At 33.1% G+C, this 144179-nt stretch overlaps 3 protein-coding genes across 3 annotated transcripts; all 3 read right to left on the reverse strand.

Moving 5' to 3' along the window:
* Window positions 1-39094: 39094 nt before the first annotated feature.
* Window positions 39095-43279, reverse strand: LOC128546746 (interferon-induced very large GTPase 1-like). Its single transcript, XM_053518032.1, has one exon. The coding sequence runs from the start codon at window positions 43277-43279 to the stop codon at window positions 39095-39097; it is 4185 nt and encodes a 1394-aa protein (XP_053374007.1).
* A 21293-nt stretch (window positions 43280-64572) lies between these two features.
* On the reverse strand, window positions 64573-76752 carry LOC123530892 (uncharacterized). The gene is made up of 7 exons (XM_053518033.1): window positions 76496-76752; window positions 69480-69674; window positions 67578-67655; window positions 67156-67245; window positions 66251-66361; window positions 65045-65167; window positions 64573-64715 (listed from the first exon to the last, which is right to left on the reverse strand). Exons 2-7 carry the CDS (start codon window positions 69667-69669, stop codon window positions 64573-64575), a joined length of 735 nt encoding a protein of 244 aa, XP_053374008.1. The 5' UTR covers window positions 69670-69674; window positions 76496-76752.
* A 14476-nt stretch (window positions 76753-91228) lies between these two features.
* LOC128546524 (transient receptor potential cation channel subfamily V member 3-like) lies at window positions 91229-96406 on the reverse strand. The gene is made up of 2 exons (XM_053517166.1): window positions 94916-96406; window positions 91229-94465 (listed from the first exon to the last, which is right to left on the reverse strand). Exons 1-2 carry the CDS (start codon window positions 95870-95872, stop codon window positions 92945-92947), a joined length of 2478 nt encoding a protein of 825 aa, XP_053373141.1. The 5' UTR covers window positions 95873-96406; the 3' UTR covers window positions 91229-92944.
* Between the last annotated feature and the right edge of the window lie 47773 nt (window positions 96407-144179).

The raw sequence follows: 144179 nt of genomic DNA on the forward strand, positions 1-144179 counted from the left end.
AATGTTGAAATATTTTATTAAAACAAATAAATTAATAAATTAAGAAATAAGAGTTACACTATTTTCTCTGATACGTTATGCTAGTACAGGGAATACATGTATATGAAAAAGAAATCAGCGAAAGCTCAGCGTAAGCCTATCTATTTACTCGACTGTGAGTTGCCGTTACTACGTAAATATACATCAACCATTACAAACAACAATCGCTTTTAAAGAAAACAAATTAACAGTTTAGTTTTCTTCATTTAAGATGAACATATATATGTCATTACTAACAAAAATAGAATGTTCAGGAAACGATGGTCGTCCGAATAAGCAACCTGATCTTACTAAGCCGCAAAATATTGTCATAGATATCGGGCAATATGGTAAATATGCAAATACGTCTACTTTGGTTTTGATGCTACGTCAATATGTTTGGTTGCTATGCCAACAGGCAGTTATAAAATTTGAGAAAAATGGCTCATGTGACAACTGAAAAGGAACAAGTGTTTTTTTGTGTAACCTAAAACAAAGACACACAACAATATTGTGTTAATTTCGTTCGTCCGTTTATTGGTCTTTATCCTGTCACTTGCAGTATTTTTGACCCGATATCAGGGTGCCGTATATCTTTCTTGATATACCGTCAGTTGATCATGTGACCAGTGATATACGGTCAGTTGATCATGTGACCTTATGATCGATATTGTTGTCATAAGAAATTTTGCAACGAAACCATCATCATAGTGTTGGAAATGATCGAACTAAGAAAATGAGTGGTCAAATAATGAGTTTTTATTCAAAAACGAAGAAGTTATTGCGATTTTGCATGTAATCACGTCATTATATAAGTGACGTCATTACGAATATGACGTCATTAAAGCGGTTGTCGCACACTTATTTTTGTAAAATAAATTGCCAAATATCGGAAAATGAAGTAATGACAAGATAAATAGAATAATAGGTTAGTGCCTAAGATGGAGAAAGTTTATCTGGCTCGGCTCCGGACGTTATCAGGTTCGCCTTCGGCTCACCCGATAACCTCCTCCACCTCGCCAGATAAACTTTCTCATCTACGGCACTAACCTATTATTCTCTATGTCCATCAGTTGCTGTAGTTGAATCCTGCAATTATATGTACTTTAAATGTAAAAACGTATTTTTAATAAACCAAGTGCAAACTTACATTATGTTATGTCCGTTGTTCCACAGTTCGTCTCGCTGTCTGTCCGTCCATCAGCCATGAGAGCTGGATTCCGCCACAACTTTAAAAATGCAAAATACTTTCTTTCCTGGTACATAGAAAGAAGACAATTTGAAAAATATGCACGTCTGTCTTTTTGTTCGATCAGTCAGTGACAGTAGACGGATCATGCAATACCTTTTAAAGTTCCGGTGACTAATGAATTGAATCCGTCCGTCCGTCCGACCGACCCTCCGTTTGACCGTCAGTGCAATCGTCTACAAAAAGTGGGTCCGACAATAACATAAAAAGTACAATAGATTTTCTTTCATGAATCTTGGTACAAGATAGAACTTCATGGCAATACATAAAGTATGCACGTATTCGTATTCTTTTTTTTAAGTTTTATTGTTATTCTTTGCCAAGAAGATTAATTATAATTTGTGTCAGTTATCAACAGTAGGTAACGCAACAGACTAGGAAAGTAAACAACATATGAAAAGGTTCTGCCAGTACAAATTAATAAAAAACAACATTCATACTAAAGGAATAACTAAATAAAGGGTTTCTTTTAGATGTTTTTTGACAAATATACATTTCATAATTCTTGATACTTTGAACATAGACATCGCAACAGAGTAAACCTTTCCTCGAAGTAATAAATTTGATTATCCGTCAACGGCCAGCGTAAAACAGCACTTCTTTTTCCTCTTAGCTTTATTTAATTGCATTAACTTTTGCAATGAAAGCACGCTGACCTGTTGAAAGTTTTGTGCTTTCAGCTTTTTATACGCACGCCAATATAGCTTTCCCGGTAGAAATTATCATAGACCCTCCTCAGTAATTGTTGTGACGTATTGCGTTATTAAACCTATAGTCTCATGTCGCCTTTGAATAAAATAAACAAGGAGAATAAAACAACCATGAAAAACCTAAATGTTACATTAAATAATGTGTTAAAAGATTAAGCCGCAACATATACTTAATCTAAACTGAATCATGTATTTCATATCTTCACACCTCAAACAAGCAGTTAATGTCCCATAATGAACTCTTGAATGAAGAGCTATTGCCTGACTCACGCTGTGTTGAGACATAAATTTAATGCCTTCGATTAGTACAACTTCTATGATTACATACATCATTTCATTATCAATAACGCATTACTTTTATTTCCCACTAAACTGTATGAGATATTATTGTATATCAGTGGCAGTTTTTTTTCTAATTCTTTAAACTAAAACGCCTACGATTGACGGATATTGTTTGGCTAAGGTCTTTACGACCACTAATAGAAAACACATGAGTTCATGTTGTCATTTCATGGAATAATTTACTGCATAACACCACCTCAGAACCGTGGAAACATGTTGACAAATGAGAAGTTTTTAGCAGAACAGTCAGCAAATGAAAACATGATCTTCTAATTGGCAAGGTATTTGCTAGTTATGACACATGTAAGTTTCACGACCTTGGATATAAGGCGAATATTTCAGCGTTCCACAGGTCGCTTCTGCAAGGTAGATAACTCGTCCGTCTGTGTTGACCACTCCACCAGCAAGCATTTCAGCGTCGCTGTCTAGGCAAATATATTCAGACGCCGATTGGTGTACGTGTAGGCCAGACACTAGATAACCACTGTTAACAAGAAATCGTACACAGTAATATTAAGCAATGAAGGTAAAAACATATGTAACATATTATCACAGAAGAACCATGAGGCCCGGTCTAAGCAACCTTGTCAAGGAACCGAAAAACTGCTAAATCAAAATTGTGAAATGAATGCTATTCATTTTCAGTAAATAACCTGTTTATCGATAAAACAGGTAGAATTTGTCCATACAAATTACAAACAAACGATGCGTGCGTTAGTGTCTCAGTAATGTTTAATACATTTTAGATCTCAACTTGGTAAACTAAAAATTTTTTTTCAAATAAAAACAGTTAACACAAGTACCTATACTCCTTGGTCCATACAGAAAAGCAACCTTGTCGTCCAAGGATCATAGTAACACTGTAACGCGGACATCTGCAAAATAAACACGGAGCGTCTTGATCATTAAGGTTCTGCTTGAAGTACTTGCTTCCTCCATTATAATGATAATCACCAACTTGGTTCTTTGCTCCATAGACATAGACAAATAGATTATTTTAAATTTGCCTTTTTCAATTATAAAATAATAGGTAAATTATTATAATAAGTGAAATACCATTAACTACCATGGTAGTGTACTTGTTTAACAAGCTTCCAATTGTATCTAATTTAAGGTTTATATCAAAAGTAAAAGTTAGATTGTCTTATTACAACCATATATTTGTTACAGATGATAGTCACACTACAGTACTTATAGAATTTACCGTTTCAGAAGTTTTTCATGGACAATGTGTTTTACTCGAGATTAAAGCATCAATGATAAAAAATCTCAATATAGAGCAATTAATCCACAACGTTGTTTTTCACTGATATAAGTATAATTTTCAAAACTATTTCCCTAAGTAACAAGAAATATTTACCGGTAGCACTTAAACGGAATAGACCGGTTATATATTACATGACAAATTGTCCGAACCTCAAACTAATTCCAATATAAAGTTTTATTGCTGATCTATAATAATACAGGAAAAAAAGTCCTAAAAATTCAAGCAAAACTCTGAAAATTATGTGATTTTTAAGAGCAGCTTCCTTTAGATTTTAATTTCACAATGTATTGCAAACGTACCCACAATAACATCAATTAAACAAAATATTAGTTTCATTTCTTTATTCACATGCATGCGTTGCATAATATAGCAATTCAAGAAACATAAGTAATTGTCGTAACTGTTTATGAATTTCGAGCAAATGTTGATATTATTAAGTACCCCGTCCATCTGCAGTAACATTATGAATACATTTTTATGTCACGAATCCCCTATGAATGTTTTTTCTTGTTTCTGACTTTGAGATACACATGCTTGGCGCTTAAACCTTTTTTACTCAAATGCCAACGAGTCGGTTTTAAAACTATGTAATGTATACTTTTGATTAGAAATTCTGTTCTGAAATTTGACACCTATAGTCAGAATTCTTTCATCCTAACGCTTTATGACAAAGATGGTAAAATACTAAATGTAGGCTACCAGTAAGTGCTAGAAGTATTAAAATATCTTTTTACTGATATTCAAAGAACACATTTATGATGTAATTTACCAGTAGAAGAACAATACAGCATATCATGACCCAAAGTAACGGATTAATTGTAGACGTTACTACAGAATTCAAGATGCAATATCTCAAAAATATACTTTGATATTTTTAAGAACTTTTTTATGTTTCATTTCCTTACATACTACTTATTCCACACCAAAGAATTATGTTGGAATAAGTTCAACCCCAAATGTTAAAGTGACCAGCATAGAACTGTTCCGTTGACGTAATAAATGCGACAAAAATAGCTCTAATGGGTTTCAACCAGTATCCAGAGCTAAAAGGCCCAGTCAAATTCTGCTTCTTTAGTAATGTCTTAAATTCAGAAAAGTAGAAATCATGTTCTAGGAAAGAACCACAATATTTCACGTTATTCGAGTGTTGGCTATTATATCGACAAACGCTTTTATAAACATATCAATACAATCCATAAGAAGATGATTTGAGATCATAAAACGCAGCCAGTTAAACTAATAGCACACTCTCCTTTAATAAGAGGTAATGAAATATGATAACCCCTATCCCCATCCCTTACCCCTATAGCACAGCTGCCACTTAAAGGCCGCTGCTGCGAAAGTTATATTAAATATGCAAAACTGCACGAACGTAACCAAGCAAAAACGATAGCAGATTCGCTTTGACCTATTATCTTAAATGTTGAACACTCCTCATTACCCTGTACCACCGGCTTAATCGGAGTTCTATCAACGAATTTCATATCTGCCCTTAATGTTCGTGGGTGGCAGTACTTAAAAAAGTAAGTGCAACAATTGTTATATCCGTTGAACGAAATAGTATGAGTGGTAGGGTTTCATGTATTGTTTCGCTAATCGTATCAATGGTTGATTTTGTTTTGTTTCTATTGGGGTTTAACGCCGTTTTTCAACAGTGTTTTAGTTATGTAACGTCTGAGAGTTAACTTAACCAGTGCTCTTGGATTTTGTAGCAGTATAAACCTGTTCTTCGCAAGTAACTGCCAACTTCCCCACATAAATCAGAGGTGGTGGACGAATGAATTCAAACAAAATGTATCTTAACAAATCGTAACGGAGAACATACGCCTAGTCCGATGAGGATCGAACTCACAACTCCGCGAACTGTTGATCTGCGCTTTCCCTATTGAGCAAAACGGGCGGGCTATCAATGGTTGAAGAATTCCATAGTTATCTAAAGGGGCCGAACTATGTCTCCAGATTTAGGCTAAAATATTTGATTCCGAAATCGAACCCGGTTTGTCTCGGCAGGAAAAACGTTCCAACCACCAGTACACAAAGAAACAATTTGTACTTAACAACCGTTTATGTAAAGCTTTCTAATTAAGGCAGTTTATCTTTGGTACCCAGTGACAAGCGCTTTTCATTCTGGATGGAAAAACTTGTAAAACAAACAACTAATTCTTATGTGTTTCCATAACAAATAATTTGTAAGTAACTGAGTTTCAAAACCTTCTTAAGAAATATAGCAATAATTTTATGATATCTTAATCTCTACTATTTTCCTTTCTTATGCTATCTGGAGGCCACTCAATTTAAGAAAAGCCCAGTGGATGTGAATCATTAAGAAAGTGTCTTAATGTATAACAAGTAAATTCAAGGTTCACACCGACGTTAAAACGTTTGATATTAGTACAAACATAAGTTGTGATAGAGAACTCCTTTCTACCAACAGGTTGAACAGCTTCAGGTACACGTGAGATTCCTTGAAAAGCAGATACAAATCACTGGTAAATTATTTAATGTTTTACATCTCTAACTTGTACTCGAACTTCTTTAAAAGTACTAATCAATGCATATTAAATCATTCCGAATAACACATAACTTAGTACTTAGATCTGGCCCCGATTTTCCAGAAAGTTATTGTTCAATACATGTCTAAATAGAAGAATTGCAGGTAAAAGCTGCTGTATTTGTTCTGGTGTAAAAATTGACTGGTAGTAAAGTAGTCCTCGTACAATCAAACACATAACTTTAATTCCGACAATGACAACAATTACAACAATGTGAAACGACAAGGCGACAAGATGCGCGGTATTACGACGTGATGACGAAATGACAGTAATATCGCAATATCGCGTCGTATTATGTAATGACTCGTCTTACTTTTGTAACGTAGCAGGGCAATACTTGAATCAACAGCATTGCGATACGACTTTACGCAAATACGAAAATGTCAATGCATTTTAAATTAACAGTATAATGTATATTCATTTGTATTCTCAGAATAGATTATTCTTATTAACAGGTATTGGATCTATATAATGTAAGATGGGGACGCACAACCTGCCCAGCTGATAATGAATTAGTGTACAAAGGTTATATAAACATTTTCAACAATGCGTTTTCATTGACTCATCTATCTGATGAGTGACTCATCTATCTGATGAGTATTTGGAATTAGTCAAACTGAAAGTTTCAGAGCGTGATTTATATAGGAAATCAAATGAGTGCAGTCATCTTGAACTGAATTCATTGAATTATTTTAATGCCAATATATTGCACAAGGAAGCATAATATTCATTTATTCTAATTCAGTACTGAAACTACAGAATTTAATATTTTATTATTCACATACGCAATAAAACATCTGAGGGAAAAACATAATACCCAATATTATTAACAAGAAGGTTCCATACAGTAAGAGTAATTTCATTACTTAAGATTTATTAGCCTGAAACAGTTTAATTACCAGCGTAGTGGAATAATAGTGCAATTTGACAAACTTGATAATCTAATGATTTTTGTCTTGTTGAACATGTATGATTACAGCTTTTGTAGCTCATCTCAATAACATAATTTAATTTATCCGCATCCGTTCAACATCACCAATATGATTTTACGGGGATGAATGTGATAAAAGCTAGCATTTTTCTTTACCCAACCTCATTACACAAACAATGAAAACACTTACAATTAAAACAGTAAGAAGCCCAAAACACCTGTGATACTATTGTTCAACTTATGGCGGCGGATCGGATTACGGGGTGTCTAATGGTGAAGCAAACTAGCTGTGTCTCTCGGACCAACCACATTTGGGTTACTATGAGGAGAGTGCGGCTTCAGGAGCGCAGGTAATTCTCTCTACCTGACTCTAACAGCTCATTTATGAAGGAAATATTTCATATTGATATTGTAATATTTAATTAGATAAAATTAAATTATAACAATAGAGAATGATCGTTTCTCTACATCCTTACATATAAACATATTAGTTTTAGATCATTTCTTCACTCCCTCAGAACCTTCATTGTGATTACCGAATTGCTTTAATTTTGTATACCTCACATGTAGCTTTTAGGCTGAACAAATAGATTTTATTGTGCCGGTGTAATGAAGTATTTCGACCCCCATAGAATAACGACCCCCCGGTCATTATTCTATAGAAAATGTGACTCCTTTCCTGTAAAATATTGACTCCCCTTATAAAAAACTGACTCCCTTTGAAAACTCTATAGAATAACGACCCCCCGGTCATTATTCTATAGAAAAACTGACCCCTCCAAGTAAAATACTGACTCCCTAAAGATGACTCCCTTCGAATCTCATAGAATAACGACCCCGGTTATTATTCTATAGAAAAAGTGACTCCTTCCATGTAAAATACTCACTGCCGAAACTCTCATACAATATCGATTCCCGGACATTATTTCATTTAAAAAAGTTACTCTTTCCGTGTAAAACACCGGCTCCTAAAAAGACTCGACGATAATATCTATTAAAAAGTGATCCCGACCAAACCTAACGGACAATTTTACTAGATTTACAACTCTAATACCCTCCATTGCCAATAGTTAACATTTTGATTGTACTACTACTACTGGTGCCGCTACTTCTATTGCTATTACTACATGTACTTCTTCTTCTTCTTTTACTACTACTACTACTACTTCTACTACTACTACTACAACTGCTACTACTGATACTACTATACGTGCTTCCACTAATACGTCTTGTACATCTACCTCTTCTTCTCCTGCTGCTGTTGTTGCTGTCACTTATTCCTCTGCTGCTACTGCTGCTGCTGCTACTGCAACTGCCACTACCACTGCCACTACTACTACTACTACTACTTCTACTACTACTACTACTACTACTTTCTATTGTTGCCGCTACCGTACTTTACTGCCACTGCTAAGTATTGCAACTTCTATCAATACTAAGTTCTATGCTAGCAGTTTCTTGTGCAGTTTTCTTCTGAAGAATTACTTCATACCGAAGTTTGCAAGGATTATTGACACTGGTGTGTTTTGTGAACGTATTGTGAATTATTTTCCTGAAAAAAAAATGTATACACCAAGATACAGCGTCTAGAAATAGAATCCCTTTTCCCGTTGCGGAATGCTCTGATTTCTGTGTCAAGTGATGGTATCTGGGGCTAATGGTCAAACGGAAGGACGGACGGACGGACAAGGGCAAATCTATATGCCCCCTCCCCCGAGTGGGGGCATAAAATGCAGCAATAAGGCCTTAGATACATGAGTTATTACTAAATTTGACCAATTGACCGGGGGTCGTTTTTTTTTTTTTTATGGGAGTCAATATTCTTTGTGAGGTTCAGTTTATTTCACGTGGGGGAGTCATAGTACTATGATCTGGAGGTCATACTACTACTACTACTACTACTACTACTACTTTCTATTGTTGCCGCTACCGTACTTTACTGCCACTGCTAAGTATTGCAACTTCTATTAATACTAAGTTCTATGCTAGCAGCTTCTTGTGCAGTTTTCTTCTGAAGAATTACTTCATACCGAAGTTTGCAAGGATTATTGACACTGGTGTGTTTTGTGAACGTATTGTGAATTGTTATTTACCTGAAAAAAAATGTATACACCAAGATACAGCGTCTAGAAATAGAATCCCTTTTCCCGTTGCGGAATGCTCTGATTTCTGTGTCAAGTGATGGTATCTGGGGCTAATGGTCAAACGGAAGGACGGACGGACGGACGGACAAGGGCAAATCTATATGCCCCCTCCCCCGAGTGGGGGCATAAAATGCAGCAATAAGGCCTTAGATACATGAGTTATCACTAAATTTGACCAAATGACCGGGGGTCGTTTTTTTATGGGAGTCAATATTCTTCGTGAGGTTCAGTTTTCTTCACGTGGGGGAGTCATAGTACTATGATCTGGAGGTCATAATACTATGACCGGGGGGTCACTTTTTCTTTAGAATAATGACCGGGGGGTCATTATTCTATGGGGGTCGAAATACTTCATTACACCGGCCGTACAAAAGGCGGCTCTTGCTTGGACTCCAGTGTTTTGGAGTTTATATATATTCTGGTCCGTTTATGCCTGTATGATAAAAGTCTCAAGGACCTTCTTATAGATTTTATCAAACATCAGATCATAGTTGCCGTGTAGCAGCTTTAAAAGGTCTCCCGTTGTCCTTTGGAATCATATAGTCTAGAACTCCGATTTAGCCGGTGGTAAGGGGGTATAAGGAATATTCAACATTTCAGTACCTCTTTAGCACATACTCGGTCAAAGGGAATGTGCTATTGTTTTGCTTGGTTAGGTTCGTGCAGTTTTAGACATTTTATACAACTTTCCAGCAACGGTCTTTAAGCGCCGTGTGGCAGCTGTGCTATAGGGGCAAGAGGTGGGGATTTGGGTTATCCTACTACTTTACCTCTTAGTCAAACAGAGTATGCTATTAGTTTAAGTGGTTGCGTTTTATGCTGTCAATTAAATTATCTTCCTATGGATTGTATTAGAATTAATGTAATGGTTATAAAAACGTCTGTCGATTTAATGGCTAACGGTCGAACGACGTGAAATATGTTGGTTCTTCCTACCACACGATTTCTACTTTCCTACTTTTCTGAATTTAAGATATTACTAAAGAAGCAGACTTTGGCTGGGCCTTTTAGCTCTGGATACTGGTTAAAGTAAGTAGATGCTATTTTTGTCACACCTATTTCGTCAACGGAACAGTTCCGTTTTATATGATGCTAAAGCTTTTTTAAGTGTTACCAAATAGTTCTTGTTCCTGAGGGAAATAGTTTTGAACATTATTCTTAAATCAGTGAAAAATAATGCTGTATCTTAATTGCTCTATTGAGAGATTTTTTATGTTTCCATCTCGAATAAAACACCTTGTCTATGAGAAAATTCTGAAATGAAAATTTCTTAAAGCACTGTAGTGTGACTATCATCTGTAACAAATATATGGTTGTAATAAGACGATTTAGCTTTTAAACATACAATGACACTTTTGATATAAACCATTGTAAGCTTTTTAAACCAGTAAACTACTCTGGTAGTTAGTGGTATTTCACTTAATTTAACTATTATCTTGTAACTGAAAAAAGACATATTTAAAATAATCTATTTTTCTAGGTCTATGGAGTAGAGTACCATTTCGGTGACTATCATAATAATGGAGCAAGCAAATATTTCAAGCAGAACCTTAGCGATGAGGACGCTTAGTGTTTCGTTTGTAGTCTCCGCGTTCCAGTGTGGCTATGATCCCTGGACGACTAGATTGCTTTTCGGAGTGGACCAAGGAGTACTAGTATAGGTATTTGCGTTAACTCTTTTTATTTGAAAAACAAAACATTTTAGTTTACCAAGTTGAGATCTAAAATTAATTAAACATTACTGAGACACCAACGCACGCATCGTAAACTATTCTACCTGTTTTATCGATAAACTGTTTATTTACTGAAAATAAGTAACATTCATTTCACTATTTTTGATTAAGCAGTTTGTCGGATGCTTGATACGGTTGCTAAGGGCGACGCCTTGTTGTTCTTCTATGATAATATGATACATGTAGTTCCTACCTTCATTGCTTAATCTTACTGAATACGATTTCTTGTAAACAGTGGTTATCTAGTGTCTGGCGTACACGTACACCCATCGGCGTCTGAATATATTTGCCTAGACAGCAACGCTGAAATGCTTTCTGGTGGAGTGGCCAGCACAGACAGACGAGTTATCTACATGGCAGAAGCGACATGTGGAACGCTTACATGTCCACCTTATATCCAAGGTCGTGAACTTGCATGTGTCGTATGTAGCAAATAACTTGCCAATTAAAAGGTCATGTTTTCATTTTCTGATACTTCTCATTTGTCAGCATGTTTCCCCTTGTTTGAAGATATTGAGATGCAGTCAATTTTCCCATGTCATTTTACGGAATGATAACATGAACTCGATGTCTTTCTATTAGTGGTCGTAAAGGCATTAGCCAAACAATATCCGTCAATCGAAGGCGTTTCAGATTTAAGAATTAGAAAAAAAGATTGCAAATGATATAAGATAATGTCTCATACAGTAATGAAATGATGTATGTAATCATAAAAGTTGTCCTGATTAGACATTAGATTTATGCCTAAGCACTGCGTGTGTCAGGCAATATCACTTCATTCAAGAGACCATTATGGGACATGAATTGCTGTTTGATGTATTTTCATACGGATATGAATACATGATTCAGTTTAGATTACGTATATGTTGAGGCTTGGCACCTTGAATGTAAATATCTAAATTACAAATTTCAGAACGTGCACAATATTTATTTGTCATCTCACAGACAGCATCACTACCTCAAAAGCGGCCCAACGTTATTATGGCACTGTCATATCACACACAATTAATGAATACAGCTGATGGTCACCATTTATTTGAAGTTTATCGCCATTAATTTAATTTTTACACCTTTCTGTGAGTAGTTATATATATAGCGTTTTTGGCATTTTAACCCCCCCCCCCCCTGACCCCTTGTCCCTATTCTAAAAAATCCAATGCTGGACACTTTAAAACCCACAAGGTTTTATCAAAGATACAAGCTAAAAATTTTTTAAATCTTTAGTTAAACCGAATGAAAACCTTTGGTTTAACCAAAAAAATATATTTAGTCTTTGGTCCGGACTGACCAATGCCGAACAATTTAAAATCCACAGGTTTCAAACCCAGTAAAAACCAACTAAAAAGTTTTAAATACATATGATATAGATGAGTTTACAGAATAAAATATATTGTTTGAAAGAAAGAAGATTTACTGATAATATAAATCCTCATTATGTTATAACAAAAAACGGAGAGAAAAAAATGATAAGGATACTTGTTCATCTTGTGGAAAAATAAAATCAAAGTTTGTTAAAAGTACAGGGGGTAATTTAGATATTCACAAAGCAATGTTACCTTTATTACCTAAGAAAGGTTTAAACACTTCCAGGATATAATTATTGTGGGCCAGGAAATCCCCTAGATAATGGACCCCCTGTCAATGAACTGGATGCAGTATGTATGGACCATGATTTTTGCTATGACAGTGGTTTAAAAAAGGGTACATGTGATAATGTGACATGCTTTCCAATTTAAATAAAACTAAATCAAAAAAATTGGAGAAAAAGATTGCAAAACATTTAGTTGTGAAACCTATAATTAAAACGAAATACACACTTGGTCTGGGACAAAAAATCAAAAACGGGAAAAGGGGGTAGAGTATACCCCGGAATCACATGGAGCGATGAATTAGCAGAAGAATTACACAAACCAATTAAAAGAAAATTTATGAAACGAAGAGTGATTGTTAATGATATTGATGATACTTGGTCAGTGATTTAGTTGACATGCAAGCTTTTTCAAATATAATAAAGGAGTAAAGTACTTGTTAACCGTTATTGAATTTAGTAAATATGCTTGGGTTATTCCATTAAAGAATAAACTGGAGAATCTGTTCTACTGAAGCATTTGAAAAAATAATTTTAGAAGGACGATTACCAGTAAATTTATGGGTAGATGAAGGAAAAGAATTTTACATAAAAAGTTTGAATCATTTTTGAATAAAAATAAGATTAATTGTATCATACATTTAATGAAGGAAAGGCTGTAGTTATTGAAAGATTTAATAGAAGTTTAAAAAGAATAATGTGGAAATATTTTACAGCAATAATACTATACTTATTTAGATAATTTGCAGGATATGGTTGATAAATATAACAAAACAAACATTCTAGTAAAAAAATGACACCAACCGAAAGCTAGTAAAAACTTAAATAAAGGTACTGTTTACTTTAATTTATATGGTGATTTAAAAATACCAAAGAGTAAAACAAAATTTAAAATTGGTGATCGAGTTCGTTTAAGCAAACTTAAAAGACATTTTGAAAAAGGATATACACCAAACTGGACAGAGGAAATATTTATAATTTATAAAATAATAATACAAATCCCAGAACATACACTATTAAAGATTTAAATAATGAAATAATTCAAGGTTCATTTTATGAACAAGAACTTTTACCTACTACACAAGAAGTTTTTAGAATAGAAAAAGTTATTAGACGAGACTATAAGAAAAAACAAGCTTTTAGTAAAATGGAAAGGTTATAGTGAAGAATTTAATAGTTGGGTTCCGTTTAGCGATCTTGAACAAATTTAATTTAGAAAATAAAAGTTTAATTATATAAATGAGTAATAAAAATCTATTTCTAATAATAATGGAATAGAAACAATAGATCAATTAATTATTCACTTAACTAAACTAGCTGCTGCTTACAGAAAAAGTTATAAATTTTTGGGAGAGTAAGTACCGGATTATATATTACAGCAGGTGTTTTTGGTTGTTCAGCTGCATTAGCACTTGTTCCAGCTATTCCTATATTTGTAGCAGTTGCTGGCGCTGTTCCATCAGTAATTAACCATATTTACTAACAGACTAAAACTAACGACAAGAAATTTATTTTAAAAGCACATCATCATAAAATAAAACAACTAATAACAAAAAGCACGGATTGGAAAAGTAAATAAAGAAGAAGAGAAACAAGTTATTCAGGATATTTTTACAATACTATTAGAAATGCAGAAAGAAAAAAATATTCAATGCCTTTTGAAACGTATATGAAGAATTTAAACTTAACGGATATAAAAGTAAAAAAGAGAAGAGCTGTATTAAATTTTACGTGTGTTTTTAAAGATTTTTTTCTATAAGTATATTATATATAGTGGTTAATAGAAAGGTAGATAGAATGATTATGTCAAAATTATCTAGCACTTTAGGAGAAATAATGAATCCAGACAAAAATTCATATAAGAAAGTTCTTAAAAGAAGAAATGTTATTAAATCAAAACTTGATCAAATAGTTAGCGATGAATATAAAAATCATGTCATTGATAAATTACAAAATGTTATAGATCCTTATCTTCATAAAAGAACTTTATTTGAATGGAACTGTGGTTGTCTATTAACTGAAGAAGAAAATGACGAAAGATTATGTGATTGTCCCAGACCAAATAATTATCGAAACAATCCTAAAAAAGTTATTGTAACGACTGTGATAACTAATGAAGAAAAACATATAAAAGCACTTACAAAGCATCTAAAGAATTTGGTATTAATGCTGGGTTAATAAAAATGTGTTGTGAAGGGACAAACCGAGTAAAATGTGGAATATCAAAAGTTAATGGAAAAAAGATATAAATTTAAATATTTTATTTCTTCTTAAAGATAATTTAAAACTTTATTTATTTTATTATTTTTTTAATTATTTTTTAATCCTTTTTTGCTTGAAGATTTTTTTCTAAATATAATATATAGATGGAAATTGAGAGAATCCACAAAACAATATTATAAGAAATTTGAAATTAAAATTACATATAGACAAGATCCAAAGAATCATTATATTTAACTATAAAACGACTCTTATGAAATACTTAAATCTGAACTTAAAACTTTAAAAAGGTATAAAAATAAACGTTGTTTTAAAAATAACTTTTGCAAAAATGGATAAAACTGATACAATATATAAATCAGCTTATTTTCAATCAAAGGCTTTAGAAATTATTAACACAAACGAAATAAAAAAAACTTTACATCAAGCTTTTGATGAAATAATAAATAGAATGGTAATTGGATTTCTGAAGGAAGTGGCTGGAGAATGAGTCAGTTGATGCTCATTTATAAACAGATATAAGTATAGCCCATTGGCTGCTTCAAGTTATTTAGAATTACCAAAACCATTACAACATCCAATGAAAGGATTAATAAATATAAAGAATGATGATAACGAATGTTTTAGATGGTGTCATTTAGCTTACAAATTCCTGTTGAAAAAAATCCTCAAAATATTTCAAATATAAAAAACATATAAACGATCTTGATTATACTGGAATTAAATTTCCTGTTACATTAAATCAAATACCTAAAATAGAAGTTTTAAATGAAATATCATTTAATATATTTGGTTATGAAGAAAATAGTATTTATCCATTGTACATATCAAAATATCAATACGAAGAACACTGTGACATGTTGCTAATTACTAATGATAAAATAACTGATGAGACTGTAAGCCCTCAAGAACTGTAGTCCAACATTATGTTTGGATAAAAGACTTTAATAGATTAATGTTTCAAAAAACAAAATATCAACATAAAAAACACTTCTGTAAAAGCTGTCTGCAACATTTTTCTCAAGAAAGAATATTAAATGAACATATTCCAAATTGTTTAGCTATTAATGGATCCAAGGTGTAAAAATGCCAAAAGAGGGAAGTAAAGTACAATTTAAAAATTATCATAAAGGTTTGAGCAGTACCTTTTGTAATTTATGCTGATTTTGAATCAATAACTAAAAAGTTTTAACTGCTTTACCATCAACTGAATCTTCATTTACTGAACCATATCAAAATCATATAGATTGTGGTTACGGCTATAAAGTGTTTGTTGTTATGACGATAAATATACTAAACCAACACAGTTATAGAGGTCCTAATGCAGTTTATAAGTTTATTGAAAAAATGCTTGAGGAAGAGGAATATTGTAAAGAAATATTTAAAGAGCACTTTAACAAAGAACTATGAATGTCTAAAAATGATTCAACCGAATTTAAAAAACAAAAGTTTTGTCATATTTGTGAAAAAGAATATATAGAAGATTCAATCAAAGTACGTGATCACTGTCATATAACAGGAAAATTCAGAGGAAGTGCTCACTCAGAATGTAATATTAATTTAAACTAACACATAAAATTCCTGTTATTTTTCATAATTTAAGAGGTTATGACGGTCATTTATTATGCAACAAATAGGAAAATTTAAAAAAGAAATTAATGTTATTCTAAAAATATGGAAGATATATGGCATTTATGATTTCTGACTTGGTCTTTATTGATTCATTCCAATTTATGTCTCAATCATTGGATAACTTAGTAAAAAATATTCCAGAATTTAAATACTTATCTCAAGAATTTGATTACATTGAATTATTAAAAACAAAAGGTGTTTATCCATATGATTACATGGATTCATTTAAAAAATTTAAAGAAACAGAATTACCTTCTAAAGAAGAGTTTTATTCAATTTTAAATGAAACACATATATCTGACAACGAATATGAACATGCTAAAAATATTTGGAAAAAATTTAAAATTAAAACAATGGGAGAATATCATGATCTATATTTAAAAAATGACGTATTACTTTTAGCTGATGTATTTGAAAATTTTAGAAAAATATGTTTAGAGTACTACAAATTAGATCCTTGTCATTATTTTAGTAGTCCTGGTTTAGCTTGGGATGCAATGTTAAAAATGACTGGAATTAAGTTAGATTTAATAACTGATATTGATATGTATCTTTTTATTGAAAAGGGACTGAGAGGAGGAATAAGTTATATTTCAAACAGATACAGTAAAGCAAACAATAAATATATGAAAGATTATAATTCAAAAGAAGAAAGCAAATACATTATGTACCTCGACGCCAATAACCTTTACGGTTGGGCTATGTGTCAACCTTTACCCTCTGGAAACTTTAAATTTATATCCGAAAAACAATTCAAGAAATTAATTGCAAAAGGTAAAACTAACTTTATAGTTGAATGTGATCTTGAATATCCAAAAGAATTACATAAAACCCACAATGATTATCCTTTAGCTCCTGAAAAAATTAAAATACCAGATCAATGGCTTTCCAATTATAGTAAAAATATTAAAACAGAATTTGAAATAGGAAAAAGTAATGTTAAGAAGTTGGTTCCAACTTTAATGAAAAAACAAAATTATGTAGTTCATTATAAAAATCTTGAACTATAACACAATTAGGGTTAAAAGTAACAAAAATACATAAAATATTAACTTTTGATGAAAGTCCTTGGTTAAAAAGTATATTGATTTTTAATACTCAAAAAAGATCTAAAGCAAAAAATTCATTTGAAAAGGACTTTTTTAAGTTAATGAACAATTCTGTATTCGGTAAGCGATGGAGAATTTACGCAAGAGGGTTAATATTAAATTAACACATGATGAAAATATTTTATTAAAATACATAGCCAAACCTTCATTTGTTAGTTCAACGATGTTTAACAAGAATTTGTTTGGTATTCATAGAATAAAAGAAAGTTTGTTATTAAACAGACCTTGTTATGTTGGAATGTGCATTCTAGATTTATCAAAATATTTAATGTATGATTTTCATTATAATTATATTATGGAAAAGTACGAGGGTAATTGTAAATTATTGTTTACTGACACTGATTCATTATGTTATGAAATAAAAACCAAAGATGCGTATAAAGACTTTTATAAGGACAAAGATTTATTTGATAATAGTGATTATAACCCAAAATCAGAATTTTATTTTGATAATAATAAAAAAGTAATTGGAAAATTTAAAGATGAAGCTGCCGGTGTAGTAATTGTTGAATTTGTCGGATTAAGAAGTAAAATGTATTCATATTTATTAGAAAATGAAGTTAACATTAAAAAATGTAAAGGAATTAAAAAACTTGTTGTTAAGAAAACAATAGTTCATAAAAATTACAAAGATACTTTGTTTAATTCAACCCAAAGTAATCACACTTTTAAAGTTATTCGTTCTATTAAACACAATCTTTCCAGTTATGTTATAAATAAAACATCTTTATCATGTTATGACGATAAAAGATATATTCTTGATAATGGTATTGATACATTAGCTTATTCTTAAAATTAATTAAAACTTAAATTAAAACTTAAATTAACTCTTAAATTAAAACTTAAATTAATTCTTAAATTATAGAACCATAAATTGTTAACTGAATATTCATAACATTTAAAGAATTAATATAAATAACATCATTTATTTTAAATTCATTTGCATAATTAATATTGATACATTAGCTTATTCTTAAAATTAATTAAAACTTAAATTAAAACTTAAATTAACTCTTAAATTAAAACTTAAATTAATTCTTAAATTATAGAACCATAAATTGTTAACTGAATATTCATAACATTTAAAGAATTAATATAAATAATATCATTTATTTTAAATTCATTTGCATAATTAATAGAAATAGATTCATTTTTTCTGTTATTTTTTGCATTGTAACTTTGAAGAATTACATTTTCTTTATTTTTTAGTTGTAATTTAGCTTCTCCTTTATCTAATTTAATTGCATCAACAAGAATAATTAAGATGCAATTAAAATTAATTCTTACATTATTACCATTTTGAACTAAACCAGGACTAGCATTTACAGTTTTCCATTGAAATAATCCACTATCAGTATCTTGAGTATAACATGTTAAAAACAATGGAGGTTTTCTTATTAATTGTCTTTCTATTTTATTTACTTTTTCATTTATATTATTAAATATTCCCATTATATTAATTATTCCAGTTAAATAAAACACAGTTTTAATAAGTTAAATAAATGTCCTTATTAGTTAAAATAATTTATAATAGTTTGTTCATTTACTCTTTGATTATGAATTTTTAGTATTTTATACAATAAATCATACAACGGTACTTTATCCTGTAACATTTTAATGAAAAATAAACAATAATATCCACAAAGCATACTTGTTTTGTCTTGATATTGAACATTGTTGTATTTTACATTTGGTATATACTGAATTACTTCTTTTGGTGGAGGAAGTCCAAATGGGTCAAAGTACAAAGTATTCAAGTAACAAACCCAATGTGTTCCAGGACCAATAGAATCGTCCAAATTTATAATTCCACACTCGTCCTTTTCTTTTAATTTTGGTAAATTATTTTTACTAAAGACATCCCTAAAGTTTTTAATTTTTAATTGTTTTACCCATTGTTCAATTTCAAAGTTAGATATTGGTTTGTTTATAAATTTTTTTCTTTTTACTAAATTTTATTTTCTTTTTACTAAATTTTATTTTTTTTTACTAAATTTATTTTTTTTTTTTCTATAGGATTCGTCTGTAAGGTCTCCGTTGTGAATCAATCTGTATACCCTGACCATGTCCTTTTCCACTTAACAAAGATGTAATCAAAGGTATTCCTAGACTAGCAGCCAACATACCTAAAAACCCACCGTCTTGTTTTTGTTTTTGTGTTAATTTAATCACTCCAGATCCTACTAGTTGCTTTCTTTGATTAGGTGTAAGATATGGTGATATCATATTTCTCTTATCATTAGCTACTGAAATCATACCATTTCCAAGTATTTACTAACACCAGTACTGGCCAGTCCAGAAAGGGCTCCAATGCCTAAAGGGGCTAATATTTTGGAGCTATTTTGCTGCCATTGGAAGAATGTTTTTCCTAACAAACCAGCTAAAGCTCCTAAAAATCCACCATTTTGACCTTGACTGGACATTTGGCTTTTTGAAATTGTAATTTCTAATCCCTTATTATTTGCAACAGCTTTTTTAATTTGATTAATTTGTGTTTTTGTTAAAAGTAAAGGGAAGTTTCCATGTAATTGTTCATGTTTTAATCTAAAAGTATGTGGAATTTTGTTGTTGTAGGTTCGGGCTAAATTTTTCTTTTGTCCATCTGTTAGGTTAACTTTATATTCAATATAATTTGATGACATTATATACTTTATATTTATTTTAATTTATATTTATTTTATTTAAACAATAACAAGTTCATTTAAACAATAACCAAGTTCATTTAACAATAACAAGTTCATTTAAACAATAACAAGTTCATTTCCAATAGTATTTATTTCAACTGTTTCTTCATACAATACAATTGCGTAAAACACGAATATTAGCTGCTGGTGGAATATTTAATTAGCTGTTAATGTAATATGCTTAGGATCTTCTGTAGTTACTTCCTTTTTATATTCCAAGTTAAAATGAATAAATCCAAAATACTTATAAAAATTTGATCTATTTAAAAGACTTCCGGTAGTCTTATATTTTGTTTATAATAATAATTAATTACCATCATATATATTCTTGATATACTTGTGTATTCTGTTTCTGGATAAAAACACCATTACCAACTTCAAGACGACAGGAGCTCAAAGTGCAATTTTCATTTGCTGCATTAACTTTAAATGTATCTAATAAATGTGGGTTATGTTCTTGTGAATTACTTTTATCAGGTCGTTGTAAATAAACAAATACATGTTGTGGTTTTGTTACACCAGCTGTTATTCTAAAGGTTATATTAGTTTGTTGTGTATCAGTTGATTGTGTCACCATTTCCCTAAGGTATGACCATCTTGCTTTTGTAAATCTTTCAGTAGTAATTAGATCAAACCCAAATTCATTGAAAATTAAACGTGGAACCCATAGAATTAATTTTGTTACAATTACCCTACCAGGATCAGCAGCATTAGCTCTAAAAATTAATTCATCATCATCTGTCAGCTGCAGTGTTATTTGAATTTGACTTGGAGGTAAAATATTAGTTTCTAAACCCTGAAAAAATGAATAATTATTTAATGGAATTTTAGTATTTGCCTCAGCACCACCTTGGATTAATAACTTCCTAGTAGCAAAACCTTCATTATATCCAGCTTGATCCTTCCTGCTCTCAGCAGTATCAGTAATATCTAAATAAATATATTCGTTTGTTCCAGTTGATTTTGCATAATCTTCAGATAGTTCAACTAAATTTGTTACATTTACTACCTTATATAAATTATTACAATCATAAACAATTTTTCCATTTTGTTTAACCACTAACTGATCAATTAATGAAGCTGCATTATTAATTAGAGCAATTTGATCATTACCATCATAATTATTACCATTAGCAAGCTTATTTACTTTAAAACTTACTTCAAAATAACCATTAAACCAATCAAAATATGAACTTCTATCATTAATTGTAAAGTGATATCCGTTTTTTTGTTGCTTAACATTATTTCCCAGGACAGATATTAAAGCTGTATCTAATTGAATAGGAGTTAATTCATATCTTTCACAATATTGTTTTGTTCTAAACATGTATATATTATATATTATTTTATTTTTTATTTTATTTTTTATTAAAGTTAAAACTTTATTTTTTATTAAAGTTAAAACTTTAGTTTTTATAAATTAATCTGTTAATACGTTTTTGTCGAGCTGAAGTTCCAGATCCTGACAATATTCTATTTATTCTCATATGAATATCCTCCTCTTTATCATTATTATTTTTATTATTTTTACTGTTATTCTTTTCTTGTAATTCCTTAGCAATTAAATTACCAACTGCCGGAGCAGGTTTCTTTTTAAATTTTTCAACAATTTATATCAGCAGCTAAATTTCCAACTTCTGTGCCAACCTTTTTTGTTCCACTTTCAAGTGCTGCTTTTCCTGCTGTTTCCAAAGCTTTTTTTCCAGCTGTGCCGATTGAAGATGCAACTCCGCTTGAAAACAATTTCGTTAAAGTGTCAAAGATACCTGTACCGTGTATGATTTCTTTTCCTGTGTGAGCATCAACATAAATAAATATTCCTTTATTTTTGTCATAAACTTTTTTGTACATTATATAAAACTAAAATTTATAATTTCATAATTAAAGTTTTAAAACTTTAGTTTTAATTAATTTCTTTTAAAATTAGTGTAAAACTTGTTTCAACTTCATTAAAATTAATTATTCTACCAAATACATCTGTAATATATATTCTAATTGAATTTATAATATATTTATTAATTTCAGAATATCCAACTCTTTGTGGTTCTTTTGTAAATGGATAAGCTCTTGTTAAATCTGCAGTACTTAAAGCATAGATAATATCACTGAAATTACCATCAACAAGTGAATTATCAATAAGATCACAATGAATGTAAATTGTATCAACAGAGTTAGTTATATTTGGTGTTGTAGTTCCCCATTCGGTATTTCTCAATGCTTTTTTCTCAACTCCAAGCAATGTATGAAATTTGACATTCTTAAATCCAACAATAAAATTATCTGTAATTGAAATCAAAATCTTAAAACTACTTAAATCAAATTCCAAACTTATTGGAGCAATTTCTGATTTATTAAATTCAAAATCATCATTACTTATTAATGTTTCCCTAATATAATTATTAATATCTGTGTAACTGTAAGAACCATTTGTAAATATAATATCTTTCCATTCTTTACCATTATTGTAACGAATTTTTTTATTGTCGTATTCATCACTAATATTATGCCAAGAGTAGGTCATAGTGTTAATACTATCCAAACCAACAACATAAGTTTTATTTTTATCTAAAATTAAAGAACGACTAAATCTGATTGTAAAATCACTCGGTTTATTTTTATTATCTTTAACTGTTTCAGAACTTAATACTATTTTTTGTTCCATTTATATAATTATCAAACATATCTTTTTAATTAAAAACTTTAACTAAAAGTGTAAATTCAAGAAAAATAATTTTTATATAACATTTCATGTTGTTCTGGTAAAAGAGAATTCATTTTTAATAGTTCATCAATTATTCTAATACCTTCATTTTTTAGTTCTTCATTATTATTTCCAGCATCAATTGAACCACAAATTAACTCCAAGTCATTAACCAATTCTTTTGGATTACATGGACAAACGTCATAACCTTGTCCTCTAATTACTTTTTTAAATTTCATAGATCTTTTATTGATAGGTAATCCTGATTTTTCTGTTAATTCTTTGAATATTTTTATTGAATGAATTGAATGCTTTTTCTTATTGTTATATCTTTTATTAATCAAATCAATCAAATCATTATCTACTTTAGTGTTAATTACTTCCTTTCCAGTTATTCTATCCTTAGCAATTAATTTGTTTTGACCATAAAGTTTATTTAAGTTAATAATTAAATTGCCATATTGTCCATTTGGTAAAACTTTATATGGATTGTGATATCTTATTCCTTGTCCATCTTGTTCAAATACCTTTGGGTCTTTAATAATTTTTGATAAGCGTTCACCATATCTTCTAAAATTTTCTCTATGTAATTTTAACTCCGAAACATACTCATCTACAGTCATAGGTTCTGCATCTGTAAATTCAATTATTTCATCTGGATTTTTTTTACTGTGTTCATTTATTCTACGAGTAAAGGTCTTTAATTTTTCGGTAACCTCTTTTCTTGTTTTTATCCAATCATCTCTATTTTTTTTTATTACTAACTCTGTTAATGTAGGCAATTCATATTCTGATATTATATCTTTATCGATATTTATATCTAAATTTGCTATAAATTCTTTTTCTGATTCTTTAGTTGTATCATCAGTGTCTTCAAACACATCATCTTCATCATCCAAACCCATATGATCTTTCGGCGGTATTAATCGTGTCGATTCTCGGAATAGCTCTTCCAAACCCATAGTATCTTCCAGCGGTAATGGTTGTAATGGTGGTGGTAGTCCCGGAGGTGGTGGTTTTTCCATTATCTCTGTCGCCATTTTTAGATTTTCTATTTCATGTATCTTATCAGCAAAACTTTTTGGAAGTAACGCTAATTGCTCCTTAATTCCAGGTAATGCTTTTAACTGACTTGATAATTGTTCTTTTTGACTTTCTATTTTTTCAGTAATTGGTTTATAAATTTCAGTATACATATCCCGATTTGTAGCTTTTCTTATTTTTTCTCTCATTATTTCTTCTCTAAGATTTCTCATCTTTTGCCCGACTAACTTTTTTCTTATTCTTATTTCATTAAGTTTTGATTGCATTTATATAATAATGTAAGATAATGTAAGATATTGTAAAATAATGTAAGATATTGTAAAATAATGTAATATAAAGTTTTAAAACTTTAGTTTTTAATTATATAAATGGAAATTCCAAATTATGATACAAAAAGTGATAAGTCCAATAACTTTAAACAATTTTATCCTTTTATGCCAGATTCATGTTTTAGAATGTTAATATGTGGATCTTCTGGATCTGGAAAAACAAATACATTAATGCATATACTTCGAAAACTCTTATATATTATGATAAAATATACTTGTATGCTAAAAACTTAGAACAATCTAAATATCAAGATTTAATTAACCATTTAAGCCAAATTGCAAAAAAAATTAAAGTAGATCCTAATGAAATACTTGAATGTTCAGCTGATCCCAACCAAATTAAACCTTGTGAGAATCTTGAATCAGAAAAACAAAAAGTAGTAATATTTGATGATTTTGTATGTGAAGATAAAAAAGTTCAAAATGAAATAACAAAATACTTTATTCAAGGACGTCACAAAAACTGTTGTGTTATTTATTTAAGTCAGTCTTACTATAAAACACCAAAAAGATATTCGAATTAACTGTTCACATTATATTTTATTTGAAAGTCCAGGTAAACGAGAAAATGATATGATTTGTAATGAACAAAATGTAGATCGTGATACTTTGCTAATGCAACAAATCAAAAATATGATTTCTTATATATTGACAAACCAAGGAAGTTTTTAAGAAAAAACTTTACTGGTAATATATAATGGGAGTTTTTAATGATACAAAACAAATAAGTGAAACTGAAAGTGTAAGTAAAGTTAAATTTGATATTGATTTAAGTGATTATGCTACTAAAAACAATACAAAAAGCTTAGAAAGGACATGGAATCATATCTTCACAGAAATAAGAAACTTGATAACACAATGAACAGAGCATTAGATATGGGAGGTAAGAAAATAATTAACCTAGGAAATCCAGATAAATCCACCGATGTAGTTTCAAGACGGTTTGTATATAAAAAAATTCAAAGTGTAATAGATGACTATAAACTTGAAGACATCAAAAGTATAAAACAAACACTAGAAGAAGAAGTAAAGAATATTGAAGAATTAACAAAAGATTTTAAAAAGAATTCATTATTAATTAATCAATTACAAGGTAAAATTGAAGAAGAAATGAAAGCTATGACTGATTCTATTAAAGAACTTGAAGAGAAATCTGATTTGACAGATGACAATATAAAAGAAGTATTTCGAGTTAATTTAAACATTTTATTCACTCAAGTTCAAGAATTAAAAGATAGTATGATTAAACATGAAGAACTAAAAGACAAGATTATTGAAGCTGAGAAAAAGTTACAAAATATGTATCAGTTAGAAATCAGAACAGAAATAAATAAACTAAATACTGAAATGGCAAAAGGGAATCAGATTTACTCGATACATTTTCAAATAAATTTGCAGAATATAAATCTGAATTGGAAAAGGCAGCTTCACAAAGAGGTGGATGATCATGATACAGCATTTAGAGGATTTTAAAGAAGAAATTAATTCTAAAATAGATGACTTTAAAAAACAAATTCGAAATTGGATTAGTATTGTTGACAACCGTCACATTTAAAATATGCAGAATTAAGTAATATTACAAAAAATTACAAGAAGATATTAATGAATTTAATGATCAAATTAAAAAAATAACAAATGATTTGGACTCTGTAGTTGAAATATCAGCTAAACAAGAAGAAGCAATTAAGATAATTAATGATCAAATTAAAAAATAATAAATGATTTGGACTCTGTAGTTAAAATATCAGATAAACAAGGAGAATCAATCACTGCTAATACCCAAGTAATTACTGCTAATACTAAAGCAATAACCGCTAATTGTCGAAGAAATTACACTAATACCCAAGAAATTACAAAAGTAAAAAATGTTTTCTTAAAACAAGAAACACATTAGCTAGAACAAAGGCTACTGTTGACAATTTATCTGCTTCTGAAGTTGCTACAACAAAACGAGTTGATGATTTAGCTGAAATAATTCTTAAACTTAAAAAGAAAGACAGGAAAATAGAAAAAAGGGTAGAGGAAGTGAGACATGAAGCGTTTCTCTTTGAATACTATTAATAATCATACTTTTGATTACATACAAATGAAAAAGTATTTCGACCCGTCGTGGTGCTGGATACATTCAACATATAAAAATATGGCCGATCTGAACTATTTAAATATATTTGAAATAAGACCTGGAATTATCTTAGATTATAAAGATTTATAAGCATAAACCAAGAATATAAAATAGATATACTAGATATGCTTTTGAGTGGTGTGTTTATAGTAAAAAAAACCGGAACTTATAATAATAGATATTAAGATTTTATTAAAGGTGCAAGCTCCCCGGGTGAACCGTATAAACCGACTAAAAGCCCAATATCACATTTTATATTTAGGTGGCGAAATAATAGGCCTCAGGATGATGTTTTACTTTTTGGTATATTTGATAATGTAAATATAACAGCTGAGGCAGCTGAGGACTTTGATACTGATAAGTTAATATCTATGTATAAGAAAAAAATTAAATTTATCTAAAACAAGGAACAATGTTTGATATTCACCCGTTTGACGATTCAGCATTTACAGAATTAACATTTATGCTTTTTTTATGGCGCAGTTACATCAAATTCTACATATCAGATGAACCTGTATCCTAATGATAGAAACAGCCTTTTGGATTAAAGGTTTAATTACTATGTGTACCCTAATAAATATACTTACTAATTGAAAATAAGATCAAATATGTTGTATAAACAACTCCTCGATATATGTTTATCTTAAAAGGAATGCAATAAATCGTCTGTTTAACTTATAATATTGATTGTAAACACACCGTGTGTCACCAAATTACAAAGCTATAATCTATACGTTTAATGTTTTTAAAAATTTTTATGAATTACAAGCGTAATTCTCAATAAACTGTTCAACAAAAACTGACACATATGTCGTCTGCAAAACGTTCTATACTAAGGTCATTAAGTGCAGACGGATTACAGCGTAATTCTCAATAAACTGTTTGAACAAAAACTATTTATCAACACCGGTGTCATTTTCAAGTTTATCAATATCAACAACTTTAAACAAATATTGGTTTAATGCACCGGTGCCGCTTTATTGATTATTACAAATAACAGCTGATAAAAGGAATGCGACAATAAATCGTCTGTTTAACTGCGGTATAATAGTTAGTATATAAATAAGAAATTCGGAAGTAATATTACAGGAGGTACATTTTATAGTTAATTATTTTTAATACTTTTAGATTTTGTTTCTCATTTTTGTTAATTGGTAAGGTTTTGTCAAGTTAAAGCAACCTGAAAACCTGTTTTTTTCTTATTTTTTAAATTGGTTGGCATTGGTCAGTTTTTAAAAGTGGTCAAAAGGTCAGGGGGTCAGTCCGGACCAAAGACTAAATCTTTTTTTGGTTAAACCAAAGGTTTTCATTCGGTTTAACTAAAGATTTAAAAGATTTTTAGCTTGTATCTTTGATAAAACCTTGTGGGTTTTAAAGTGTCCAGCATTGGATTTTTTAGAATAGGGACAAGGGGTCAGGGGGGGGGGGGTTAAAATGCCAAAAACGCTATATATATAACTACTTCTGTGAATAACAAAATACTGTTCATGTGATATTCCTGTCGTATTGAAGACACTGGACACTGAACTGTGATGCAGTATCGAGGATGTTTTTAATTTATAAAACGTGACTGAGTCTGTACCACGAGTTGTCAGCAATATTCTTCTGACCACTTTTCAAATTCCCGTTCCACTTATAAAACTTTTCTTCAAGGCAATGTCCCATAACACTTTTGCAGAAGAGCATTTGTCTCTTGCCTTGGTTTTCGATTCAAAACACAAAATGATATCTAACGTCTCCATTCAACACTGATTTTCAAGCGATGACCAACGACATATGCCTGCCAACACTTAAATGAATTCATTTTTATTATGTGGCTTTATTGATGTAACGCTTACAATTCACATCAATATTCATCCAATTTAAGAAAAGGTAGTTTGATAGATAAGTGACGCGTGTTTTAGCGAATGCATAATAAAAAAGACAAAACTGGGCCGGATGACGTCACATGACTATTGGGACTAGTAATTACTTATTATTTATCCAAAGATATAATAATGTTGACATATCAACTCAGTATTCTCTTGTCTACATTATATAGTAGTTTCATTTATTTCTGATGAAACGTGAAGAATAAGGGGCACTTATTTTCGTATTTATTGAACACCCCTCGTAACATTTAGCTTTCCTGTTTGTTTTTATTTCCTTTGTTTATTTTATCGGAAGGCGACATAAAATTACAGTTTTAATAACGCAATACGTCTCAATAATTACTGTGAAGGGTCTGTGATAATGTCTTCGAGAAAGGGTATATTAACGTGCGTAAAAAACAAAAAGCTGCAAACACCAAACCTTTATCAAGTCAACGTGCTTTCATTGCAAAAGGTAATGCAATTAGATAAAGCTTTATGGAAAAAGAAGCGATGTATTCTGCTGTTTTATGTTGGCTGTTGACAGATAATCAAATTTATTACTTCGAGGAAAGGTTTATTCTGTTGCGATGTCTATGTTTAATAAAGAATCAAGAATTATGAAAATTATATTTGTCAAGAAACATCTAAAAGGAACTCTTTATAATTATTCCTTTAGTATGGATGTTGTTTTTTTCTCGGTTGTACTGGCAGAACCTTTCTATATGTTGTTTACATTGCTAGTCTGTTGCGCTACCTACAGTTGAAAACTACCACAAATTATAATTAATCTTACTGGCAAAGTATAAAAATGAAGCTTAAAGATATACAATGTACGTTGAACGCGTTCTTAAATGTTTAATTATACACATAAGCTGCCTAACTCATTTGCTACCCATTCGATATTTGTGACCTTTTCAACAAACATAAACATATATTGCTGAACACGACTTATGTAAATTTATCAAATGTTTGACATCGCGGAAGTAAAATAAAGCCATTATATAAATTTGATAATACACAAGTGTAATAAAGCTTTGACGTCGGCGTCGTTTAAAGTAAAGTGGACGTTGGTCAAATTGGCTTGTTTATAATAGGTAAAGTATCATTTTTTATGTTTCGGCAGGAAAAGCTAACATTACTTGTGATAAAGAGTCTCGCATTTTATTATTTTATTCCACTCGTCTAATAAATTTAATATGAAAAGGCACTAAGTCTTACGTAATATCCTCTGTAAACATATTGGTATATCAACGTTCCTTTTCCGTTTTCATAAAACACAATGATGTTTGCGTTAAAATTGGTTAAATTAGATATAATTTGAACAGATCTGATGTTTGATTCGACTCTTAGACTAGCTTGGAAAATAATAACTATTTCAGTTTCTTGTGAAATTTAATTATTTCGTCTTACATTTTTAAATATTCAAAATTTAAGCATTTACATTATATGAGATATCAATTTCAGGTCATTATTTAAGTGGTTTAAACAATTGTTTAACTCGTCTTTTAAATTAGACAATTATTCTCGGTGAGAAAACCTAACATTATATAAAAGGGTTATAAAACAGTAACTTGATTCGGGATGCTGTACTCGCCAGTAGTGCATTTTGCCAGGCCGGGTCCGATTACAGCATCCCTGACCAAATAACTTAATTTAAAGACCCTCGGTTCTAAACCAGTGAACATGGAATCTTAAAATAGATCGGAAGGTATTTTGTGTGCGCTATTTATGGCACTTGGTCTGGTCACTAATATAACTCAAAGAAAGTAGTCCGGCATCGGCCTGTTTCTATGTACTTGTGAAAGCAAACCGTACTGTTTACAGAAGTTATGCAGGTACATAACAAAGAAATGCATCAAGTGGAAAATATACATGAGAAAGATTCGTGCGATACCACCCGCTAAATACTTTCTCCAGAGTTTTGTCATGTTTGTAGACAGTGTGTAAAGATCATGCATGACTAAAACGGTCACTTTTAGGAGTTTTGCATTAAGGAGTCTAATTGTCTTGTAAAAGTGGTATTCTACAAGATATAGGTCTTTCTACAGTATAAAGGCCTTTAATAAGATATGGTGCTTTAAGTATAGGTGCATAAGAGAAAGGAATGGTTTAACGTTTTTGATTTCGTTACATTGTACTTAAGCTACATTACATGTAACTGTGAATTCGCTACGACAATTCCCCAAATATCATATGGAAGAGAGAACACATTTAACCATGTAAAATTTAGAAGTGTATCCTTTTTGAAATCAGGGCAAAGATCTATTAGGAATAGCCACGCCAGAAAAACAGTGTATGTAAGTATTTGGCAATGATATTGTCATTTACACAAACAAGAGCGGTCGCTTTAGGCCAGAGGTGTATCTATGTTACTGAATAGGCCTATTGCCACCTACCTATATATTCAAAAAGAAATTTAAAGAAAAGTGGCTGCTTCTGAAAATGATTTTTTTTAAATCTAAAACAGCCTTATGTCATTTTAGCGGCGCTGAAATGCTTGCTGGAGGAGTAGCCAATACAAACGGGGGAGTTATCTACCATGCTGAAGCGATCTTTGGGAACGCTGACATGTCCGCTGTATATTCAGAGTCGTACACTCTCATGTGTATGTAGCAAGTAACTTGCCAAGTAAAAATTACGCCTAATTAAGTAATAAATAAATCATAATTCTGACAGGAAATCTCGTGGCACTGTTTCTTTACCATTTGTTCTCATAAACGCAAGTCAGTTTTTTCCGTTTTTGAGATAAGGTTCTGTAGTTAATTAATCACCGTCTTTTACCAATGAGTACCTGCAATGAGCTGAATGTCTAAGTGGTCGCAAACGACTTAGCCAAACAATAATCGTAATGTTGTTCCATAGATTTTTTAAATATAATTATCAGAAAAGTACTATTTAGATTTTGTATACGCTAATGTCTCATACAGCTTGTCAAGTAGGAAACAAATGCGTTTTAATCATGAGATTATGTAATTATCGAAGTTGTACTAAGCGTAAATTTATCTTGACTAGACAGATGGACAGACTGACAAATACATTGACTGACGGATGAACGGATGCACGTTACTCTAATATAGACACTATATACGTTTTATCTCCAGTAAGTGCAACCTTTACGTTTCTTGCATGACGTTCATGGATCTGTCAGAAATAATTATGTCCATCTCCTAAACCAGATTGACGTAAAGAAAAGGAAGATGTGCGAAAACTGTTATATTCTGAAAATAAGAGCCTTGGAGAAATTGTAGACAACTATTATCCTCATCCTGTTTTGGCAGACAGTATCCAAAACCTCGTCTTCTGGGTAAGAGTCAACATTCTGCCGACCAAAATGAAACTTTAACGTTGTAACTGACATGATATGGCAAAATGCAATCTTTTTCATTTGTGAATGTTTACTATTCTTTACAGACAATATATTTGAAAGTGCAATATTAATAATGTAATGGGAATAAAGTAAATTAACTGGTCCCAGGATTGCATTCAGTAACACGATGTTTTCTAACTATTATGGCTTCATAAATATTTCCCGAAATGCACATAATCATTTGCTCTTAAAATTTATTGTATCCTCGTGATCCAGTTAACTTTCAAAGAGAGAATATAAAGCTTATCTGGTCTCAATCGCTTGAAAATATTAAAATGTTACTCTGCGTATTAATGAGGCATTATAACAGAAATTTTGAATACATATGAAATACTAAACCAGTTCTAATCTGTAGTACTACTGGGGTGTGTATATAAAGCAGAGTTGAAACCGATGGATTTGTTGTGAAAAATGCACGCTCGTCTATACTGCAAGTATCTATCTATCTATCTATCTATCGTGCATCCGTTCAGCCGTTGGTTTGTACATGTATTGATCAGTCTGTCCAACCGTAATTCTTTTCCGGGACATATATAGACAAACACGTGCACATTATATTAGTATCCACATCATTAATTTGGACTTCGTTGATTTCCCTATTAGTATATACACTATGATTGTGCATGCATATTGGAGGGCACGCATATATTTTTACAATAATCGGATAAACACTTTGAAAATCAGCTTGGAACACCACATGCATAATTCGGAATTAGCTGATAAATATACTAAATGAAACTTCTAACGACCCTTTGATATTATTGGCAATATCCTCCATGACTCTATTTATACAATCATGAATTTCTCTCACATTTTGACAAATAAGTTGTTAAGAACATGATAAGATATCAACAATATCAGTAATGTAAACTATAAGATTATTTACTGGTTGAAGATGCAACTCTACAGAAACTGTTTCGGCAGTAAGGAGGTTCTGCCGGGTTACCGCAAAAACAGTTACACAAGGGATGGATATTCCAATCTGCAACTACAACAAGCGAAAAAAACTTCTTTGAATGCCATATTCAACAAATGATAGTAAAATTAAAATCAAACAAATTATTTATAAGCAAATAAAATCAAACAAATGACTTTCAAGCGTAATTAAACAAAGCGCATGATTTTTACGCCTGTCAACGGGAAAGACGTCATGGCGTTTCCAAGACAAACAACAACGTAAGAATTCAGTTTTTTAGCAAAAACGTTATTGTTTTGGTTTTTGTAAAATAACGTTTTTTACCGAGACATATTCTACGAGTAACAAAGAGGAACTACAACTACTATTTTACTTGCATCCGGTCTTATGCAAAGCAAATACTGCTTTTACATAAATGTAGTACGTATACGTAATTTACAGCACCAAAGACATCTCACAGTATGAGTTCTTCAGAGCCGGTGAAACATCGGTAATGCAAGAAATATCATTTCCGTTAGAAGTATCATTAAGTATACAAAGTCGGAAGTCGTAGATACAACAAAAAAAAAGATAATTCCTATAATTTTATTAACGCACACATGAACAACGATTTGAAAACTTATACCAGGTCAAATATATTTACATACTACATTTATCCACATTTATATATAACACAACAAATGTAATAGTATTTAAACGCTACTAACAGTGATATCTCCTATTCAAATTCGACGCAAAATGATATACCAAAAGCTGAAATAAGAAGTAAAATGTAGTATTAATTAAATTGTGAAACAGTTCATACTAGGAACTTAATTGCTTCTGGAGTGAATGAACTACTGTACAAGGAAACCTGATTTAAAGGATCTTGCCAGTAAAACATGGAAATGATTTTTCATCGCTTTATTCCTTTATATATCAGAAACGTAATGATCTAATGTACTGATTTTTTTTAAGATAGTATTTGTACTGAAACTGGAAGTCTAGAGTAGAAACGTTGAACAGTTAGTAAATAAAACTGCATGTACATGTAATTCCTTGTTTGTTCCTACTCTAGTGAGTGAGCGAGTGAGTGAGTTAGGTTTTACGGCGAATCGATACAAAAAGGTCATATATCGCCGGGAAAAAAATATTGTAATATATATAAATATGTATTATAACTTTTATTGAAAACTAATTCTAGAACAATTTATGTAAAAACACACACACACACATAGATATAGTTTTAAAATATCTGTTGTAAATATAACAATATCGCAAAAGATGTGTATAAAATGTTCAGATTTTATGACAAATGTCTGTCTGTTTTAAAAGTATAAAATATTGTTGATAGAAATTGTTTCAAATAACTCTTTCAAAGTTTGAATGTCAATGTATGTACTACGATGTGAAGGGAAATTCACAAAATCAATAAAAAAAAATATCTTTAATAGTCAATGGTGCTTGACATGGAATACATTCAGGTTGATGTTCCTTTTTTCTGAAGATAATAATTAGTCAAACGGGAACGAACAGAACTATTCCCTTGGTACCCTTAACTAAAGAAGATTTTATTTAACGAATCATTGCCCCATGACAATTGCCATTTAGATAAAAGATATATGTGTATCCTACTCTTACAAATATGGACACATAAACATACAAGTAAAAGAGCAAACATGTTTGGATTTTGGAAAAAAATAACACAATAACCATTCACCAAATAATAGCAACACATCAAAATCAAAACGAGAAGAAATGAAAACAATAGGGCCACGACGGCCCCTGTATCGCTCCCCTGAGTTTAATTGCTTTCTTTGCTAAAGCTTCGAAAACAAAAAAATAGGTGCGAAGGTCATGGTAAAGATTATTCAAGATAACTACTGAATTCTGTTAAAACATTAAACATGTGGTTCATAAATATTTGCTGTAGCTTCAAAATTCAAGAAAGAAGGTCAGTAGGTCAGGGTTAAGAATATTAAAGATAAAAATTGAAATCTGTATCAAAAGTTATACAAGTGGTCCAAATTTTTATGCTGATTTTTATTCTTTATACCTTCAAAAACAAGAAAGTAGGTCAGTAGGTCAAAATTAAGACTATTCAAAATAAGTTTTGGAATCTGTATAAAAAATTATACAGGTTGTTCAAATAAGAACAAGACAGTATGTCAGTAGGTTATTATTAAGACTATTCATTTTATAATTTAAAAATCTGTATCAAAAATTATACATGTGGTGCAAATTTCTACACTGTAACTTCAAAAACAAGAAAGTAGATAAGTATGTCACGATTTAGAGTATTCAAGATGAGATTTGAAATTTTATCAAAAGTTACAAACGTGGTTCAAATTTCAATGCTGTACATTCAAAAACAAGAAAGTATGTCAGTAGGTCAGAACAAAGAATATTTAAGATAACAATTGAAATCTTTGTCAAAAGTTATAAACGTGGTCCAAATTTCTATACCGTACCTTCAAAAACAAGAAAGAAGGTCAGTAGGTCATGATTAAGACTATTCTAAATAATTATTGAAATTTGTATCAAAAATTATACAGTCATGTGATCCATATTGCTATGCTTTAACTTCAAAAACTAAATATAAGCCAGTGTAAAATCGTTTATCTTGTGGCGCAGTCAATTTTGACCCGAGGGTCATTATTTGAACAAACCTGATATTTGACCTAAATACCAAATATGTAAAGTTTGGTCTTATGGTTCTGTACAAGATTTTTTCTAAAAAAGTCAATGTAAAACAAGGGCATATTTTGACCCCTAGGGTCATGATTTGAAATATCATGGCAGGAAACCACTAGAGCATGCCATATACTAAATATCTAAGCTCTGGGCCTTATGGTTTAAGACAAGAACTTTTTAAAAGTTTCCGTATACAAGACTTTTTAAACCATGTGCCCCTGGGATGGGACCAGGTTTAACCCCCGGGTGATGATTTGAAAAGTCTTGGTAAAGGACTACTACACGATGCTACATACCAAATATCAAAGCCCTAGGCCATAATGTTTTATACAACAAGATTTTCAATGTTTTCCCTATATAAGTCTTTATACATCTTGTGACCCCCAGGGCGGGGAGATAATTTGAACAATCTTTGTAGAGGAACAAGATCTAATGATGATACAAGTTGTGTGCAAGTTTGGTTAACATCCAATAATAAATGAAACCGCCTTTGTGCAGACAAGACCAAAACAGCCAATTTCTGGCCCTTTCAGGGGTTGTAACTCTAGAACACATATTGGAATACGGCTGGTTAAAGACAGGTATCGAGATCGTACGTTGATACAAGTTGTAAGCAAGTTTGGTAAAAATCGATTCATAAATGAAACCAGACAAGACCAAAATAGCCAGATTTGCAATTTCAGGGGCTGTAATTCTGGAACCCATTGGAACCGATTTGACTGAAACTATATTAGCAATTAACAATATGTGTAAGTGACATTAAGAAATGAAACTGAATATAGAAATAGAGGCGCTGGGCATTGCTGATAAGATGTAGTCATAGTAGTCTGATTTTGTGAAAATGTAGTCATAGCAATCTGATTTGGCCCATATTAAATCAACTTGAATAATATCTTATGGGTATATACATTTTGTATATAAACACTCATATAATGATTGATGAAACAAATGAAGTAAGCATCATACCTCTATAGCTATCAATCTGTTTGACAGATAATCAAATCAGTTCTAAATATGATAATGTTTAGTGAAACATTGAAAACTTTAGAGTGTAAACATATTGAAAATGGGCCGAATCTTTTGGCATTACATTTTGATATGACCCATAGTCTAATCTGATCGAGATTGGCTTATCCAAGTTCCATTAAGATTGTATCATAACTGTGTATGCTAGAGAGTAAAAAATCAATTGTTGACGTTGTACGATTGATTGACGAACGGATGACGGACATCCAACAAACTTCGTGCTCGAGTCCAAAAGTATAATTTGAGGTACTCAATAAAAGTTATAAATATAAAAAAACCTAAACACTTGAAAACTATATATCATAATTATAAGTATTTTACGAAACATCAATGAAGAACAATGCATGGATCTTACTGTAATAATGTTTTGATGTTCGAAAGATCGTATGAAGCGCGCATTGATTATTGTATACGCATTTATCACGTAATGTTTTACTATTATTTCTGCAGTTCCATTGTTCTGATAATAAATGCCATTTTATCAGTTTAAGACAGAATTATTTTAAATATGTGTTGCTACAGTCATGTTGTAACATTAGATTGGTTAGTTCCAACGCATCTTGATAAATTCGTCAGATGCCTTAACAGGAATCAAAAAGGCTAATGCTATTCTAGCTTGAAACGTGCTACATTTCATGTGCATTTCATTTTCCTCTAAAACGTTTAATTACGCTTCATACGACCGTTGAACGAATATTTCTCGCAATGGAATACTACACAATAAAATATGTTTTAACGGCATGTCATCTCCTATTTAACACATGCTTACCTTCCTGTTATAAAATCCAATGAAAACCACAATAACACTAGTTTTACGCACAAGCAATTAACTTAAACATATATCACATAATTACTTATCACTTAAATAGATTGTATCGTTGTTATATGATACAGAAACTGTAAATCTCATAGAAAATAATACATGTACTGAATACATATTAAAACGTGCAAAGCGTTATTTGTATTTCACCTAGGATAGCTCATAAATCTTGAATCTTATTTCTAATTGTGTCCCGTCATCAAAAAATGTAAACAATACATAAATATGAATCAATTGAACTGAAAATTAAATAAAAATGATAAATATTTTGTAATTTGAAAGTTCCATTTTCAGTCCCTTGATCACTATGACCTAGATTTACCAACCCCAAAAACAATGCGGGTCATCTACATCATAAGCCCAATAATGCTTCTAAGTTTGAAGATTTTGCTGGTCAAGCTCGTCTAAAGTTAATCAGCGGAAACAATTTTCAAGGTTCAGGCCCCTTTGACCTTGAGCTTTGACTAACTTACCCCCAAAACAACAAGGCTAAACTAGATAAGTTCAATCATGCTATCAAATTTGTTCTGGGTTAAGTGGTTCTAAAGTAACCGTACAGAAATATTTTTCAATATCCACGTCCTTTTTACCTTGACTTTTGATTTACTGATCCAAAAACTATAGGGTGACCTACTTCATAGCGAAATTGTGCTATCAAATTTGAAGGTTCAGATCAAGTGGTTCTCAAGTTTTTGAGCGGAAATCGTTATTAAGGTTCTGACCCCTTTGTCCTTGACCTTTGACCGATTCATTTTCCTTATAAACTTTTAATTTGAAGGTTCTTGGTCAAGTAATTCTCAAGCTATTGAGCAGGAACCGTTTTCAGGCCCTCGAGACCTTACAGACATTACTTTTTTGACTTATTGATCCCGAAAATGAAAGAAGCTATTTAATTTATAACCCCAATCTTGCTAAAAAATTTGAATGTTTGGGTTAATTAGTTATTCAGTTATTGACCAGAATCCGTTCACTCTACCGACCGACCAACAGGTGCAAGCTTTATACCCACGCTTCTTCAAAGGGGGTATAAATAGAAACACAACTAAATATAACTATTTCAACAATGACAATACTCTGATAGGTATGAAAACACACAACATTTATAAAACCTTTTCAATAAATGACATTTAACATACATTTTGTATTTAATTCATTGTTTTTCTAAAGATTTTATATACCATTGGGTAAAGAAATTCCTGTCTTTAAAAGCAATACTAAAAAGTAGTATTTTCTTTAACATACCAAATACAAACTAGTATTAAGCTTGGGTACCAAGCCGAACATGATATGCTGTGAGAGCAAAGCATGCATATAATCATTAACGTGTATCCAGACACCATGTCAACACAGAATTTGAGACTGAATTCACATTTGACTTAATATGATCTACAATGCTTTCTCCAGACAATCAACTGTAAATATTAAGATCAGGATATGTAACAAAAACTATTGAGTTTAATGGCAGGACCGTTTCTACCAATTCTAAAATTAGAAAATTTGGTACATCTTTTTAAACTTAAACAATAGGTATTTGTTTTCAAAGCTTGGGGCAGGGATGAGGGTGAAAGTCATTATCTTTAACCAGACAGTGCAAGATTCCCAAACATTTTCTAATATTGTATAATAATCAGCTGACTTACTAAAACTCGGTGGCTAGGTTATCGGCCATACCTGAAACAACACCCTGAGTGTTACCTACGGTCTTTATGTACAATAAAAGCCGGAAAGTAACCATGTGACCTACATCGCGTTAGTGTGACGCACAATCCGACAAAAAGCATCTTCACGGATAAACAGAATTGCTTTATAATTTGCGTATAAACTAAGTCTTTAGTCTGGATCCATGCTGATCACAATTATTATTGACATAACACAAAAACAAAAAAAGTGTGCTTTGTAACTACTAAGTATTTGATTTCTGCCCTTGATATACTCCGTAAAGAAGATAGTTATAAATACCAATACGTTCATACGTTTAAGCTTGCAGCATATAGCATCATGGCAAACGCCTTTATCAAAGCAGTATAAAGACAACAGTTCAACATAGTTGCGGTAAAAACTGATTTATTTCCCTATGTATGACATCCGTAAGCTTTTTAATGCCTCAGACTCTGATATATTTCTCCAACTGACAGGTATTTTGGATGTATTCATTTTGTAATAGTCCTTTATTTGCTGTTCATATCTGACCATAAACCACATCCAGAACTTGGGCTTGTCATCAATATTGGCATTCGGCTGTATATCCCAGTCCGCAAAAAACCTTTTATAGTCACTATACTTGTGACGTTTATTTTTGCATGGCTCCTGTTTTTCAGGATTGCATATGTAATTCAAGTAATCACATCTGTAGGTACTGGTAGACCGTACGTCATAATTACATGAAGATAAACGTGCAGCCTTAGATTCAACCTTTCTCACACCGGTGCAGCATCTGAGCTTGTGCTGAAAGCATCTATGAGGCGCCACCCCATCATGATTTGAATTTTTCGCACATGGCTCAAGGCAGAAGGGACACTGAGCATCGCAACCCCATATTTGTTTTATTAATTTGTCACATGGATTAAACGTACGTCCAAACCACTCCACAGTTTCGTTCCCTTGTGAACTGAATTCATTTTTTAAATCAGTTTCCAAACTAGAAAGTTTATTCAAAAGAATTTCTTTTAAATTTTTCAAATCTAGTCTTTCATCAGTAAGTTCTCGTTTTGCACGTAAACACTCTATTTCTGGTATTTGACACTTCTTCAGGTTGGCTATGAAGCCCCGAATCCAGTCCTCAAAGGAAAGTATTGTTGTTTTGTCTGATGTATCCTTCACATTTGATTCGATTCCGTTTTTGATATCGGCAAATAATTCTGCAATTACCGTAGACGCTATCCTAGAATATTGGAATCGTTTTTTACAAAACAAAAATAGCTCCGCTTCCGCTTTTATCCATTCTTCGGCGTATGATTTTGGTGTGTGGTTAAAACGTGCGAACAGTTTGAAATTGTTCTTTTTCACTAAATCCTCAAGTATCTTAACAATCAATTGGCCTTTTAGTTTCGGAAAATGACTGGATAACGCAGACCAAATTCTTAACGGTAATATCTCGGACACTGCGTCGCGAAGAACGTTCTCTATTGTTTGACTTAACGACAATGCAGCAGTTTCTTCAGCTTTTCGATCTTGCAATCTTGCATAAAATATTTTTAGCATATGTCCTTGATACCTTTGGAGACGAACTTCGGTACTTCTGTTTTCTCGGTTATCGGCATTATGATTCTCAAAGCGGTCATGGCAATACCAGCTAATATAAACTAGAAATTTGATTTGAAATGACTGTTGTAAACTATATTGCTTCTTTTCAGGCATCTTTCGAAGGACCTCATCTACCTGTTTTATCAAAGACTTAACATTGTGTGAACTTATTTCACCTTTGTTTTCAGACAAGTATTTCTCTATTATCTCATTGACATGTTTCAACAAATTTTCTACATCTTCTTTGACAATTGCCATATCAAAGTCTTTATCTAATTTTTCGTTTTCGACATTTTGGCCTATATCCTCTTTCCCTTGCGAACCGTCAAGAAAATTTTGTTCTGGCAATTTGATATCCTCTGTTGTTATTCCAATATTGTCAAACGATCCGAAAGAGCCTGGAACAGGCATTGTGAGCATATTGGTCTTTTTGAGCTGCTTTGTTAGCATTGGTGTAAAACGAAGAAAATTTTTATACAAACAATTAATAAATGCCTTTCTCATTGATTCATTGTTACGAACCCTTCGTTGATACAATTGTGCATCAGATACCAATGTATCCCAAAGGATGTAAAAGTCTTTATCTAGCTTTTCTCTTTCGAGGTTTTGGCCTTTTAATTCCTTTGCTAATTGTAAAGTCCTGTCATATATTGTGTCCTCATGCGCTCTTTTGCTTTCATTTATTAGTATATCAATGCTTCGTTCTTCTTTGAAATTGTCAACGTCCACTTTTAACTGATTTAACAAATCCAGACAACTTGCTTCAACGCGCCTTGTTGAATATTCATCATATTGCATAATTATGTCTTTATTATCGTGTTTGTCAAAATAATTACTCATCTCTTTTTCTAGCGAACTATACTGCTCCGACCATATTTCCTCTATGTCGTTAAGTATATTTTGCTTTGCATTCGTCAAACCCTTTTCGTTCTCACATTTGCAAAATATCTCTCGTGACATTTCAAGAAATTTTTCATATAAACTGCTTTCAAATTCAGATAAATGAGTTTGCATTTTTTGTTCCAGTTGTACAAAAACTTTAATTTCTAAGCTATTTTTAAAGGAAAAGACGAAATCTTCAGCTAAAACTCCTTGCCATAAGTCGTTTGCATGAGTTGCAAGGTCTATAAGAGTTTTATATGTTTTTGATTTTATTAAAGTGGCTATTTCAATCAACTGGTATTTTACGCTACTTACTCTATTAGTGTATTCTAAATTCACAACAGCTAGTGGTGGGTTACCTTGCCACATATTTGGTAAGTAACATACTTGTTTGGGTATATCAAACTCGATTAATTGGTCGAACGTTTTAATATCTTGAATACCATGCATTTCCGCAGACTCCTTTGTTTTTTTATCTAGTTCTTCTTTTGCCTTTCTTAAAGCTGGTTTCAGCTTGTCATGAGCAGAAAGTTCTGTTATGTTTTGTTGGACAAGCACGCATGATTTACGTACATCTAATGATCTGTTTGCAAGTTTAAGACGGAGAAAAGCTGTAACAACAACCTGCAGAACTTCGCTCATTTCACTAAAATTCTCTCCCATTATATTAATAATAGTAATATCTCCTAATCCAGTTATAACAGTAGCTAGTTCATTGTCGTGTTCGTGTTTATCATGCATCAATTCGGGGGCTCGCAGACCTTCAGTATCAACTACTAGAACATAATCAAAAGGTACTTGCATTTTATCAGGTTGGTTAATGTGAACCAGATGTATATTTATTCCTCTAGTGCATCGGCCAGAACTTGTTTCAAACTGTAATCCAAACATCGTATTTAACAGTGTAGACTTTCCTGAGCTCTGAAGCCCGAGTGCAGAAATTGCAAAGACCTTTTTGGACTCTATCTTTTTTGTTGCAACCTCCATTACAGACTTTATCCATTCGTATGGCATATAAAAACTTTCCCCGTCAATTATTTCTAATGTATGACCGTCTAAAAATAATTCTGCATAAACACTTACCACCTCTTGAATTGATGGCAACTTCTTACTGTCAGGGCTAATAGACAACGTCATAGCAGCATCGTATATATGCCCAATTTCTCTGAATAAATTTTCTATTCCAAAGGAGGCTGCTCTTATAGCATTTTCGGTCTCAACAATTAATTTTTCATTTTCATTTATTTGATCAATTGCTTTTGAGTCTCTAGAAACTATCTCTTTTCGCTTCTCCCAAGCGGTTAAATTCTGTTTTGTCAATGTGGGCATGATTGTCCGCTTCTTCCTGTCTATGAATACAGTCAGCCAACACAAAACAAAACCTAATAATGGTTTCTGGTTCTGATATTTTATGATGTTACGAAGAAAATATCTCACTGTATCAGTTATATTTTCGAGTTGCTCGTGTCTGGTTCGCTCGATTTCTGCTATGAGAGTTTCTCGTTCATCTTCGTCTTTTTCTCTTTGCATTCTTTTCATTAAACTGCCTAGTTCTGGTGAATATTTATAATGAACTGGTGTAACAGTACTTTTCCAAATTTCAGGAGACTGTCCAGCAAATTCGATCTTTTGGAAAATATTCCTAGCTATTGCTTTACCCTTTGTACATATTTCAGACTGTTCGTCAGTTACAATATCTACATCAATCAGACGTTTTTCCAAAGTATTGTATTCTGAACTACTGTGTTCATTTATAATGGCAGTAACTGTGGATGCTATTTCAAGCATGTTCCTTTGATACGTAAATTCAACTTCTACAATTTGTTTCTCTTTTTCTAATGGTGGCAGGAAAGTTTCTAGTACACCTTCAATTTCATCTACCTCATGTTCAGAGTCAGTAATGATAAAAATAATTCTTTTGAAGTGTTTAATGGCTGTTTCAATTGCTAAGCGATCGTTTTTTAAATTCTTAATGTTAATAACGATAACAAACAAGTCGGATATGTTGGATATAAAAAGGCAAGTGTCAGAGGTATACTGTCTTATGTCACCCCTTAAATTCAACAATACGACGGGGTCTTTAAATCTGTCCTTTTCTGTGCACACCTTCGGCAACCAAAACATTTCGATAAACTCATTGTTTAAATGCCGAGGAGAAGTACCCGATAAACTTTCTGTATTAAAGAAAGTATTGCAACTTTCATTAGACAACAAACTGTTTAAAAGTTTTGATTTTGAAAATGCTGGCCGATCAAAACGAGCAAAAGCGAATACTTTCGATGGCAAGTCAAGTACGTCGATGGTGTCGAAACTATTATTTGAACGGTAGTTCTCAACAGTTAAAGATCTAAGTGGCCATAAAGAAAGAATGCGGTTCGATTGTGTAAAGTCATAATACATAAAAGGAATAGCTAGTTTGCTAAGATACATTTTTTGCACTAACAACCTTTTCATCATTGGATCGCAGCACTGAAAGATAACAATGAATACATCTAAAGCACTCAACTGAGATACACATTTACTTGTCTTTTGTTTCATTTTTGATAATTTTGCTTGCCAGCTTGCTAACTTGCTATCTGTATCCTCGGTTGATTTAACTAATGTGACAGTACGATCTCTTGCATTATATTTTGCCGTAATCAGTTGTTTTAATAAAGTCCATGGCAGATCTCCTTCTGACAACTCTGTTTCTTTATGTTCATTTTCAAAAGAATTAATAGAAATAACATCTTTGATAGATATCTTTTTTTCTCGTCTATTTTCCAAATTCAGCCTCGCTGTCAAGTCTTTGAAATAGTTCTTTCGTTCTTAAAAATGAAGAAAACATAAATAACAATTTATAAATGTATTTCTGTGTTTTTTTCGAAATGAGAAGTATCATCTCTTTATTTCTTATCGCAGATTTCTGTCTTTTATGTAACAAGGCAGTCTGGAAAACAGCTATATCCCCCCGCCACTGGTATGTATATTGGCTCAAACCTTTGACCTTGAGTTATGACCTTGACCTTAAGCCATAGGTTCTGCGCATCGTCTTGATGAGGTGATCATTTGACCCAAGTTTAACAGAGCGGACACGAAATGGAAGACTCAAACCTTTGACCTTGAGTTGTGACCTTGACTTCAAGCCGACATAGCTGGCTCATGGGTTCTGCACATTGTCTTGATGAGGTGATCATTCGATTTAAGTTTCATGATTGTCCTTTAAAGGGTTTAGGATATACAGAGCGGACACGAAATGGAAGGCTCAAACCTTTGACCTTGAGTTGTGACCTTGCCCGTAAGCCGACATGGCTGACTTATGGGTTCTACACATCATCTTGATAAGGTGATTATTTGATTTAAGTTTCATAAAAATCCTTCAAGGTGTTTAGGAGATACAGAGCGGACACACAATGTTACGGAAAGACGGACGACGGTAGGACGGAAGGACGGACAGACGGAGACCATTCCTATCGTGGCGGGGGATTAAAAAGTAGTTAAAGAACATAATCCCAGGCAGCTACTCGGGAATTTTCAGAAACGCTTTTCAGTGTTTCCCACCCAACTAGAGGTGTACTGGCTAGGAACCCAGGCAATCCTTGCGTGTATCAGTGCTATACACTGGGCATGTTAAAGAACCAGGCTGTCTATTCGCAACGAGCTAGGCTAAGTTAGCCGGACAAGCCTGTATCTGATTTCTGATCTCTCTGTCGTGGGGGCTTTGTTTCACTCTGTCCCTCTGGTCAAATCGCTTTGTGCCTGTACTAGTAGAGGATGAATTATGCGCCCTGTGTGGCTGCATTTGAACTATGTAAAGCGCCTTTGAACGTGAAATTGATCATAAAGGGCGCTATATAAATCTGGTATAATAATAATATAATAACCACTTCAGTTTTATTACAGTGCTACATAACATGTTTCTCATCAGTTATCTCGCAACACATATCGAGGGTTCAACGCAATAAGGGCGTATCTACATATAATAATCATATGTAGATACGCCCTTATTGCGTTGAACCCTCAATATGTCACTTGCAATTATTTGCATGATATCTGCAATTCAGTATTTGCATTTTTATAAACACACATTTACCTTAAAGATGAGGGTCCAACATCCACTCATCTTAGGGTTAAGCAGGATGTATGATTTATACATATTCTTATACATGTACAAACAAATATGGTATTGATGGAAAATTGTGTTACTAAGAACAATGGAAATAAAATAAACTAAGATTCATAATATGTTTTGACTTTCAAATATAATCAACTTATTTCAATTACTTGGATAATATTTAAGTGGCTATAACTTGATTTTCCTTATGTTTTGCCAGTTTCAATGTTTTTTTTTTCCAATTGGAAATATTGCCAAATATTGCATATTCCCATTTAGATAAATCAAACCTATACAAAGGCCATTCGAAATTATAGAATGCAACGAAGTAAGGCAATAGCAGACTCGCTTTAAAAATTCAACTACAGTATTTAAATCAAAGCCTCACCTCTCTCTTTATCTAATGTGTCTTCTTTTAAATCATCTGACGCCAAGCCTATGTCACTGTCTGTTATACCTAATGTACAATTTATATAATGTTAGTGGCTCTAGAAAGTTAATAAATATCAATAAATGATATAGTGGCTACGAGAGTATAAGTACTTGTATATGTGACGTTAGCGTTCTTTGTTTAGATGTCAAGTACCATATAGCCAGCCTCTGTCGTTGTATGGATTGATTCGAATCCTTGCTCCGGTTAAAATATATTTGCACATTGGATAGTATGATGCTAGTACAAATTCACCCGTGCCTGTGGTCAATGTAATGTATGATATAAACGCGTGTTCAGTTTTGCACAATGGTTATGTTTTTTCACAGGTCAATGTGTGTTTGAGTCCCGGCTTCAGCCAATATAATTTTCATGAGTCGAAAACCGTGTTTTCTTTAATATAGCTTAGTCAAAAGAAAACGTTAAAGTTAATCAACAAGACAGCTGTTCATTGCGCAGAAATATAACTATCCCACAAGATCTCAAGATTTTGATACACAAAATAGTATGCATTACCCTTTATAGCTTTCTTACTGGATCTCCGGCCTGCAAGTGCCCTAATGAAATTGAGACCAGTGACCTGCATTGACTTATTGTGTCAAATATTTGTGCTAATTTTTATATGAAAATTTTTCATAAACAAACTAAACGAGAATGAAATTCTATAAAGCTTTTCGTCCAGTTAAGTAAATCACCATTGAAATGATATGAATTTAAGTGATTGGTTATCGGAATGTTTAGGCCAAATGATTCAAAATCACTTATGGAGTTAAAACATTGATGTCCATCTTTTACCTTTGGTCTTCTCTCCCCTTGACCTGGTACCGACAAACTTAATAGCTTAAAGTTGTGCTCTGATCGTAGTCTAATCATAGAAACATTTGGTAAACGCGATTATAAAATCCCTTCAGGGTAGACAGATGAACAACCGAACTAAACAAATATAGCTCTTGAGGACATACTATTACACTATTGCTGATATTTTCAAAATGAATATAGAAACAACGATGTTACATATTAATTTTTAAGGGTTTTGAAGCTTTAAGTTGTAAATAATATATTGACCATACTACAACAGTCGTATCAAGATTTAAGATATCCTTTCCGCTGTTACTTAATACATGTGAGTTGTCACAGGAGAGAGTATGTCCGACCATTTTACCGAATTTTGTGAAAATTGCATGAATACTTTTGAAGTGTTCATAAGGCTAACTGTATTATGACATTATGTGCATAATGCGGGGAGCACCGCACCTTTCTTCTAAATCCATTTTGAGATTTTCTGAAGAAGTTCTATTGTGAAAAATGGTTGACTGTATTTGGAAACATTAGTTGCTAGTTATAGCTACCAGTAATAGGGGAGACTGGGGCACCTTGGGACAAAAATGATCATTTTTCTGAAACATCTTGAATTAATTTTCTGTAATTCTCATACTATTTTAAAGTACAATCTTTCATGTACATAAGGGGTAGTCAATGGGCATGTTTTATGCTATCGTTTCTGAGATATGCATCGTAGACGACTAGCACTAAAATGTCCTAATGGACCCCGAAACCGGGGTACCATGGGACACATCATGGCAACCATGGGGCAGTGACAGATGTAAACAAATCTATAAACTCTATTTCATCTGAAATGTAATGATAACATTTGCTTACACATCAACATCAAGAGAAGACTAATCAAATGCCATTTAATTACAATGACAGATCTACATTTAACTTGAAACAACCTTATCTGTTTATTAACTGCTCAAAAAGTGTAAAATGACACACTCAATTTAAATATAAACACATCTATGATAATCACTTCATCTTGAACTGCAATGACAATTCTAAAAGATCAACATCAAGACACAGACAGATCAAATGTCATTTACTTACAATGACATACCTACCTTTAACCTGAAACACTATTTATGCCTTAGGTATAAAACAATACAACATTATATATAATTATGTTTATTAACTTCTAAACTTGAAGTATAAACGGACTTCCCATAACTGATTTATCCAGTAATGGCATGTTAACAACATTCACGCGTTTACTGAGAAACAGTGAGTTAGGTAGAGGTCAGTGTTGTTATATTTTCTGTTCCTTTGGGATCATAGAGTTCCGCTTAAGCCAGTGCTAGGCGGCGTGAGAGGTGTTGCACGTTTTATTACCTCTCATAAACAGAATCAAACCGAGTCTGCTTTTATTCTTTTTTGGTTACATTCTATGCTTCCAGAGGATCTTTTTACAGACTTCATTCTACATTTGTATACATTAATTTACCAATGTACTTGTGGTTTACTTCGAGCTGTCCCATGGTGCCCAATTGCATGTGTCCTATCGAGCCCAAACCCCATCACCCTTACATTTTCAAAAAAATATGCAAGTCATCTGCTTCACTGGGATTAAACATTTTGTGAAATTATCAATCAATGTGTTCTTTATAAACAATGATATAGAAATGATTTCAAAGAGTTCACTGCAGAACTTTACGAGACAATATTTGGAATAAGGGTTTTTTTACTCACAATAGTAAAAAAATGAAAAAGCTCACCTTAAGTTTTATTTTAAATCCTCCCACCTTCAAACTACGTATAAAAACAAATTGAGAAAGGCAAGATTTTTAGCAATTCAGACAGATAAGTTTATTTTCCAGAAAAAAAAAACGTTACATCTGATTTCCCATGGTGCCCGGTCTTCCCTACCACTGATGACATTACGCAAGTAACGAAGCAGATTTTCATCGAAATACATGATGCTGAGAGTAAATCTGTAGCATTTTTTCAAAGCGGACTAGGTCGATAGACCTCTGATTTAATAAGGAAAACACATGTTTTAATACATATATACGAAAAATGTATAAGATGACCGTCATGCAGTTAGGCCGATGTCATTTCATTGACTGTTACATACTTCCGTTTTAAACTTGGTCTTTTTTTTCCCTGGAAATGTCGATGCAAGAAAATGAAAATCTGATTATCAAACGATTTATTTTTCTATACTCCTTTGAACGTTAACGATGTCTTACTTCGGAAACAAGTAAATAATTACCTGTGCGTCTATAAATTGTTTCTTTTGGTGCATCCGCCGAGGAAAACGGAGTGTTGCCTTCATCTGATTCGTCTAAAACTATCGAAAAGAAAAGAAAAATGGTGGCATTAACACCATTGGTGTTTTATGATACACTTATGCCAAATAATAGATCTTTGACCAAATGAACCTGAACCTAAACGGGCAAATTATTTACTACTGATTTAAATGTGCAAATCCACCTCTTTATGCCATAGTTCGAATATGAGTTATCTGGGTCAAAAGTAGGTCACTAGGTCAAATCAAAATAAAACATTGTGTATGCGATAGAGGCTATTTAGTAAATTTTTTCAATTGATCTTCATGAAATTTTGTCAGAATGGTTTATTTGATAAAATCTAGGTCTAGTTCGAATATGGGTAGTCTGGGGTCAAAAATCTATCGCATACACAAGGCTTTTCTTTGATTTGACCTAGTGACCTACTTTTTGGCCCTAGATGACCCATATTCAAATTTTGACCTCGATTTCATCAAGGCAATCATTCTGATTTAATTTCAGGAAAATCAATTGGAACATATAGCCTCTATTGCATACACAATGTTTTTCTTTGATTTGACCTAGTGACCTACTTTTTGATCCCAGATGACCCATTTTCAAACTCTGCCTAGATTCCATAAAGGTTATTATTTTGACTCAATTGCAGGAAGATCAATTGAAAAATACAGCCTCTATCGCATATACAAACTTTTCCTTTGATTTGATCTAGTGACCTTCTTTTTGATCCCAGATAATCCATATTCGAACTTGTCCTAGGTTTTATCAAGGCAATTATTCTGACCAAAATTCATGAAGATTAATTGAAAAATACAGCCTCTATCGCATACATAAGGTTTTTCTTTAATTTGATCTAGTGACCTTCTTTTTTATCCTAAATGACCCATATTCAAATCTGACCTAGATTTTATCAAGGCAATCATTTTGACTTAATTTCAGGAAGATCAATTGGAAAATACAGCCTCTATTGCATACACAATGTCTTTCTTTGATTTGACCTAGTGACCTAATTTTTGAACCATTTTCAGCCCCGGCCTAGATTTCATTAAGGTTATCATTTTGACTTAATTTCAGGATGATCAATTGAAAAATACAGCCTCTATCGCATATACAAGCTTTTCCTTTGATTTGCCCTAATGACCTACTTTTTGACCCCAGACAAACCATTTTTGAAACTGACCTAGATTTCATCAAGGCAATCATTCTGACTAAAATTCATGAAGATTAATTGAAAAATACAGCCTCTATCGCAAACACAAGGTTTTTTCTTTGATTTGACCTAGTGACCTAGTTTTTAATTCCAGATGACCCATTTTCAAATTCGACCTAGATTTCATCAAGGTTATTATTCTGACCAAAATTCATGAAGATAAATTGAAAAATACAGCCTCTAACGCATACACAAGGTTTTTCTTGGATTTGACCTAATGACCTAGTTTTTGACCTCAGATGACCCATTTTCAAATTCTGCCTAGATTTTATCAAGGTAATCATTCTAACCAAAGTTCATAAAGATTAATTGAAAAATACAGCCTCTATCGCACACACAAGGTTTTTCTTTGATTTGACCTAGTGACCTAGTTTTTGATCCTAGATGGCCCATTTTCGAAATTATCCTAGATTTTATCGAGATAATCATTCTGACCAAAATTCATGAAGATCAATTGAAAAAAAAAACAGCCTCTATCGCAAACACAGTGATTTTCTTTGATTTAACCTAGTGACCTAGTTTTTGATCCCAGATGACCCATTTTCGAATGAGCCCTAGATTTTATCAAGTTTATCATTCTGACCAAATTTCATGAAGATCAGTTGAAAAATACAAGCTCTATTGCATACACAATCTAAATGTTGACAGACGACAGACAGACAGATGTCAGACAGACGACAGACAGACGACGGACGCCGGACATCGAGTGATCAGAAGAAAAACGCAAACTTCTTATTTACACTTAAAATTGGTTAATCAGATTGATTTGGGTCAGCAAATGGATTTCTTCCAAACTGTAACAACTGATCAATTACATTTATTTGCGCTCACCTCGTTCTTAATACAAGTTAGCTTTATATTGGAAATATTTCTGAAAATTGGTTTTTAAATCCTGTTTGCCAAACTAAGCTTTATTTTAGTACCTTATAATCTTATAAACATATCATGCCTAAAAAATGAAATGAGCATACGAACTATAGTGTTTAAATTGTCAAGTTGCCTTGACAAGTACATATGTTGCCGAAATTCATTAAAAAATGGAAGTTGTAAAATTATTATTGCCTTGTCAGAATAATTTGTATCTTTGATATATTGATAACGTAATACATTAAGTACAGATTATGCTTGACTCCCTGTCCATGCTTTCATTGCTATAATTATTGTTGAATTGCTGTTAATAATAGGATTTGGGTCATTTATGGATGATTTGGGTTAATTATGTTAATAGCTGGATTACAGCATCACCCATTATGTCATATACAATAGTTAAAGGGAACCAGATACAAATTTGATAGAGCAAGTACTCGTTGTAAAATACTACGTATAAGTTTTGACCAATCAGAAAATGTATAAATAACACAAATCAAAGCTCACGTCTGCTAAGGTATAAATAGGTAGATGGAGAACAGAGTGTTCATTCGGTATCCAGCGATAGAAGAAGATACATCGACAATTCAACTAGTAATTTATCCCAGTACTTTGATAAGGAGGTTATTGCAACTACACTGTCAGGGCGGATAAATTATTAAAAAGAAGACGTTTAAAGTTCATAGACTAAAGAAGAGTTGCGAAATTTCAACAAGGTTTCAAGCTATAGGGCCAGTGCATAGGAGTTTTACCTTAAGGGTAGTTGAATGCTATAGACGATAGCAAATATAGGCTGGGCATCGGAAAGCTGAGACAGAGACCCAGAGTTTGGTAATCTACTGAGATAATGGAATAGTTCCAGCTTATGGACGGTTCAGCGGTATTGGCGAAGTACAGCCAAGGCATAGGGGATATACCTATATGGTAGTTGAATAGCATATAGGCGCTGAGCATCCAGGAGTCAGGCATTCATATAGAGTTGCAACTTCAATTAAGAGGACAGAGGCTGAGCATCTATGCGATAGGACTCGTATGTTGTTGATTCAAAGACATTGTCTGACGGGAACTTCAACAGAAAGACCAGTCAAGTATAGAGTATCCAGCCTAGAGGGGTTTGAGCTAATTATTATTAACTGAAGATTGTTAGTTTGGAACATTTATTGATTTGCCTTATCCCTGAAATTATCTAGCTCATAACTGAAATCATTTACGAATCATTGGTACACGAATCATTTAGCCAGGAGGTAAATTCTGTATATGAGATATTTGGTCTCACCAGTTCTACGTTTTAACAAAGAACATTCTATTTCGCTTGTCAGCTAGTCTAAGACACCTTAGCGATTGGTCCCAATTCATTGTTCAAGATACTAAAGGCGTAGGCACTTCCCTGGGTTATATAACTCGTATTCTGACCTCCCTTTGCATATCTCATTTGCGCAACCAAAAAAGATAGAAAATATATGAATATACTCCGAAGCTATCCGCTGTTTTAAAACTTGTCTTTTGTTTCATACAGTTGAAATATCCTAATATTTATCAATGCAAAGGTAAAACTACAAATTTTATTAAAATAAGAAAAAATTTACTTTTTAAATATATTTATATGAAAGGGATTTAACTGCATAATTTCATAAAAAGTAATATAACATGCATTTCTATTACATATCTATCTCTAGGTAATGGGTATTTTTGTTCCTTCAATAAATCTCTGACAAAATATACGGAAACTAAATACTGTCAAAAAGGTTGCTTAAATGTGATTGCCCACCTTTTAATATTTATATACCCTGGAAAGGTCTTATCGCGACACTGCAATATAATAATAGCTGAGCTGCTATATTTAAGATTTGGTTAGAAGAAACATACGAAGATTTGGTAGACTTTTGAATATTTGCACCTTCTAAGATAAAAATTGTGACGCAGTTTATACCGGGTATTATTACCGTACCTAACCCGTTCCGTACATTCATGTTCAATACTTGGTCATTGATGAAGAAATGTGGATAGTACGGAAGCCGCTGTCTTTTGGGACGCTCATTTGGAACCTGACTAAAGTCTTCTTCTGATTTCCATATAATTTCTTTTCAGGCAATGGTAATATAAGGAGCGATATGCAAAACACAAAATGTTCGAGCATAGGACTACAAAAAGAAAGCCTAAAGAACTATATAAGCATGTACTCTATGCCAAGACAAAACTAACCAGAAGACAAGACTGATCAGATCAGTACCAGTGAGCTATAAGAACTGCCATGCAGTCAACCGCCTCTCTGAATAATTATTATCAATCGTTGGAGCAAACTAATGAATTATCCATACTGTGAATATCGTCGAGAAAGCGTTGTTAAAAGCGGCTATCAACATTAAATCCAGTTTACCACTGAACGAAAACAACCCGAAATATGCATGTTCACCCAGCTTATTTTAGTTAGAAGGATCTGAGTGGATCATTTTAAGTTTGTTCAGATTACTCCGAACTAAAAACTAAAACAAATAACAATTTATACGATTTCTCCTGAACCGTTTGGCACAGGTTGGCAAAACGTAACCAGAAGCAAGACATGCTTGTTAATTTTGTTCATTTCCTTTTCAGTTCATTTAACTTCAAATAAATGGTGTACTTCTCCTGTAAAAAAGACATTTGTTTACATGAAATGATTCCTCATGCATTTTGGCAACCTTAAGTAATGTATCTTCTACTCGTATATTATAAAATTTATTTCATTTACTAATAATTTCCAAAAGCAATGAATTACATTTTGTTTTTGTTCAAAACTGTATCATATACATGTATATCATCAGTGTATCATTCGCCTCTTTAAGATTATATCAATGCATGACGCCAAAACAGGACCGTGTCACATCTTTATATAAACACGAAGTAATAACATTTTGCAGACATTCAGTTTTACTGAAATTAACGCTTAGATTAAAGAACTCTTAAGGTATTAGATCAATAATAGTTATGTTTGATTGGTATATTCTGAAAGGTAACCGTGTTTTGCACTATTTTGCAGTTTTAAACAACTTTTACCGTGTCGTTTTTTTATAAATTTTGTATAACTTATGGTATCTCCTCTAGCTCAAGTACAGACAAATTTCAAAGTGATAGCCACTATCCCAAACGTTTGCAGAGAACTCATTTTATCATTAATTTTAATAAAAGAAACATCAAACTATTGGTAAACAATTATAAAACACAAAATAAAAAAGTCAATATCATTTTTTCCTATGGTGCTTCAAATAAACGGATTTAATGAAACAGAATTCATACATCAACACTGAAAAAATAAGGTCGAATGCTGTGTTTCTGTTTTGAATTTTGCTTACTCCATTTAAAAATAACCTTAGGGCAGACGTAAAATCTACCTAAATTTCTTCCACAATATATAATCTAAGAGTAAAAGCAAAATAGAGAACTTTCACCACGTGTAACTCAATATTTTTAAAGATGTGTAACTCTACCCCTTCTGTTTAAGTAGTAAATTCATTTTGAACACCAATAAATCGCTTATAAGATTTATCTTTTTTCCATTTTTGTACAAGAAATCAATAATAAGTCTTACAAGAAGTAAAAACTTACTAGAAAAAAAGGGAAATAAGGAAAAACAAAATTTGGTCCCAGTAGGGCTTGAACCTACGCCCCCTAAGAATTGCAGGGTCTATTGTAGGAATTGAATACTCTTCAGAAAGGAGGTACTCTATTAGTGATCTAATACCTTAATTCAATATTTCAGACTGTCAGTGCAGAAATTTTATGCGTTTACGGTGGAGTATAATATGAAATTCAGGACACAAAGAAAAGTATGAGCGGACACCGTTCCCATTTCCTCACAAGCAAAGCGCAAAAAATGAAAATTTGAAAATGATATAAGTTGAGAACAAAAAAAAAAAAAATCCACACGAGAATAGCCTATCTAAATAAAATCCTGAAAACGCAATTTTATGACTTGTTTCTTTTGGTAAAATTGACGAAATGAACATGAATATGAGTTTGCAGCAGGTTGAGAGCTGCAGGTATCTAATATTGGCACGAGAACATGTTTGGATGTAAATAGTTTCTACGCTTTTAAGGTGGAATAAATAGCATTTTTCATAATCTGGTAATGTAGTTGCTGCACATTATGAAAGCTTGTTTTCCGTTTAACACAGCGGATGTCGAGTTCTAAGGGCAAAATAGACTGCTTGACTGTTGAGTTGATGAAATAAAATTGTAGGAAAAAGCTGTTTAGCTGCTTAATCTATGATATGGAACAATGAGGTGCATACATGTATAAAATTTACAATACCCGACAGAATTGTATGCATTTGCATTACTTTACTGAATTAAATCATTTTATGTACCTTTCGAAATGCTGCCTGAGGTATCCACAGATACTGACTGCACGCTCAATTTAATTAGATTGCCATGATCATGCTCAATGCCAATGCTGTCACCTGTAATTTTTGAAAACAGTAATATCGTAAAATCAAAATCAACTGTAGAGCTTACATGCATCCTCTGTTAAAAACATTTCCTAAAACTGTTTAATACTGACAGATTTTCTTTTAATTTCATATATTTCTACTTCAATATTTACACTATCAATTTCATAGCTCATTAGGGTATGTCACCATACTTGTTTCTTATGTATAGACTGGAGGAATGAATGAAACTGGTACATTTGAATCAAATCAAAAGAACTGAAGTAAACTATGAATTAAATTTCAAGACAAATCGAAGTTACTGACTAATTTTCCTAAAGTTTTATTTCTGTATATATAAAATTGCATAATTAATAAAAAAAATAATTGAATTCCAGTATTAACATGAACTTTTTTTGTTTCCAATGTCTGGAATAATATACTAAAAATGTAACAAAAGTTGCGCATTTTTATCCTTACTTTGTTTTCACTGTACAATTTCTTTTTACTGTATAAATGGCTTAAGTTAAAAACACACAACAGATAGAAAACATACAAAATAGGAGTGCCCATGTTTTTTTCTTAGTTATTTAGAAAAAATACTCTTTGCAAAAAACTAATTTCTAGTCTGCTCATTTATGAAAGCATTCATTGTTAATATGATTCTTCACACATATTAACAATATAGATATAAATATTCACTGTAACATCCATACGTCTTGATAACAATAAACAGTAGCAACCATATACTGCATTTTCATTACTTTTCTTCTTACTTGTAAACAGACATCTCTTTTGTCATTACATTTGCCTTTCCGTCAGATATAAACCGGCTTTTTAAGTTTTTAACTGCTAAAACGTTTTCATTCGACAAACTCGACTTGTCCGATACCGTCCTTAACCATTCAATTTCAACTTTAACCCAAAAAAGAATCAGTGGAAACAGATCGGCAACTGTGCATAATATCATATCATTCATGTTCACTCTTGGCTATGCCACTCGTTGTTTAATTTCATGAGATTTTTATGCGGTAAAGAACAGTTTGATCTACGCATTTGTTTATACGAAGATGTTTTGTTTGGTTGCTTTCTTTGCCTTCAAAAGCTTGTTTTTTGTCGTTTCCTTTAACATTTATTTAACACATTTTCAGAGCAGTTCAATTTTCTAAACAAATTCTGAATGTGTCGCGAACGAATGAGTATCATCTATGAGCAGAAAAAGCTAGAACTTTATACAAACATGAACATTTAAAGGCGGTCGATCACATTTAAGCAACATTTAATGAAAAAAGAAAACATCTCTTTTCGTATATTCTCTTAGAGATTTATACAATGAACAGAAAGGCCTATGTATTGTGTTAGATCCCTATTATTGTATGATTATTGATTTTTATAAAATTTTGTAATCACCCCCTTTAATATGAAATTCGTTAAAAACAACAAGTATTTTTTTTTTATTTCAGTATAATTTATATTTTTACATTTTCATTTAATAGTTCTATGTCATGATATTTCAACAATCTAAACCAAAAGGCCTAGCTTCTGGATTTATTTATTTCCGATCTATATTTAAGTTAGCTGCACGCACAAACAAGAACTAAAAGGGAGTAATAAATTTCTTAACTAAGTCTTGTATTCCACATGATGTCAGCTAAATATAATTAGTGGTTAATGCATTATTATAAACAAATCTAATACACTAGGTCTTCATTTTACATCATTCCCTAGTCAAAGTATGTTGAATTAACCTAGTTATTTTATACAGCCTTCAACATTTGTCCTCTCACAGTTGTATTGAATCAAATGACACTCTCGGACAAATAGAAGGGTCAATATGTAATCATTTGTCTATCAACATTACACCAAAATAGAAAACGTTGAAACCCAAAGGTCGCACAACAAGAACTTATAAAAATGTGACAGACTTGGTTTTAGCCTGTCCACGGTCATTTGAATATTGAACACCGGATTTATGTTTATCAAAATGGACAATCACATAAACGAAGGGATAAAATGAACAAGACAGGACTCTGGAAGCGAAATCGTGCAATTGCAACAAGTTAAATAAAATGTCATTTTAAACGAACGAGAGGAGATGAGGTGTGAGTTTAATGAAAAACACATGATTCATAGAAAAAAGAAAAAAGTACCAGCTGCTTCTCTCCGCTGAAGGGATTTTGGAATAGCGCCACCATTTGGATCGGCACCCGAAGTTGGCTGTTGGATCCCATCGTCTTTGTTTTGGTGCTTTCTGTTTTCTAAAGATAAAATAATTGTATCAGTTATACTGAAGTCGTACCGATGTTTGTGAAAGGGGGAAAAGACGGTCCTGTTAGCAAGCTTAACAGATTTTTCACATGAAAGAATTCTTTACCTATTGCGATGTTCTGAACAAGTGTTGGGTGCTAGTAATTCTAGATTAAAGGTCTTAACCACAAGTTCACAAACATACATTTTTGGGATCATGAAGTTCATTCAGTATTTCTGAATAATAGAGTTCTGTTAGAGCGGTTGCTAGGAGGTGTTACACTGTCCATCGCTTCCCGTGGACAGACTCGATCCACAGGTGACAGTAGCGTACCTAGGATACAGTATGGGTCCATGAGCCATATACACTTAAATATATCACAATTATTATGTTTTCTAAGAAACAAAATGCCAAAACATCGGTTAGAATAGGCTAAATGCAAACTAACAAGCGCAAAAATAAGGTTATATCCTACTCATTTACCAGTTGTTATTTAATTTGAATTTGGTAAATAATCTTCGTGTACCACAGCTACTTGTTCATATTCGGGTACTGTTCGGATTTTATCACTACGTTTGAAATACGTAAACTGTCTCCGCCAATGAAAACGTTCTTTACAACCACCGTCTTGTCATTGATAATCATGGTAGGCGAAGGTAAGTTGCAAAAGCGAAAAAGTTAAATAGCGAATCTGTGAGTAACAAAGTAGGGTTAAACTTCATTTTCGGTCTTATTAGTTTGCATTTAGCCTGTTCTGAAAGGTTATAACGTTATTTTGAACTGGCACGGTGTGCTTGGTGTGTTTTAGGGGGAAGACTTTGCTGCTAAAAATGTGTGGGATTTATTTGGATAGAGAAAACACTACCGGTTTTTCGCCGTTGCTCGCTCGCTGTGCGTAAAAGGTTTGCAACTGGTCTTTGAAGTAAATTTTTTTCTGAAAGAGTATTCATATGCCCAAAAGACTGCCAACCATTTGTAAAGAAATATTTTTATATTACATGTCAAAATGCTCATGATCACCTTTCTAATGGCTCATTGTCACTGGGGCAAAAATAAATTGAAAATGACTTTTTGACATTTTTTTTCTTAAAAAACATAACAGTTGTAATATATTTAAGTATATTATGGCTCATGGACCTATACTGTATTCTAGGTACGCTACTGCCCCCTTTGACTCGATCAAATTGAGCCTGCTATTACTCTATTTTGTTTTGGTTGCATTCAATAGCGCTCAAAAGATGAAGAAGGAAGTAGATCAATGCTTTGAATGATGATTAAGTTTCCTCTCTGCTTTGTTTTCGATAGCAGGTTTATTTTAATGAAATTTGTGTCTATAAAGCTTACATTATTTAATAAGATTGATACAGACCTTGAGAATAGCACCGGTTCTGAAGGACCCTCATTGGTTGCCAGTAAAATACAGGGTGCAGTACAGGGTTCTGACCCACACCTTTAGGGCTTTACACAATCAGTCCCCTGCCTATATTAGGGATATGATAGAAGTGTATAAACCGGTCAGAAACCTAAGATCACAAGACACGCTGTTACTGGTTATGCCAAAAACTAAAACCATGATGTATGGCAATCGCAGCTTTTCGTTCACAGCTCCAAAGCTTTGGAACTCCCGTCCCGTCAAGATCAGGGAAGCTCACACGCTACCTGCTTTCAAAATCCTGCTAAAAACACTTCTTTGTACAATATTTCGTTAACTGACCGATTCATTGATGTTTTTTTTCCTTCTTCATAAAACAGCGTAGAACAGTATTTTATCCTAGGGTCACTTAAATACTTTTACATGTAAATATATATGTATGTTTGTCTTGTTTTATCTATATGTTTTACATTCATAATTTTTGTTAATGTGGAATGCATTATTTTTGTATGCGTGTTTGTTTGTATTGTTTGCAGTTTATTCTGTAATGCACTTTTGAACGTGTACATGTGCATGAAAAGAGTGTTATATAAATGTGGTATAATAAATAAATAAATAATACATAAATATAATTACTTATTAATAAACAGTTTTAAAATGTTTCTTTTGTAAGCTGTATATTCAGCGACTTTTCGTTTGTTCTGAGGAATTAAGGTCACTACGAGACAGAAACGTTCTATTTATTGACGGAAGAAAGACTACCGCATATCATGAGGAATTGAGAGGAGAAAATGTTGCTTTTAAATTCTTTTATTAGAGGAAGCGACGTAAAACAAGCACGAAACAAGTACCGACGAGCCGGCATGTCAGCTGTTGCGAGGGTGTACCAAGGTAAACATTAGCATCCTTACCAACGTTCTCCGGGCCGCAAAAAAAGTTCAAGTTGCATCTAATACATGACCTCTATAGCTTGAAGTGTTGTGTCGTACTGGAGAAAATTCTCTGCATTTTTTCTGACGTCCTCAGTATTCCATAATATGCGTGCAATTACGATGTTATGGCCCTCTCTCTTTTGTCTTACATTTCTGTTTATGTATATTCATTTTGTTGGGGAAGGAAGAACATTACGTTGTGTTTAAATTGTATTTTTACGGAGGGGAATTAAAGACGCTCGCTACAGTTTCGTATCTTTTTTCTCAATAATAGATTTTGATGAAATGTTTTGTATTAAAAGATCATGTTAAGATGTATTGAAAAATGAAATAAAAATACTAGATCACCAGCTTTGTTTCAATTTAATTTGCCCCTAGATATGGTGCTATTTTAAACATTTTTCAAAATTTCTGTAATCCTAAAATATCTTTCAGTAAAGTACAATAATAAACATAAATTTGATTATCTAAGCATTTTTATAACGGAAAACAATATATCTATTTGAAACATGCTCAGAGAAATCAAAAGAACATGATTTTGTAAAGGAAGGAATACTTGTTCAGCAGACCCAAGGGCTATTTTTGCATATTTTTGTCAGTTTTAAGTTGGTACTTCTGCTATTTTATCGAGTTTCACATAATAGAATTTAATCAAACTCTGCACATACCTATTGTTATGTCTACCTAATCTAAAACAAAAAGAAAATTTATAGGTCACCATATTAGATTTCGCTTAAATCAAATTACAACGAGGTGGGGTGTGGCGGGCATTTATACAACGCAGGTTGGTACGAAATACTCTTTCAGTGTTTGAGCAAATGACTTAGAAATATATATATAAAATTATCAAACGGCAGATTTCTTAATAAGCGGATTTTAAGGTGTTTCTGACGGATTTTGATGGCATAGAACGATGAGAGTTTCCGCCCTTTTTTTAACAAAACCTGTAGTTTACGAATGTACGGTACGGGTACGGTACGGGATTAGAAATAGCTGTGACTCAATGCAGAGTTTGAACGCTGGTAATAAATAACAGACTCCAGTATATGTCGGATTGAAGCAATTTGAACTAAAAGTACTTTAAATGTATATATTTTGTAACCATGGTGATACTTACCCAAACCTTTAGTCAGTATATTAAACATTTTGTACATTAAATGCATGCGAACATACAATAATTTGCCGTACGCGACATTAGATAATCACTTCCGGGCATGCGCAGAAGACCGCACCAAGTCTGCAGTGAGCTACATCGAACATAAAACGTAACAAAATGATATATAAAGTACATCGACGCATCAGCATGTCTTCGGCTCCGGAACAGTAGTAAAATAGACATTAACTCCTTTTACAACTCCGGATGCACCTCGTGCTTAATGTAAGAACAGACGAATATTTGAGTAGAACCACTGACCTTCTGCAGACCATCTGTATGGTTTCTGCAATGACAGAAGTGGACCCTAAAGAAGTTAAAATCAATATCATTTGAAGTCAAGATCATTTCATATAGTAAATCGTGAGTCCCATACAATGAGCTGTAAACTTGACATTGTATGAAAAACCACTTGTATTTCTAGCATATTCCATAAAAATAATATAAATTTTAGAAAAATGTCATTTATAATACAAACATTGGAAATGAAAATTATATTTCACATGCCACAGAGTAAACGTAACAAAATTGATAGAAACATAAACACCAGTTCCTTTTAGGCGGACATTTTCCGTTAAAGTGGGTTTAATATGTTTGGCCCAAGTTAGTTAATTTGTATTGTTATGTACGTCATTCCCCGTTACGCTTTAAATTTTTCGTCTATTTTACATTTTTAAGTATTTGAATTGTTATTTTTATGAATAAAATGTTGTTATTGTTAATAGTTGCTTGTTTGTCTTTCTGTTACTGTTACTAATTATAACAAGCAATTGCTACCCTTCGACGTAAAAGTATAAATTGTTTTAAAATCAATAACCAAATTATAAAGTTGAATAATGAAGCATGGCATATATATATGCTATTCATTATCAGTGGACTAAAGGAACAATGCGCAATGCTGACGGGTGGGAACGGCTGCGAAAACACATATTGTAGCATGTTTTCATTGGGCACTTTCGGAAAAAGTATGTGCTTTTTAACAAGTAATTATAATTCGATTTAAAACATGGATTAGCAAAATTATCAAAATTACATCAAGGTAAAATGTGACAGGTTCAATCAAAATCTATTACAAACGACTGGAGGTGCAATATCGAAGATTACATAATTTATTTAATGTGACTGAGACATAAAATTTAGATAGAAGAGGTACCAGCTATATCTCCAGGCGTTCGGGATTTTGGAATAGCTCCAGTACTTTGATCAGGAATAAATGTTGACATTTGTATTCCGTCGTCTTCTTTGCTTTGATCTTCTCTGTTTTCTAAAGATATACGGCGTCAAATTGTATCAGTAAACGGAAGGACAAGTTAAGGTTGATTTGCTCAAGATAAAATCATGATTAGAAAAATGTAGAGCAAGATGACATGTTCTTTATTTAAAACCGTTGGTACAATCTTATATTTATATGATATATAGAGGATATTTGTTTGTTTGCAGTGTGATATCGAAATATATCTTCACTGATAAGGGAGACTATTGAATATTTTCACGAAGGCGGAGCCTGAGTGAAAATATCAGAATTGTCTCCCTTATCAGTGAAGATATATTTCGATATCACACTGCAAACAAACACATTTTCTTTTTGTTTTATGCTAATTGGTGAAGATCAACGAATTTTCTGTTTATTACATGCTAACATGTTCAAATAAAACCAGTACTTCATGATGATATAAGGATTAATTAGACTACCGTGTTACATATGATGCATCCGCTAAATTACCATGGACACTCGGGCACATTGATATCGAATATTGGTGAGTAGGTCCGTGAAATCAACACGACGCCATTTTGTTTTTGAAAACAAAAACTGCATTTAAAATATTTTGTTAATAAATGCACAATCCGCGGCCAGCAGACAGTAGTTAAGTAAGCATATTTAAAACTTTTCGGTCAATGCCGTCAGTTCGTTAAATAACCGGACGCTTGCTTTGTTTACAAACGCTGAAGGTCAGATTAAAAAAAACAACCCGAAAAACGTAAACAACTGGGGAATGTCCGAAAGTCCTTGGAAAATCAAGCTGCAGAATAAAATATCATCATGGATTAAATGGAAATATTGGTCTAGGAGCTGTATAGCATAACGAATAGGGATGGAATTTGGAACACAACTGACTGGGTGGGGAAGAATTTCGACGAAAATGCTGTCATATTACGTAAGGTTGAGTTGATGTCTTGTGATAATAAACTAAGACAACAACCAACTAAATGTGCTGTCGCCAGTATAATCTACCTAACGATAGTGAAGAACCGATGAAAAGTGGAGGAAAGACGTATCTATAGCTACATTAACGGCAAGGCCAAGCAACCACTTTTGAATGTAACATTTCTAGAGCATTAGATCTATAATATTATTTCTTCTGCAAATTTTTATATAGCTAGCTTGTCCTATATAGGATTGTCTAGCTGTACATGTCTCCTGTATGACTTGAAGGTTAGGATAATAATAGGATACCAGCAATGATAAAGGCAACAAAGGGAGTTAATTAAAGAATATATTTCAAGGGAGATCATTTTATCTGAAAAAAAAAATGAAGTTCGGCACTGTGAGTGATATAGAGAAATATCTCGCTGATATTTTTCAGTATTTCACCAGTTAGTATAAAATAAATATAACTATTGGACTATCAATGCTACCAATGGCTTTCCTATATAACTTAAATTAGACAGCTGATGGTTCAGCTTGATGAAATGTACTTACACACAGATGCAATCAAATATTTTTTACGAACTGCATCTTTATACGATACAAATTTTATTTTTAAAAAAATAAGTGTCGCTTCCAGAATGAGAGTAGTGTACGTGTTAAAACATTTATTCATTCCAATCTTGCACGAAGATCCGCTCAAACAGTCAGAAGTTCATTTCCATTCTTACTGAATACTCAAGTTATGTTCACTCTATATTGACACTAATTCTGTCTATTAGTTGGTAGCTCGTTTCATGCCTTGTCTTTGAAGTGTTGAGTGGGCTATCTGAGATTCTAAACCGTTAGCTTTCCAGTACAAATACTCAGGTACTATTTTATTCTAGACTTTTAAGTTTTCTTATATAAAGGCTATGTTAAACAAGTGAACTCCAAGGCGGGACCAGTTTTGACCAGGGGCATTATTTCATTATTTGAAAAAATAACTTGACAGAAGACTACTAGACAGTGATACCTACAAAATATCTAAGCTCCTGGCCTTGTGGTTTTGGTGAAGAGGATTTTTAAAGATTTTATTTTTTCGTTTGGTTACATAGATTCTGCATGGAATACAAGTCTTTGAAACACTTTAGTAGAGAACTATCCTAGAAATGTCCATGCCAAAATTCATCAATTTCAACCATTTGGTTTCAGAGGAGAAGATGTTGATATAATATTTTATTTGAGCATTTGATTAAATTAGTAGGGATTTTTTTTATTCTATTATATTGATTTCATCCCTTTATGGCACTAATAGTATAAATGTGCAATATTGAAACTCCTGCTTTTCTAACCATGTCATTGTGCATAGTCTCTTTTAGACAGCTGATTGTATCTGTTGTTAACATGAAATTAAAATTCTTATGGGACTTTAAATGTTTATATAGATATATGGTAAAAGAAACAAAATACTTAGCGTGATTGCCAAAACATGAATAATATTTTAAATGTGACTTAGAAATATCGAGAAGAAAGTACCACTTGGTTCTCCGAGCGGTCGGGATCTTGGAAGGGCACGACTACTTTTATCAGAATCCAATGTTGGCAGTTGTAAACTGTCATCTATGCATTTATCCTCTCTGTTTTCTGAAGAAAAAACGTATCAGGAAAATGGTAGTTTCAAGTGTCATACGACTTTTCAAAAAACAAGTTTGATAAAAGTTAAAATTATAACACGTCAATGCTATTCGTTTTAAACAAAATCCAACAACTGAAGTTTATGTAAATATATTACCCTGAATACACTAAGCGTAATAAACTAATAACTGCTGTGAACAAAACGTCTAAGAAAACCATCAATTCTTTTACGATAAATATTAAGCAATAATGCAATGTGTCTAAAAGCTTTAATTTTGATAATTTTGCTAATCCGTGTTTCATGCCTTACGAAGTGAAATAGAATAGATTATTAATACCTTCAGCTTTTTTAAGCATAGAACTTGCTTGTGGTACTGACGTATCCGATTCCTGTACGTTCAGAGAACTAACCGTTTGTTGTAGTATTTCTGGACCGTGGTCTTCGTGAAGCTGTACTGTAACTGTAACGATTTGAAACAAAATGTATAACATATCTTATTCCTAATAGGCTAAACAATATGGGTATACTTTGGAATCAGTTCTCCAAAATGATCATAAATGATTCCATAAAAAGGCTGATATCTGAAAGCGTTTAAGAAGGTTTTGTTTGTATTACAGACTGGATAGGTAATTCGTTGTATTCCAAAGTTGAACACATATGAATATCTAATATGTTGACAAATACAAATGACAATCTCCGTTACGGATTTAAAGAGTCCAATTAAGACTTCCCATCGTAAATGAACATGAATTTGTTTTAAAAAATACAGCAATAACTCTAAAAGTCTTAACAATGATTAAATGTGCGTTTGTATTAGCGACATTGGATGTTTCTGTTTTTAACTATTCACTTTTTAATTATCATGGTACTGAAAAACAAACAGGATGCATGTCTTTCAAATGTCACGTAATGAGAGTTGTTGTCACTATATTGGATATCATAAAAGTTGTATCAAGATTCATTAATGTTTTACCAATAACTGAAACGCTTTTGTCTGGACAAACTGTGAAAATACAAAGGGAGAAAACTTATGAGTATTGCGACCTTCATTTGCTCTTCTCCTGTTTATATATCATGTTAGATTCATTCTGGTATTTATTTATTGTCTTTTCGAAATATGCATCATATCAAGATGTATCAAATACAATGTGAAAATGAAAGTAATGTTTTTAAATACTCACATGTTCAGGATTTTATCATTTTTAAGAGTAATGGTTCTCATTGTTTAGTTTTCCTTTTACCTCTTAGCAAATATCTCAAAAAGAAGTACACGTACTTGGCCAATTTATCTTTATAACATCATAAATAAAATGTAAATAAAAATTTGCACTTTTAAGAAAACTACTACGAAGAAATATCAACCACAGCGCCCTATCTTTTACTGGCTGACTTTTTAAAGCACATAGTGATGCTTTGAAAAATGAAAGTTAACTCAGATTCTAAATTGCAGATAAACTGTTGACCAAATGCAAGGCAGGTTGAAGTTTGATAATCATTATTACATTATGTACACGCATAACCATTAAGCTTTATCAAAATATACCATCTGGTTCCTGGGATCCGACACGCAACGGAATGGCAGCATCTCGCTGCAAGATGGAATCTGTAGTACGAGAAGTTTGTTTCGGTGTTTCATCACCTTCCCTGTTTTCTTCTGCAATGCAACACATCCATAACTTATTAACATGCCAAGTTACGGCAGAATAAGATTTTATTCGTGCAATATGTCAACAACTATAATTTCCAGCTCATATATATAACAATCTGTCAAATCGCATGAGCACAAAGCGAAACAAGGAGACAAAATACTTTGTTAAAGAAAAACTACAATATTAGTACTAGTAGACTGAGTACTAAAGTTATGAGATAAACAGTTTCGGCATTATGCTTATAATTTTACAGATATATGGATTAACGACATATGTCAGTACAGAATAACCCGACAAAGCCGACGACACTGGATGTAGCACAAAGCAATGAAGATGTTACTTGTGCACTACCGACAGGATGCAACACTATTATGTAAATAAAATGCTTAAAATGTGCCAAACCAAGCACAACCTCCATGCATGTACTTTTAACGTAAAGTTCTTATTTGAATTACTAAGACAGTTATAAAAATGTACGATTAAAAAAATCTACCTTTTTGACAATATTACTAACAAAAGAATTGCCCAGAGAGATCATTATCAAGAATAAATCCAAGGTAGTTAACTGAACTTAAGAGTATGATCGTTACTACTGGTTTTATTTTCATCTTCCTTCTAAATTTTGCGTTTTAAATTTTACGCATGATTAATATAAACAGAAATTAGAACGAAACCCAATACGTTTTTATGCGATCGTACATAAAAGTAGCTGATATCAAGAGAACAAAATACGTTTAAAAATGATATCACAAAATAATTTAAAATGATATGACAAAATAACGACATAACATAATCTTACCCGCTTTTATTTTGTTACTTCTAGATGGGTGTTCTGCGTATGCGTAGAAAAATAGACCAATAGCAGCCAGGATACAAAGTGCGAAAAATGCTGAAATTATTGCATAACCAATAAGTACAAGAGGCAGCATCCATGGTTTGTGTGTGCCCTCCCTAAATACATATGCAACATACATGTAAATTATAAAGACGCGAGTTTCGTTCTATATCACTAAAAGAACAAGCTGTACGATGTTTAACAACAAAGACAAATAAGTTAACATGAAACCCTTTAATTAACATGTAAATAATATCTATTATTTGCACATCATATTTCGATGACTTTAAGTTTTAGGAAGTACTAATAATACACGATATATTGTCAAATGTGATCTTGATACCTGCTATGGTATTAAAATAATTTCATCGTAACTAAGTACTTACTAAGTTCTTTCGATTCTGCTCCTTGTAACAATAAACCAAGCCCAACTACCACGATTGCAACAAAAAACAAGTATGAGACTGAAATTAGATTTATATAGAATCATTAGAAACGAAGCTGGGCTTTAATATCATTCGTTTGCTGTATGGAAGTTATTTTTTCACATGTCACTTACATATTTTCGTTGATGGGCTCGTGATCGCTTGAACAATCAAAATGTTGTTGAAATATCTCGTGTCGATTATCGAAACTGTTATCAGTACAATGATGCCAAAAACCGGTTACGTATGTATAAACGTAATTCAATATAATGTATCATACAATGGGGAGTAATGCTATACAATTAAGCAACGTGTAGCATACTGTAGTGAAGTTTAAAGAAAGTTATGCGAAAGATATATGTATAATATTACCAAAGTATTCTTTTTCTGACATTTTAGCAAATTAGGTTTTTCACGAATATGTTTCTTCTATTGTTTTCCAACTAACATAGTTTTTATGGCTTCATGCCTCTTTTTGATACAAAAAATTAAGATTTCTGAAAGTTTTTATATGTGTCGTTATCTGTGTGTAAATTAAATACGTACTAATTTGTTTTTAACATTCAAGTTCCGACCTATTATCTTATAAATGAAGAATACCCATGTTTGTTCAGTTTTACATATCTTTACAAGAGCAAACGTTTAAAATGGCAATAATGGCAAGATTAAATTTCATGGATCCATACAATAGTGCCATATCTTGACAAAAAAAAGACACACAACTTTTTTCAAAGTATTAGAATCGATGATTAAGCAGAGTAAATAATAATAATAATAATAATAATGATGATAATAATAAAGACTTTATTTAACGAGGCAACATAGTCAGGTAACCCGATCTTCCCTGTGAGTCTTCCCTGTAAAGCCTACATAAAACCTGCGAAATCATATGAATAACCATGAATAAGGATATATTTCTTTAAATAATAAAGTATCCAAAAATAAATTTTAAAGTTCACATATCTGATAACAAAAACTAATGTTTTCTCTTCTCACTAATCAAAACAGTTATAAGGTTGGCTAACTTTCCGATAAACAATGAAATCATACTGATAAGGTCATTTATCCCCAGCCAGAAATCCCATAGACCAGTGCCAAGATCTATACAAAGTACTTAGTGCGTAGACACAAACTAGTATCACTCTACCGGACGACAGTAAAAAAACAATCAACCTATAGTGTAATACTGTGGTTTTGTATTGCATTTAGCTTTATCAAAAACGGCAATCTTCTAATTACACGGGTGAAGGAATGCCAGTAAGAAAGTATACTAAACCGTGCATATTTCAGGCAATATCTGTGCTTGATGTAGCTGAAAATTGGGTCTTGGTTCCAAAATACATATCACGTTCAAATCATTCATAGAAAATTTGACTAGTGGCTGAATGCCCATAGAATGGGATTTTTACTTTTTGAGTAGAAAATAGGACTTCTTTTTGTGAAAGTAGCGGGTGCCTTGTATGTTTAAATTATGTTTTCTTCTCATCATAGTAGGTTGTAGGAAATAGTTTTGAGTCAAAAGTTTGATGGAAAAGAGAATAACTGCTTAAAGGAAATGCTAATATCACTTATTCTGAATATCGATTGTATACTCAAAATGAATATACGACACAGCAGACTAAATGCCTTTTATGTATAATTAGAGTTTAGGAGCAAACCTTTGTCGAGGAGGGGACTTTCTTTATATGTTTTGTTTGATGCAAAAAAAAAATATTGTTATGTCAGTTTTAAACTGATGATAGTAATCACCATGTTGCAATTATTTGTTTAAAAATAGATGACTACACATAAAATGATTCTTGATTAACAGTTTTGTGGTAGATTACAAATTGTAGTGAAATGTTAATTTAAAAATAATCTTACGTAGTTTTCCTGGTCCAGGGTTTGCTTCAATGCCTGCTATTAGGAGTAAAATGCCTATAAACAAAACAGCTCCAACATATTTCAAACCTCGGCTGAAGTTTATGACACATACTATTGTCACAACATCTTGCCCGCATGAGTGTTTGAAGGTTCCTATTCTTCCACGATATGTGTCTATATCTACTCCCATTTTGACTGAAAATATATGTCCTATTTAGATACATACATTGAATGTTGAATAACTCTAGAGTCATAAGCTGTGAGTGATAAGTTGCTGTGATATTATTCATTTCTACATGTCTATAAAAACACATATTGTTATTAAAGTAAATTCACATGTAACAACATATGCACACGGAAAAACACAGTTCAATATTAATAACAGAAGCTCTCTGTGTAAAATTATACGAACATCAAAGTTAGTCCTATAGTACATGCACACAGAAGGAACAATGTAGCTACAAAGATAAAAATGTTTCTTTTTTAGCCTTATGTATATCAAACATTCAATAAAATTGAGTTACGAATTGATACTACTATATTCATGTTACGACTTCAAATACTTCTTAAAAAGTCACAGAATTTCCTAAGGGTGCTTTGTTATCATTCATAAGGATACGAAGGTGTAGAAGATATTTATTTACCGCTGCCATCTGGTCAAATGTCAAAACCAAATCTAAAATATGGCATGTTTTAGGCATATATTTCCTTACTAAGAACGAAATACGCAAGTTTGTAAACTCGTGGTTTTTTTGTAACTTTTCAAACTTTTTCTGAGGTGGTAAATATGAAAAACATAATAGAACATTGCTTAATTTTAAACCGAACAAAAACACAGTGGATACAATGTACTAGACTAAGTTTGTAAATATAAAAGATGTATCACAGAGAGAATAAACATGCGTACGCAACAGTCATATTGGAAACTTGTATCATAATAGATATGTTAAGTTGATATAAACCGTTGACTTCGTGATTATCTCCGGTATTTCGCAGGTCTCGCCACTCGAGACATATATCTGGCAGTAGATGCATGTAATTTTGTCGTGAGACAAAAAACCTACTTCTCAAAAGGGTGGCGAACAATTTCATCGGGAGATTGTCAAAGAACTCATGCTTTTTCAATAGTACCTTCATCGATTTAAAAACAAGCTTCTAATCTGATAAATAGCGAAATCTTGGCAAGGGAAAAGGTCCTTTTCGTTAAGATGAGGTTTATCAATTTCAAAAACCAATACAAGTTATAGTGATATTTGCGATCTGTTTAATAGCATTAAATTGAGAAAAATGCTACACGTACATTGATGTACGAGTCTGAGAAATAAGATGTTGCTTGCGATTCGGAAAACTACAAAAGTACCGGTAAGGCTGAAGACAATGCCACCGCTCGTATTAAAAATGATTTTTCAGTTTCAGTTAGCTTTGATACTAGCACTGACTTTCAGTCTAAGTATCGCAGTTTCCATAGAGGGGCAGATTCAAGATTTGCCATGGCCAGAGTAGCGTCAAATCACCAGCAGTTTCCCGATTCTGTGACTGCTTCCTGTGCGGGTAGTTTAGACAAATTTCCTCAAGATGTGAGAAGGTCAAGAACGGTTTCCGCCCACGAAGCACAACCGCTACAAGAGCGCCTGCGCGGGAAACCCGGAAGGCCACCAAGGATTCCAACATAATATGATAAGTATTAGATCTTTAAGTTCATTTATTATTCAAATGTACAGGTTATGGAGTACACACAGTAATATCTTAGGGGCTTAGATGATTACCCTTGTTGGTCGGAGGTGATTGCCCTAGTTGTGCGATTATGACTACCCTAGTTAGGTGGAAATGTTTGCCTTAGTTTGGTTTGTTTATATAGTTCTAGTTGGGCAAGTATGATTTCTCTAGATGGGCGTTTTACACAGACTTTATGTTACGACTTCTATAGAAGTTTATATTTTGAATTTTTGAAATTGTTTAATTTGCTCAGCGCTTGCTTTTGTTTATTGATAACTTCTGCCTAAAATTGTACTTAGATTTCAGGACTAACATGAGTGATTTGATGTGGAGTTTGTTCTGTGCAAACGAGATAAGATACTGGACAACGGCATTTTGTATTTTAAGATTGCCGATACACTTGGAAAAGGTGTAGGTATATGAATTATGCTAACATGTTCTTATAACTTTTGTCAATATTAATTAACATGCATGAAGACTTTTAATTAATCTGTAGGTAATTTCATTAATTAACTTTGATTAAAGTATTTAAAAAGTTCCTTTTGATATACATGCAATGTTTATTTCCTTTTTTCACTTTCTTTGCAAGTTCGCTATGTATAGCCATGTAATGTCTTATTTCTGTTGTTTTATATACTAGTAGTAGTTACAGAAAACTGACAGTGAGGGTAAATTATTTATCATATCGGATAAAGCAAAATTAAATGGGCATAAACTACATTAAGTGTTTCTTAATTTTGCGGGTAAACGTAAGAATTACGTGATTATCTCAGGTGCTTATATATTATCAAACGGTCGTTGATTAGCACCAGAAACAGACATTAATTAAGTACAATCCGTAAATATAATACAAATGTATATAATCTTGTGACATATTGCTATAAATTTGCCAGGTCTTAGGTGTCTCGATACAAATAAATCATTGTTAAATGAAAAACAAAACAAATACAGTTTCCTGAAGTGGAATGAGACTTGAACCACATTGATGTAAATACAGCATTCTGAAAACAACACTCTATAGGATACATTTATTTCAGAGGGAGGCAGGGAGGGATGTGTATGACGAAAAACATGTATGTACTGCCACATAGTAGTTTTGAGTACCGACACTCGCGAACTGTTCATGATAATGAAAACTATTTATGGAACCGATTTGCTGAAATAGAACTGCTAAACTAAAATACGTAACAATAGGAATTCTTACGTGACTGGGATAGAAAGAAAGCAACAGTAAGGTTACAGTCAGTTCTTTTATTATTTTAATTTATGCATTGTAAACTGCGATATAGAAGAGCCATTTTAAGAAACTCGAACTGGAGCGTAGAAATAACAGCAAACTTTTAGTTATGTCATCAGTCATATACTACCTGTTCAGTTGGATTTCGTCATTAGTTTTCACGATCTGTCAAAATTATTTTTATATTTCCATTCTTCATATGCGTTGCTTCTGTATGTATCTTTGTAAGACATTGTAGAGAGTGATATTACAATAAATTCCATATCAATAGTTTTACATGAAATTGTTTTATTCAGCCCATTGAGATCACGTAAGACTTTTTACTTTTTTAGCTTATCGTTGGTAATATATGTACCAAAGCAAATTCGTAAGGCGTAAGAATGGTTCATTTCTGATAGTTAAAGAATTATAAAAGTTATCATTTCAACTGTGTATTGTTTTGTCGTTCACCGAAAACTCGAAACGTGGTACAACCTTAACCAAATATTGAAGACTGCTAGGTCTTCCAGACGTGGTCGCTATATAAGGGTATTACTGTATTTTGTAATGAATGTACTTGACACTATTAACAATTAGAAATTGGAGCTTTTTTACTTCTTTTGAAGACGTATTTCGTTTCATTTAAGTTAAACATTAGAACAACACTTTGGAAAGCCGATCACTTTGATCATATTGTGAATGCAGTCTTGAAAAAACTGCTAAATAAGCATAATTAACCGTGACTGATTTAGAATGCATTCATGCACAATAGTCTAGGTCAAGATAGTTTTACGTTTACAATCAATCGCTTTTGTGGTGTACAATAATAACTGAAGTAAGTTTGGCGTTTTGTTCAATAGTATAATATCGTATATGTAGTGTTATATATCAATGATTCTCTTAGTTTTTAATCACACAATTATATATGTGGCAACTTTCCAGCTTTTGATGGTAGAGGAAGGTCAAATGTGCCTCTCTAGACATACTTTCGGACATGGCTGGGCACCTGGTTATTAGTTTTCGATTGTCTTGATCTGGTAGGGGAGACTTTTTAATTAGAAAACCTGAATTCTTCCTTTCATAGCAATTTGACTGTCCGTGATAAATATCATAGAGAAGTTCTTTCACAAGATATTTCCCCGCGAAATCATCTATTATTTAACATTTTATAAAACTGAGATACATTTTCAGGGAGAATGTTTTGAATTATATGAATAAGAAATATGTTTTATTATTTCAACGCCATGAGTACCTTGAGACTACTCTATATACACAATAATTGAAAACATCCTAACCAAATGTGACTTGTCTTGTATTTTAGTCCCCTACCGGCGGAACAACGGAGGGGACTGTAGGAATGCCCCTGGACCGCCCGGATCCTGCAATTACTTAAAAAGTATTCAAACTAGATTCATAAAACTTGGTATGTAAATAGAGGGTAATATGTAAATTATGCACGTACAAGAATCGTGCTTTTAGTTCATAGATTAAGATCACTATTGAAGGTCAAGTAAAATTGTTTCCGCTCCGTAACTTTATATCCATTGATGGATTTGCTTAATGCTACACACAAACGTTCCCCATGATGTCAACACATGATCTTTGCTTGTTGGTTAAAGGGCAATTTCACTGTTTAAGGTCAAGTAAAAATTATTTTCACTCCATAATTTTTATATGCACCAAAGGATTTTCTTACCACTACAAGCAAATGCCCTTCGTGATCAGACAATATGACATGACTCACGCTTGGTGGTCAAAGGTCAAGGTCACTATTGAAATTACAGTAAAAGTAGTTTTTGTTCCTTTGCTTCTAAATGCACTGAAGCTTTTTATATACACCAAAACCATGTTCCCAATAACCAGATGATATGTTGTTTGTGTTGTTTGCATGACCCATGCCTGTCAATCAGAGTTACCATTGAAGCTCTAGTATAAAGCTTTCTGCTCTATAACTTTTAATTGCATTGAAGGACTTTTTCATTACCGCAAACCATGCCCCCCCCCCCCCCCCCACCCCCCATGATGAGACACTGTGTCCCGTACATGATCTATGCTTGTAGGTCAAAATCACTATTGAAATTTAAGTAAAAAAAATGTTTTCTTTCTTACAGTCTAAAGGCTTTGAAGCATTTTCAGTATTAACACTGTTGCCAACAACCGCAAGGGACGAATAATAACAAAGTTTTCCACCGGTATTGCAACTGCAAAGTGTGCAAAGTGTGCTCGCAAAATTAACATTCGGCTGAGAATGTGGCAAGAATCTCGAGATACTGTACTGAATATATTTCACCTGTTCGTTTGATATCACTAGTTTTGTCTTACATCATATATTATTTGGATTTATGATTTAGTTATTTCGGTCCGTCTCAAAGGAGAATTTTTGTTTTAAAAAACGAAAAAAAACCAAAGCCATCGAATTCCATTGAGGAAATCTTTACACTACTTTCTGTGCGAGCAATTATGATTTAACTGCAATTGCTTTGCCAAGCTGAGAACCACTATCGTTTTTAGCTGTCGAAAGGAATTCATCTTTGCGACTTCGAATTCTTTGTCGTCGACGTGTTTATAATTATATCTTACGGTCTGTTCACTTGACTATTTTATTTCCTGATGAAGACATCGTCAATTTTGTACAATGTTTTAATAATTATACTTAATCTTAAAGAAACTGAAAACGTCCAATTTTTTTCCGAAATCCTCTCCGGTTTCTAAATGATTTCAGTGAACTTTAAATAAAGAATGTACTTTGAACGAAAACAAGTATGTAAAATTAAACTAGTTCAGTTTCATCTTTATTTCATATAAACAATTAAACCTGTAGACCTCATTTTTATGTACTTTGGGGCATTTCAATGATATAAAAAAAACATAAATCCAGTTCGCATAGCATGTTTTCTTACCAAAAAAAGTAAAAACAAATATATTAAGATGTTATTTACATAATTATAAGAAATATAATCAGTTCTGAAAAACAATACCCTCCGAAAATGCTCCCATGAAATTTACTGTATAGCAATTAAGCGTATGTAGACATATTCTTAATGAATAAAATTAAAACCAGCAAATTCACAATGAAAGTGGTCTACTTCTTTTCTAAATGCAATAAACAATAAATAAAGCTAAGCCAAAAATAGAACTACCACATCCTTATATGCCTCATAATACCATATCTCGTCAACAACTTGGAACTACATTTGGATTTCTACATATGTAACTTAGAAGTCACTTCCTATTTAACGTAAACAATCATTTAGACGCCTTAATTTTTTGACGTGATCTATCCAAAGAAAGGGAAACTGACTAGATAAACACAGGAATTACAGAAATGAACCTATCAAAGGGGCTTCGTGGCCGAGTGATTAAGATCGCTGACCTCAAATCACTTGCCCCTCATCGATGTGGGTTCGAACCTCGCTCGGGGCGTGGAATTCGTCATGTGAGGACGCCATCCAGCTGGTTTACGGAAGGTCGGTGGTTTTTCCCAGGTGCCCACTCGTGATGAAATAATGCATGGAGGGGCACCTTGGGTCTTCCTCCATTACCAAAGCTGGAAAGTCGCCATCTGACCTATGACTGTGTCGGTGCGACGTTAAACGCAACAAAATAAATAAATAAATGAACCTATCAAAAATAAGACCCAAAACATTAGGATCAACAGATTTTAACTAAATGAAACCGTTTGTTGATCAGAGGAGGCGAACAAAACGAGCTCTACTTGATTTCAAAGACAGGAAAAATATTTCTCAATGATAACCCGATTTGAATAAAACAATAAAATCACTTAGATTGCAATTGCACTGGTAACCCGAGAACCAGTTATTGAAATATAAATATCAAATGAGACACTTTCTAGATGAAATATGTTTCTATCTTATGTAACTGCTCGGCATTATTATGGGCTTCACTTTCCTTTAGTCTCATTTGTGTTGAGCATATTAAACAGGCCGCTGACAGCTTTTACAAAAAGCTAACCTTGTTATAAGCTCCTGATAAGAAGATTGTTAAGGGTAGATTCGTTTACGATATATGCATTCAAATTACGCTATTTATTATTATATATAAGATTTTCGAAGAAATAACTTACCTCTTTTAATGCCCTACTCTCACATTCGTTGACATAAACGTTCCCATTGTATGCCATTTGCCTGAACACTGACATAAGTCAAAATGAAACAATATAATTCTTCTTTATTCTTGTTTATGATCACTGTTAGTTGCTTAAAGATGAGGTTAAGCGCAATGACATTACTGAACAAATTTGAGGTCATGCTTTTATGAATTTTGATTTCAACAATTACTCCTTTGTTTTAGCGTGTGCGTATTGAATATAGCGTTAGACAGGACAATAATTGAAATATCGCAAGTAAAGCTTTTATTTCCAACTATAATAGCATAAGTAATAACTGAAATATGAAACAGTTACATTATAAATTAAATAGCTATATTTTTGGCCGTGCCGCAAGCACTGTATTATACAAATTTCATGTTTGTAAAGCATTGGAAACACTGTATCCTAGAATAACTTTGATATTTTGTACTCTTTATCGCTTCATTACACGTGTGCTTGTATTGCATGAACACATTTAACTAAAACAATACAACTTTATAGCTGCAACAACTTTCTTTGGATATTTGATTAATTGAATTAGATCGTTGGTAGTTTGATACCTTAATGACAAAAAACGCCCTTCACAAATAGACAGTTGTTTGTTTATTTTCTTGTTTAATTGGGTTTAACGTCGCACCGACACAATTATAGGTCATATGGCGACTTTCCAGCTTCGATGGTGGAGGAAGATCCCAGGCGCCCCTCCGTGCATTATTCCATCACGGGTGCCTAGGAAGAACCACCGACCTTCCGTAAGCCAGCTGGCTGGCTTCCTCACGTGAAGAATTCAACACCCCAAGTGAGGCTCGAACCCATATCGATGAGGGCAAGTGGTTCGAAGTCATCGCCCTAAACTACCCGGCCACGGAGGCCCCTAGTTGCTTGTTAAGAGTACATATACTTAGTACTATGGGTGGACGGATAGGTGAGTGGTTTGCACACTGGCCTTCCAATCCTGAGGTCGGGGGTTCGATCCCCGGCAGCTGCTCGTGAATTTTCAGAAACGCTTTTCAGTGTTTCCCACCCAACTAGAGGTGTACTGATCAGGAACCCAGGCAATCCTTGCGTGTATCAGTGCTATACACTGGGCACGTTAAAGAACCAGGCTGTCTATTCGCAACGAGCTAGGCTAAGTTAGACGGACAAGCCTGTATCTGATTTCTGATCTGTCTGTCGTGGGGGCTTTGTCTCACTCTGTCCCTCTGGTCAGATCGCTCTGTGTCTGTACTAGTAGAGGATGAATTATGCGCCCTGCATATATGGCTGCATTTGAACTATGTAAAGCGCCTTTGAACGTGAAATTGATCATGAAAAGGGCGCTATATAAATCTGGTATAATAATAATAATAATAATTATGAAATCAATTTCCATGGATTAATTTTCGTGGAATTAGTGGTTACGCCAATCAACAAAATTAAATCTGAATGAAAAACCAAATAATGTCGTTCCTACGAAATTACATGATTTAGCAGCATTCATATTCTGTCTAATGCGTATTATTAAAGTTGATAGGTTTCCTACGAAAATTTGATAACAAATACGATAAACAACGTTATACAGTACTATTAAGATAGTTTTGAAAAGTCAGTTCAAATAATTCCAGTATCATATGCGTAGGGCTAGGGCCATCAAAATTACGGTTCGTACTCAAGGTATTTGACCAAGGAAATGCTGATGTCTTACTTAGTTTACTGAAGGAGAGTTTGTTGTCCATAAAAACAACTAAAAAAATCGTGATGCAAGCTAAACCACGCGCAAAGCAAAGATATTGATATTCGCAAACCTTCGCAACATGGTCATTTATAGAAAAGTTTAATCATTTTATGACAAAATCCAAGACATTGGAATCCCGGCTTTTGATAGAAGGTCATAAATGTGAGTCTTCTCTCTTTTCCAGGTTATATGTGTCCCATCAGGTTCTTATCTTATTTTCTGTCTTGAGGTATATTCACAAATCAAACTTTAGGTGCCAGATAAGATGATGTTGTAAATGTTGTGAATATGTTGATTACACAGGCTATTGATCCTTCCAGGTATACTCGGACATCATTTTGAAGCCGTTCATTGTCGTTTGTTTTCCAGTTTCAAACGCCCTCATACCGTGCGTGATGTGTATGACCTCAACAGCCTTAAATTCGCTAGGAAACTGCGTCTGATGCAGAGTATGCCAGGGTCTAAAAGTTCATGTAACCGGGATTCGTTTTTACGAGCTGACGACAATATTTAGGTGCATTATATCTAGAATAAAGGGGCTGTTGGCACAGAACTGAGTGAGTTAATTGAAGTTGTTGCATTGACTGGTGTTTCTGGATCATAGGGTATATTCTAAGAAACTGTACTAGAGTTTCACTTAAGGTAGTTCTGCAAGTTTAATAAACCGGAAATGATGGCATAAAGTCATTTATCCGGAAAACGTAGAATAAAGCCTGGATTCGGCGTACGGTTATGAAAATCATTTTATCCTTTGAGTAAATTTATGACAATGGCACTGTTAATATCTGAAATGTGCGGTTCGCTTTAAATATGATCAAATATCTCAAAAATAAGCACGCGGACCTATACATATTATTTCTTCACATTTTAGGCCATATGTTTATTTATGACTGCGAGAAGTTTCATTAAAATCTACATTGTAAAAGAAATTCTATTCGCAAAAATATATGAAAGATGTGATTTTCCCATAGACTCCCATTATGAAAAAGTGTGTGCGGTCTCAATTTTTCAAATTAGTCTATCAAAAAATCAAGTACACGACCCTACCTTTTTTATTTGCTGAATTTTCTTGATACATGCTGAAGTTTCAAAAAATCAGAGTAAAATGAACATCTACATTGTAGAAAATTTTTCGATCCAAACGTGCAGAACTACCTTAAACCAGTGCTAGGGGCGAGGGGAAGCTCTCATCAACAGAGTGAATCACACGAGTCTGCAATTAGTTTGCTTTGTTGCATTCTATGCTGATAGAACCTATTATTGTTTCTACTCTTTTTCTATTGTTTCTACTACTTTTTTCTGCTGAGTCCTTTGACAAAAGTCGGCCAGCTCCATCTGAAGATAAAGAAACCAATGTGAAACTAATTCTATACCTGAATGATAGCGCTATTCGTGTTACAAGAGGATTGTAACAAGAACTTTCGATACAGACGTCCTTGTTCTCCCCGTTGCAGTATATCCTCGGATTCCTGTAGATTGGTTAGAGAGAGAATTTGGTGCTAACAAACTCTGAGATCTGTTTCAGTCTACTCTATTACAAACCACCCTTGAAGAACCGAAAAGCCCTTACAGCCACATATGCCTATGCCAGATATCGGCTTTCTGAGTGCGACGCAAAACTTGAGACTACCGTGGTTCTTTAAGACAGATTACGTCCTGTAACTGGTGGTAAAGAGGCTTGCAAGCGTCTGTTCACGTTAAAAGATAGATATGAAGCGTGTATTCCTCCATTGCCTTCTATACTTCTTGAACATGCAAAACGGCGGGCACGTATTGAGCCTGACAATCTATCTATCCCTGAGATAACCAGTCTAGAGTTATTCATAATAAATGGAAACATTTCTTGTGCACCCTGGACAAAAGCTGTTGAGGAAGATGAAATTGTCAAAAGCCGGTTAAAATTCTCTTCACTGCCTTATGCAAATAAAGTGGAAGCTGTGCAAGCGGTTGAAATTATGTCTGACACATGTATTTGACTTGTTGCGTATTTCCGATGTTAGCTCACTTTGTTACATGATATATGTCACAGAATAGTTTCGATATGTTTTCAAAAGTTGAAATTGAAAAAAAAAAACATAGGCTTACTCTCCTTTTTAAAACAGTATTTTACATGTTCAATGATTATCAGGTTAATGTATTAATAATTTATGCAGGAAGCCATCCAGCTGGCTTACGGAAGGTTGGTGGTTCTACCCAGGTGCCCGCTCGTGATGAAATAATGTCCTTCGTAATTACTTATACTTACTTATTACCGTTAATTGTTCAATATTAGGTTCATTAATATGTATATCGTCTTAAATGTTATTATGTTTCAGCTCAATTCGTTATAAGAAGCGATCAGTATTGTAATATCTATTTCACGTCATAACGCCCATTTAATGTTAATCTAATTGACAGAGACTATGTCTTAGATTTAATTTAATATTGTCTAGCTTTATGGGAGATATGATATCAATCTTTAGACAGTTTACTTTATATGTACTTTTAACCCGTTCATAACCCTATTGCATAAAATTACTCATACAATGACATAAATATAATATAATGTAACATGATCAATCTCAGCGATAACTTTGTTCTTTCTTCATGTAAATAGAGACCATGTTTAATGTTCTTTGCCCACATTAATTTGATAATGTGTGCACCGGTAACAAAATGTAACAAAAGGTGATCAATGAATTGTATCATTTAAATTTTATACCACAGTACGTATGAAATGTGATCAAAGAAGTGTCATGATTGCAATTTTTCCGGATGGGAAAGTAAATAATTTTTTTTCAATAGTTTTACGATTCAAATCGCCCGCTCGTGATGTATAATGCACGGAGGGGCACGTGGGGCCTTCCTCCACCATCAAAGCTGGGAAGTCACCATATGACTTATAATTGTGTCGGTGCGACATTAAACCCAACAAAAACAAACAAAACGATTCAAATTCCATCGAATAAAGCAAAATCATTCTTGAAATTTAAAAAAAAGCTCGCAGTCTTCGTTGTTTGACAGCTGTTTATGTGCTAGTAATATTTCACTGGCAGTACCAGTTGTTGTAGTAAGTTAATACATTCTGAGCAATTTTGGCAAATTTGACCTATGAAAAAGTGTAGGAAAAACTAGATGATATTCTTGTTTAAGACCAGACGTGACAGTAACAAAGCTCTATATTTGACTCAACGAAATATAAGTAGAAAATATCATATATATCATGTCCCTTAAATATTTTTGTTCTAGATTTTCAAGCAGAGATTTTGCAGTTTCTATGATCACAGATTCTACTTTTATGGAATAAGGTCAGTAATTCGGTCGAAAATGTGCTTCCGTGGTGTAGTTGAAAGAAGTCCATAATAAATAGATCCTAATTTTCCCATTTTCTGCGCAAATTCGTGTAGAACGAGTGCTTTAATCACACTTTTTCGCTACTAGAATACATTCTGCATGAAATGAGACGGTTTTCATGTTCATACAACCCACATGGCAAGTTTTGCAGATCGAAACCGGAAGTAGGTGTTTATTGCGCGGAGGAGAGCAAATATGCGCCATTTTTAGGGTAGCAGACCACAACTGACTGGCATTTCACAAGGAACTATTCAACCCCCTATTTTCTTTTCATTTTTTCGTTAATTTGTGATAGAACTTTCATGAAAAATTGGTGTAGGAAAAAGTGATGTTCTCTAAAGATACGTAAAGACGACATGAAGTTGTCGTTTTTTATATGAAACAAAGAAGGATTTGAATTACTGACCTTTAACCTATAAGAGCTGAAATACGACTATTCTCGAAACACATCGTAATTAGTCTTTATAGCCATAAATCGGTTGTATATGATATAAAAGTGTGTTTCCAATGCAAAATAATAATGAAATTTGAAAATTTTTGAATTTTGACGTTATTTGATGTAGATGCGCCTATTTCAGCAGCGCTTTCTGGGACTTAAAAAGCCAATACGTTGTCTCCAGAGTGTCAGAAAATGCACAAAGTGCATCCTTCTGGGTCCTATTTATGACGGAATGAATGCTATTTCAGAATGCCAGTGAAAAATGATGCAGAAAGGTGGAACTTTTACCAACATATACAACCGAAAGGTCCATAAGGCCAAAATTTTGCCTTGTAAATGGGTAGGGGATGGCTCCTATTAAATGTCTATATTTCTCCAAAATCTCGAAATTTCACAATGAAACTTGGCAATATGTTTGATATTACATCTTTCTTGGAAATAGAGATGAAAATGGTGTGAAATTTGATAAGAAACATTTCTTATAGGAATAAGGTCAGTAATTTGGTCGAAAATGTGCTTCCGTGGTGTAGTCGAAAGAAGTCCATAATAAATAGATCCTAATTTTCCCATTTTCTGCGCAAATTCGTGTAGAACGAGTGCTTTAATCACACTTTTTCGCTACTAGAATACATTCTGCATGAAATGAGACGGTTTTCATGTTCATACAACCCACATGGCAAGTTTTGCAGATCGAAACCGGAAGTAGGTGTTTATTGCGCGGAGGAGAGCAAATATGTGCCATTTTTAGGGTAGCAGACCACAACTGACTGGCATTTCACAAGGAACTATTCAACCCCCTATTTTCTTTTCATTCTTTCGTTAATTTGTGATAGAACTTTCATGAAAAATTGGTGTAGGAAAAAGTGATGTTCTCTAAAGATACGTAAAGACGACATGAAGTTGTCGTTTTTTATATGAAACAAAGAAGGATTTGAATTACTGACCTTTAACCTATAATTACAAAAGTATCAAATGTTAATAACTATGCGGATTTGTTAAAACTGCTGAATAGTATTGGGTTTTTATTTGTCAAGAAATATATGCACATTTGAATATTTGCAACTTCAAACCTTTCTTACTTGATATTTATAGTTGTCTGAAAATAGGTACTGTCTTTTCAGCTTTTCATGATGAAGGAAGACTCCAGGTGCCCCGCTCCCCCGTACCTTTCGCCCCAGGGCATATTTCAGGCACTATTTAAAGTACTCAATATGACCCTAACATTTAACAGAAATAGTATTGTCCGAAAATGATTCGTACAGACTTATATATATGATGTGAAGTTTGGTATTAACAATTTATCATCGTTTCTTAAAATAATTACGTGGTAACAGACTTAACAGGTTATAATATTTCAAACTACAATTAAAAGAAATACAAATATATAACTCCAGTGAAAAGAAGTTTTTGAAGCAAACAGTGCAACGAAGCAAATACAAACTAGCCTGATTCGATTGAAAGGGGTCTGCTCATCAGATGCAATGAAATTTTTTATAGCGGTTTACAGACACATTGAATGGACTCCATGATTTTAAGGACCACATATTATCAACGTTAAGTAGAAGTGTGGGGAGACATTTTACTGTCGCCGAAGGACAATTCAGGACCGCTAATGATTTAGTAAACGGAACAAAACTCGATTTTCACCAATATGATTTTGGTCATGCTAGTAAAATAAATTAATATAGGCATATGCTATTGATTGTAATTCATTGCTTTTTGATAATGGTTGTTGAAAATAGACTATTTCTACAAAAACGATATAATATGAAAGCGTTTGAAATAAGTTTATATTGATATACTGAAATCAAATTTATATCAATGGGCGGAACTCTTTTATATGGCATTGAGGCTAAAAAAATGTTTGGTTTTGCTGATCTTAGATAAAACGAACATTCAAATTTAGGCCCTTCGTAGGACAAGCAAAGTTATAATGTATGACAAAAAATGTACGCCTATACCCTGTTTAAACTATTGTAACACATATGTGTTCAATCGATTGTTTGTCGATTGTCAAACATGAATCGTAGATTTCATGATTTCATTTAAAATCTCAGTATTTCATACAATCGGAGCAGTGTTTCTTTATATGAACTGATTTTTTTTGTGATTATGTGTAGCTTCTCTGATAAGGGCTACATTATTATAATTATTATTATTATTATTATTATTATTATACCAGATTAATATGGCGCCCTTTTCATGATAAATACGTTCAATGGCGCTTTACATATAGCAAACGTAGCCACACAGGACGCGAAATTCATCCTCTAGTAGTACAGGCACAAGCGATCTGACCAGAGAGACAGAGTGAGATAATGCCCCCAGCGACAGATAGAGAGAAATCCTTTTTAAATACAGACTTAGCCTAGCTCATTGCGAGTAGACAGTCTGGTTCTTTAACGTGCCTGGTGTATAGCACCGTACACGCGTACTTTCCTAGAAAGAACCAGTACTGGTCTCTAAGTTAGGTAGGAGACAGTCAAGAGCATCTCAACAATTTCCAGTGCCTGGACCTCTGGATTGACAGTCAAGCGTGTTACCACTAGACCACCGGCCCATCTACATTGAGAGATGCAGGGACGTCCTATAAGTCATAAGTTTGTAACGCTTACTGGTAAATTCTAAAACTGTTGGTACATACAGCAGAGTGATGAGTAGTTTTCAGCAAAGGATGACGCTGTGATGGTCAGTCGTGGAGAGCCAAACGGACGCTGAAATGGATGTTGGTGGAGAAGGACACTAAAACGCTTGCTAATGGAGAACCAGCACAGCCGGGCGCTGAAATGCTTACTGATGGAGAACCTGCCCATACGGACGCTGAAATGGCCGCTGGTGGAAAACCAGCACAGACGTATGCTGAAATGGCTGCTGAAGGAGAACCAGCACAGGAGGACGCAGATTTGGTTGCTGGTGGAAAACCAGCCCAGACGGATGCTGAAATGGTTGCTGGTGGACAACCAGCTTGGACGACAACCAGCTCAGACGGACGCTGGGATGGTTGCTGATGGAAAACAAGCAAAGGCGGACGCTGAGATGGTTGCTTGTGGAGAACCAGCACAGACGGACGCTGAAATGGTTGCTGGTAGAGAGCTGTCACAGACGTAGGCTGAGATTGTTTCTGGTGGAAAATCAGCACAAACAGACGCTGAGATGTTTGCTGGTGGAGAACTAGCACAGACGGACGCTGAGTTGGTCGGTGGTGGAAAACCAGGTTAGACGGACGCTAAAATGGTGTCTGTTGGAGAACCAGCACACTGTCAGACGGAAACTGAACTGGTGGCTGATGGAAAACCAGCACGGACAGATACTGAAATGATGGCTGAATGAAAACCAGCACAGACGGACACTGAAGTGATAGCTGATGGAGAACCCAGCACAGACGGACATGAAATGGTTGCTGATGGGGAACCAGCATAGACGGACGCTGACATGCTTGTATGATGAGGTAATTTACAAAGTCAGACGACGCTTAAGTGGTTGCTCATATGATGGAAAACACAGACAAACATTGACTTTGATATTGGAGATTTGGCACTGGAATGGTAGCCAGTGAACCCAGACACAGACGGACGGCTGTTTGAGAGGTTAACACATTTGAACAATAAAGTAATTACTGGTTGCTCAGAACTGTCTAGGGGTAGAGTGACCAGCACAGATGAGTCTTGAAATGGTTGCTGATGAGGTTGCCAACAACCTTCAGTGGGACACTGAAATGTCTTCCTTACTTTCATACATATGTTTTACGTAGTAATTAATGAACCAAGTTTTTAAACAATTTTGTCAATCATTGGATGTGCTGATTCGCAGTCAATATAACCATGTATTTTGTATTTTTATAAAATGGCCTCATTATCATAAAGGACCATTTGTAAATTAAGTAGTCTCACTAATATTTCACACAGGTATCAAATGCGTTATATTTTTGAGTTCTACCACGTTTAAATTGTCGAGACTATGTTTATCCTGACGGAAACCTTTAGATGTGAGTCTTAGCATAATACATATCTGCAAACTACACTTTCAAGGAGATATGATCCCCAAGGTACTGCCTGATTTGATAATTGTCCCTTGTCCTGTTTCGTCGTACATCTCTTTGTGTTCTGGCGTCTGCAAGCATTTGGGTATATACGTTTACAGTCCTTGGATTCTGGCTTATATATCGATACGTTGACTTGTGTTTTACTATGTGCTTTTGTGGTAACTGTTTAATGTGTAATGGAATTGCCTGACGAGGGGTAATTTTATTACACTGTCTTCTTGATGATTGAGGCGTAACACATCAAAGAATATAGCATTTTTATGACAAAGAATTCCATTGCCTGTGTTGGGATTCGTACACGGTTCGCTCGGATGCTAGTCCAATGCTCTTACCACTGAACCAAAGAGTCAACGCCCTGACACAGTTGTCAGAGATTAGCTTTAAATGAACAGGCTATGCGTAAGCGACCGTAACACTTCCACTCTTCAAAGAAGTCATCATTTATGATGACGTGTAAGCTACGTGGGTGGGATCAAAAGTAATGCAACCAATGGTGTTAAATGACAACTAAAGGTTGGATTAAGAAAATCTTTATTTCAAACCATCAAAGTAACCTCCTTTGACAGATACACAACGTTTCAATCTTTTAATCCAATCCTTAAAAGCTTTCTGATAGTCTTTTTCAGGTAAATCACTAAGGAGGTTAAATATGGCGGCCCCCAACTTTTGGCGGGATGTATATTTTCTGCCTGCAAGCTTTTTCTTGAGACGAGAGAAAAGGAAAAAGTCACAGGGGGCTATATCCGGAGAATAGGGTGGGTGTTCTAGAACATATACTCCCTGTTCATTCAAAAACGACGTCACAATCCCAGCCTTGTGACTTGAGGCGTTGTCATGTAAGAAATGGATGCCTCGGATACCCGTCTTTGGTCGACGTTTCTGGAAATACTTGAGAAGCTTTTTAAGAACTTTTTTCTTATGAAACTTGGCATTCATTGACTTGCCTTTAGGTACAGGAACCTGGATGGCGAGATTTAAGTAGTAAAAAAGGGCATACATAACCTTTTTCACACTTGCAATCCTTTGGCATTGCAAGGCCTTCTGGCATTTTTGGTGAGCCATACTCGGTTACTTATTTTTCAATGCGGTTCGAAGAAATGTATCCAAGACTCATCACCTGTTACCACATTCATAAATGTTTTTGATCGTATCTTGGAAACCTTTTCAAAAGCTTGCGCGCCATCTTAACGCGCGTGCGTTGTTGCTCATCAGTGAGCAAATGCGTGACCCACCTTTTTCTTCTTCAATTTCAAAATATTTCGCAGAATGCGCAACACAGATGCTTTTGAAATGCCAACCATGTCCGCAATCTGCTGAGAAGTATATCTTGCGTCAGAAAGTACTATTTGTTTGATGTTTTCAACAATCCTTGGACTACTTGCAGACTTAGGTCGACCAGTTTTAGGCGCATTTTTGACAGACTCCACGCCTGAACAAAATTTCCTAACCCATCTGCAAACTGTGGAAAAGGACATTTCATTACTACCATAAACAGCACATATGTCAGCATAAATGTCCTTTGAACCTCTTCCGAGTGAAGCGCAAGTCTTAATGTAAGACCTAATTTCGTTCGCACTTTTTACAATTTTACCAACCATTTGGCCTAACCGCCTACGCGTAGGGTTTGTGCAAATGTGAATTATGAGCGAGATATTGTGTTTTCATATATAGTTTATACGTCGATTGAAAGCTATTACAACGGGGAACACGTGCAAGGCGTGAATTTTGTACTCGCGCTAAAAATAGCGTTTATCAATAGCCAGTGGCATTAATTTTGATTCCATCCTCGTATTTTGGCATAGAAAGTGCCATTATCTGCACGATATGAATTCCGTATCCCGGACGAGTTACGACTTTTTGCCGTAACAGCAAAGAGCATAGCATTCTAATGATGAAAATTCCAAACTGCCTGTTACGTGATTCGAACACTGAGCCAAAGAGTCGACTCCCTGACGCAGTTGTCAGAGATTGACTTCATCTCAGTGTTCTTATATTTTCTGGTCATTCGGGATCATTTTTGTTGCATTTTCCATTACTGCCAGTTTAGTGTATGCGAGCGGCTTGAGTAAACCTATTTTCATATATACGATGTTTGTTATTAATCATATGATGCAAAGATTAACTCTTTAAACAAACGGCTACATGATCGGAAGTTGAATCGTTGTTAAGTAGGACTTAAATACATGTTCAATGTACGAAAAAAAGAGATTCCAGTAAATGCAAGCATGTCTTCAGAATCGCATGTTTGCTGGATTACCAAACACACAGAAATGTTTAGAGCAATTACCTTTATAACTTGAGTAATGTATGTACACAGGGCATTTATGTTTAAACTAAATATATAATTTTTAATGTGAAAAGTGATGCCCATCAGGCTATGGTTTACTATTGGGAACTTAGATCCCTGACCAAGCAATAAAAATACAAATTATTTTTATCGACTTGTCACAAGGAAATCGATGTACATCGGTGACAGGAAAAACTATACTTATGATGTATACATGAACTGATCGGGATTCGGGAGAATGCGACGTTAATCAAGTTCAGTTTTACAGACATAACTTTTACGCAGATACTTAACTGCGTAGTCAAAATCTGGCAAGCATACACAATTAAACTGGCTAATTTATTTGGTTGCAACAAGAAGTCTATATCATTCAACGATTGCTTCATACGCAATCGGTGCTTACTTCTTATTTTGTTTAAAGTACAGTAAACTGAAGTAAAACCAAACCGGTTTATATAATTGGTTGATTTATCGTGCATTGAAATCCCGCAATAATTGTCTTTGTAGTTTTATAACAATTTAGGTACAGTCATTATCCTACTATTTGATTGCTTATTTTGTAATAATCCTGACCCTGTGAAATATTACATTCACACGCCGTCTACGCTAACGGCTTAAAGAGTCAAATTTCTATAATAAAATTATAATATGTCAAACATTGATAAACTGTTGGTTGAGAAATCGGCAAAGAGACATTTTCAATGCTAAAAGCTTTTGAATAGGACAATTTGTATATCATTGCAGACGTAATTTGTCACGCATAATGTTTTCAGATATCATAGATATATCTTATAATTGTACTATGAAATTATCAATTATTCCATGGTCCCAATGTTGTAGAAAATAAAATATAAAAGAAATCAAATAATTACACCTAGTTAAATCCTACGCATATTGCCAAGGTTTGATACCGGTACAAGTCCTACGATTTTACAGTATCTGATAACCAATTCACAGTGAGATAAATATGTTCTTTCTTTGTAACTGGTGATTACATTTTTTTCAATGGCCTTATAGGTAACTAAATTATATGCATTATATTTCAGAAGACCTTAAACAACATTCTAAAAAAATGCCCAATCAAGATTTTTGTGTAATACTTGGTTTTAGATGCCGTTGAGATTTATCAACAATCACGCTATGTTTTTAACATTTTTCTATGATTCAATATTGTTGGTAAAATGTCTACCCAATGTTAATGTTAAAGCCTGAAAATTTCGTTTTTTCGCACTTCGCCATTGTGATCTCGCGCTTCTCCGTTATGAGCAGGCGATACGCGAAGCGCGGAATCATGATGGCAAAGTGCGAAATCGTGAGGCGCGAAGCGCGAGATCACGATTGCGAAACCGCGAAATGATTTAAAAGGTGTAAGAAACATTTTGCAGAATACTGTTTTAGTTAAGAAAATAGATAAGGGAAATACCTATAACGAAGTTGACGTAATGAAGACGTCGCTATTCCGGAATGCTTTTCCTATGCAAGGTATCAGTTTCAGATTTGGTACATTTGTATCAATATCATGAAACTCAGCATGTCTTTGTTGACTAGTCTAGTATTCAGTCTGGAGTTACGACAAATTCTTTGTAACAACTATCGTATATAGACTTAGAGACATATTTTATTGCATGATATATCAAATCATATCGATATTTTAAAAGTGTGTCACCACGAACCATTTGTTTTGAATTAATACTTGCACATACAAAACATTGATCACTAAACCACAGCTTGCACGTCCAATAATACGTACATACCTAGTGAAAATAAGGTTTTCGTGCAATGTTTTTGCTTCAAACACGCTGAAATGCACCATTTGCCGTTCTCACAATGATAAATAATCAAGCGGAGGATACGCCGACCCCCCGTCCACCCCCATTACGTCTGCGTATTATGAAAAATGCCCTAGCTACGCGCCTGCATAATGTAATCAGTCCAAGTGCACGTAAAAGAAAATATTTGTTTTGAAACTGAGTCTGAGATAGGCTAAAAACTGTAATATCGCCCATTTTAAAAACCATAAATATATCTATGACAGACTTTTCAGTATAACTCGACTCGCTTCTTGGGAGGAGTTTATGTAAATGACGGTTACAAAATTAGCCACTCACGATAAGAAAATCAATATTAGTCAGTGACTAAATGTGTATGATGCAAACACTGAATCGGTGCGCTATTCTGAAATTGGCAGTAATAATATAAGTATAACGTCAGTACAATAGTTAAAGCAAAGTGTTTGTTTATAGTTGAGTCCCCGCATTTTTGACAGTGTCAGTCATTTTGATCTTGGGAGCCTCCGTGGCCGAGTGGTTAAGGTCGCTGACTTCAAATCACTTGTCCCTCATCGATGTGGGTTCGAGCCTCACTCGGGGTATTGAATACTTCATGTAAGGAAGCCATCCAGCTGAGCTCGCTAACGGAATGTTGGTGGTTCTACTCAGGTGCCAGCTCGTGATGAAATAATGCACGAGGGGCACCTGGGGTCTTCCTCCACCATCAAAGCTGGAAAGTCGCCATATGACCTGTAATTGTATCGGTGCGACGTTAAACCCAAAACATAAATAGATAATTCTAATATGCTTATCTCTGTTAAAGCACTCTTACGCTAGAATGACGTCACGTTAACGTGCGGTGACGTCAGAGTTTGTGTTACGACCAAGAAAAAACGCTTCTATATTTTATCTACTGTTTTAGATTAAGGACATACTAGAATCTAAATAATTTATAGCAAAATAGTGTTTTAACACTATTTATACACTCAGGCGGTAATACGTCGTACAAATAATTTCACTCAGGCTGCACCCTCGTGCAATTATTACGCCCGACGTATAACCGCCCATCGTGCATAAATAGTGTTAAAGCACTCTTTTGCTATAAATTATTTCTTAAATAAAGAGCAACCTTGTCAACATCAAATCCCCAACTTTGATTCCAGTAACCAGTCAGGAAGCCAACTGGTATTCATTCTTATACAATTTTGCGGCTCGACCTGTAGACTTCCCTTACCTCAGCTTTAATTTCTTGGTGAATGAATTACATGTAAGTACTATACATAATGCAATTATTCGCTTTACAAAAGTGCTGTAATATTGATTAAATGTATTCAGGTAACTTAATAAAGCTTAGCAATTAAAATAAAGAAATATTGATTTAAAATAGATTTGTTTTTGTGATCAAAGGTTAACAACTTACAAAGACATTCAATAACACTAAGACAAAGATAACCGCAATACTGGTGAGTATCACACGAAACAAAACATGCTGAAAAACACACTTTCGGAAAAAATGCTGACTCGGGATGTTGTGATACACAATTCTTTGAATACAAAATGAAACTTACTTTGCGAGGCCATCGATCACTCTTGCAATAGAAAAAGAAAGTAGTTGAATCGATTTTGTAAATAGCATTCTTTGTGAACATTTTAACCATGAAATATTTGAAAGACGACAATTATATTGTATTCCTATTATATAATGTATTTGCTATCTTTTAAATCAAAGTTAAGTTTTAGTGCAGAAGTATAATGCTTACAATAACACGGAAAAAATCACATGTCAGTTTATATGTACAGTTGTATTTATTTAAGTAATAAAGTGAAAATTGAAATAAATTGTCATGAAAATTAATTTAAAGTTTGCTTCAGTTCTTACATTTGTAGTTCTCATATTTGAATACCAATTTCAAATTAGTCACCCTCTTATCCTGTCCATACCTTAACATACACAAATGATTGTTGAAATTTATGGTTTTATGAAACTAGAGTATACATTGAAGTAAATGTATGTAAAGTTTTGAAAAAGTCTGTCCATAAAAATTTTCTGGGAAATGTCCTTAAGCTGTGTAGGTAAATTAAATCTGTAGGGAGATCGTTTTAGAAGTGCGTACATGATAAAAGACTCTGATCTATTCAGTCAGATCATAAGAGGTAATAAATGAGGAACGAGGATCTACATTACATATACTTAAATCACACTGAATCGTGCTTACGTTTAATGTAGACACGTCTCAACAAATATAAAAAAAAAAGACCAATGTTTACCACACGAAGGTATTAAGCAAAGCAATAACTATACGAAATATTTACATAAGAACATTATCTGACTGCTTATCTTGATTACAGGATGTAAACAATATTTCAACAGAGCATAACAAAAAGGCAATTGTTTTCAAAAGCATTTTTGAGTTGAGTTTTATACTTATATATCAAAGAACGTTTATATTCTATTGAATAGGTCATACCCATTTGACTCAGTCTTATCTTCTGAAGGAAGATCAGCATGAATGTACACCATGTCAAACGCCACTTAATATTAAACATATTTCAACCAATTGCGAGGACTTCTCTCCACTGCGCAGTGCAGATTTTGAAATGAAATCCTTGGAGTTGTTTCTTACAGTTTCGACTGACACTGTTTTATCTTTTTTGAAACAGACATGCATTTATGTCACAATTTGAACATGAAAATGTTTTATTCGCATTGATTGTCATTTTGTCAGGTTTTGACGGTATGTAGGTTTTTATAATAAATGTTTATCAACTTCATTTCGTTCCGGCGATATTTGCTCTTTTTTGAGTCGAGCCGCAGTAAAATCCAGCTCATTCATTTATCCATTATAAAAATTCCGTTATTTCTTGTGTTTGGGAAAGAATTCTGGAATGATTTTGACAGGACTCACATCTTGCTCGTTCCATGTCTGTGATATCAAGCCGCCTGTTCAATGACTGCTGACCCTGTAGGGTGGAAACAATTGTATTTTGAGTTTCAGGAAACACTTTGCGTTTTTTATGTGAAGTTTCCTTTCTTCGCAGAATCTTTCCCAGTAAACTAGAAATATCATTTTTGTAATGTGTAAGCTGTACTGGCTCTTCCGATGCGTCAGACCCCGCTCCTTCATGGCCGTGTACGGAATTCCTCATCCACATGCGTCTTTGTTTGCTCTGGTCTTTATTATTTTCATTGTCATATCTTGGCATCTGTTTTAGGGTACCGACCTCCTTACAAAGTCTACGGGGAAGGAAACTTTCGAGAAATAAAATAACCGATAACTTCTGAAGACGATAATGCATTTTTGTGGCTACTACATCGGCATTGTTACTCATCAAGTCCGTGCATGAATTGGACATCATTGCTATAAGTGCATTGAGTAAAAGGATTGTTGTTAAAAGAACAAAAAGAACAAAGACCGTAACCGCTAAAATTGGTTGTCGAGCCTGAAACAGTATGTCTAATTCTCCGATACCAAGCATAATAGTCAACATTTTGACCATCGTTTTTCCTAAATTGTCAAAATCCTCATCTTCCGTGTTAGCGCCTTGCATAATCATGAACATTGCAATAGAAAAAGCTATCAGAAATATGCCCATGACAAATGCGAACTTTATCATATCAGAAATAACCCTCTGAATCAAAACAGTATAGAAACTGAATGCTTTGAAAATTTGAAGAAAGAATAAAACAAGGTACCACCCAATTATAATTGCGAAAATCAGACAATAGTTTTCGTATCCAGACATAATTCCTGACCCACCAATAGCGGCAAAAATGAAATCAAACAGGAGAAGAAATGAGAATAAGACAAAGTATATTCGAAACATGACGTTTGAATACGGCATGCTAAAGTGACGAATAATACGTTTTGTAAACTTTGAAGAGGTTTGAGACTGAAATCGTGAAATTATTTTTCTGGCACACTCCATTGAAACAAACCATGCAGAGAAAAGCAAACCAATCGCTGAAATAGATGTAACAAAAACGTTTTTGGTCACAGGATATTTAAATTGAATTGTAGTATTGTCCGAGATCGATGTCGTCATCTGTGACCTTAGTACAGCAGCACATGAGAGCAGAATCATGAAGACAAGATAAATGGCAAACCATATAAGGAACCAAGGTCTGTAATATTTCCACTTTTCTCTTATCACCTCCTTTACTGGCGTAACGTTTGTAAATAAGAACGCGTTGTTTGTCTGATGATGGACCACATATTCTAGTACCGATTCATGATGCTCGGTTTTGATGTCCTCTTCATGTGATGCATTGACGTCACTTTCAGTTGCAAGCGTTTCGATCTCAGTGACGTCGTATGTTTCTTCATTAAAGAGACCGTCGTTAGATTCCCGTGAAAGGTATACCTGGAAGCAATAATGCACGAACAATTAAATGTATTTCATATCTCTATGATTTTTCAAGAATTCATGAATGTATGTTAATGTCTGTGTGCACATGTATAGTCACATTAAACTCCCAGTTTGAAATAATGAAAAATGATGCCAGACGCCCATCTTGGTAGTATTGATTAATGAATACCTCAATAACATTGTCTTTGCATAATTGCATGTTCATTTAAAAGGGATTTCAGAAGACTGTGTTAGTTAAAAAAAGACAAGTTAGACAAAAAAAGTCATCGTCATCTTTATATTTATAATCTGTTCAGAACTATTTTCATCGTGGTATATAGAAAAAATATCTCCGACCAAAATAAGTTAGACATACATTATCAAAAATATAAGAAAATGCATACTTGAAAAAAAAGTTATAAGTCTGAAGCAAACGCTAACATTTGAAAAATAATGTGAAGATACCTCATGATTAATGATTACTTCAAAGATTTTGAACTGCTGCCTTTTAGCTGCCAACTGCAGTGGGGTGAGTTTCTCTTTGTTCGTCATCATCAGTAGTTTACGCACATCTTTCCTCAAAGTCCATTGATCATCCCAAAAGAAAGCGCTAGAACCTATCTTTTTCTTCTCATACTTCGATCCTGTTTTGATAAATTGACAATCCAAAATGAAACTGACCATTCTGAGCACGGATTCGAGCTTTACTGGTTTGATGTGTGCATACTTTATCAAAGAATGTATAATATTATCGCCTTTTTTGTTTGTAGCATCCAATTTCGATACACAGTTCTTAAGGAGGATACAAAATATTTCTTTGTTGAATTTTAAAGAAGCGACCCCAAGTAGAGTCCCAGCCATCATAACTGTATCTTGAAATATGGCGCCTTCTGCATGGATTCTCATTAATTTTGCTTTCTGCTGACTTGTGTCAACCTCTTCATTAAGTGTGTCTGTCATAATCTCAAGAAGCTTTTTGTCTTCTTGCACAATTGCTAGATGCACTGGGGTCACACCTTCACAGTTGTCATGTATCTTCTCAAAACTGATCAATTCCGGACAGTATTTTATTATACACTTGATAATTTTGTCGAGAATTCTTTTTCGGGGGCTATTCTTCTTCACGTTTATTGACATTGCACGTAATAGCAACGAATCCCCATTCAAAAAAGTATCTCCTATCTCTTCTGCATTGGTTTCTAGTCTAATTTTTCTGTCAATTTTGCCTTTGATAAGAAATTCTTTATTCTGAAGAATTCCTAATTTAATGTTTTTCTGTGGGTCTTCGGTTCTCGAGTGAAAAAAGTTTTCAAAATGATTTTCTAGTCCTTTTATACGGCTTATATCATTGTCTTCCGTTCTAGCAATTATTTCCAAATATGCATACAGTTTTAAAATCTCGTTTTCACACAGTTCCGCCATTATGTTATTAACGTTTCACTTTGAACAAGGTAATACTCTGCAATATATATTTGGTTAACAGATAACGTTTTGTACTTTGTTGTAGATTCTTTATCTTGTTTTTAAAGCCGTTCACGAGATAAATCGTTTGGATGTCTACTTAAGTCAAACATATGACCATATTTTGTTTATAACACTCCCCATGTTGCTTTAAAGATTTCATCACAAATGAATATTATTAGTTTTTATTGGAACTAATTTTTGTTCGTGTTGATGAAAAATATTGCTTTGAAACGAAAAAACATTCATTTATAACGAAAATACAATTAGTAATTCAAAAAACATTACGCGCATGCGTATATTCCTGTTGACTGATATGTAGTCCATCCTCCTTTTCGACGAGACGTTTAGAAATAACGGCATTTTAATGCAGAAAAGAATGTATGAACAGAAGTAATTCAAACATGAAATGCACTAAGTGTTACCTAAATAATTTAAATAGGTTCGTCAATACAAAACCCTCCACGCATTAATCTTGCAGAAGCTATCATCTTGTTTACTTTCTGTTTCGCCTCTTAGAAAAAGGCTTTACAAAATAATTCGAACATGAATAAAAAGGCTCTACATGCTTGAAGTAACAATAACTGCCACGTTTAAAGCTAATCGATTGAGTTTTTTCTGCAATATTGGAATTTACATTGCGTAGTTACAATAACTGCATACGCAGACATTTGTATGTATACACTAGCACGGTCATTAATATTATAATTAAGTATTTTACCTGTCAGTTAACGATATTGATATGATGGTAATTTCGAACCTTTGCCAATTTGAAAATACTTTATTATATTGTTTAGAATACTTGTTTGTAAGAAGTTGTATCTGCTTCCGGAATAAAAGAGGATCTTCCGGTCTGTCCCTCTTTTTTGCCGCTATATGGAGTTTTTACCGGTGAAAATCACCGCAAAAATTGAAGAAATCGCAGACTACAGCAGCAGAAAATCAGAATTTGTTCGTACGTACGAACAAAATTCCAAATAAAATTTACAAATTCTTGTTCATTTCTCACATTTTTAAATGCAATTTGGAATTTTATTCGTACGTACGAACAAATCATGGCTGTTCGTACGTACGAACAATAATCCATATTCTGTATTATGTTTCAGTTCTGACATTCTGTTCAAACAGCTCAGATTTGTTCGTACGTCAGAACAAAATTCCAAATATGCTTTAAAAATTCTTTTTCATTTCTCACTATCATTTGTTCGTACGTACGAACAAATCCTGGCTGTTCATACGTACGAACAAATGAGAGAACTGAAAAAGAATTAATTTAAAAAAAAATGTAATTTGGAATTTTGTTCGTACGTACGAACAAATCCTGGTTGTTCCTACGTACAAACAATAATCCATATTCCGTATCATTTTTCAGCTCTGACATTCTGTTCGAACAGCCCAGATTTGTTCGTACGTACGAACAAAATTCCAAACTGCTTTAAAAATTCTTTTTCATTTCTCACAATCGTTTGTTCGTACGTATGAACAGCCTGCATTTGTTCGTACGTACGAACAAATGAGAGAACTGAAAAAGAATTGATTTAAAAAAAAATGCAATTTGGAATTTGTTCGTACGTACGAACAAATCCAGGGTCTGTATGCAAAAGATTAATTTTCAGTTCTGACATTTTGTTTGAACAGCCTAGATTTGTTCATACGTACGAACAAATTTCCAAAATACAAGTAATAAAAGAAATAGAACAAAGAAAACACAAAACATCATAAAGTTGTTACAGTGATCATATCTCATTTTCACTTTAAACCTCGAAACTTAAAATGTTCACCTCTTTCAGAAGTTACCACGAAACATTAAAACATTCGTTTCATTATTTCATTTAACTAAATAGATAATCACTGCGACAGTTTATAGTAACATGAATAGGTGAGTGCAAGAGGCAGCCTTCTGAACACGCCCAGACCTTTGCGAATATCACGTTGACATGCCTGAGACTCCGTAAATGTATCAGTCTGGATCTGAAAAACAACCTTGACAGCAGAAATACGTCAAATTGATACTATACATATATCATTCTTAAAGGGAAGGGTGGGAGGGAATTTTTCTATCGATGTTGTTCGGACGATTTTTGAAATAAAATTCGTCCAATCAAAACACAGAACGCTGCATTACATTAGGGTAAATAAAAGAAAAAACTCACCTTCGCTAATTTAAGACGTAAACAAGATACTTTTTTACCATTTATAATGTCGTTCAATCTGTTTTCTGTTTACCATAACCGTTACCTTTATATTTGTAGCTGAAACTAGACGACATGTTCTCTTGTACTGAAATTTAAAACAAAGGCCTTGACAAATTAAGAAAATTTATAAATTGTTACATCTTAATGATTTATAATTAGTAACAAATTATATATGAATCTTAAAAGTATGCCAGCGGTTAAACATGTGACCTAATATGAATCAAAACATATGCCAATACCTGGCTTGCTAATACTGTTACTGACATAAATAGTATGAACTAGACATCATAATCTTCTCAAGCTCATATCCGAATGCCTGCAATTTCATAGCTACATACTGGTCACAGTTGATATATTTTAACGGACGCTAGAAGCGGCTTATGATAAATACAAAAGCGTTTGCTGCAGTAGAACAATCAAATTGATTTTCCTTTTTATAAGGCAGTTTGATTGCTTCTTAAATGCTGCATGTAACCCTGAACGTGGTTCGAACACCAACCAGAGGATCCGTACCTTATGACTAATATTCTGTCGACTGCAATGGCATATTTAAAATGTATTATATCTAATAATTTCATAAATATATTAATATCATTCCTTTTAAATTAAGTTTCTGAAATATTTACCAATAAGAACAGTTTCAAACAGCTTCAAAACTAAGTCAAACGTAATTTTACCTTTTACCTGACGTTTACCTTTTACCTTTGATTCATTTTACCTGATGTTTCTCCCTAATGTTGGAGTATTGCTAGCAAACTGAAATACTTAATGTTTACAATACTTTAAAACGAATTAGTAATATGGAACATTTTCATAATTATTGTGATAAGTAATTGTCAACATCATCAACGTCATCATCATCGCTTTTGTTGTCTTATCATCGTCAGAATATTATCACCATTGTCATCTTTACCATCAACGACATCAACATCGTCCTTAAAGTACTATAATGTACCAACATGATTTCATATCATTATCATTTCGTAATATCACAATCATTATTGTCATCATTATTATGCCATCACAAAGATCATAACAGATTCGTTATACCATATCATCATCGTAATCAAAACATATTATCGTGTAATATCATATCATGTTATTCTTATAACGTACCATCATGGTTATCATTCTCCTCTCAGCATTATTGTATCGTCATATCATCATCATGTTATATCATTATCATCATCATTAATCATAGTTATTGTCATACTTATGATCGTAATTTAATCGCTATCAACGCCATATTGTCACCAAATCATCATCTTACCATCATCATCATATCGTTATGATCATATAGACACAAACTGAATATGACCATATTATCATAATAGCATAAACATCATCATTATGAACAACATTATTGTCATATCGTCATAATATCATAATCTCCACCATACCATCATCATCATCAACATCATAATAACATTATCATACTAGATACATATCATTGCATATCGTCATAATCATCTACAATACCTGTCACCATCCCACATCACACTGACAAAACTGAACATTTTGATACCGATTTTATCAATATTATTATCATTGTCAGTACTTTTAGTTATCTCAAATTACCTTAGATTAAGCTTTTGTGACATGATAATTGTCCAACTATTAACAAATATACATGTGCACAGAGCTAGAGATTTTGAATGAATGTTTATTATAAGCTGAATATTGTTCTAAATCAAGCTTTGTTATGCACGACAATAACAAAAATGTATAAAACTAATCTTCCTTTCGTGTCCCAGTAACCATTCTTTCTCTAGAATTCTATCCAACTAACGTAACAGCTTAAATTCATACTACAAGGTAACTTTTATACAGCAATTTTTCTATCGATGTTGTTCGGACGATTTCAGCTAGCAAACTGGTTCAAGGGCGTGGCAAATACATGCACGGACTTCTCGTATTTTTTGCCGCCAAGTGTGTAGATAATAGATAAATGAAACAAACCGTATAACGGAATGCAAATAATGATGAATAATAGCCGACAAGTAATCTCTTTCAACATGACAACAAGTGCATATATATCACCAAAAAATAACACCATTTATTTCTACATGTACAAGAGAACATAAATGCATAAATTACAGCACATTCGTATTTTCAAGATCTTCTCTTTTATGCGTGATCTTGTTTTGATTACACGTTTGATATCAGTAATTTTCTAACATAAAAGAAACATGTGGGTTTCTATGCTTCTTGAGCAAATAAAATGGTAACTGCATATTTACGAGAGACTATGACACGTCCGAAGTTTTACGTAATGTAATGCACGGTAATCTACTGCTCTAATTTTGTTCTATACTGTATTTATCATCTGCTTTTAAGGCTTATACTTAAAGGTATAACAGATAACGACTAATGAATTTGTCATTAATAAAAGAATACCACCATATTCAACAAAATTATCATAAACTGTTTTAAACTTATTATGTTTGGTGGTCCAAATAGAAGTCTATGTCTTGAATTGTTAAGCTATTGTTTTCGTCCCGTCTTCATTAACCTTTTGCAAGTATACTGAAACGGTTTCCGATCAGTAAGTTGAGAAAGACATACATTAACTGTCAAACGTCGTAAGATGATTGTCTATGGTCAGCTGATATTTCTGTAAATTCTAGAATCAGTAGGTATAATGATTTGATTATCACAGTTGCAGTGAGTCTAAAAAAGACGTTTTTGAATAGGCAGTGGCTAGAGAACCGGAATCGGTTCCCTAGACAACGAACTTATTCGTCCGGAACCGGTTCTCTAACCAAAAAAAACGTACATAGGCTAGGGAACCGGAATTTTATTTCTATGCATAATGCTGCCGAAATCCACTTTGTTTCTTGGTAGGTGTCATGCATATTATTATCTTTATAAATCTTACCATCCCCTTGCATTTATCTGCGTTTACTGTCTCCAAAAGTGTACTCGCCGCATACCGTGTCCGCCATATTGGAATGATATAAACTAGTACGAATGAATGCGTGAAAACTACTTTGCCGTTTTTCATGTTATATTTCATATACTATGTTCAAATTTTTTAAATATAAAATAATTTTGATTCGTATTTGCATCATTACATGTTTATAGATGTGCAAACTAATTAAACTGCCATTAAAACTTCATGCGGATTCTTTGATCACTTTAAATACTAGTTTGTAACACCTCGGCATTTCACATTCAAAGATATGTGATAAATACTAATTAACAGACAATACTTAATTTGTTTTAATTGTTTCTTTTATTGCATTGTAATTTTAAGTTTATGTCGGCTTGCTCCAATGCCAACGATTTCCGCATTCATTCGTACTAGTTTATTTTATCATTTCAATATGGCGGACAGTATGCGGCGAGTACACTTTTGGAGACACACTAAACACAGATAAATGAAAGGGCATGGCTTGCTGAAATGGTAAGATTAATTGAGAAAATAACATGCATGATACTTACCAAAAGAAACAAAGTGAATTTCGACAGCTTTTTGCATGGAAATAAAATTACGGTTCCCTAGCCTATGCACGGTATTTTGGCTAGCGAACCGGTTCCGGACGAATAAGTTCGCTGTCTAGGGAACCGATTCCGGTTCTCTAGCCACTGCCTTTTGAATAAAAGTATGATTTGATGATCGCATCATTAAAATGTTTTGGTGGCCATAAAATGTTCGAGAAGGTCACGGTCATCGTGAGTATTCAAACAGTTTCCTATCAATTACAGGAACGCTAAATGTCATTACTATTTGTGAACATATGTTATTTTTAATTCAGTATAAGTAACTTTGATAAACGTTTCGGCATTTAGTCGTTCATCTAAATATGATGATTTACTTAGAAAAATAAATGACTTAAAGTAATTGCGAGATCATAAGGTGAAAGATCAGTTGCAAACAGACATTGAAGCTACATCAGTCATTTGAAAAACATTTGTTCCGTTTGCCTTTAAAATAACTTACACCTAATATCTACGAAGGTCAAACTGATCGTAAAAGCATTTAAACGACAGCATGATTACATATACAAGTATTATTTCTTTTTGCTATATGCGTGTTTGTTATGTATTATCCAACAGAAATTTGAACGCCGGTGTATTTAAGTATTTCGACCCCCATAGAATAATGACCCCCCGGTAATTATTCTATAGAAAAAGTGACCCCCCGGTCATAGTATTATGACCTCCAGATCATAGTACTATGACTCCCCCACGTGAAGTAAACTGAACCTCACGAAGAATATTGACTCCCATAAAAAAAACGACCCCCGGTCATTTGGTCAAATTTAGTGATAACTCATGTATCTAAGGCCTAATTGCTGCATTTTATGCCCCCACTCGGAGGAGGGGGGCATATAGATTTGCCCTTGTCCGTCCGTCCGTCCTTCCGTTTGTCCATTAGCCCCAGATACCATCACTTGACACAAAAATCAGAGCATTCCGCAACGGGATAAGGGATTCTATTTCTAGACGCTGTATCTTGGTGTCTTCAGAAGAAAACTGCACAAGAAACTGCTAGCATAGAACTTAGTATTAATAGAAGTTGCAATACTTAGCAGTGGCAGTAAAGTATGGTAGCGGCAACAATAGAAAGTAGTAGTAGTAGAAGTAGTAGTAGTAGTAGTAGTGGCAGTGGTAGTGGCAGTGGCAGTGGCAGTAGCAGCAGCAGCAGCAGCAGCAGCAGAGGAATAAGTGACAGCAACAACAGCAGCAGGAGAAGAAGAGGTATATGTACAAGACGTATTAGTGGAAGCAGGTATAATAGTATCAGTAGTAGCAGTTGTAGTAGCAGTAGTAGTAGTAGAAGTAGTAGTAGTAGTAGAAGAAGAAGAAGAACAAGTACATGTATTTATAGCAATAGAAGTAGCGACACCAGTAGTAGTAGTACAATCAAAATGTTAACTATTGGCAATGGAAGGTATTAGAGTTGTAGCTCTAGTAAAATTGTCCGTTAGGTTTGGTGGAGATCACTTTTTAATAGATATTATCGTCGAAAGTCTTTTTAGGAGCCGGTGTTTTACACAGAAAGAGTAACTTTTTTTAAATAGAATAATGTCCGGGCATTGATATTGTATGAGAGTTCGAATGTAGTAATTTCGGCAGTGAGTATTTTACATGGAAGGAGTCACTTTTTCTATAGAATAATAACCGGGGTCGTTATTCTATGACATTCGAAGGGAGTCATCTTTAGGGAGTCAGTATTTTACTTGGAGGGGTCAGTTTTTCTACAGAATAATGACCGGGGGTCGTTATTCTATAGAGTTTTCAAAGGGAGTCAGTTTTTTATTAGGGGAGTCAATATTTTACAGGAAAGGAGTCACATTTTCTATAGAATAATGACCGGGGGGTCGTTATTCTTTGGGGGTCGAAATACTTCGTTACACCGGCGTACTATAACTTTCTTTATTCAATACTGAAGAATCTCGTCCGAAGGTGGGTCAAAGTTTTCTAATATTTTTTATGTAAATAGAAGCCGTCAGTTGCAAGAAAATTGGTTTCAATTTTATTTGCTATAACGAATATTGGTATGTCATTTACAACTTATCTTTTAGATTACTGTTATTATATAAATTACAGACGATTTTAACTGTTCTATTGCTGTATGATACATACTTGCATAATTGGGAGTTATTAGGAGTTTATTGATAGATATCCACATTTTGCTATTAATGATATAATGTATTTCAACGAATGTAATTACGTTTTCTAATGATTTAAAATTTTATTTCAATACATTTACGAAATTACCAGTAGAAATAGGTTATTTTATTTATTAATGGAAGCAATTTAAATTTGTTAATTTGAGGTTAAAGCAATTGACTTACTTATATTCATATTATAACAGCAAGTCATGTTAAAAACGTAGTTACAAAATGTACATAGATACACGTAATTGGAGAAAATTGCGTATAATCAATTATAAGTGATTTAATTGCCATGGCAAGCAATGATATAGCAATATTTTTACTAACAGATGTTTTAGGTATATCTTATCTGAAATCTGTTAATAATGTCGATTTTGGCTTTGGAACAAATAAGAATGTCAGAAAGGTTTTTGTATTCGTGTTATTGGGAAAAAATCATAATTATAATAAAAATTATAATTATTTACGAGGTCAGGTATTAGTTAACTAGTTTAATTTCCAGACTTTCAAAACCTGAAATAGTTTATTTAATTTTTGAACGTATGTTTCAACGAACATCGTTATGCTTCTTACCACTAATAAAAATGATTTTCTTAATTCTTTTTATAGATAATTTATTATTGTTTAGCACCGTAGTTTGGTTAGGTCACGTTGTTAAGAATTACGTTACTATCTGAGATAATGTTTTTACTATTTACAACGGTTTTAACTCGCGAGTCGCTCTGATCACGAAAATAAGCTGAAATAGATATTTTCTTCAAACACAACAGTCTTTATAGTTAGAATCTGTTATTTTCAAAGAAAAATTTATTAAAGAAAAAGACTTTCTGCTACGAAAGAATGGTTACTGTTATTCTTATGTAGATCAAAAGCTAAACATAGCTTATGTTTGTACTTCTATTATGTTTACCGACAATAAATAAATATTGAATTGTACCGAACTGTGGAAAATTTCCTGATATTTGTCAAAGTTAACATTTATTTGACCATTATTTAGCTGGTAAATGCTACATATTTTTCATATGATTCTGATTCAAAATGATTTATCTTTGTTATGCATCTAATAAGGGTCAGGGGAAGGGTGGGGGGGTGGGTGGGGGTCCGAAAGTTATTACTGGGCTTATAACTTTGTAATAACTGATCAGAATCACGTGCAATGTACTAGAATAGAAAGATTTGCCTTAAACCTTTAAATAATATCATATAAAGGTATATATCTCATGCTGTATAAATTCACAGAGATACAAAAGTGGGAAAGTCAAATACACTGCAAATGTCAAAAAGGGCTCAGTTTCATTTTTCACGAGACTTCTAAAATGTATAATAATACACACATTATGAAACAGATGATTATCAGCACATGTACAATTGTACAGATTGACGTGCCAGATAAAATATCAAATTTCTGAGGGGTCTTTGGTATATGCTTGAAGTTTTCTACTCAAAATTATAAACTTAAAGTTTTGGATCACTTTAGAGTAAAGTTTAGACTACATTTTCGTTGACATGAATCATCAGAATCAATAATTACTGTTGTAGGGTTTGTGACAAATTTGGTTTAGTGTTCACCGACATGGATATTTTAATACTGACGTCATATTAATTGAATGTTTAACGATGGGAACATAAGATTTTAAATTCAAAACGAAACTTAACATTCTGATTAGTAATTTGGATGTTGCATAGACTAATTGCAGTGCATGTATATATCCGAAAGAAATAATCAAAGTATGAATCTATGTTCATAATAAAAATGTGAAAAACGTGAGGTCGTGAAGTATCAAATCATTAACTTTAAGATTTCACACTTTGCGATTTTCGATTTTATACTTCATAACTTTTTAAATATCATAAAACATAAAACTGTGAAGTATAAATAATGCACTTCATTATTTCACACTTATGTATGAAATCCACAAGACTTAGTGTGAAATAATGAAGTTCACGACTTCAAACTTTACGATATTTTTTAAATATCAAAAAACGTGAAATCGTGATGTATAAATCATGATTTTTATTACTTGAGACTTCACGATTTTTTTACAAAAAAGTCCAACGTGAAATCGTGAAGTATGAAATTCATTGTATGTACGAAAGACCGGTGGTGACACATTATACTGCACACTTCATACTTTATATTTCATACTTCAGGCTTCATATCTCAGACTTCATACTTCACATTTCACGTTTCACATTTCACACTTCAGACTTCGTATTAAATTTTCATACTTCAAACTTCGTATTTCAGACTTCAGACTTCACGCTCCATACACTTCGCACTTCATAGATTAAACACCACGTGACTTGACGTATGGGAATGATCCATTGGCGACGCACATGAAAATTACTAAAACAATTTTATTCAATGCAAAACTCTAGTTGCCGTGGTAAACGAAAGGAAACTATTTTTTAACATCTTCATGTGCAAAACGGAAAGGCCTAGAACTTAGATATATGGCGTGTGGCATTACCTAACGGTCCTCTAGTATTAGAGGTATTCAAATCATGCCACTGGATTCAACATTGACTCCATCTGAAGGACAGTACTTTTAAACGGACTCATAAAGGACACTCCTTTTAATATGTTCTTCTCTTAACCTATATTGTACTCTACTACATTTATTCAAACTATGCCTCTGGAGTCAAAAGTAACTCAGCCATAATCATTTTACTTAATTATGTCCAGTCTCGGTATTGCAGATTGTTTTTAAAATAGAAAAAATGCCAATAAGTCGCATTACGTTAGTCGAAAGACATGCGAGTCTGAAGTTTGAAGTATGAAGTGTGAAGTATGAAATGTGAAAACTAAGTATGAAGTGTGAAGTATGAAGTATGAACTCTGAAGTGTGAAGTGTGAACTCTGAAGTTTGCAGTGTGAAGTTCGAAGTATGAAGACAGATCCTATATAATTATAAAGCATTTTCCAAAGAAGTTTGAAGTCTGAAGAGCAAAGTATGAAATAAAAAGTCCGAATTAAGAATTGTCACCATCGGTCTTTCGTATATATGTAATAATGAAGCTCACGATTTTAAACTTCACGATCTTATAAATGTCAGAAGACGTGAAATCGTGAAGTATGAAGTCATAAGCTTCACAATACCGCAGTTTGCAACTTCACAATTTTTTGTTTTTAAATCATTAAACTCGTAAAATGAAGTTCATGATTTCATACTTCACGATTGTTTTTAATTTCATAAAATGTGAAATCGCGAAGTATGAAATTATTAACTTCACGACTAATATTCACACTTCACGACTTATCGATTTTTTTTATATTTCATAAATTCAAATCGTGCTGTTTTAAATCATGGAGTATGAAATCATGAACTTCGTGATTTCAAGCATTACGACTTTACGAGTTTTTAAGATTTCATACAACGTGAAATTGTAAAGTTTAAAATCATCAAGCATGATATGATTAGCTTTAAGATTTTGCACTTAAGACTTCACGACTTTTTAAAGCGATTTTTTTTAATTTCATAAAACGTGAAATCGTAAAGTGAAGGTCATGATTTCATACTTCACGATAATTACGTTTTATGAAAGTTGGAAAAATGGCGCAGTTTGAAATCTTGAAGTTCTTGATTTCATACTTCATGATTTCACGTTTTTGGAATTATCATGAAGTATGTCGAAACGTGAAATTAATGATTTCGTTCTAACGTCTTCACAATTACAAGACACCCCCGGTGTCACGTATAATTTCGTGGAATATGCGCCCATGTGTATCAAGAAGGTTATTACATAGGCTGATTATTACAACCCATTTGATATCAGATAGCTCTGGTGTTGAGTCCGTGTTGGAAGAAAAGGAAACAAAAAATATTACATGCAATTGTCACGTTTTGAAACAAAAACCTTTAAGTGTTTTAACATTAAAGGAAATAAAACAATGCTGTTGTAATGGTTTAATAAAAATTAAGTTCCATTCATATAATATTAAGTTTTCATGAGTTACATTTTAGTTCGTTTTTTTAACGCTAGTTCTCTTATTTGTAGACAGTTATCATTTCTCCATAATTATTTCAATATCAAGTACAAGGTCATCCATTATTTATAGAAAATCTTAATTCGTTTCTACGTAAATCATTTTTATTTCTTCTTATTTCTTATTGAATGAATTAGAAAAAATAGAACGATCATTTACGCTTTACATATATATATATATATATTTATAGTCTCACTATAAACGATATTTATTCTCTTCAAGGACTGCCGGAAGCATAATCAGATTCGATTAATGTCAGTAAATTATGGGCTATTAACGGCAACCTTCTGATTTAGTTAAGTGTAAAGATATTGACACTCGATATGGCACCTGAAAAATCCCTACTTATATAGAGACAAATACGTAAATTTTCAATATGAAAACATGAAGTAAAGCCTAAAAACGATTTATAAGTCGATTAGCAAATAAATATTATTTTACAAACGTATCTTTCATGGAAGTTTTGTTTGTATCCATAGCTAAAGCCTTGAAATAATTTCTGTACATGTTAATGACAACTATTACATCAAGTATACATCAAGTACGTACATGCATAGCTATCCAATAAATTAATTCACTTCCAGTTACAATATTAAAATTGAAAACGGACTCAGGCATGATATTCAAAACAAAGACAATTCGAATAGCTTCGTGTGTGTAAGACTATCATTTGATGCAAATACAAAAGTGTAGATGTTTTGTCAGCTTATTCAATAACAAAATAACTTTTATAACTCGATAATAATGTGTAGTGTCATTTAATATTTTATCTTGAAGATACTACATTTTGCATCACCAGCAATGTCATGTATTGGTCAGGTGTTAGTTTTTTTCAGGTGTTAATGTACAAATCATGTAAAATTAGAATTATACCTAACGATAGACAAAGCGCATTGTTTGGCCAATGCCTAATTGCAGTGGCGGCACACCAGAAAGTTTTGGAAAATGAGCTGAAGAAAGTTTTCAGTTCGTCAATTTATTTTTTCAGGAGAAATAAAAAGACGTTCATTACTTTGATATAAAATCGAAAACATTTTTGGTACAGCTGTCTTTGCAAATGCTGATTTTATCTATCTGCAACTTGTTAAGATACAGATGATGTACATTTGGAAGTAATTTAACACCACTTTCTCATACAGTGTATACACACACACACACACACACACACACACACACACACACACACACACATATATATATATATATATATATATATATATATATATATATATGAACCTTTAAGAAGTATATCTGAGATAAATAGTAACATGTTGATGTATCTACATGTATATCATTTCATTTGAACACAGGAAGGAAAGGTCAATACCGTTTTTGTCTGGAAATGAATTTTGTCATATTGTCCCATTTTGAGTAGACGAATATGATTTTCACGAGTTTCGGATCATTTTTGGATGAGTCTATAGATGACGAACCAATACTTCGTTTAATGGCTCATTCGATAATAATAAGGATGTGACAAGAAAAGCAATTGCAAAGACGCCAAGACGCTCATGACAAATACACATTAAAACTATTGCCCAACAAACAATGATTTGAAACTGGATTTGATGTTTTGTTCTTTATTTATTCTTTTTATTTTTAATGCTTAAACATTTAATGTAGCGAGAACATTTTATTAACAGAAACCATCATTTGATTTGTCCGTTCATTGTGATTTTACTGAATGACCTCATTTTTTGCTTTCGTCATATGAAGAAGCAACCCTACCGGCAAGCGGTCGTCCAGTGGTTATACCCCAGTGTCTGCTCATATATAGAAATATTTCATCATGTTTAAAGAAAGCAATTCGTTTACAAATGACACGTGCAGCTATTTATACACTAAGTGATAACCTATGCCTGGGTTCGTATTTCTGAAATCTACAATTGTTTATAACTGTTTATACTTATCTATGTCAATCATTTAACTTTGACTTAAATCTCTACTGTTCAACAGTAACAGTTCAATTGCTAACCTGTGACTTTGATCTTTGAGCTGAGAGTGTTGGTCTAGCACATTGTCAGAATAATTTGTATATTTAATATATTGATAACGTAACACATAAGCACAGATAGTGCTTGACTCCCTTTTTATGCTATCATTGCTATAATTATTGTCGAATTTCTGTTAATAATAGAATTTGGGTCATTTATGGTTAATTTGGGTTCATTATGTGGATAGCTGTGTCCCAGCTTCGCACATTATGTCATATACAAAAGTTAAAGGGAACCAGATATTTGACAGAGCAAGTACTCGTTGTAAAACGTTATGTTTAAATTTGGACCAATCAGAAACAAGTTCTAAAAATAGCACGTCTGCTGGGGTATAAATAGGTAGATGGATGATAGAGAGCTCATTCGGTATCCAGCGGTTGAAGAAGACACATCGAGGATTCAACTAATAATTTATCCCAGTACCTTGATAAGGAGACTATTGCAGTTACCCTGTCAGGGCGGATAAATTATTAAAAAGAAGACGTTTGAAGTTCATGGACTAAAGAACAGTTGCAGAATTTCAACAAGGTTTCGAGCTATAGGGCCAGCGCATAGGAATTTTATCTTAAGGGTAGTTGAATGCTATAGACGATAGCAGATAAAGGCTGAGCATCGGGAAGCTGAGACAGAGACCCAGAGTTTGGTAATCTACTGAGATAGTAGGAGAGTTCCAGCTTATAGACGGTTCAGCATTATTGGCGAAGTACAGCCAAGGCATATGTGATATACGGTCCAACCTACAGGGTCAGAAGTCATTGAACAGGAGGCTTGATATCACAGACATCGAACGAACAAGATGTGAGACCTGTCAAAATCATTCCAGGATTCTTTTCCAAACACAAGAAATAACGGAATTTTATAAATAATGAATGAATGAGCTGGATTGTACGGCGACTCGAAACGAAAAAAAGAGCAAATATCGCCGAAACGAAATAAAGTTGATAAATATTTATTACAAAAACCTACATACCGTCAAAACCTGCCAAAGTGACAATCAATGCAAATAAAACGTTTTCAAGTTCAAAGTGTATAACTAATACATGTCTGTTTCAAAAAAGATAAAATAGTGTCAACAGAAACTAATTGCACTTCAAAACCTGCATTGCGCAGTGGTGAGAGAGGTCCTCGAAATTAATTAAAATATGATTAGTAGGTGGCGCTTTACATGGTGTTCATTCATGTATAGAAGATAATTAGTCAAATGGGTATGAAATGTTCAGTAGAATTCGCGGCCATGGACAGGAAGTTCATAAAACGTTCTATGATTTGATAAGTATAAAATTCAACTGAAACATGCTTTAAAAAGCAATTTCCTTTTAAATTAATGTTTTCATTCTTAGTAATCGAAAGTTTAATACCTAATTTTGTCTTGAAAAAAACAAAAATATAACTTGATATATTAGACATATTTTATTCTTTATAACTTGCTTTATTAAATACATGTACCTTTAACTATTTAAATCATTGGCCATACAAAACTTCATTATTCTTATACTATTGATAATGTTTCGCATCAAATTTAGTCTAATTATATATATGGATAATCAAATAACTTAATAAGCAGAAATCCTGAAACTAAGCTTTTTATTTCGCATAGTAATAAAGAGAAGTCTTAGGGTTACGTAATACTACATGGAAAACTTTAGTAGCAACGTGTGATATAAATAAAATACACGTATATCGGTGTCGTTTTACCCAAAATATATATGAGAGACGTTGAAGGGGAAGGCGAAGTTTGAAATCTCAAACTCTCTAGGTTACACTCTACCAATTCAAGTCCTTATTTATTTCATATTAATAACAAAACATTCAGACCTCATTTTCAGCACTTTAGAGCATTTCAATGATATGAAAACCATATATGGTCATTTAGTATAACATGTCTTCTTATCAAAAATAGAAAAATATTGACATGTTATGTTGAATATAAGAAAAATAATCTGTTCTGAGAAACATCACCCTCTAAAAATGCCCCCATGAAAACAGCTGTTTAGCAGTTACGCGTAGGTAGACATTTTTCGCAAAGAATAGAACTTATTCCAAGAAATTTACAATGAAAATGGTCTAGATCTATTCTCAATACTATAAGCAATAAACATAAGCCAAAAATTTAACTGTCACCTCCTCATGTCACTCATTATACCAGATTTCATCCATAGCATGGAACTACATTTTGGACTACTTCACATGTAACACTGAGTAGTCACTTCCGGTTTGGTGTAATCCGTCCTTAAAGAAACATTTTTCATACTCAAAATGTGTTATTTTCACTTAAATTGTACCAGTAACCTAAATGCATGAAAAAAATACCAGTTTCAGTTTGATACAATCAATTTTCAAGGTTTTATGGCTTTTTCAGTAACGTATGCTAGCGCGCCAAATTTCCTGGAAAAAAGCTGTCGCGACATCATTTTTGACCACTTTTCCTTGCTTGAGCTTATTTTTGCCATATTTTATCAAGTTTTACCATAAACTGCACTCAAATCACACACTGTTACTGTAAAAATATACCCAAACTCACCCCTGACACCTAAAACATACCAATATTTAGTCAATAAATATGCATTTTTTGAAAAAAATACACCCAAAACAGTGATTTTGAAATATTTTTAGTTTTTCTTCTTTTTCTCTGCTAAATTGCACTGAAATTGTCATCTTCTATCATAATCTGGCCAAACTAGCCTGTTTACAGCAACATCTAAACAAGTTTAAATTTTTACCCCTGCACAACTTATAGGTTACACTCTACCAATTCAAGTCCTTATTTATTTCATATTAATAACAAAACATTCAGACCTCATTTTCAGCACTTTAGAGCATTTCAATGATATGAAAACCATATATGGTCATTTAGTATAACATGTCTTCTTATCAAAAATAGAAAAATATTGACATGTTATGTTGAATATAAGAAAAATAATCTGTTCTGAGAAACATCACCCTCTAAAAATGCCCCCATGAAAACAGCTGTTTAGCAGTTACGCGTAGGTAGACATTTTTCGCAAAGAATAGAACTTATTCCAAGAAATTTACAATGAAAATGGTCTAGATCTATTCTCAATACTATAAGCAATAAACATAAGCCAAAAATTTAACTGTCACCTCCTCATGTCACTCATTATACCAGATTTCATCCATAGCATGGAACTACATTTTGGACTACTTCACATGTAACACTGAGTAGTCACTTCCGGTTTGGTGTAATCCGTCCTCTAGTGTTTCATTTTCCATTACTTGTCATGAACAGACTCAATCAAACAGTCTTTAATTTAGAGACATTGAGAGCAATTTAATTAATTAATTAATTTAATTAAAGAGCAATTTATAGCGCCAGTTAACACGTTTTAACTTTCGAATTTTTCAACTAACACGTTCCATTTCCATGTCGATTTGTGTTTGATTGTTATTTTTGTTTTTATTATAACATTCATTTGCGTTTATTTATACTTACACTAAGCTGGTTTACACTTCTATACATTTTACATCTATTTTCATGTGAGTGCTTTATGGGTGTCTACATTCTTTTAACATGGCCTTTCCTCATGTTATTTTAGCTATATGTATATAGAATGTATAGCTGAGGTTAATGTTGAAATTTAGTCTGTACACACTTTTAATAGTTTAACTACAACTTTTTTGCTTTTTTGTTGATCTTGTTTTTTGTCGATGTTGTTATTCTAAGGCAATTTGACTTCACGGTAATATTGTTAGGTAAGGTATTTGTATCAAGAAAGGCCTTATTTAACCAGCATAATAAAGTTAAAAGCCTTTTTTAATATAGCGTGTTTTCATTATTACTATTCATACAAAAAGATACAGCTATACGGAAAAAGTGAAATGCTATGTAAAATTCTTTTGCTGCCTCTTGCCAGATGATATTTTTCTTTTAGGTACTGTAACAACGGGAAAGGTTTGCTATGTGCCTACGAGTTCAAAACTTTAGCTGTCAAGAATTATGAAAGGCATTTTTGCCAAGGAATATCATCTTGGGTGTTTTTTATTTAGTTTTGGTTGTACTGATTGCACCTTTCAGTATATTGTTAATATTTCTAGTCAGTTTCTTTACTCACAATTTGTTGTAAACTGGGGAAACCATATGTACTGTTTTTTATAAATGATGTTTATCCAAGATATTCGATTTTCTCCTTCCGAGATACATGACCTTTTTGCGTCAATTCACTGTAAAGTCCAACTGGAACTGGACAGCGTACGTTGTGACGCGACCGTAGAACGTTGGCAATTCAATTAAATCAGTCGACGAATTATTCGCTTTGGGACGATTCATCAGTATGGGTATTCATCACTGGTTAAATTAAAACAAAATATCTTACGTCTTAATGACAAATAATATAAAAATGCTATTTTGTTATTAATAGCTTTCATTTGAAATGCATTGGTTTTGTTGCAGCATCCGCGTTTAGTACACTATAAAATGTTAAAATTTCTACTGTCTCAATTTCAAAGCATGACATAAATCTTGAGGCTTTTAGTCTGGAAAAAAAATTGAGGACTCTAATTTAAAAAAAAAAAGCCGGAACGAACGCAGTTTTGAGTTACAGATCAATGGAATGCAATGAAATTCATTGACATTTAAATTCTATCAAGTTGATACAGACTGTGTCATATTGCGATAGTGGTGGGAAAGATAGCTTGATCTGTATGGTCAATATTGGATAAAACGAACTTTTCGTTCCGGAATAAAATGCCCAGATATATGTTCATTATTTTCTCAAATATTTACTTTTCGCTATTTTTTGCTAACATGATATCACTAAAGAGAAGTATTTTCAAATGCGTATTTGTGCAGACTGTATTCCATCAAAACTACAACAAGTGGGAAATCAGTTAAGGCTGTAGTGGTAACGTTATGAAGTATTCTTTTGCCACCACTATGTCATACATGTAATTAAAATGTTCACATGTTTAAGGTCGCGAGAGTAAAATAAAGCCATTACATAAAGTTGATAATACGCTAGTGTAATAAAGTTTTGACGTCGAGGTCGTTTAAAGTATCGGATACGTTAACGTTGGTCAAATTGACTTGTTTATAAAAGTTAAAGAAAGTATAAAAAAATTTATGTTTCGGCTGGAAAAGCTTACATGTGATAAAAAGAATATTACATTGTGATTTTCCGCATTGAATTTATTATACTCGTTGAATAAAATTGATAAAATGCTCGAAAGAGCTTTGCCTTTTATTATTTTATTCAACTCGTTTAATTCAACTTCTGAAAAGACACTCATGTAATATCCTCCTCTGTATATATCATTTTGCTTCTTTTGTTTTCATTATTATCCCTAGAACATTGCATCTGTGGTATAATATAAAGCGTTTTATATCCTACAAGTGATACGAAACGTTTATAAATGTTTAATTTTCATTTCATTTATTTGTATTATTATTATTATAATAATTATTGTTATTTGTTCTTAATGGCAATATTTGATTTTTTCTACTAAAAGTCAAATACATGTAATGTCGAAACCATTATGACGATATATGCATCTCCTCCTCCACCCCTCCCCCACTCCGGGATGACCCCCACCACAATGAATTATGAAAGACATATTTGTCAAGAAGTATCTAAAAGAAATGGTTGATATATTTATTTGTTTAGTGTGGATGTTCCATTTATTTCGGCTGTATTCTTTAGTTTTTTTTACATTCCTAGTCTATTGCGTTACCAACGGTTGATATCTGACGCAAATTATAATAAAGGTTCTCTGCAAAGAAAAAAGATATGAACCTTAAAGATATACAACAATATACCTTTTCTGTACTGTAACACATGTAACAATTGCTTGTTTTCGTTTTAAGTGAGAATACAACCTATTCACCTAACCGATCCATCTAACTCATTATACCCAGTTGCTAATGTGGCCTTTTCAACAAAAATAACATTAATGCGGAACATGCCTTCTGTAAACGAACATTTCATTTTAAGCCATCTTATATGATACATCAGTTTCAAGTCAATATTTAAGGAGGCTCCAGACTGTAGACAAAACATCCAAGTTTTGTAATTTTTGTCTATGGTCCGGATCCTCCTTAAGTGGTTTTTCACTATGTGTTAACACGTCTTTGGAAATCTTTCAGGTCGAGAAAACCTATCTATATATATAAAGGTTATCAAGTGGCAATTCATTCACCGAAAAGATTCGTGCGATACTGCTCGCTAAATTATTTTGTCAGAGTTTGGCAGAAATCGAGTAAAGACCACGATGTGTTTGGTCGCGTCTGTCAGTCACTTTTAGCAGTTTTGCATTTAGGCGTCTTATTCTCTCGTATGAATGGCATTGTACAACATATAAGCATTTACTAAAGATATGGTGTTATTAGTACAGCTGCAAAAGAGAAAAGGGTATTTTAATGTTGTTTGTGTCATCACATTTGCGCTAAAATATGTATTAAAGGAGAAGTCGCTACGACAATTCTCCGCATACAGTCCCTGGCTCGCGGATTTTTCAAAGTCCGCGCTTCCCCGCGATTAGACCCTAGCGCGGACAATTTCCTGAGCCGCGGGGATGCGCGTTTTTTCATGCATCTCCGCAATACATTTAACAGCGTCCGCCGCGACCAAATGCAATAAAATCGATTGCGGTGTCCCGCGATGATGGTCGCGGCGCATCGCGATGAAGTGCCGGTGGTTCGCGGTGAATTGCGATGATTCGCCGCGATTTACAGGTAAATGCAGTGGCTTGTTGTTATGTATACAATTAATTTAAAATTTCAACACTATGATGGGATAAGAAATGGAGAAATTAAACAATGTTTTATATTTTTGAATCATTTATTTTTCTTTTTTACTTTCAGGTGTTATTTCCATTAACTCATATAATTTAATAAATGCAAAGATTATATTTTTAAAACATCAGGGTTATGAAATTTAATGTCATTATGTCTTTGAACTTGTATAATACATGTATATATACATGTACTACTGTATAATTTGTTAATTTATTTAGACAAGATGAAAATAAATAGTATTTTGTATTTTGCAAGCATTTATATCTTCTAACTATTCTATTTCAAGTATAATTTCCATTAAATTCTATAATTTCATAAATGCACAAAAGACTTTCATTGCTTTTAAAATTCCGGCGTTATGTAATTTCATTGGACTCGTGTATTATAATTAGTTAATTCATTTTAACCAGATGATTTTGGTTTTGAATAATATTGCAACAATATTTAATAAAACACTATTTATGTCGAAGTAATTGAATATGTTGATGGCTGAGATGCGAAAATACATCACACATCCAAAATTCGATTTCATTCATCAACGTATTGTGGCCGATAATTGCCCCAAGTGCATTGATGTCCATTTGTTTTAATTCCGGGATATGAATTTAATTATAGCTGATTACTTATTTGAGTGTTTCATGTTATGTTCTAAATTTTCCACTGATCAGTTCGTTAACCAATAAAAATGTTACTAGTCAAGCATTAAGTACATGTGAAAATTAAAGGCTTGAAAACAGTCATTGTTCATCATAGTTGTGATATTGTGTTTAACTTAAAAGTTATAGAATTACGCTGGAATTAAAAAGTAATCTATAATGACGCTTCGTCAACGGACGAATCAAATCTCGCATTTTCTTGTAAAATACTTGTGTGACGACAAGAAACAGATCAGGAATTAAAGGACTTATTGAACTAACGATTAGGTAATTGAAGATTTCACTTCGTTATCTTATATCTTATTATTTTCCAGGAGTTTTGCATAATATGAGCCGCGCCTTGAGAAAACCAACAAAGTAGCTTTGCGACCTGCATGGACCCTGACCAGCCTGCCTGCGCATCCGCGCGGTCTGATCAGGATCTGTGTTGTTTGCTAACTGTTTCTCTTACTGCAGTAGATTATGAAAGCGAACAGCTTGGATCCTGTCTAGACTGCGCGGTCACAAAGCCACTATGTTGATTTTCTCATGGCGCGGCTCAATTATATAGTGAATTAATTTGTTTTCAGATATTATCAGATTACGAGTTTAAAAATCATATATTTACAGCTTTCTGTAATATTTTAGTGATCAAGTCTGCTACATGTAAATAAGGCGTTGAAGGTGTTACATAGTGAAATTAATAATATCGAAAATGATTTTATAATGTATATAACATATCTGCATTTAAAACGGAATTGATTTTCACTCGATAATGTTCATGAAACTTTTGCAATAAAAATGATTGATTTAATAAAAACTAAAAATATATATCATGATAACAGATAAATTTTCCATGGATGCAAAATAAAAATCATAAAAATATTTTTAAGTCAGTGCTTTAAACTCCAACAGAAATACGTATGTTTTCATTATATAAATTAACTTTTACACATTTATAACAACAATGTATTTACGTCCGATACCTTCAATTCACAGGTTTATTTTCAGATTACACGCCACGTCTATATATATGTCATATCGATAAATATGTTACTCCATGTACTTTACTATTCGCATTATGGTTAACAATTTCGCTTTACTGTATGTTTTTAAATTGACGGCATTTTTTTATTATTAAAGATTTTTTAATTCTGTTTTTTGCCTTTCCTAGCCGAAAGTCCAAATTTAATATCCGCATTGATTTCAATTTATTTACTCTTTAGACATAATAGCTATTTACGACCGCGCTGTATGAAATTTTACCGATAATTTTACTGAAAATAGGCCGTTTTTAAGTAATTCTGTTTAGTTTAATGTTTATATCTTAATGAAAATGCCCTGACAATCTAGCTGTATTTATCTTTTATCGATGTGGAAAGTTGGAAGCAAATCTATTAGATAATAAAAGATCTACACGCATTTCCTGAGTAGGGGACACCTCAATTTCGCGGTATAATTCTTAGCTAAAAAATACCTGTTTACCTGTTGCCTGCTTTCGGTTGCCTGTCGTCGTCTGCTTGTTTACTGTACTTCCTCACTACTCACTATGGTGACTTCTTTCTTATACCTATTACCCTGCTCTGTATGTTGTTTATGCCACCATAGGTCCCTAACATCTATCTACAAATGCTGGCCTAACTTTACTTTAAATAATTTTTACTGCCTGTGATTCCTACTGAATTTCTTAAAGTTATTTCTTATTAAAGTTTTATTACCTTTGTTTATATTCTATGTAAAATATGTAAAAATTGTGTAAAATTTGGTTAAAACTGTTAAAACTAGCTAAAATTGGATAAAATAAGAGTCGGCCTTTGCCGAAAACGAAAACACAAAGACTCTTATTTCTGATTTTTATTGTGTCTAAAGATTTCATAAAATTTTATTATAAAATTATATTTAAAACTAATTTGGTAAAAACAGGTGACCATCCTTGCCGAAATGTAAAGTGGTTTACTTAGAAAGTACTTAAACAACGATTTCTTTTAAATTATATATTTTATATAATATTCTATAAAAAAATATGCCTGATATAATGTCTGTTGATAATACATATCACATTGTGCAGCTGCTTCTTTACAAAAATAGAAAAGTTTCAAGTGTCAAGTACGTGTATCATACAGTATTTGACTATACAATGTACTTAAAACATCGATGACAATAAACAGTATGAAAAGTGACACTTCCTGCAAGTGTGAAACGGTTCAATTTTTGTTTCTCCTACCTCGGTACTCCACAATGACATGAGACAGTTTTTGTGAAATGCTATATATTACTTATATTTCTGTTTCATTTCGCGAATGAATATAAACATTTATCCTCTACAGGAAATCATTAAATTTCAACTTAAAACTACAAAATTGCGACGCCAAGCCCTACGTGTAAATTTTGAAATTTATCCAAAAGGTAAGATAGGAATAAATTTTAATTTGTTAAATACTATAGATAAATTATTAAACTAATGGAATGATTACATATCAACATTAATTTTATTTATTTGTTCTTAAACCTTATTTTTTGTCCATTTTAACAGAAAAAAAAACTAATGCAATTATACATGTAACAACAGTAGAGAGTTTATATGTATTTAACCTACAAAATTTACCTGGATTTCGCGGTGATTGCCGGTGGTTCACCGCGATCCATCGCAATTCACCGCGACCCGCTGAGATTATTCCCCGTGACTCGCCGCGGGCATTTAGTGATACTTTTATTGCGGTGTGTTATATAATCATCGCGATTTTTCGCTCTTGTCAACAGCCGTTCAATGTGAAAAAATCATCGCAATTTTCCACTCAAGGCAAATATTTATGCCGGTGGTAACGCGGAAAAAGCAAAATCCGCCAGCCAGGGACTGTATCATATTGAAGAGTAAACACATTTAAACCATGTAAAACTAAGAACTGTATCCTTATTCAAATTTGGGCAAAGACCCAATATGAATAGCCAAACGCCGGGCACGCCGCCTCCCGGAAACTCACGGAAACTCCCGAAAACTCAGTTTATGTATCTATCTTATAGATATTTACACAAAAAAGAGCTGTTACTTTAAGTCAGAGGTGCTTCTGTGATGCTGAATAGGCATTTTGCTTTCTACCTATAAATTCCAACATAAATTTTAAACAAACAAAACTGCTTCTGAAAATATCTTCTTCTAAAAGAACAAAACAGCTGTTAAGCATTTTTACTTTAATGCCCCTGACAGGCAAATACGAACTGTTAAAAACTGCTCGTCAATTTTAGTAACAGTGAATTTATACAGTAATATGTTTGTATTGTAAGATATTTTCGTACCAAGTATTGTCGCAATATATTATTTCTATTTAGAGTTATTAAGCGGAAATCAATTTCTTAATTTTATTAAAGCGACACTACCATTTTCTCTAGAGGCCTAATAAAACCCACACTTTCTTTGTATAAGTTTGCTATACAAGAAGATATGTGACAATATGCTAAGTCAAACTGAAAATATTTGCCAGAAATAATATTTCCCAGAAGTCAGACGAATTGCAATTAAATGCCAAATTTACACTACCAACACTATTATTAACTTAATTATTCGTCAATTACAAAATATCATTTAAGCATAACTAGAGAGTAGATTGATGCGTTCATTCAAACTGATCCAGTGACTGTCCTAAGCGTGTACTCTCTAGTTTCAATAAGCAGTAAACAACAAACAATTAAGTCGAAAACAAAGTTCAAACCTCCACCTGCAATATGAAACATGCCTAATTACAAACAACAGTTAAAACGTAGCTAGCGCAATCTATCAACAACAAAGGTAACTTGCTCACTAAAATGAAAACTAAAGTGTTCTGAACGCCGGCTGTGTATGAGAGGTATCTAATGATTTCATTAACCTTTGTAGAAGGTTTGAAAATTTACCAGTTGTCCACCATACAAAGTAAATCCGGAGTGCACGAATCTTTTGACCTATAGATCAATGAAATGCAATGAATATCAAATTCATTGACATTTTCATTCTATCAATTTGATACAGATCATGTCATATTGCGAGTGTGGTGGAAACAGTTGCGTGATCTGCATGGTCAATACTGAATTAAGATACCGTTACGTTCTGGCTTAAAATGTCCAGACAGTAGTTTATTATTAATTTTGCAAAATGGTTACTCTAAGCTATTTGTTCTCTGCAATAAGGAAAAGTTATTATCACCTGCATTCATGTGTCTCATGTACACACTCAATCAAACCGTGTCTGATGTAGTTTTACTTGGTTGCGATCTATGCAGCCAAAGAATCTTCTTACAAATTTTCATTCTAATACGTATTTATGCAGACTTGTTTTCTCTACTATATGTCATATATGTATTTGTTCAGAGCGTATTTCAATCTTTCACGATATGATACAGTTGCAAAACACTTTCCAAGTATCACCCTAAGTAGTCCACTGCGCGTTCAGTGATATTTAAGACACATATCTAGATCGAGAATCACTACGTACCCTCATAACAACCTGCTATGCGGCCTTAAACCGACAATTGTTCAAGCGGTTAATGAGGCCAAATTCATAAAACGGTCATACAAGTACTTGACTTGAAGCTCTCCATTCATTATCTTATCAACAAATAATTGCTTTCTAATGTGCTTAGTGTAATGCATGTATAAACTTAATGAAACATAATTGCAAGCTTAATTTCTAGCCCATACATTTTATACCAGACTGACTGTCACATGTGTTACAACAAATTTCCTGTATCAGCTGTAATTCTAAACAAGCACTGACTTCAAGGAGAAAGAGAGTGTAGCATCTTTTTCAATAATTTTCAGTTAAATGAACAATGTTGTGTACTTCTAGCAGTGACCACAATGGCCTGCTTTTAAGTGCTGCCTCAATGGAATACCAAGCCGTGATGTGTGGTTTTAAGGAGAACGAAGTCAGATATCAAAATTACAGTAACTCCTTTTCATTATTTGAGAATCAATCTAGTTTACATGTTTGAATTATTTTGATAGTATTATGATCTTACTTCTTTGAGAAACACTAACACTTGGATGCTACTCTTTCCTCTTTGATAGCGTCTGACCCAACAGGAAGGATTCAGGGGCCACCAGAGCTGTAAATAGAATCTTGTCTAAACGACATGTGCTCCTACACAGATGGTCCGATTTTGAATTAATTTAACACAGTTAGTCTTTGATTAAGCCCCTGCCAGCGGCCATAGAATCAATTTGGACTGGTTAGCTCTGATAAATATCTCCCGGGCGGTTTCGTCCGTTCGTTATCAGTGTTTTGCATTGAGTACATTCATATATTGTGTTTTTGCCACTGACTGTTCTAAGACGGTGCCTCCTTCACTTGCTTGCTTTATCAATGTTGTCCTATTAATTTACTGTGTCAATTATTTACACATTCTTACTAACATTTCTGTTGGGTTTTGTTTTCAAGAGGTTCCGTTCTTGGAGCTTGATTGTTCTTTCTGGTCGTTCAACTTTGTTTTCGTTAAAACTTAGATTCTAATATTAAGATATTCTCAAAAAAGGATTTATGCATTATAGCTACTAAATCGTATAAGTTTATTTTGTTATTTACAATATATCTAGTGGCGTTTCATAATTACGTTTAGTTTGAAAATAAATGTTGGACAGAATCTCAGAACACGTTTGTTATATGATTAAAGACTGCTATTTAGCCATTTTTAATTCAGTACAGTTATTCTTTTTCCGTCACCATCAAGTTCTTGATGAATGAAAAGAGTATAATGTTCACCATTTTCCCAGCATGTCAATATTTCATACGCGAATATAAATATAAAAACGAAGGAAAGAGTTGGAGCTCATGGCGAATCAACACAAAAAGGTCATACATTGCCGAGTTTTTCTATGTTTTTTTTTATCCCAACACGACAAGGAATCACAATTACTTATAACAATAACCTTAATACGTCACAATGATTACCAAGAAATATCTTTAATTCAACTAGAGAGGCTTTATCAACTGACGAAGTACAACTAAAAGCTAAAAACACCAAACTTTTATTCAGAATGCGTGTTTTCATTAAAACCTTTAATACAATAAAACGGAAAAGAAAAAATGTTATTTTACTCTTGTCTTATGGAGTACATTGGCAGATAATCAAATTTAGTTCTTGATATAGCGGAGAGGTTTCGCTTTGTTCCGACTGATGTGTCCAAAATGTCTACCAATTAAGAATCATGAAAGATATATCTGTCCATTTCCTCGATTTTTTTGTTTATTTGTGACGTCTTATTGTTTTATTCTTTATGGCAGTACTCACTATTTCAGTTCTTTTTTTTCATTAACTGCAAAAAGAAAAAGCTGGCTGACGTAAACTTAATAAAGTTATATAACTTTGTACAAAGACTACTCATTGCTAAAAAAATTAATTTTGGACTTAGAAAATCAGATTTATTGGTTAAGTTTTGTGTTTAGGTCAGCTTTTCTCCTAAACTATCACAGCTATTGCTTTAAAACTTGCAACACTTGTTCACCATCAAAAGCTGACTCTGTGCAGCAAGAAATATAACTACATCCTGCTTTTTGCAAGAATTATGGGCCCTTTTGGATTTAGAAAATCAAATTTCTGGGTTAAGTTTTGCGTTTAGGTCAACTTTTCTCCTTAACGGTCAAAGCTATTGCTTTAAAACTTGGAGCAGTTATTCGCCATTAAAAGCTGACTCTGCACTTCAAGTACCACAACTCTATATTGCTTTTTGCAAGAATTATGGCCAATTTTAGACTTAGAAAATCATAGGTAGGATAATATTTCTATTATAGAGACAAAAAGAATCAGATGAGCGTCTGCACCCGCAAGGCGGTGCTCTTGTTAATTAGGTAATTTCAATTATTCATCACAGATCAATTAAAACAAATGTTAAAGTCTAAATGACGAATATTACCAACTGTATATAGGAGATTAATAGCTTTCCTTTGAATATGAAATGCACTGGTTGAAGTGTCCACGTTTTCACGTTTTGATTTAAAATATTTCATGTTACAGGTTTCATGAAATGGCATAAAGCTTGAGCCTTTTATTCCTTATAAATCTTGAAACATTAGGTGTTCAAAAAGCCCGGAGTGCACGACACCAAAATAATGCAATGAAACTCATATCAATTTGATACAGACCGTGTAATATGACGATAGTAGCGGAAAAGATAGCTTGATCTGTATGGTCAATATTGGATAAAATGACCGTTTCGTTCCAGAATAAAATGTCCAGACAATTTCTTATTATTTACTAAATATTTATCTGTAGCTCCATAACAGACTGTTTTCTGTCAAAGCTACATACAAGTAGGAAATGAATTCAGACTGATCATTTAACGCTAAGACGTATTAAGACTCTTTTACCACTGTTATAATCATAATTAAAAATACATTATTTTGTTGTTCAGTATTCATGGATCATGTGATCCTGGTATAACATAAAGGTTTTTTTTTGTCATACAACCGATAAAATAAGTTCATAAAGGTTCACTTTTTCATTTCATTTGTCTTTTTATGAATTGTTTTGGTAGCCATATACTCTGAAATTGGGGTAGAACTAAATCTGACTAACGGCAATATTTGATTTTTTTCTACAAAAGTCAGATAATGTCAAAAACCATCATGACGACTTTTGCTTCTCCTCCGCCAACCATTTCTAAGCCTGATGTTAGGCAAGCGAAGTTTAAATATGTTGTGAAACTAAACTACCATGCGACAAATTTGTAAATTAAGTGACAGTATACCGTTAATTTTGACCACTTACTTGTTTCATATATTCTATGTGGAAGTCTGGAAACAAAACTAAAAACAACAAATGAGAAGCGGTAGAGTCACAATATCGGGTTTGTACGAAAGAAACAAAAATCATAATGAAAAGTAACAAGAAACAACAATAATTTGATTGCTTTGATTGATTTCCCTTCGTTTCATGTATTCTTACCAATCAACGATTGAAAATGTTATTTCATCTTTGCAGAACCAATTAGTATGTAACGGAATATGAACTTGATTTGAATAGGACGATGTCATAAAACAGAAGTGCAGAAATATCATTGTTATTCTGTTATGCAACGTTAAAATTAGAGAATTAACATTCCTATCTTATATTGCTTTCTATTTGTTTAGATGACATATACACAATACTTAAAAAGTGACCTAATTTACAAAAATATATTTTCATGTTACATTTGTTCTATTTTGTTTAGATGGTATTAATGTACATTTTTTGCAAATACCTAGTTTAAATTAGGATAGTTAGTAGTTATGTATGTTAAATTCATCTATATTAAGCTACAGTCACACATACGGATATGTCCGTGAGTTGAGGTACGGTGCGGATGGGACTGGTCTGTGGTGGGGACGGACATGGATAAGTACGAAGCAGTACGTCTTAGTTCTGGAAAATTGTTGAAAAACGAGGAACAAAAAATACAGGACGCGAATAAGTACTACGTTGAACTACATTTTACTGCGCCTGGCAACTTGCCCAGCGCGCGGACGGGTCTGCGGTGAACTACGCTGAACTACGCTTAAGTACGGGCAGCCTCGGATAACTACGTTCAGCTACGGATCAATACGGCAAGGTACATTTCAGTACGGATAACTACGTTTTAGTACGTTTGACTACGGATGAATTAGTTTCAAACAAATTTGACTAAAGTCACGCTTAAATGGCTACAGATCGCTCAAACTTTTGTGCATGTTCAAAAGTTGGAGAAACTTGCAAGTTTGGGATAAGTCTTGTATACGTTTTGACCAAGTGTTGGTAAGAATTGATACGGTTTGCTACTTTTAAGTACGGCTCATGTACGGATCGATACGGATTACTACGTTTCTATCCGTGGCTAGACGTAGCTATCCGCGCCGTATGTGTGACTGGGGTATTAGTCTGAAAAATTTAAATGGGAAGTAAATAGTGAAAAAAGAATTCATATTGATTACCATATTGCACTGGATATTATACACAGACGGAAAATGTCAATAAACGTTTCGTATTTCGGTTAACCATTTTCAATTAATCAGCCATGTATGAGACCGACATTTACAATTTTCATTAATGTTATTCTTTCAATGGCGCGACTTTAATGAATATATTTGTCCCGCAATCCTGACAAACAAATGTTGGCGGAAAAGGACTCCTATTTCTTCATTTGACATTTGGATAAATGGAAATTGAAACCGAAATAAAGTCAACAGTTAAATTAATTGTTCTGTCTACAAGAACACCCAGACAGTTTATCTTACAAAGGTATAATTATGACGTTATTCTAGAGAAGTATCTTAGAAGACACTCAAGTCAAGTATTGTTTTCATAATACCCCAGTCACACATACGGCGCGGATAGCTACGTCTAGCTACGGATAGAAACGTAGTAATCCGTTTATACGGATTGATACGGTTTACTACTTTAAGGTACGGCTCAGGTACGGATTGCTACGTTTCTATCCGTGGCTAGACGTAGCTATCCGCGCCGTTTGTGTGAATGGGGTATAACATAAACACGGAGTGCATCATTAAGTTCAAACCCACTACAGGACAGTCATGATGTAAATATAGGTTATTTCAGTTTGGTTTTATAGCAAATGTACTAATAGTGTAGACAACGAAAGCATATATCGACAAAAAAGGTGACTTGCATAATATTGTTATTCCATAATACCCCAGTCACACATACGGCGCGGATAGCTACGTTTAGCCACGGATAGAAAGGTGTCGGCCCAGTACAATGTCTTATTCTTTGCTGTATAGTAAAACAAGCAACTTCTGACGCGGATTGTGACTTTCACAACAAAATTGCAGCATTGACAGCTCTGTATTTCTGAAGAATGACCCTGTTCCAGTCAATATAGCTTAGAAAATCACTATCATCAACGATGAACTTTTTTGCTACACATCAAAGTTTTAAGTCCATGTTTATATTTCCAATACACATCTGTCATGTCTACCAGTCTGGAGTAGTTTTTTAATCCATCCGCACAGGAATATAGTCCTGAAAAACACAGACAAAACAACTGTTAAAGACATCAGAAATGGCACAAAATGTACACAGTGTCAGTAAATACATTTAAAATATAACATGTCAAAGTAGGGATGGCTTTAAATTGGGAACTTCAAAATTTCAAAGAACTACTTCCTAGGATACAACGACCCGGAAGTACTTCAATACCGGGGTGACACCGAAACGTAGTTATCCGTATCGATCCGTACCTGTGCCGTACCTCAAAGTAGTAATCCGTATCAATCCGTATTGACACTTGGTAAAAACGTATTCAAGACGTACTCCCAACTTGCAAGTTTCTCCAACTTTTGAACATGCACAAAAGTTTGAGCGACCCGTAGCCATTTGAGCGTGACTTATTCCAACTTGGCCGAAACTTATTCATCCGTAGTTAAGCGTACTAAACGTAGTTATCCGTACTGAAACGTACCTTGCCCTAGTTTGACTTGATGTCAAAGATAATCGTAATGAAAACGCTGGCTACACGTGGCCCAATTTATATGAAACGTACCGACCCGCTACTAAACCTTAATGCGAACGTAGTAATGCTTATTGATCCGTAGCTTAACGTAGTTATCCGAGGCAGTCCGTACTAAAGCGTAGTTCAACGTAGTTCACCGCAGACCCGTCCACGTGCTGGGCAAGTTGTCAGGCGCAGTAAAACGTAGTTCAATGTAGTACGCCGTACCTTTCCGTACTTATTCGCGTCCTGTATCTTTTTGTTCCCCGTTTCTCACCAATTTTCCCGTACTAAGACTTACTGCTCCGTATTTATCCGTGTCCAATCCCCCACAAATCATTCCCATCCGCACCGTACCTCAATTTTACTTAATTACTCTTTGTTTCGTTTCATGTTTCCTTTTATGTGAGCCTGTTTTTGCACCCGCACAAGAAAATACGTGTTTGAAGTGTTGCATTTCAAACAGAGACAAAAAATGGAACTTGATTTGGAATCTGATAGTTTGTATGATATGGTAGAAGTGCAGACATTTAGTAGGAACATGTTACATTTGTTGTATAAAGTTTATGCAATATTCACCTTAATTTCTGATCCAAAGATGGTATTGATTTTGTGAGATCTAGTTAATTCACTCATAATATTCATTAACTGGTTAATGACACACACCAAGCTGTCATCTGAGACAAAAAAACAATCATAAGTGTGTTTTATGCCCCGCCATGTGTGAGAACTTGCGTCCGTCCGCGCGTCCGTTTGCATGGTTATGTTATGCCTTCGAAAACATTCGGCTTAAAATGTTGTCATACATTGTCGAATTTTAGAAATAAATTGACTTGAATGACGACCATACCAAGTCGATGTATCGCATGTAGGATTTAAACCATTGACTCAAGGTCGAAGGTTTTATGTCTTCTTATCCTAGTCTATAATGTATGTATACATGAATGAGTATTCAGATAACTTGGCGCAAACATTGACTACAACTAGACAATGTAGCATGTACAACATTAATACCTTTAGCTTCAACTTCGTTATAGAAGCTTAATATATATATATAATAAGAAGGCGACATGCCCTTTACAAGACTAGCAGCCCTACACCGAAGGTCTTGGATTCAGTCTTAATAATCTGTTATCAAAGTAGCATAACTTACATAATGCTCTCTTCTGTCGTCGTCTAACATTACACATATGATGACTCGTACGTGTTCATTTGACACATTTGTAGTTGATTTTTGTTCTGTGATTGCATGATAACCTCTTCTTTCTCACAAGTATTGTGTAAAAGGCAGCGTTGTCATAAAGTAAACAGATGCGAGAGAAGATTTTAAGTGATGTAATGTTTGTCACATTTATAATTTTCTACACTATGTCATTTTTATGGAATATATATAAACACGTGAGGAATCAATGTTGACTGGAAAAAAATTCACATTTCTTCTACTCTGACCTCTTAGCAGAATAATAAATCACTCAAAATAAATTCAAAATTAGATAGTTATCTTTACGATCATTACTAAATTTTGGACAAAAATAATTTTTTATGAAAGTAATTAAGAAAGTAAACGGGTGGTGTTTTATTTTGTATCGTTTAAGTCTAAAATTGTACCGATTGCTATATATGACTTTTAATTTCTTATTTAATGTTCATTTACTTCTGTGGGTAAATGGTCCGTGGGCCAAGGCCAAAAAATTTGAAAGTCGTATCCCAGAAATTAGGCAAAGGTTGAGCTATATCGTGTTGTTATACTATCATTCAGGAAACTTTTAAGGGTGGATGTCGGTCTGAGCGACTTGTCAGTAAAATTTAATGACGATTTTAAAAACGCTGATGTCTAATAAATACAATTTAGCATTGCATAGGGATATCGCTGATTTGGATGGCAAAAGAGACAATTATGCGACATTTCTTATAACAAATCTTATTTTTTAATGCCTGAAATAATCAATAATCTACTTTGGTTGTCAAAGACTGCTACGGTATGTATTATATACTGAATAAAATGTAAAAAGTAGGGGTTGATGTACCCCACCCACCACATTAGTACATATACTTATGCAGGAAATCTTTAGAACTTTCAATCATTTATAAAGGAACAGAATCCTAATGTTTATAGTAAAGAAAACAAAATGAATGAATAATTAACTAAAAATTAAGACACCTTTGCACTTTAATGTCAGTTGGCTAAACCTATGGTTTGTGTTTCATTTCTAGGCGAATTGCCGATGATACTGACAGACCTATTCTTTGCTAGTGCAGTAGAAATGATGAAAGTATTGCAAAAACTAATACGACCGCAAAAGTTTTATGGAAGTTCCCTATGGAGAACATCAAAATGGAAGCAGATCCAGCAATATAAGTCTTTGTTCAACTACAGCTATTACAAATTAATCCAAAATTATTATACATATGAGTTAATGCAACCAAAGTTTTCATATTTTGATGACTTTAGTTCTCTTCTATGCTAGCTGAGGTCTTCTTAGTAGTCATTATGTACGTAGAAATTAAATTACCCAAATTTAAGTTTGTTAAACTACCAACAAAATAGGTTATTTAGTTACACAGACTATTCAAATTAAGACGGCCACCACTTTCCAAATTTCCAAATAACTGCCTTAAATTTGCGTAGCTATTTAAAAGTTAAAACTATAACAGAAATCACCTGATATAGACTGAAACATGTTACAGAAGACCTACCGCTCACAAAATGACCACCTGAAATCGGTTACATGTACAAATATTGATGAGCTACTACTGTTTAAATATTCAGTATTATAAAACAAACCAAACAAGTTTTCAATGATTGAAGTTTGGTTATCCAGATCAGTCTAATAAAGATACTATCCTGTCATTTTCAAACTGGCCGCCAGATGTAAGTTTGCAAACATACATATGGATATGATCTAATGAATCATTGCTGTAACAGAGGTTAAAATAATTTCAATTGAAAACTACGTTACCAATATGAACTACTTCTCTTGTTTTAATCAAGATGGCGCCATTTTCAAAATGCGTACCATAAAAGACATAACAGTAATATGATTTAAATACTGCTTTTATTCTTTTAAAACTAAACATGTTACTCTCAATTTTCATTCAAAGGACTATGAATGTAGCTAAAATGTAATATTAATTTGTATCAGAATGGCTGCCTGATAGATGTTACATATACAGTGTATCCTAGTAGAATAATGAGAAATGGAGAATTGAACATATAATGAAATTGTCACTTTCTTCTGAGGTAGTGAAAAAGATCATTGTACAAACAGTTATGAATTTTTAAAACATTTAAAAGGCTTTATAATGTTTATGTTTAAATGCAAATTGCATATTTCTGTCACAGTCAGCTAAGTATGTACGACCTCTTTTTAACGGACAGATCCCTTTCTAATTTCACTAACGGAAATGAGCATATACAATTCTAAACCTGTCAAAGCAATTTAAGATACATATATATTGATGTACCTTTTGGTTGTGCTTGAACGTTTTATCTGGTTTGTTTGAAATAGAAATTGTCAGATATATCATACACATGTAATGCCAAATCCCTTTAATATCATTCAACAAAATCCTTTCAATGCGTATTTCTCGGAAATAGTGCTATTATGAAAACATCTATAGTCATGCGTTTGCTTGACATAATGAACAGGTAGTACAGAGCTTCGCAGCTATAATTTGAGCAAGTTCTGGAATCAGAAAGTCGTGTATCGTATCTGTTTGTTATTTGGTTGTATGAATAATAATTATTGGTATTGTTGTAATTAATATTTAAAGTAACGTATGTTTCAATCCCTTTTAGGATGTAGCTTTATGATTTTACTACGGAATAAAGCACTTAACTAAAAAGAGTTTTACAGGTATGTCATAAAGATATCAATACACTGCTGACGTTTTCTAAACAAATAGTACAGACTCTGTAAGTATGTACGTATGCATCTATATGCGTATGATGAACTTATTCTGATAGTGATACCGAAAAGTGAATTCTCGCAACCTCTCATATCAAAATTTAGAGTATATTTCTGTCATATGGTGTACATATGTGTTATAATGTGTGCTCTTGTGTAGTTCTGAAACATACGTTACCGAAATTAGATTAAGGTAGTTACTAGACTTAATGGTTGAAACACAGTTCCATACCGATTTAATCTAAATGTAACTGTTGAAATACACCACTTTTTGAACGAACTAGTTTGTTTGTATTTGTTAATAGTTTTGAAAGTAGAATATTGAATTTTAGTAAGAACGCAGAACTGACAATAATGATACCACAACCAGGATATGAACAAGGAGTCTTATCTATATTTTCGTTAAGGGAATGTAATATGAATTCGTAGTTCAAGTAATTCCGTCCCACAGTGTAAGTGGTATTTGAAAATCATCATGGTCAAAGAAACAAAACTAAAAAATTAAAAAGCATGTTTTACCAAAAGTGTCATTTGTTTCACTACATGTACCCATGTTGTACTGTATATGTATGATGCTCCATAAGTTCAAAATGTGCCGTGTTTATTTACATCAGGAATTACATCAGCAACTTTGAACACATAATGCATATAAACAGATAATTTCACTAATGAACATTAGTACAATCATACCTTCCATAATTATCAAAACAACGCATTAAAAATATAAAATCTTTTGTCTTGAAACCACCTAAGTCTATCGAAACCCCAAAACTATCCTAGCTTTAATGTTACTTAATGTTCTGTGTAAACTTGGTAACGTATGTTTAATAATATATGATTCATTTCATCTTTTTAATGCTGTAAAAACTGACTGAGAAGGTGCTTTGCACTGCCTGTAAGCATGATTTATGTATTTGCCTGGAATAATTATATACGAAATATAAAATTGAATAGGTGATCTTTAAAACCTAGGTAGGAGAGGTGGTCTAGTGGATAAGGTGCCGGCCGCTCAATCCAGAAGTTGTGGGTTCGAGCCCCACTGGGGTCACGACCATGACTTCTCATATGGCAACAGTACTGGTTTTTCCAGGAAGCGGACTCAAGAGTGGTTTCAAAAAGCTTGACGTAACGTACATTTGAGTCTTAGATACCCTCATGTTCTGTTGTTTTTTTTGTTTTGTTTTTTTTTTTGGGGTGGGGCGGTTTATTGAAAGACAAAAATATTCAGACTGCGTACATACTGTAACCAAGTCTACTGTTAATTATCAATATGCTATCTTTCGAAGCAGAAGCCATAAAATTGCTATCAAATCTATGCTATCTTTACAGTGATGCTGAAAGAGGCACCGTTGTTTTACTGTAGTTTGTTGACATCCTATAATTGAGAATAGTAACAGGGTTAAGTCCAACAAAAATATAACGGTCATGGGTGCATGTTCTGTAAACATAGTGTATTTCAATTAAAAGCATTCAAATGCAATTGTTGGAGTATTTTCATTGTTGCTAATTCTTTAAGGTGGAAAATTTGTGGGGCGACTGTTATGTATGTTACGTTTTAAAGTATTTTAAAGTTTATCAAATAAAGGTCAGAATTATACATGTAAGCTTACTTTGACATTTAAAATAGAAGAAAACTATTGGTACCCCAAACCGTTCTGAATAAATCACAAATAGGCTTGATTTATTGAGAAACAGCATGTGATTTATATGTATTACATTTGCATGCACGTTGTCTATAACCTAAACTGATTGCAATACTTTATATTTTCTCATGAAAATATATAAAATTGTGAATCTTAACACAATTATTTGATGATGTCTTATTAGAAAATACAGTAGTTTTGATAATTTTATGAGTTATTTAAAATGGCAAAAATGAAGCTCGGGTGGGTGGGGTATTTTGACCCCTAATTTTAGTAGAAATCGTCAAAATTTGGAAAACATTGTAACAGTGAACCTTTAATTGATTTAGAACAGTTACATAAGCAAAACTCTAACATCTGAAAGTCAGTACTGAAGCAATCTGTTAAGAATTCGTGTGTAGCCAACAATACTTTCAAAGAGAGAGAATTCCGCATTTTTCATAAGCAAGGTTTACTAAAATGAGTATAATTTTAATTTGACATACGGTAGAAAGCGACATCCGGTCTTAAACAATCCCGGAATGAATGTATTAATGGCCGAAGTGGATGAACCTTTGCCTAATTTCTGGGTTACGAAATCGAAAAACTAGAGGACTTACAGAAATTGGCCCACAGACCAAAATTCTATAGTCCTATTGAAACAAAAATGCTGAATGAATATAACATGGATATTGTGCAATTTTGTTAACTATTTAGTCTAATTGTTAGGTTTGCACAACGTTTTAATCGATGAGGCTCAAGAAACCAGTAATAAGAACATCGACTTCTAATTTAATGTTATTGTTGTGTTCATGTACTTGTCGTTCAGATGAAATTTACTCCTGGAATCAACTATTAAACAAAATAGTTCGCCAGAAGATATCCTGTAAGATTATCCACTTATCGCAAGGTTATAAAAAACAAGCATCAACTTCTTTCGGCTTTAATAATAAACAATAATAATAAATAAATAATGATAAACATTGTTTGGTAAAGATATATTTAAATAAAAAACAAAGTGATTGTGTTATAATTGTTTTAATATTCATCCTGTATCTACATGATCTATAGATCTTGACATTTGTAGAGAGAAATATGCGTGCGTTCGATCGTAACTGTAGAAGCGAATAATGACTTATAATTGTGTAAATATGTAATTGATTGTTAATTATATTTATATGTACCATTATGTCTAAAACTGTTTAATGTTGCAACTTCTTACTATAAGGTGACCTATAGGTCCACTGGGCCGGGTGCTATTATGCTCCTTTTTGTAATTTGTAATTGTATACGTTTATACGTTTACGCACATGTCACTATAATAAAATCATTCTTACTCTTACTCTTACTTATGATAATCCTTATTTCTCGATATGCAGGGCAAAAGTGATAATTTAAGGACGTATGCTAGAATTTGGTGCGAAAATTTTCCAATAACAGAATTTCTTCAAACTTAGGATATTGAAGGACAATCATCTAAGAAACAAAAAAAATGCAATAAAAATCATAGGTCACCGGATTCGAAAAAGAGTTATCTGCCCTTGAAAACGGCATTTCCCCCAAAAATGACGTTCTCAAGGGCAGATAACTCTGATTCGAAAAACTCTTTTTCGAATCCGGTGACCTATGATTTTTCTTGCATCTTTTTGTTTCTTAGATGATTGTCCTTCAATATCCAAAGTTTGAAGAAATTCTGTTGTTGGGAAAATTTTCGCCCATCTCATATACAGGGAATTCTAGCATACGCCTTTAAACATAACAACTCGTCCATAGTCATTGTTTTTATAGATATTATTACGATTATTCGTATTTAATTATTATCATTGTCGTTATTATTAAATTATTATAACTATTATTTAATGTAATAATTTGCTTTGGCCCAAGCAGAAATTTAAAAAATCGCCGCTATAAACTTTCAAATGCCACAACACACCTTAAAGTGATATATGTCACAAATTGCGTTATGCACAATTTATGGAATTTGAGGGTTTAAGTTTTGAACAATATTGGCGTATCAGTCCAGATCAGAGGCATTCGCAAAACATTTAATCCCGCTAAATGAGGGTTGTCAAAATTCTCGACGTAAGTAAACAGAAATTGAACATTCGTGCGGAATAAGTTGAAATGTTCACTTTGCTTTCGCTGTAGAATATCGCAGGGTAATGTTCGTTCATTTAGATACCAATTTTGAGCTTTACTAATATTTTGTATAGTTTTCTATGTAATATTATTGGTGTGTGTATTTGGATACTTAGTAAAATGTTAACTCCCAGTAATTTCCGACTGGCCTTGCAAACCATAAGTCACGTCGTAATATATGCCTTAAACTGGAATTCGTCCATGGAAAGTGTACATTGGGGTTTTATGAATTACAAAGGCTGGCGTTAGTCTGACAAATTAACCTCGAAGTAAACTATACGCTTGAGGGATGGATCAATGCACTGCAGTAAATGTCAACTTCATTCACAATGGATCTTAAAATATACCACCACTTAATCTGCTATTATCTTGGTTGCCTTCTCCACTTGTAACCGTTTCTTGATAGATTTAATTCCTTTTGTGTATCTTAAAAGAATCAAGTAAGAGTCCTTATTCCGTTTTTCTCCGGCAGACAAGGTGAACTATGGCAGAAAAATACTTTCCCTCATCCAGCATTGCATACAAGAAATAAGAATAAATTTACTGTCGTTGCACCTTTTGTGTAACTTAAAAATTACCTCACTTTCCACTTCATGTTTTTAGAAAATTTATACTAGTAACCATTCAATATTACCATTTATCACATGCTCGACGTCGAGACAGAAAATAATGTCATTACACAATTTTTGTTGTACATCTGTACACTAGTAAAATAACCCTTTGGAATTGATTATAGCAAGAAATGTTGATGTTTTATCAGTGATAGTAAAAAAAACTTGAGGTTTTCCTCATTGGTTTTATTTAACTTGTTGAATAAGGTTGTTAAAACGTTATGCTGAGCCTCGCATTTTATTGTTTTGAAACCCTTTGAAATTGATTATAGCAGATAAAGATAGAAGAAATTTTAATGTTCTATCAGTGATAGTAAAAAAAACTTGAGGTTTTCCTCATTGGTTTTATTTAACTTGTTGAATAAGATTGTTGAAACGTTATGCATGCTGAGCCTCGCATTTTATTGTTTTATTCAACTCATTTAAGAAATACAGTCTGACAAGACACATGATTTACATTACATTTTGATACATAAATTGTGCGTTGAAGTGAAATTGTTCTGAATTCTAAACTGATTTTTCAAGGGTTTGTAAATTAGTGAAAACCTGTTTTTATGCAGCTGCAATTTCTCAGCTAATATAGCCCCGTGATCCCGACTGCTATCTGTTATTTCCTTCGTTTCATATATGCCGCTATCATTCAGATCTAACTCGCGGAATGCTTTATTAATAAATGGCTAAAATTCTCATATCTTTTTTCAGACAGTACCATTCCTGGATTTGCATTATTGTTTTCATTGTTTAACTGGCATTAAGATTTTGGCTTTTTGGAGTCTTTCTGACTGTTAAACCGTTATCAAATAAAATGTATAAACGGTGTTATAAGTTTCCACTGATGCAGTGTCTTTTACAATCATCTAAAATTTGTGCGAATTTATTGATGACTGAAAATTATTTCTATATTATTGTCTGGCCAACTATTAAAAATATAATTACAAAAATATAAACTGAATTCAAATTCTAAGAATATCTTATATTCTAACGATACGGTTTAATGCTTTATTAAGCAAACTAAGTTAGATTTGAAGTTATGAACGTTATTCCTTGTGTGTGTTTTAATTTAAAAACGTTTTGTTCGACAAAAAAATATCTGAGATTGTTTGTATTTTGAAAAAGTCATTGGCAGATACGTTTCACACTTTTTGATAGTGAAGTTGCAACATTCAGATTTTTTCAAATTTCCTTGTTACTATTATGTTATTTAATATAAGACAACATAAACATTAAATGTCAGGAACTTAACATGTCTGCGTTTTACACATGCCTAGTCCTTGATCCTTTTTTCTTATTTGATACGATGCTACAATGACATTTAGACAGAATGAAATAGAAACAAAAAAGAAATTCACCAGTAAAATTAATTGTTATGTCTACAATAAACCCAGACAGGATATGTTACACAACGTATCACTTTTACAAACTTCTACAGACGCCTTCAGAAAGTACATTTTGTACAAAAATCGCGGAAATCGAGCTTTTACAAAAAAATCTGGATTGGTCATTACTAACTGAAGAGGCAGTAAAAAGAGATATGTTTCAGTGTTAGACTAAAAAATCCTTCATGAGTGAAGACCAGATGAAATATTTTCACCAGTGGCTTAGCCACTTAGATGTTGTGTTTATGAGTGAAAGATATTTTGATCTTACATGTAAAACAAACGAATTTTGTTTTTATTTCATATTTAACCAGTTTATAGTTTCTTTCACTGCGAAAATACGTTTTCTTTTTTCCGTGTTATGTTTCCCTTCATGTGAGCTGTCATTGAAAAGGATTCCTTAGTTTCAAGTTTTCAAAATAATAATGGGAGAGAACGTTGATTTAAATGGACAATAAATAATTTGTAATATAGCACAATTGCAGACATACGGAAAATAGTTTGATATTGTTTATAAATGCAAATACACATAGAGCTAGATAGAAAAAAAAGCTATAATTGTTTGATATGTTTCGTTGATCATATATAAGAAACATAGACATAGAAGTAAGGTATGTTAAATATAAAATATATTACACCAGTGCAATAACTATATCACTGTAACACCGTTAATTAATAAAATGTCTGTCAGTATTACAATATTTTGTGCAGTATCGGCGTTTTCGAAACAAGATACAAACAAGAGGAGAATCAATGTTGACTTAGTTCCTCCAGTTGGTAAGGGATGTCACTGACCGACGCACAAAAACATAAGAATCAACACAACGGTACTATTTTTGCACAGTTAGATATGAAAGGACATTGTCAAAATTTAGCTTTCTTAATCTGAAAAGAAACAGTATAGTTGTTTATTAGTCCCCTACTGGTTGAAAACCAGTTTCGGGGACTATAGGAATGCGCTTTTCCGTCATTCCGTCCGTCCGTCTGTCCGTGCCCGCGAAATGATGGTTAAGTGACTTCATAACGGTACTTTCTCTTTGATGTCATTCATTCCGTTCTGTTTATGTGACTTTTTTCTTTTTATGTGACTGATAGAACAATAGAGAGAACAATGGGGGTGTCACATAAATACCGTTTCGTTAGAACGTCAGTCCGTCCGTCCGTCCGCAATTTCGTGTCCGGTCCATAACTCTGTCATCCATGAAGGGATTTTAATATTACTTGGCACAAATGTTCCCCATGATGAGACGACGTGTCATGCGCAAAATTCGGACCCCTAGCTCAAAGGTCAAGGTCACAATTGGAGGTCAAAAGTCAACAGGGCTTTTTTCCTGTCCGGTCGATAACTCTCCCATCCATGAAGGGATTTTAATATTACTTGGCATAAATGTTCCCCATGATGAGACGACGTGTCATGTGCAAAACCCGGACCCCTAGCTTAAAGGTCAAGGTCACAATTGGAGGTCAAAGGTCAACAGGGCTTTTTTCCTGTCCGGTCGATAACTCTCCCATCCATGAAGGGATTTTAATATTACTTGGCACAAATGTACCTCATAATAAGACGATGTGTCATAGACAACTTTCAGACCCCTAGCTTAAAGGTCAAGGTCACACTTAGCAGTCAAATGTTAACATAGCATGAACAGGGTCTGTTTCGTGTCCGGTCCATAACTCTGACATTCATTAAGGGATTTTAATATTACTTAGCACAAATGTTCCCCATGATGAGACGACATGTCGTACGCAAATTCCGGACCCTTAGCTCAAAGGTCAAGGTCACAATTGGAGGTCAAAGGTCAATATGTTTTTTTCCTGTCCGATCCAGAACTCTATCATCCATCAAGGGATTACAATATTGCTTGTCATAAATGTTCCCCATGATGAGATGACGTGTCAGGCGCAACACCCAGTACCCTAGCTTAAAGGTCAAGGTCACACTTTGAGATCAAAGGTCAGTAGGATTTTTTTCCTGTCCAGTCTATAACTTTGTCATGCAAAACAGGATTTAGATATCAGTTGGCACAAATATTCCTCTGGATGAGACAACATGTTATGCGCAAAACCCAAGCCCAGGGTCTAATGTCAAGGTCACACTTAGAGACCAAAGGTCAGACACAAGAATTACTTTGTCTGGAGCATTTCTTCTTCATGCATGGAGGGATTTTGATGTAACTTGCCACAAATGTTCACCAACATAAGACGGATTGTCATGCGCAAGAACCATGTCCCTAGGTCTAAGGTCAAGGTCATATTTAGAGGTCAAAGGTCAAATTCAAGAAAGACTTTGTCCGGAGCATTTCTTCTTCATGCATTGAGGATTTTGATGTAACTTGGACCAAATGTTCACCACCATGAGGCACCCTTGTTTTTAGAATTATGTCCCTTTGTTTTACTATAAATGTTTATTGTAACTTTTTTATTATTGGCCGTAGAGAAAAATCGAGACCACTTTTCTGTGGTACAACATGCATGTTACATCCAATGTTTAGGTGTATTTTGACCTATCTCTACCTGTTAAAGAGTTTCTTGTGGACTTATATTATATAGATTTTTTTTTGTTAAGATTAATTTCCCTTTGTTGGTACTATAAATAACTTATATAATAACTTTTTTATAATCGGCAAAAACATTTCAATATGAAAACAACTGTGGGTTTTGGTTTTATATATGCTCATTTTAATCCAAGTGTGTTGTTATAACATATTATATATATAGTACAATATTGTTTATACATCATTGACAGATGTCAGTTCATTATGTTATTGTGCAGTAGAGAAAATTAGGTGCCTTCCAGTAGGGGACTTTGTATTGCATGGCAATACTTCATTCACTTGTTTAACTTGTTTTATTTAGGAAAAGCATCGAATAATTGATTTGATGATTTATAAGTTTGTTGCATATGACTTTTCATAAAAGTCTAATTTCTATTTACTTCATATCGCGAATTTGCAATCAGAATCGAAGAAATTGACACATAAATGTATACTGTATGACTCTATATCATATTGTAAGATAACTGTACTATGCTTTTGGTACTATTATCAAATTTGAAATTTAGAGTGCTACACAAAGTAAAAACGCAAAGTATTGCAAGATAACTTGCAATTGGCACATTGTTATAAAAGCTTAATATTACATACTTTTAACTCAATCTACATAAATGTGACATATTAAACATTAATATTTATATGACTTTTCCGACCATAGTAGGAAACCTTTTTTTTCAATATGTATTATCTTTATCATTTCTTGGCCCTACTTACGTAGGCGGTGAATATTGTTTCATGAAATCCTATAAAAATCAAAGTGTGTACTACTGTATACTCATTAAACAAAAAACTATAATAATTATTTGATTTTAAACCTGTTTACTTAGATTGGCTGCGGACGTGGTTTGCCTTGTACACAAACAATTATAAAGCTTGTTTTGTATGTTGATAAATGGTGTTTGTTTATGCATGTGTAAGTTTCTCAGAAACAATTTACGGTAATCACCAAGAGTTATTTATACTTTAGATTAAGGCTGTAGTAAAAATAGTTAAATATTTCTATTTCTGAATTGCCTGCAGCAGAGTGTGTCAGTTAAGATATAACTTGCTGTCTTGCCTCTGTGGACAATTGTAAATACTTCAGTTGTTCGCGCATAAATCGTAACGCGGGAAAACGTGTGCCCTGCTGCAAGTGAAATATGTTTTTCTTTTGTTGAGTGGTCTGAGGGGAATCGGAAAAAAGTACTCAAGTTGAAAAGCGACTTCCGGGATCTAGAAGCCAAGTTTATAACCTGTTCGATAAGGGAATGTTAAGTAATACCTAAGTTGTATGTGTACTAAGATAGTAATGGTTTGAAACCGCTGATAAAATCGTTTCTCGACTAAACATACTGTCTTGCATACACTGACGAAGAGATAGAATGTTCTTAAAAAACATTGAACCAGAATCAAATTATTCCACAAAGTTGACAATATTTGCGATAGCTTTATCTTCTATTAAAAAGGGAGATATAAAAAGTTATTTCATATTTTGAATTGTTAGTGTACTAGCGTGTCAAAATACAAAAGTAATTTATTCATAACTTGTAACCGATGTAAGTTTGTGACATGATAACATATTGTTCATACAAAAAGTCGGTTTATTCTGGAATATTTTAATGCAGTAAATAGCATTGGCACCAGATCAGAACTCACATATCTATCTTTTTCTCTCTTTTTTTCAGTTTTTGTATTGAACTGAAAGGCTTTCAAACATTTACATAAATACAATTCTTTTTATGTTGCTTTTTGACAATACTGTTTTTATTTCTGAGCCAGATGTTCAAAAACAGAGCTGGCCCCAATTTCACGAAAAAACTTAAGTAATTACTTAGTTAAGTCTGTTATATTAAAATCATGCTATTGTTTAAGCTATGGTTATTTAATGTTGACTTTTTCTATACCAGTGTATCTATAGCTAAATTAAACTGTGGTTAGTAGTATTTGTCTGCAGTACTTATTTCAGTTACGCAAATATGATATTTCTATTTAAGCACGATATAACAAACGTAAGTATTTGTTTAAGTATATTTCTATTTTATGACTTCATTTTCTGTAAAATTCAGAATTGTTGTGCTTTGATCTATGACAAAGTCATGTACGTGTTTGATGTAGATGAAAAAGTCAACATTTAAGACGCATAATGGGCAAAAACAAACATTTGAAATAACAAAACTAGCATGTGTCAACCCCATAAACGTTTTAAGTATAAATTTCACGAAAAAAAAATTGAATTTATTCTATATAGAACTCTGAAAAAATTAGAATACAACTTCCGTCACGTTAGAATTATAATGTGAAGTTTAAGTTCATGCAAGAAAAAAAACTAAACTGTCATGAATAATATCGAGAGACACTGTGAATTTGACAGCCTTTCGTTTGATTCATGTTTCATTTTATTGTAGCTTGTCAATGCGAACAATCCGTACAATGAAAATCGTGTTACAGCGTTACAGTTGAAACACGTTAACGCAATGTGACTTGTCTTGTATCAAATGGATACAATGTTGTCATATTTTCTGGTCCTTTGGGATCATGGAGTATATTCAATATCTTTGTAATCTGCTTAAGCTGGAACTACACTTGGAAGCAAACAGTCTGTCAATGCGAGACTGTTATGTTTAGCTACATTCTATGCTTCAAATAAATCATTTTACAGAATCATCGATATCACTAAATTTTCAATTGATTGAGAGCCTATTGCAAGTTGGTCTTATAAATATCGATTACAAAATTTTATAAAGGATACTTTACAAAAACTTTTAATATACGACGGAAGATATCTGACAATATGACAGGAGTTGTATCTTGAAATAAACCACTGACATCTAATAAGCCATATTTGGAATCGACATTTGAATTACCCATAATATTTAACAACCCTGCTATCACCATAATATCTTTAATGAGTGAAATATGTGTCATGTTTTCTAACTTAATACTCAGTACGCCCTCAAACACACCATTTTAAGATACAATATATAATAAGAGATATAAAAAAAAGACTCCTTTCTTATAATTTGATGCGATTTTAAGCTGACAGTTCGGATATGAAATAAAATAAATAAATTTAAAGGTTAAAATAAATAATCATTTTTAAAAGAAGATAACTTTTCCGAATTACTATTATTACATAATGCTAGAAATGATTTAATATGCTTTAGTAATATAATCACATTAGTTACATGCGGGGATGTTATTAGCAACACCAAGATTAAAATCTATATAGCACGGGGGAGTAACTGTTACACGAGACTCGGTTGTGGAGGATATCATGTTACAGATTTAGGATGCTACTGTTACAGTATTCCTGGATAACGTTACAGCATTCGGAGGATAATAACCGCTGTCGGTGTTTTGTTTGCCAAAGAAATAGTAAAGATTTATCTCTTTTTTGCAAAAGTAAAAATTGTTTTTCTAGATCAATGGTATGTGCGTCTGTTGAGACATAGTTTAACACGTGAAACACAGTATATTGATGTCTATCAAGCGTTTAATGACAAAATCCGATATTTTGATAGAAAATTATCTAAAAGAAGTTGATTAAAATATGTTTCAACCATATTTTATGCTCATTTGCATCGATAAAGACCCTCTTTAGGCATGCAGTTATAATACAAGGTAGAAAAATCAATGTGGGTCTAATTTTTCGTGGTTTTATAGAATGTTACAGTTGTGGGGTGCTTCTTCTGGATGTGTTACAGATTTAGGATGATACTTTTTTGAAGACATTTTGACAATATACAATACCAGGATAGCAAATTAAATTTAGATATCATGAATTATGCGGGATTTTTTGTAAGATGTAACAAATATATTATACCAAGTGCATTTTTTTCTAATTTCGAAATTCTAAATCTGATTCAACAGCTATATATCATAAAATGATATATAAACATTTTCGATGGAAAGCTAATGTTTGAACTTTAATAAGCTGTTCTTTCATAAATAGTACCTGTGTATGTATTAAGCTAGCAAACGAGAAGAGCTTGGCAATGCGTGTCTTTATCAACGATTTCAATTACTAATAAGCTTAAAAGAAAATATCCTCTCGGAATCGGTAATGGAAAACTTAAGAAATTAATTGGCTTTTCTCACGACAACTCGCACATGTGCAATAAAACTTTATTTCAAATAACAAAGATTCTTTTTTGTTAAACATGTATACGTGTTTACTGTTGAAACAACCATCGAATCATAGTCTGCTTGCAGGCGCGTAGCTGCCTACAAGCAGACATGCATCTGCGCAATGAAGTTTTGGCAAGCACGCACAATCAAATAGGCTAATCTGAAGCATTGAATCTGTTTGGTCACAGTTAGGAGCCTATATCATTTAACAGAGGATTTTATACGCAATCCATAGTTAAAATGTATAATGTTTCAGGATTTTCATCTAAAAATATATGCGTCTTTGTCTTTGTGTGTATGACGATGTTAAGGGCTTTTGTCAAGGACTGTGCGCCATTAGA

This window comes from Mercenaria mercenaria, chromosome 11, assembly GCF_021730395.1.
Source record: "Mercenaria mercenaria strain notata chromosome 11, MADL_Memer_1, whole genome shotgun sequence".
Classification (NCBI taxonomy): domain Eukaryota; kingdom Metazoa; phylum Mollusca; class Bivalvia; order Venerida; family Veneridae; genus Mercenaria; species Mercenaria mercenaria.

Bases quoted from the DNA above. Each gene is read 5' to 3' on its own strand.
- LOC128546746 (XM_053518032.1), bottom strand. From the start codon at position 43,279: ATGTTTTGGTTGCCGAAGGTGTGCACAGAAAAGGACAGATTTAAAGAC.
- LOC123530892 (XM_053518033.1), bottom strand. From the start codon at position 69,669: ATGGGAGTAGATATAGACACATATCGTGGAAGAATAGGAACCTTCAAA. The intron at 67,656-69,479 runs GTAAGATTATTT...ATCTAATTTCAG, and splicing joins CCCTGGACCAGGAAAACTAC to TCTCATACTTGTTTTTTGTT. The intron at 65,168-66,250 runs GTATATTTTGAT...AAATCGTTACAG, and splicing joins CGGATCCCAGGAACCAGATG to TTACAGTACAGCTTCACGAA.
- LOC128546524 (XM_053517166.1), bottom strand. From the start codon at position 95,872: ATGGCGGAACTGTGTGAAAACGAGATTTTAAAACTGTATGCATATTTG. The intron at 94,466-94,915 runs GTATCTTCACAT...TATTGCTTCCAG, and splicing joins AAGTAATCATTAATCATGAG to GTATACCTTTCACGGGAATC.